Below are 139,564 nucleotides of genomic sequence, written 5' to 3'. Positions count from 1 at the left end.
ACAACGTGCAGGCTTCTTTCCAAAGGGCGAGTTGGTCCCCACAGCATCTTGCTTACAGCTCTTTGGGAAGCTAAGAAAAAACTCGCTCTGCACAGTTCCCCTACAGCCTACCGGGAACATCTCTTCCAAAGGCCTGTGAAAAGCAGTTTCCTCGCAGACATGATCTCGCTGAAGTAGAACTTCTGCTCTGTGTGTGCTTCATTGCCCTAGAGCTGAAAGGCACAACGTGCAGGCTTCTTTCCAAAGGGCGAGTTGGGCCCCACAGCATCTTGCTTCCAGCTCTTTGGGAAGCTAAGAAACAACTCGCTCTGCACAGTGCTCTTACAGCCTACCGGGAACCTCTCTTCCAAAGGCCTGTCAAACGCAGTTTCTTTGCAGGCCTGACCTGGCTGAAGTAGGACTCCTGCTCTGGGTGTGCTACATTGTCCTAGAGCTGAAAGGCACAACGTGCAGGCTTCTTTCCAAATGGTGTGTTGGGCCCCCAGCATCTTGCTTCCAGCTCTTTGGGAAGCTAAGAAACAACTCGCTCTGCCCAGTGCTCTTACAGCCTACCGGGAACATCTCTTCCAAAGGCCTGTGAAACACAGTTTCTTTGCAGGCCTGATCTGGCTGAAGTAGGACTCCTGCTCTGGGTGTACTACATTGCCCTAGAGCTGAAAGGCACAACGTGCAGGCTTCTTTCCAAAGGGCGAGTTGGGCCCCACACCATCTTGCTTCCAGCTCTTTGGGAAGCTAAGAAACAACTCGCTCTGCACAGTGCTCTTACAGCCTACCGGGAACATCTCTTCCAAAGGCCTGTGAAACGCAGTTTCTTTGCAGGCCTGATCTGGCTGAAGTAGGACTCCTGCTCTGGGTGTTGTACATTGCCCTAGAGCTTCAACGCACAAGGCCCAGCCTTGTATAAAAGGGGGAGAGAGGCCCCAAAGCATCTTGCTTCCAGCTCCTTGGGAAGCTAAGAAACAGCTCGCTCTGCACAGTATTCTTACAGCCTACCGGAACATCTCTTTCAAAGGCCAGTGAAACGCAGTTTCTTTGCAGGCCTGATCTGCCTGAAGTAGAACTTCTGCTCTGGGTGTGCTACATTGCCCTAGAGCTGAAAGGCACAACGTGCGGTCTTCTTTCCAAAGGGCGAGTTGGGAGCAAAGCATCTAGCTTCCAGCTCTTTGGCAAGCTAAGAAACAACTCGCTCTGCACATTCCTCTTACAGACTACCGGGAACATCTCTTCCAAAGGCCCGTGAAATGTAGTTTCTTTGCAGGCCTGATCTGCCTGAAGTAGAACTTCTGCTCTGGGTGTGCTGCATTGCCCTAGAACTTCCATGCACAAGGCCCTACCTTGTATCCACCTGGAGAGAGGCCCTAAAGAATCTTGCTTCCAGCGATTTGGGAAGCTAAGAAAAAACTCGCTGTGCACAGTGCTCTTACAGCCTACCGAGAACATCTCTTACACAGTCCTGTGAATCGCAGTTTTCCTTGCAGGCCTGATCAGGCTGAAGTAGAACTTCTGCTCTGGGTGTGCTACATTGCCCTAGAGCTGAAAGGCACAAAGTGCTGAATGATTTCCAAAGACGGAGATACGCACCAAAGCATCTTGCTTCCAGCTCTTTGGGAATCTAAGAAAAAACTCGCTCTGCACAGTGCTCTTACAGCCTACCGGGAACATCTCTTCCAAAGGCCTGTGAAACGCAGATTCTTTGCAGGCCTGATCTGGCTGAAGTAGGACTTCTGCTCTGGGTGTGCTACATTGCCCTAGAGCTGAAAGGCACAACGTGCAGGCTTCTTTCCAAAGGGCGAGTTGGGCCCCACAGCATCTTGCTTCCAGCTCTTTGGGAAGCTAAGAAACAACTCGCTCTGCACAGTGCTCTTACAGCCTACCGGGAACATCTCTTCCAAAGGCCTGTGAAACGCAGTTTCTTTGCAGGCCTGATCTGGCTGAAGTAGGACTTCTGCTCTGGGTGTGCTACATTGCCTAGAGCTGAAAGGCACAACGTGCAGGCTTCTTTCCAAAGGGCGAGTTGGGCCCCACAGCATCTTGCTTCCAGCTCTTTGGGAAGCTAAGAAACAACTCGCTCTGCACAGTGCTCTTACAGCCTACCGGGAGCATCTCTTCCAAAGGCCTGGGAAACGCAGTTTCTTTGCAGGCCTGATCTGGCTTAAGTAGGACTTCTGCTCTGGGTGTGCTACATTGCCCTAGAGCTGAAAGGCACAACGTGCAGGCTTCTTTCCAAAGGGCGAGTTGGGCCCCGCAGCATCTTGCTTCCAGCTCTTTGGGAAGCTAAGAAACAACTCGCTCTGCACAGTGCTCTTACAGCCTACCGGGAACATCTCTTCCAAAGGCCTGTGAAATGCAGTTTCTTTGCAGGCCTGATCTGGCTGAAGTAGGACTTCTGCTCTGGGTGTGCTACATTGCCCTAGAGCTGAAAGGCACAACGTGCAGGCTTCTTTCCAAAGGGCGAGTTGGGCCCCACAGCATCTTGCTTCCAGCTCTTTGGGAAGCTAAGAAACAACTCGCTCTGCACAGTGCTCTTACAGCCTACCGGGAACATCTCTTCCAAAGACCTGTGAAACGCAGTTTCTTTGCAGGCCTGATCTGGCTGAAGTAGCACTTCTGCTCTGGGTGTGCTACATTGCCCTAGAGCTGAAAGGCACAACGTGCAGGCTTCTTTCCAAAGGGCGAGCTGGGCCCCACAGCATCTTGCTTCCAGCTCTTTAGGAAGCTAAGAAACAACTCGCTCTGCACAGTGCTCTTACAGCCTACCGGGAACATCTCTTCCAAAGGCCTGTTAAACGCAGTTTCTTTGTAGGCCTGATCTGGCTGAAGTAAGACTACTGCTCTAGGTGTGCTACATTGCCCTAGAGCTGAAAGGCACAACTTGCAGGCTTCTTTCCAAAGGGCGAGTTGGGCCCCGCAGCATCTTGCTTCCAGCCCTTTGGGAAGCTAAGAAACAACTCGCTCTGCACAGTGCTCTTACAGCCTACCGGGAACATCTCTTCCTAAGGCCTGTGAAACGCAGTTTCTTTGGAGGCCTTATCTGGCTGAAGTAGGACTTCTGCTCTGGGTGTGCTACATTGCCCTAGAGCTGAAAGGCACAACGTGCAGGCTTCTTTCCAAAGGGCGAGTTGGGCCCCACAGCATCTTGCTACCAGCTCTTTGGGAAGATAAGAAACAACTCGCTCTGCACAGTGCTCTTACAGCCTACCGGGAACATCTCTTCCAAAGGCCTGTGAAACGCAATTTCTTTGCAGGCCTGATCTGGCTGAAGTAGGACTTCTGCTCTGGGTGTGCTACATTGCCCTAGAGCTGAAAGTCACAACGTGCAGGCTTCTTTCCAAAGGGCGAGTTGGGCCCCACAGCATCTTGCTTCCAGCTCTTTGGGTAGCTAAGAAACAACTCGCTCTGCACAGTGCTCTTATAGCCTACCGGGAACATCTCTTCCAAAGGCCTGTGAAACGCAGTTTCTTTGCAGGCCTGATCTGGTTGAAGTAGGACTTCTCCTCTTGGTGTGCTACATTGCCCTAGAGCTGAAAGGCACAACGTGCAGGCTTCTTTCCAAAGGGCGAGTTGGGCACCACAGCATCTTGCTTCCAGCTCTTTGGGAAGCTAAGAAACAACTCGCTCTGCACAGTGCTCTTACAGCCTACCGGGAACATCTCTTCCAAAGGCCTGTGAAACCCAGTCCCTTTGCAGGCCTGATCTGGCTGAAGTAGGACTTCTGCTCTGGGTGTGCAACATTGCCTAGAGCTGCAAGGCACAACGTGCACGCTTCTTTCCAAAGGGCGAATTGGGCCCCACAGCATCTTGCTTCCAGCTCTTTGGGAAGCTAAGAAACAACTCGCTCTGCACAGTGCTCTTACAGCCTACCGGGAACATCTCTTCCAAAGGCCTGTGAAACGCAGTTTCTTTGCAGGCCTGATCTGGCTGAAGTAGGACTTCTGCTCTGGGTGTGCTACATTGCCTACAGCTTAAAGGGAAAACGTGCAGGCTTCTTTCCAAAGGGCGAGTTGGGCCCCACAGCATCTTGCTTCCAGCTCTTTGGGAAGCTAAGAAACAACTCGCTCTGCAAAGTGCTCTTACAGCCTACCGGGAACATCTCTTCCAAAGGCCTGTGAAACGCAGTTTCTTTGCAGGCCTGATCTGGCTGAAGTAGGACTTCTGCTCTGGGTGTGCTACATTGCCCTAGAGCTGAAAGGCACAACGTGCAGGCTTCTTTCCAAAGGGCGAGTTGGGCCCCACAGCATCTTGCTACCAGCTCTTTGGGAAGATAAGAAACAACTCGCTCTGCACAGTGCTCTTACAGCCTACTGGGAACATCTCTTCCAAAGGCCTGTGAAACGCAATTTCGTTGCAGGCCTGATCTGGCTGAAGTAGGACTTCTGCTCTGGGTGTGCTACATTGCCCTAGAGCTGAAAGTCACAACGTGCAGGCTTCTTTCAAAGGGCGAGTTGGGCCCCACAGCATCTTGCTTCCAGCTCTTTGGGAAGCTAAGAATCAACTCGCTCTGCACAGTGCTCTTATAGCCTACCGGGAACATATCTTCCAAAGGCCTGTGAAACGCAGTCCCTTTGCAGGCCTGATCTGGCTGAAGTAGGACTTCTGCTCTGGGTGTGCAACATTGCCTAGAGCTGCAAGGCACAGCGTGCACGCTTCTTTCCAAAGGGCGAATTGGGCCCCACAGCATCTTGCTTCCAGCTCTTTGGGAAGCTAAGAAACAACTCGCTCTGCACAGTGCTCTTACAGCCTACCGGTAACATCTCTTCCAAAGGCCTGTGAAACGCAGTTTCTTTGCAGCCCTGACCTGGCTCAAGTAGGACTCCTGCTCTGGGTGTGCTACATTGCCCTAGAGCTGAAAGGCACAACGTGCAGTCTTCTTTCCAAAGGGCGAGTTGGGCCCCACAGCATCTTGCTTCCAGCTCTTTGTGAAGCTAACAAACAACTCGCTCTGCGCAGTGCTCTTACAGCCTACCGGGAACATCTCTTCGAAAGGCCTGTGAAACGCAGTTTCTTTGCAGGCCAGATCTGGCTGAAGTAGGACTCCTGCTCTGGGTGTTGTACATTGCCCTAGAGCTTCAACGCACAAGGCCCAGCCTTGTATAAAAGGGGGAGAGAGGCCCCAAAGCATCTTGCTTCCAGCTCCTTGGGAAGCTAAGAAACAGCTCGCTCTGCACAGTATTCTTACAGCCTACCGGAACATCTCTTACAAAGGCCAGTGAAACGCAGTTTCTTTGCAGGCCTGATCTGGCTGAAGTAGGACTCCTGCTCTGGGTGTACTACATTGCCCTAGAGCTGAAAGGCACAACGTGCGGTCTTCTTTCCAAAGGGCGAGTTGGGTGCAAAGCATCTAGCTTCCAGCTCTTTGGGAAGCTAAGAAACAACTCGCTCTGCACATTCCTCTTACAGACTACCGGGAACATATCTTCCAAAGGCCCGCGAAAAGTAGTTTCTTTGCAGGCCTGATCTGCCTGAAGTAGAACTTCTGCTCTGGGTGTGCTGCATTGCCCTAGAACTTCCATGCACATGGCCCTACCTTGTATCCACCTGGAGAGAGGCCCTAAAGAATCTTGCTACCAGCGATTTGGGTAGCTAAGAAAAACTCGCTGTGCACAGTGCTCTTACAGCCTACCGAGAACATCTCTTACACAGTCCTGTGAAACGCGGTCTTCCTTGCAGGCCTGATCTTGCTGAAGTAGAACTTCTGCTCTGGGTGTGCTACATTGCCCTAGAGCTGAAAGGCACAACGTGCAGGCTTCTTTCCAAAGGGCGAGTTGGGCCCCACAGCATCTTGCTTCCAGCTCTTTGGGAAGCTAAGAAACAACTCGCTCTGCACAGTGCTCTTACAGCCTACCGGGAACATCTCTTCCAAAGGCCTGTGAAACGCAGTTTCTTTGCAGGCCTGATCTGGCTGAAGTAGGACTTCTGCTCTGGGTGTGCTACATTGCCCTAGAGCTGAAAGGCACAACGTGCAGTCTTCTTTCCAAAGGGCGAGTTGGGCCCCACAGCATCTTGCTTCCAGCTCTTTGGGAAGCTAAGAAACAACTCGCTCTGCACAGTGCTCTTGCAGCCTACCGGGAACATCTCTTCCAAAGTCCTGTGAAACGCAGTTTCTTTGCAGGCCTGATCTGGCTGAAGTAGGACTCCTGCTCTGGGTGTGCAACATTGCCTACAGCTGAAAGGCACAACGTGCACGCTTCTTTCCAAAGGGCGAGTTGGGCCCCACAGCATCTTGCTTCCAGCTCTTTGGGAAGCTAAGAAACAACTCGCTCTGCACAGTGCTCTTACAGCCTACCGGGAACATCTCTTCCAAAGGCCTGTGAAACGCAGTTTCTTTGCTGGCTTGATCTGGCTGAAGTAGGACTTCTGCTCTGGGTGTGCTACATTGCCCTAGAGCTGAAAGGCACAACGTGCAGGCTTCTTTCCAAAGGGCGAGTTGGGCCCCACAGCATCTTGCTTCCAGCTCTTTGGGAAGCTAAGAAACAACTCGCTCTGCACAGTGCTCTTACAGCCTACCGGGAACATCTCTTCCAAAGGCCTGTGAAACGCAGTTTCTTTGCAGGCCTAATTTGGCTGAAGTAGGACTCCTGCTCTGTGTGCGCTACATTGCCCTAGATCTGAAAGGCACAACGTGCAGGCTTCTTTCCAAAGGGCGAGTTGGGCCCCGCAGCATCTTGCTTCCAGCTCTTTGGGAAGCTAAGAAACAACTCGCTCTGCACAGTGCTCTTTCAGCCTACCGGGAACATCTCTTCCAAAGGCCTGTGAAACGCAGTTTCTTTGCAGGCCTGATCTGGCTGAAGTAGGACTCCTGCTGTGGGTGTGCTACATTGCCCTAGAGCTGAAAGGCACAACGTGCAGGCTTCTTTCCAAAGGGCGAGTTGGGCCCCACAGCATCTTGCTTCCAGCACTTTGGGAAGCTAAGAAACAACTCGCTCTGCGCAGTGCTCTTACAGCCTACCGGGAAGATCTCTTCCAAAGGCCGGTGAAACGCAGTTTCTTTGCAGGCCTGATCTGGCTGAAGTAGGACTTCTGCTCTGGGTGTGCTACATTGCCATAGAGCTGAAAGGCACAACGTGCAGGCTTCTTTCCAAAGGGCGAGTTGGGCCCAACAGCATCTTGCTTCCAGCTCTTTGGGAAGCTAAGAAACAACTCGCACTGCACAGTGCTCTTACAGCCTACCGGGAACATCTCTTCCAAAGGCCTGTGAAACGCAGTTTCTTTGCAGGCCTGATCTGGCTGAAGTAGCACTTCTGCTCTGGGTGTGCTACATTGCCCTAGAGCTGAAAGGCACAACGTGCAGGCTTCTTTCCAAAGGGTGAGCTGGGCGCCACAGCATCTTGCTTCCAGCTCTTTAGGAAGCTAAGAAACAACTCGCTCTGCACAGTGCTCTTACAGCCTACCGGGAACATCTCTTCCAAAGGCCTGTGAAACGCAGTTTCTTTGCAGGCCTGATCTGGCTGAAGTAGGACTTCTGCTCTGGGTGTGCTACATTGCCCTAGAGCTGAAAGGCACAACGTGCAGTCTTCTTTCCAAAGGGCGATTTGGGCCCCACAGCATCTTGCTTCCAGCTCTTTGGGAAGCTAAGAAACAACTCGCTCTGCACAGTGCTCTTACAGCCTACCGGGAACATCTCTTCCAAAGGCCTGTGAAACGCAGTCCCTTTGCAGGCGTGATCTGGCTGAAGTAGGACTTCTGCTATGGGTGTGCAACATTGCCTAGAGCTGCAAGGCACAACGTGCACGCTTCTTTCCAAAGGGCGAATTGGGCCCCAAAGCATCTTGCTTCCAGCTCTTTGGGAAACTAAGAAACAACTCGCTCTGCACAGTGCTCTTACAGCCTACCGGGAACATCTCTTCCAAAGGCCTGTGAAACGCAGTTTCTTTGCAGGGCTGATCTGGCTGAAGTAGGACTTCTGCCTTGGGTGTGCTACATTGCCTAGAGCTGAAAGGGAAAACGTGCAGGCTTCTTTCCAAAGGGCGAGTTGGGCCCCACAGCATCTTGCTTCCAGCTCTTCTTGATAACAAACAACTCGCTCTGCACAGTGCTCTTACAGCCTAACGGGAACAACTCTTCCAAAGGCCTGTGAAACGCAGTTTCTTTGCAGGCCTGATCTGGCTGAAGTAGGACTTCTGCTCTGGGTGTGCTACATTGCCCTAGAGCTGAAAGGCACAACGTGCAGGCTTCTTTCCAAAGAGCGAGTTGGGCCCCACAGCATCTTGCTTACAGCTCTTTGGGAAGCTAAGAAACAACTCGCTCTGCACAGTGCTCTTACAGCCTACCGGGAACATTTCTTCCAAAGGCCCGTGAAAAGCAGTTTCTTTGCAGGCCTGATGTCGCTGAAGTAGAACTTCTGCTCTGGGTGTGCTACATTGCCCTAGAGCTGAAAGGCACAACGTGCAGGATTCTTTCCAAAGGGTGAGTTGAGCCCCACAGCATCTTGCTTCCAGCTCTTTGGGAAGGTAAGAAACAACTCGCTCTGCACAGTGCTCTTACAGCCTACTGGGAACATCTCTTCCAAAGGCATGTGAAACGCAGTTTCCTCGCAGACCTGATCTCGCTGAAGTAGAACTTCTGCTCTGTGTGTGCTTCATTGCCCTAGAGCTGAAAGGCACAACGTGCAGGCTTCTTTCCAAAGGGCGAGTTGGGCCCCACAGCATCTTGCTTCCAGCTCTTTGGGAAGCTAAGAAACAACTCGCTCTGCACAGTGCTCTTACAGCCTACCGGGAACATCTCTTCCAAAGGCCTGTGAAACGCAGTTTCCTTGCAGGCCTGATCTGGCTGAAGTAGGACTTCTGCTCTGGGTGTGCTACATTGCCCTAGAGCTGAAAGGCACAACATGCAGGCTTCTTTCCAAAGGGCGAGTTGGGCCCCGCAGCATCTTGCTTCCAGCTCTTTGGGAAGCTAAGAAACAACTCGCTCTGCACAGTGCTCTTACAGCCTACTGGGAACATCTCTTCCAAAGGCCTGTGAAACGCAGTTTCTTTGCAGCCCTGATCTGGCTGAAGTAGAACTTCTGCTCTGGGTGTGCTACATTGCCCTAGAGCTGAAAGGCACAACGTGCAGGCTTCTTTCCAAAGGGCGAGTTGGGCCCCACAGCATCTTGCTTCCAGCTCTTTGGGAAGCTAAGAAACAACTCGCTCTGCACAGTGCTCTTACAGCCTACCGGGAGCATCTCTTCCAAAGGCCTGTGAAACGCAGTTTCTTTGCAGGCCTGATCTGGCTGAAGTAGGACTTCTGCTCTGGGTGTGCTACATTGCCCTAGAGCCGAAAGGCACAACGTGCAGGCTTCTTTCCAAAGGGCGAGTTTGGCCCCATAGCATCTTGCTTCCAGCTCTTTGGGAAGCTAAGAAACAACTCGCTCTGCACAGTGCTCTTACAGCCTACCGGGAACATCTCTTCCAAAGGCCTGTGATACGCAGTTTCCTTGCAGGCCTGATCTGGCTGAAGTAAGACTTCTGCTCTGGGTGTGCTACATTGCCCTTGAGCTGAAAGGCACAACTTGCAGGCTTCTTTCCAAAGGGCGAGTTGGGCCCCACAGCATCTTGCTTCCAGCTCTTTGGGAAGCTAAGAAACAACTCGCTCTGCACAGTGCCCTCACAGCCTACCGGGAACATCTCTTCCAAAGGCCTGTCAAACGCAGTATCTTTGCAGGACTCATCTGGCTGAAGTAGGACTTCTGCTCTGGGTGTGCTACATTGCCCTAGAGCTGAAAGGCACAACTTGCAGGCTTCTTTCCAAAGGGCGAGTTGGGCCCCACAGCATCTTGCTTGCAGCTCTTTGGGAAGCTAAGAAACAACTCGCTCTGCACAGTGCTCTTACGCCTACTGGGAACATCTTTTCCAAAGGCCTGTGAAATGCAGTTTCTTTGCAGGCCTGATCTGGCTGAAGTAGGACTTCTGCTCTGGGTGTGCTACTTTGCCCTAGAGCTGAAAGGCACAACGTGCAGGCTTCTTTCCAAAGGGCGAGTTGGGCCCCACAGCATCTTGCTTCCAGCTCTTTGGGAAGCTAAGAAACAACTCGCTCTGCACAGTGCTCTTACAGCCTACCGGGAACATCTCTTCCAAAGGCCTGTGAAACGCAGATTCTTTGCAGGCCTGATCTGGCTGAGGTAGGACTCCTGCTCTGGGTGTGCTACATTGCCCTAGAGCTGAAAGGCACAACGTGCAGGCTTCTTTCCAAAGGGCGAGTTGGGCCCCACAGCATCTTGCTTCCAGCTCTTTGGGAAGCTAAGAAACAACTCGCTCTGCACAGTGCTCTTACAGCCTACCGGGAACATCTGTTCCAAAGGCCTGTGAAATGCAGTTTCTTTGCAGGCCTGATCTGGCTGAAGTAGGGCTTCTGCTCTGGGTGCGCTACATTGCCCTAGAGCTGAAAGGCACAACGTGCAGGCTTCTTTCCAAAGGGCGAGTTGGGCCCCACAGCATCTTGCTTCCAGCTCTTTGGGAAGCTAAGAAACAACTCGCTCTGCACAGTGCTCTTACAGCCTACCGGGAACATCTGTTCCAAAGGCCTGTGAAATGCAGTTTCTTTGCAGGCCTGATCTGGCTGAAGTAGGACTTCTGCTCTGGGTGTGCTACATGGCCCTAGAGCTGAAAGGCACAACGTGCAGGCTTCTTTCCAAAGGGCGAGTTGAGCCCCACAGCATCTTGCTTCCATCTCTTTGGGAAGCTAAGAAACAACTCGCTCAGCACAGTGCTCTTACAGCCTACCGGGAACGTCTCTTCCAAAGGCCTGTGAAACGCAGTTTCTTTGCAGGCCTGATCTGGCTTAAGTAGGACTTCTGCTCTGGGTGTGCTACATTGCCCTAGAGCTGAAAGGCACAACGTGCAGGCTTCTTTCCAAAGGGCGAGTTGGTCCCCAGAGCATCTTCCTTCCAGCTCTTTGGGATGCTAAGAAACAACTCGCTCTGCACAGTGCTCTTACAGCCTACCGGGAACATCTATTCCAAAGGCCTGTGAAACGCAGTTTCTTTGCAGGTCTGATCTGGCTGAAGTAGGACTTCTGCTCTGGGTGTGCTACATTGCCCTAGAGCTGAAAGGCACAACGTGCAGGCTACTTTCCAAAGGGCGAGTTGGGCCCCACAGCATCTTGCTTCCAGCTCTTTGGGAAGCTAAGAAACAACTCGCTCTGCACAGTGCTCTTACAGCCTACCGGGAACATCTCTTCCAAGGCCCTTGAAACGCAGTTTCTTTGCAGGCCTGATCTGGCTGAAGTAGGACTTCTGCTCTGGGTGTGCTACATTGCCCTAGAGCTGAAAGGCACAACGTGCAGGCTTCTTTCCAAAGGGCGAGTTGGGCCCCACAGCATCTTGCTTCCAGCACTTTGGGAAGCTAAGAAACAACTCGCTCTGCACAGTGCTCTTACAGCCTACCGGGAACATCTCTTCCAAAGGCCTGTGAAACGCAGTTTCTTTGCAGGCCTGATCTGGCTGAAGTAGGACTTCTGCTCTGGGTGTGCTACATTGCCCTAGAGCTGAAAGTCACAACGTGCAGGCTTCTTTCCAAAGGGCGAGTTGGGCCCCGCAGCATCTTGCTTCCAGCTATTTGGGAAGCTAAGAAACAACTCGCTCTGCACAGTGCTCTTACAGCCTACCGGGAACATCTCTTCCAAAGGCCTGTGAAACGCAGTTTATTTGCAGGCCTGATCTGGCTGAAGTAGGACTTCTGCTCTGGGTGTGCTACATTGCCCTAGAGCCGAAAGGCACAACGTGCAGGCTTCTTTCAAAGGGCGACTTGGGCCCCACAGCATCTTGCTTCCAGCTCTTTGGGAAGCTAAGAAACAACTCGCTCTGCACAGTGCTCTTACAGCCTACCGGGAACATCTCTTCCAAAGGCCTGTGAAACGCAGTTTCTTTGCAGGCCTGATCTGGCTGAAGTAGGACTTCTGCTCTGGGTGTGCTACATTGCCCTAGAGCCGAAAGGCACAACGTGCAGGCTTCTTTCCAAAGGGCGAGTTGGGCCCCACAGCATCTTGCTTCCAGCTCTTTGGGAAGCTAAGAAACAACTCGCTCTGCACAGTGCTCTTACAGCCTACCGGGAACATCTCTTCCAAAGGCCTGTGAAACGCAGTTTCTTTGCAGGCCTGATCTGGCTGAAGTAGCACTTCTGCTCTGGGTGTGCTACATTGCCCTAGAGCTGAAAGGCACAACGTGCAGGCTTCCTTCCAAAGGGCGAGTTGGGCCCCACAGCATCTTGCTTCCAGCTCTTTGGGAAGCTAAGAAACAACTCGCTCTGCACAGTGCTCTTACAGCCTACCGGGAACATCTCTTCCAAAGGCCTGTGAAACGCAGTTTCTTTGCAGGACTGATCTGGCTGAAGTAGGACTCCTGCTCTGGGTGTGCTACATTGCCCTAGAGCTGAAAGGCACAACGTGCAGGCTTCTTTCCAAAGGGCGAGTTGGGCCCCACAGCATCTTGCTTCCAGCTCTTTGGGAAGCTAAGAAACAACTCGCTCTGCACAGTGCTCTTACAGCCTACCGGGAACATCTCTTCCAAAGGCCTGTGAAACGCAGTTTCTTTGCAGGCCTGATCTGGCTGAAGTAGGACTTCTGCTCGGGGTGTGCTACATTGCCCTAGAGCTGAAAGGCACAACGTGCAGGCTTCTTTCCAAAGGGCGAGTTGGGCCCCACAGCATCTTGCTTCCAGCTCTTTGGGAAGCTAAGAAACAACTCGCTCAGCACAGTGCTCTTACAGCCTACCGGGAACATCTCTTCCAAAGGCCTGTCAAACGCAGTTTCTTTGCAGGCCTGATCTGGCTGAAGTAGGACTTCTGCTCTGGGTGTGCTACATTGCCCTAGAGCTGAAAGGCACAACGTGCAGGCTTCTTTCCAAAGGGCGAGTTGGGCCCCACAGCATCTTGCTTCCAGCTCTTTGGGAAGCTAAGAAACAACTCGCTCTGCACAGTGCTCTTACAGCCTACCGGGAACATCTCTTCCAAAGGCCTGTGAAACGCAGTTTCTTTGCAGGCCTGATCTGGCTGAAGTAGGACTTCTGCTCGGGGTGTGCTACATTGCCCTAGAGCTGAAAGGCACAACGTGCAGGCTTCTTTCCAAAGGGCGAGTTGGGCCCCACAGCATCTTGCTTCCAGCTCTTTGGGAAGCTAAGAAACAACTCGCTCAGCACAGTGCTCTTACAGCCTACCGGGAACATCTCTTCCAAAGGCCTGTCAAACGCAGTTTCTTTGCAGGCCTGATCTGGCTGAAGTAGGACTTCTGCTCTGGGTGTGCTACATTGCCCTAGAGCTGAAAGGCACAACGTGCAGGCTTCTTTCCAAAGGGCGAGTTGGGCCCCACAGCATCTTGCTTCCAGCTCTTTGGGAAGCTAAGAAACAACTCGCTCTGCACAGTGCTCTTACAGCCTACCGGGAACATCTCTTCCAAAGGCCTGTGAAACGCAGTTTCTTTGCAGGCCTGATCTGGCTGAAGTAGGACTTCTGCTCTGGGTGTGCTACATTGCCCTAGAGCTGAAAGGCACAACGTGCAGGCTTCTTTCCAAAGAGCGAGTTGGGCCCCACAGCATCTTGCTTCCAGCTCTTTGGGAAGCTAAGAAACAACTCGCTCTGCACAGTGCTCTTACAGCCTACCGGCAACATCTCTTCCAAAGGCCTGTGAAACGCAGTTTCTTTGCAGGCCTGATCTGGCTGAAGTAGGACTTCTGCTCTGGGTGTGCTACATTGCCCTAGAGCTGAAAGGCACAACGTGCAGGCTTCTTTCAAAGGGCGAGTTGGGCCCCACAGCATCTTGCTTCCAGCTCTTTGGAAAGGTAAGAAACAACTCGCTCTGCACAGTGCTCTTACAGCCTACGGGAAACATCTCTTCCAAAGGCCTGTGAAACGCAGTTTCTTTGCAGGCCTGATCTGGCTGAAGTAGGACGTCTGCTCTGGGTGTGCTACATTGCCCTAGAGCTGAAAGGCACAACGTGTAGGCTTCTTTCCAAAGGGCGAGTTGGGCCCCACAGCATCTTGCTTGCAGCTCTTTGGGAAGCTAAGAAACAACTCGCTCTGCACAGTGCTCTTACAGCCTACCGGCAACATCTCTTCCAAAGGCCTGTGAAAAGCAGTTTCCTCGCAGACCTGATCTCGCTGAAGTAGAACTTCTGCTCTGTGTGTGCTTCATTGCCCTAGAGCTGAAAGGCACAACGTGCAGGCTTCTTTCCATAGGGCGAGTTGGGACCCACAGCATCTTGCTTCCAGCAATTTGGGAAGCTAAGAAACAACTCGCTCTGCACAGTGCTCTTACAGCCTACCGGGAACATCTCTTCCAAAGGCCTGTGAAACGCAGATTCTTTGCAGGCCTGATCTGGCTGAAGTAGGACTTCTGCTCTGGGTGTGCTACATTGCCCTAGAGCCGAAAGGCACAACGTGCAGGCTTCTTTCCAAAGGGCGAGTTGGGCCCCACAGCATCTTGCTTCCAGCTCTTTGGGAAGCTAAGAAACAACTCGCTCTGCACAGTGCTCTTACAGCCTACCGGGAACATCTCTTCCAAAGGCCTGTGAAACGCAGTTTCTTTGCAGGCCTGATCTGGCTGAAGTAGGACTTCTGCTCTGGGTGTGCTACATTGCCCTAGAGCTGAAAGTCACAACGTGCAGGCTTCTTTCCAAAGGGCGAGTTGGGCCCCGCAGCATCTTGCTTCCAGCTATTTGGAAAGCTAAGAAACAACTCGCTCTGCACAGTGCTCTTACAGCCTACCGGGAACATCTCTTCCAAAGGCCTGTGAAACGCAGTTTATTTGCAGGCCTGATCTGGCTGAAGTAGGACTTCTGCTCTGGGTGTGCTACATTGCCCTAGAGCCGAAAGGCACAACGTGCAGGCTTCTTTCAAAGGGCGACTTGGGCCCCACAGCATCTTGCTTCCAGCTCTTTGGGAAGCTAAGAAACAACTCGCTCTGCACAGTGCTCTTACAGCCTACCGGGAACATCTCTTCCAAAGGCCTGTGAAACGCAGTTTCTTTGCAGGCCTGATCTGGCTGAAGTAGGACTTCTGCTCTGGGTGTGCTACATTGCCCTAGAGCTGAAAGGCACAACGTGCAGGCTTCCTTCCAAAGGGCGAGTTGGGCCCCACAGCATCTTGCTTCCAGCTCTTTGGGAAGCTAAGAAACAACTCGCTCTGCACAGTGCTCTTACAGCCTACCGGGAACATCTCTTCCAAAGGCCTGTGAAACGCAGTTTCTTTGCAGGCCTGATCTGGCTGAAGTAGGACTTCTGCTCGGGGTGTGCTACATTGCCCTAGAGCTGAAAGGCACAACGTGCAGGCTTCTTTCCAATGGGCGAGTTGGGCCCCACAGCATCTTGCTTCCAGCTCTTTGGGAAGCTAAGAAACAACTCGCTCAGCACAGTGCTCTTACAGCCTACCGGGAACATCTCTTCCAAAGGCCTGTCAAACGCAGTTTCTTTGCAGGCCTGATCTGGCTGAAGTAGGACTTCTGCTCTGGGTGTGCTACATTGCCCTAGAGCTGAAATGCACAACGTGCAGGCTTCTTTCCAAAGGGCGAGTTGGTCCCCAGAGCATCTTCCTTCCAGCTCTTTGGGATGCTAAGAAACAACTCGCTCTGCACAGTGCTCTTACAGCCTACCGGGAACATCTCTTCCAAAGGCCTGTGAAACGCAGTTTCTTTGCAGGCCTGATCTGGCTGAAGTAGGACTTCTGCTCTGGGTGTGCTACATTGCCCTAGAGCTGAAAGGCACAACGTGCAGGCTTCTTTCCAAAGGGCGAGTTGGGCCCCACAGCATCTTGCTTCCAGCTCTTTGGGAAGCTAAGAAACAACTCGCTCTGCACAGTGCTCTTACAGCCTACCGGGAACATCTCTTCCAAAGGCCTGTGAAACGCAGTTTCTTTGCAGGCCTGATCTGGCTGAAGTAGGACTTCTGCTCTGGGTGTGCTACATTGCCCTAGAGCTGAAAGGCACAACGTGCAGGCTTCTTTCCAAAGAGCGAGTTGGGCCCCACAGCATCTTGCTTCCAGCTCTTTGGGAAACTAAGAAACAACTCGCTCTGCACAGTGCTCTTACAGCCTACCGGCAACATCTCTTCCAAAGGCCTGTGAAACGCAGTTTCTTTGCAGGCCTGATCTGGCTGAAGTAGGACTTCTGCTCTGGGTGTGCTACATTGCCCTAGAGCTGAAAGGCACAACGTGCAGGCTTCTTTCAAAGGGCGAGTTGGGCCCCACAGCATCTTGCTTCCAGCTCTTTGGAAAGGTAAGAAACAACTCGCTCTGCACAGTGCTCTTGCAGCCTACGGGAAACATCTCTTCCAAAGGCCTGTGAAACGCAGTTTCTTTGCAGGCCTGATCTGGCTGAAGTACGACGTCTGCTCTGGGTGTGCTACATTGCCCTAGAGCTGAAAGGCACAACGTGCAGGCTTCTTTCCAAAGGGCGAGTTGGGCCCCACAGCATCTTGCTTGCAGCTCTTTGGGAAGCTGAGAAACAACTCGCTCTGCACAGTGCTCTTACAGCCTACCGGCAACATCTCTTCCAAAGGCCTGTGAAAAGCAGTTTCCTTGCAGACCTGATCTCGCTGAAGTAGAACTTCTGCTCTGTGTGTGCTTCATTGCCCTAGAGCTGAAAGGCACAACGTGCAGGCTTCTTTCCATAGGGCGAGTTGGGCCCCACAGCATCTTGCTTCCAGCAATTTGGGAAGCTAAGAAACAACTCGCTCTGCACAGTGCTCTTACAGCCTACCGGGAACATCTCTTCCAAAGGCCTGTGAAACGCAGTTTCTTTGCAGGCCTGATCTGGCTGAAGTAGGACTTCTGCTCTGGGTGTGCTACATTGCCCTAGAGCCGAAAGGCACAACGTGCAGGCTTCTTTCCAAAGGGCGAGTTGGGCCCCACAGCATCTTGCTTCCAGCTCTTTGGGAAGCTAAGAAACAACTCGCTCTGCACAGTGCTCTTACAGCCTACCGGGAACATCTCTTCCAAAGGCCTGTGAAACGCAGTTTCTTTGCAGGCCTGATCTGGCTGAAGTAGGACTTCTGCTCTGGGTGTGCTACATTGCCCTAGAGCTGAAAGTCACAACGTGCAGGCTTCTTTCCAAAGGGCGAGTTGGGCCCCGCAGCATCTTGCTTCCAGCTATTTGGAAAGCTAAGAAACAACTCGCTCTGCACAGTGCTCTTACAGCCTACCGGGAACATCTCTTCCAAAGGCCTGTGAAACGCAGTTTATTTGCAGGCCTGATCTGGCTGAAGTAGGACTTCTGCTCTGGGTGTGCTACATTGCCCTAGAGCTGAAAGGCACAACGTGCAGGCTTCTTTCAAAGGGCGAGTTGGGCCCCACAGCATCTTGCTTCCAGCTCTTTGGGAAGCTAAGAAACAACGCGCTCTGCACAGTGCTCTTACAGCCTACCGGGAACATCTCTTCCAAAGGCCTGTGAAACGCAGTTTCTTTGCAGGCCTGATATGGCTGAAGTAGGACGTCTGCTCTGGGTGTGCTACATTGCCCTAGAGCTGAAAGGCACAACGTGCAGGCTTCTTTCCAAAGGGCGAGTTGGGCCCCACAGCATCTTGTTCCAGTCTTTGGGAAGCTAAGAAACAACTCGCTATGCACAGTGCTCTTACAGCCTACCGGGAAAATCTCTTCCAAAGGCCTGTGAAACGCAGTTCCTTTGCAGGCCTGATCTGGCTGAAGTAGGACTCCTGCTCTGGGTGTGCTACATTGCCCTAGAGCTGAAAGGCACAACGTGCAGGCTACTTTCCAAAGGGCGAGTTGGGCCCCACAGCATCTTGCTTCCAGCTCTTGGGGAAGCTAAGAAACAACTCGCTCTGCTCAGTGCTCTTACAGCCTACCGGGAACATCTCTTCCAAATGCCTGTGAAATGCAGTTTCTTTGCAGGCCTGATCTGGCTGAAGTAGGACTTCTGCTCTGGGTGTGCTACATTGCCCTAGAGCTGAAAGGCACAACGTGCAGGCTTCTTTCCAAAGGGCGAGTTGGGCCCCACAGCATCTTGCTTCCAGCTCTTTGTAAAGCTAAGAAACAACTCGCTCTGCACAGTGCTGTTACAGCCTACCGGGAACATCTCTTCCAAAGACCTGTGAAACGCAGTTTCTTTGCAGGCCTGATCTCGCTGAAGTAGAACTTCTGCTCTGGGTGTGCTACATTGCCCTAGAGCTGAAAGGCACAACGTGCAGGCTTCTTTCCAAAGGGCGAGTTGGGCCCCACAGCATCTTGCTTCCAGCTCTTTGGGAAGCTAAGAAACAACTCGCTCTGCACAGTGCTCTTACAGCCTACCGGGAACATCTCTTCCAAAGGCCTGTGAAACGCAGTTTCTTTGCAGGCCTGATCTGGCTGAAGTAGGACTTCTGCTCTGGGTGTGCTACATTGCCCTAGAGCTGAAAGGCACAACGTGCAGGCTTCTCTCCAAAGGGCGAGCTGGGCCCCACAGCATCTTGCTTCCAGCTCTTTGGGAAGCTAAGAAACAACTCGCTCTGCACAGTGCTCTTACAGCCTACCGTGAACATCTGTTCCAAAGGCCTGTGATACGGAGTTTCTTTGCAGGCCTGATCTGGCTGAAGTAGGACTTCTGCTCTGGGTGTGCTACATTGCCCTAGAGCTGAAAGGCACAACGTGCAGGCTTCTTTCCAAAGGGCGAGTTGAGCCCCACAGCATCTTGCTTCCAGCTCTTTGGGAAGCTAAGAAACAACTCGCTCAGCACAGTGCTCTTACAGCCTACCGGGAACGTCTCTTCCAAAGGCCTGTGAAACGCAGTTTCTTTGCAGGCCTGATCTGGCTGAAGTAGGACTTCTGCTCTGGGTGTGCTACATTGCCCTAGAGCTGAAAGGCACAACGTGCAGGCTTCTTTCCAAAGGGCGAGTTGGGCCCCAGAGCATCTTCCTTCCAGCTGTTTGGGATGCTAAGAAACAACTCGCTCTGCACAGTGCTCTTACAGCCTACCGGGAACATCTCTTCCAAAGGCCTGAGAAATGCAGTTTCTTTGCAGGTCTCATCTGGCTGAAGTAGGACTTCTGCTCTGGGTGTGCTACATTGCCCTAGAGCTGAAAGGCACAACGTGCAGGCTACTTTCCAAAGGGCGAGTTGGGCCCCACAGCATCTTGCTTCCAGCTCTTTGGGAAGCTAAGAAACAACTCGCTCTGCACAGTGCTCTTACAGCCTACCGGGAACATCTCTTCCAAAGGCCTGTGAAACGCAGTTTCTTTGCAGGCCTGATCTGGCTGAAGTAGGACTTCTGCTCTGGGTGTGCTACATTGCCCTAGAGCTGAAAGGCACAACGTGCAGGCTTCTTTCCAAAGGGCGAGTTGGGCCCCACAGCATCTTGCTTCCAGCTCTTTGGGAAGCTAAGAAACAACTCGCTCTGCACAGTGCTCTTACAGCCTACCGGGAACATCTCTTCCAAAGGCCTGTGAAACGCAGTTTCTTTGCATGCCTGATCTGGCTGAAGTAGGACTTCTGCTCTGGTTGTGCTACATTGCCCTAGAGCTGAAAGGCACAACGTGCAGGCTTCTTTCAAAGGGCGAGTTGGGCCCCACAGCATATTGCTTCCAGCTCTTTGGGAAGCTAAGAAACAACTCGCTCTGCACAGTGCTCTTAAAGCCTACCGGAAACATCTCTTCCAAAGGCCTGTGAAACGCAGTTTCTTTGCAGGCCTGATCTGGCTGAAGTAGGACGTCTGCTCTGGGTGTGCTACATTGCCCTAGAGCTGAAAGGCACAACGTGCAGGCTTCTTTCCAAAGGGCGAGTTGGGCCCCACAGCATCTTGCTTCCAGCTCTTTGGGAAGCTAAGAAACAACTCGCTCTGCACAGTGCTCTTACAGCCTACCGGGAAAATCTCTTCCAAAGGCCTGTGAAACGCAGTTTCTTTGCAGGCCTTATCTGGCTGAAGTAGGACTCCTGCTCTGGGTGTGCTACATTGCCCTAGAGCTGAAAGGCACAACGTGCAGACTACTTTCCAAAGGGCGAGTTGGGCCCCACAGCATCTTGCTTCCAGCTCTTGGGGAAGCTAAGAAACAACTCGCTCTGCACAGTGCTCTTACATCCTACCGGGAGCATCTGTTCCAAAGGCCTGTGAAACGCAGTTTCTTTGCAGGCCTGATCTGGCTGAAGTAGGACTTCTGCTCGGGGTGTGCTACATTGCCCTAGAGCTGAAAGGCACAACGTGCAGGCTTCTTTCCAAAGGGCGAGTTGGGCCCCACAGCATCTTGCTTCCAGCTCTTCGGGAAGCTAAGAAACAACTCGCTCAGCACAGTTCTCTTACAGCCTACCGGGAACATCTCTTCCAAAGGCCTGTGAAACGCAGTTTCTTTGCAGGCCTGATCTGGCTGAAGTAGGACTTCTGCTCTGGGTGTGCTACATTGCCCTAGAGCTGAAAGGCACAACGTGCAGGCTTCTTTCCAAAGGGCGAGTTGGTCCCCAGAGCATCTTCCTTCCAGCTCTTTGGGATGCTAAGAAACAACTTGCTCTGCACAGTGCTCTTACAGCCTACCGGGAACATCTCTTCCAAAGGCCTGTGAAACGCAGTTTCTTTGCAGGTCTGATCTGGCTGAAGTAGGACTTCTGCTCTGGGTGTGCTACATTGCCCTAGAGCTGAAAGGCACAACGTGCAGGCTACTTTCCAAAGGGCGAGTTGGGCCCCAAAGCATCTTGCTTCCAGCTCTTTGGGAAGCTAAGAAACAACTCGCTCTGCACAGTGCTCTTACAGCCTACCGGGAACATCTCTTCCAAAGGCCTGTGAAACGCAGTTTCTTTGCAGGCCTGATCTGGCTGAAGTAGGACTTCTGCTCTGGGTGTGCTACATTGCCCTAGAGCTGAAAGGCACAACGTGCAGGCTTCTTTCCAAAGGGCGAGTTGGGCCCCACAGCATCTTGCTTCCAGCTCTTTGGGAAGCTAAGAAACAACTCGCTCTGCACAGTGCTCTTACAGCCTACCGGGAACATCTCTTCCAAAGGCCTGTGAAACGCAGTTTCTTTGCAGGCCTGATCTGGCTGAAGTAGGACTTCTGCTCTGGGTGTGCTACATTGCCCTAGAGCTGAAAGGCACAACGTGCAGGCTTCTTTGCAAAGGGCGAGTTGGGCCCCACAGCATCTTGCTTCCAGCTCTTTGGGAAGCTAAGAAACAACTCGCTCTGCACTGTGCTCTTACAGCCTACTGGGAACATCTCTTCCAAAGGCCTGTGAAACGCAGTTTCTTTGCAGGCCTGATCTGGCTGAAGTAGGACTCCTCCTCTGTGTGTGCTACATTGCCCTAGAGCTGAAAGGCACAACGTGCAGGCTTCTTTCCAAAGGGCGAGTTGGGCCCCACAGCATCTTGCTTCCAGCTCTTTGGGAAGCTAAGAAACAACTCGCTCTGCACAGTGCTCTTACAGCCTACCGGGAACATCTCTTCCAAAGGCCTGTGAAACGCAGTTTCTTTCCAGGTCTGATCTGGCTGAAGTAGGACTCCAGCTGTGGGTGTGCTACATTGCCCTAGAGCTGAAAGGCACAACGTGCAGGCTTCTTTCCAAAGGGCGAGTTGGGCCCCACAGCATCTTGCTTCCAGCTCTTTGGGAAGCTAAGAAACAACTCGCTCTGCGCAGTGCTCTTACAGCCTACCGGGAACATCTCTTCCAAAGGCCTGTGAAACGCAGTTTCTTTGCAGGCCTGATCTGGCTGAAGTAGGACTTCTGCTCTGGGTGTGCTACATTGCCCTAGAGCTGAAAGGCACAACGTGCAGGCTTCTTTCCAAAGGGCGAGTTGGGCCCCACAGCATCTTGCTTCCAGCTCTTTGGGAAGCTAAGAAAAAACTCGCTCTGCACAGTGCTCTTACAGCCTACCGGGAACATCTCTTCCAAAGGCCTGTGAAACGCAGTTTCTTTGCAGGCCTGATCTGGCTGAAGTAGGACTTCTGCTCTGGGTGTGCTACATTGCCCTAGAGCTGAAAGGCACAACGTGCAGGCTTCTTTCCAAAGGGCGAGCTGGGCCCCACAGCATCTTGCTTCCAGCTCTTTGGGAAGCTAAGAAACAACTCGCTCTGCACAGTGCTCTTACAGCCTACCGGGAACATCTCTTCCAAAGGACTGTGAAACGCAGTTTCTTTGCAGGCCTGATCTGGCTGAAGTAGGACTTCTGCTCTGGGTGTGCTACATTGCCCTAGAGCTGAAAGGCACAACGTGCAGGCTTCTTTCAAAGGGCGAGTTGGGCCCCACAGCATCTTGCTTCCAGCTCTTTGGAAAGGTAAGAAACAACTCGCTCTGCACAGTGCTCTTACAGCCTACGGGAAACATCTCTTCCAAAGGCCTGTGAAACGCAGTTTCTTTGCAGGCCTGATCTGGCTGAAGTAGGACGTCTGCTCTGGGTGTGCTACATTGCCCTAGAGCTGAAAGGCACAACGTGCAGGCTTCTTTCCAAAGGGCGAGTTGGGCCCCACAGCATCTTGCTTCCAGCTCTTTGGGAAGCTGAGAAACAACTCGCTCTGCACAGTGCTCTTACAGCCTACCGGCAACATCTCTTCCAAAGGCCTGTGAAAAGCAGTTTCCTCGCAGACCTGATCTCGCTGAAGTAGAACTTCTGCTCTGGGTGTGCTTCATTGCCTTAGAGCTGAAAGGCACAACGTGCAGGCTTCTTTCCATAGGGCGAGTTGGGCCCCACAGCATCTTGCTTCCAGCACTTTGGGAAGCTAAGAAACAACTCGCTCTGCACAGTGCTCTTACAGCCTACCGGGAACATCTCTTCCAAAGGCCTGTGAAACGCAGTTTCTTTGCAGGCCTGATCTGGCTGAAGTAGGACTTCTGCTCTGGGTGTGCTACATTGCCCTAGAGCCGAAAGGCACAACGTGCAGGCTTCTTTCCAAAGGGCGAGTTGGGCCCCACAGCATCTTGCTTCCAGCTCTTTGGGAAGCTAAGAAACAACTCGCTCTGCACAGTGCTCTTACAGCCTACCGGGAACATCTCTTCGAAAGGCCTGTGAAACGCAGTTTCTTTGCAGGCCTGATCTGGCTGAAGTAGGACTTCTGCTCTGGGTGGGCTACATTGCCCTAGAGCTGAAAGTCACAACGTGCAGGCTTCTTTCCAAAGGGCGAGTTGGGCCCCGCAGCATCTTGCTTCCAGCTATTTGGGAAGCTAAGAAACAACTCGCTCTGCACAGTGCTCTTACAGCCTACCGGGAACATCTCTTCCAAAGGCCTGTGAAACGCAGTTTATTTGCAGGCCTGATCTGGCTGAAGTAGGACTTCTGCTCTGGGTGTGCTACATTGCCCTAGAGCCGAAAGGCACAACGTGCAGGCTTCTTTCAAAGGGCGACTTGGGCCCCACAGCATCTTGCTTCCAGCTCTTTGGGAAGCTAAGAAACAACTCGCTCTGCACAGTGCTCTTACAGCCTACCGGGAACATCTCTTCCAAAGGCCTGTGAAACGCAGTTTCTTTGCAGGCCTGATCTGGCTGAAGTAGGACTTCTGCTCTGGGTGTGCTACATTGCCCTAGAGCCGAAAGGCACAACGTGCAGGCTTCTTTCCAAAGGGCGAGTTGGGCCCCACAGCATCTTGCTTCCAGCTCTTTGGGAAGCTAAGAAACAACTCGCTCTGCACAGTGCTCTTACAGCCTACCGGGAACATCTCTTCCAAAGGCCTGTGAAACGCAGTTTCTTTGCAGGCCTGATCTGGCTGAAGTAGCACTTCTGCTCTGGGTGTGCTACATTGCCCTAGAGCTGAAAGGCACAACGTGCAGGCTTCTTTCCAAAGGGCGAGTTGGGCCCCACAGCATCTTGCTTCCAGCTCTTTGGGAAGCTAAGAAACAACTCGCTCTGCACAGTGCTCTTACAGCCTACCGGGAACATCTCTTCCAAAGGCCTGTGAAACGCAGTTTCTTTGCAGGCCTGATCTGGCTGAAGTAGGACTTCTGCTCTGGGTGTGCTACATTGCCCTAGAGCTGAAAGGCACAACGTGCAGGCTTCTTTCCAAAGAGCGAGTTGGGCCCCACAGCATCTTGCTTCCAGCTCTTTGGGAAACTAAGAAACAACTCGCTCTGCACAGTGCTCTTACAGCCTACCGGCAACATCTCTTCCAAAGGCCTGTGAAACGCAGTTTCTTTGCAGGCCTGATCTGGCTGAAGTAGGACTTCTGCTCTGGGTGTGCTACATTGCCCTAGAGCTGAAAGGCACAACGTGCAGGCTTCTTTCAAAGGGCGAGTTGGGCCCCACAGCATCTTGCTTCCAGCTCTTTGGAAAGGTAAGAAACAACTCGCTCTGCACAGTGCTCTTGCAGCCTACGGGAAACATCTCTTCCAAAGGCCTGTGAAACGCAGTTTCTTTGCAGGCCTGATCTGGCTGAAGTACGACGTCTGCTCTGGGTGTGCTACATTGCCCTAGAGCTGAAAGGCACAACGTGCAGGCTTCTTTCCAAAGGGCGAGTTGGGCCCCACAGCATCTTGCTTGCAGCTCTTTGGGAAGCTGAGAAACAACTCGCTCTGCACAGTGCTCTTACAGCCTACCGGCAACATCTCTTCCAAAGGCCTGTGAAAAGCAGTTTCCTCGCAGACCTGATCTCGCTGAAGTAGAACTTCTGCTCTGTGTGTGCTTCATTGCCCTAGAGCTGAAAGGCACAACGTGCAGGCTTCTTTCCATAGGGCGAGTTGGGCCCCACAGCATCTTGCTTCCAGCAATTTGGGAAGCTAAGAAACAACTCGCTCTGCACAGTGCTCTTACAGCCTACCGGGAACATCTCTTCCAAAGGCCTGTGAAACGCAGTTTCTTTGCAGGCCTGATCTGGCTGAAGTAGGACTTCTGCTCTGGGTGTGCTACATTGCCCTAGAGCCGAAAGGCACAACGTGCAGGCTTCTTTCCAAAGGGCGAGTTGGGCCCCACAGCATCTTGCTTCCAGCTCTTTGGGAAGCTAAGAAACAACTCGCTCTGCACAGTGCTCTTACAGCCTACCGGGAACATCTCTTCCAAAGGCCTGTGAAACGCAGTTTCTTTGCAGGCCTGATCTGGCTGAAGTAGGACTTCTGCTCTGGGTGTGCTACATTGCCCTAGAGCTGAAAGTCACAACGTGCAGGCTTCTTTCCAAAGGGCGAGTTGGGCCCCGCAGCATCTTGCTTCCAGCTATTTGGAAAGCTAAGAAACAACTCGCTCTGCACAGTGCTCTTACAGCCTACCGGGAACATCTCTTCCAAAGGCCTGTGAAACGCAGTTTATTTGCAGGCCTGATCTGGCTGAAGTAGGACTTCTGCTCTGGGTGTGCTACATTGCCCTAGAGCTGAAAGGCACAACGTGCAGGCTTCTTTCAAAGGGCGAGTTGGGCCCCACAGCATCTTGCTTCCAGCTCTTTGGGAAGCTAAGAAACAACGCGCTCTGCACAGTGCTCTTACAGCCTACCGGGAACATCTCTTCCAAAGGCCTGTGAAACGCAGTTTCTTTGCAGGCCTGATATGGCTGAAGTAGGACGTCTGCTCTGGGTGTGCTGCATTGCCCTAGAGCTGAAAGGCACAACGTGCAGGCTTCTTTCCAAAGGGCGAGTTGGGCCCCACAGCATCTTGTTCCAGTCTTTGGGAAGCTAAGAAACAACTCGCTATGCACAGTGCTCTTACAGCCTACCGGGAAAATCTCTTCCAAAGGCCTGTGAAACGCAGTTCCTTTGCAGGCCTGATCTGGCTGAAGTAGGACTCCTGCTCTGGGTGTGCTACATTGCCCTAGAGCTGAAAGGCACAACGTGCAGGCTACTTTCCAAAGGGCGAGTTGGGCCCCACAGCATCTTGCTTCCAGCTCTTGGGGAAGCTAAGAAACAACTCGCTCTGCTCAGTGCTCTTACAGCCTACCGGGAACATCTCTTCCAAATGCCTGTGAAATGCAGTTTCTTTGCAGGCCTGATCTGGCTGAAGTAGGACTTCTGCTCTGGGTGTGCTACATTGCCCTAGAGCTGAAAGGCACAACGTGCAGGCTTCTTTCCAAAGGGCGAGTTGGGCCCCACAGCATCTTGCTTCCAGCTCTTTGGAAAGCTAAGAAACAACTCGCTCTGCACAGTGCTGTTACAGCCTACCGGGAACATCTCTTCCAAAGACCTGTGAAACGCAGTTTCTTTGCAGGCCTGATCTCGCTGAAGTAGAACTTCTGCTCTGGGTGTGCTACATTGCCCTAGAGCTGAAAGGCACAACGTGCAGGCTTCTTTCCAAAGGGCGAGTTGGGCCCCACAGCATCTTGCTTCCAGCTCTTTGGGAAGCTAAGAAACAACTCGCTCTGCACAGTGCTCTTACAGCCTACCGGGAACATCTCTTCCAAAGGCCTGTGAAACGCAGTTTCTTTGCAGGCCTGATCTGGCTGAAGTAGGACTTCTGCTCTGGGTGTGCTACATTGCCCTAGAGCTGAAAGGCACAACGTGCAGGCTTCTTTCCAAAGGGCGAGCTGGGCCCCACAGCATCTTGCTTCCAGCTCTTTGGGAAGCTAAGAAACAACTCGCTCTGCACAGTGCTCTTACAGCCTACCGTGAACATCTGTTCCAAAGGCCTGTGATACGGAGTTTCTTTGCAGGCCTGATCTGGCTGAAGTAGGACTTCTGCTCTGGGTGTGCTACATTGCCCTAGAGCTGAAAGGCACAACGTGCAGGCTTCTTTCCAAAGGGCGAGTTGAGCCCCACAGCATCTTGCTTCCAGCTCTTTGGGAAGCTAAGAAACAACTCGCTCAGCACAGTGCTCTTACAGCCTACCGGGAACGTCTCTTCCAAAGGCCTGTGAAACGCAGTTTCTTTGCAGGCCTGATCTGGCTGAAGTAGGACTTCTGCTCTGGGTGTGCTACATTGCCCTAGAGCTGAAAGGCACAACGTGCAGGCTTCTTTCCAAAGGGCGAGTTGGGCCCCAGAGCATCTTCCTTCCAGCTGTTTGGGATGCTAAGAAACAACTCGCTCTGCACAGTGCTCTTACAGCCTACCGGGAACATCTCTTCCAAAGGCCTGAGAAATGCAGTTTCTTTGCAGGTCTCATCTGGCTGAAGTAGGACTTCTGCTCTGGGTGTGCTACATTGCCCTAGAGCTGAAAGGCACAACGTGCAGGCTACTTTCCAAAGGGCGAGTTGGGCCCCACAGCATCTTGCTTCCAGCTCTTTGGGAAGCTAAGAAACAACTCGCTCTGCACAGTGCTCTTACAGCCTACCGGGAACATCTCTTCCAAAGGCCTGTGAAACGCAGTTTCTTTGCAGGCCTGATCTGGCTGAAGTAGGACTTCTGCTCTGGGTGTGCTACATTGCCCTAGAGCTGAAAGGCACAACGTGCAGGCTTCTTTCCAAAGGGCGAGTTGGGCCCCACAGCAGCTTGCTTCCAGCTCTTTGGGAAGCTAAGAAACAACTCGCTCTGCACAGTGCTCTTACAGCCTACCGGGAACATCTCTTCCAAAGGCCTGTGAAACGCAGTTTCTTTGCATGCCTGATCTGGCTGAAGTAGGACTTCTGCTCTGGGTGTGCTACTTTGCCCTAGAGCTGAAAGGCACAACGTGCAGGCTTCTTTCAAAGGGCGAGTTGGGCCCCACAGCATATTGCTTCCAGCTCTTTGGGAAGCTAAGAAACAACTCGCTCTGCACAGTGCTCTTAAAGCCTACCGGAAACATCTCTTCCAAAGGCCTGTGAAACGCAGTTTCTTTGCAGGCCTGATCTGGCTGAAGTAGGACGTCTGCTCTGGGTGTGCTACATTGCCCTAGAGCTGAAAGGCACAACGTGCAGGCTTCTTTCCAAAGGGCGAGTTGGGCCCCACAGCATCTTGCTTCCAGCTCTTTGGGAAGCTAAGAAACAACTCGCTCTGCACAGTGCTCTTACAGCCTACCGGGAAAATCTCTTCCAAAGGCCTGTGAAACGCAGTTTCTTTGCAGGCCTTATCTGGCTGAAGTAGGACTCCTGCTCTGGGTGTGCTACATTGCCCTAGAGCTGAAAGGCACAACGTGCAGACTACTTTCCAAAGGGCGAGTTGGGCCCCACAGCATCTTGCTTCCAGCTCTTGGGGAAGCTAAGAAACAACTCGCTCTGCACAGTGCTCTTACATCCTACCGGGAACATCTGTTCCAAAGGCCTGTGAAACGCAGTTTCTTTGCAGGCCTGATCTGGCTGAAGTAGGACTTCTGCTCGGGGTGTGCTACATTGCCCTAGAGCTGAAAGGCACAACGTGCAGGCTTCTTTCCAAAGGGCGAGTTGGGCCCCACAGCATCTTGCTTCCAGCTCTTTGGGAAGCTAAGAAACAACTCGCTCAGCACAGTTCTCTTACAGCCTACCGGGAACATCTCTTCCAAAGGCCTGTGAAACGCAGTTTCTTTGCAGGCCTGATCTGGCTGAAGTAGGACTTCTGCTCTGGGTGTGCTACATTGCCCTAGAGCTGAAAGGCACAACGTGCAGGCTTCTTTCCAAAGGGCGAGTTGGTCCCCAGAGCATCTTCCTTCCAGCTCTTTGGGATGCTAAGAAACAACTTGCTCTGCACAGTGCTCTTACAGCCTACCGGGAACATCTCTTCCAAAGGCCTGTGAAACGCAGTTTCTTTGCAGGTCTGATCTGGCTGAAGTAGGACTTCTGCTCTGGGTGTGCTACATTGCCCTAGAGCTGAAAGGCACAACGTGCAGGCTACTTTCCAAAGGGCGAGTTGGGCCCCAAAGCATCTTGCTTCCAGCTCTTTGGGAAGCTAAGAAACAACTCGCTCTGCACAGTGCTCTTACAGCCTACCGGGAACATCTCTTCCAAAGGCCTGTGAAACGCAGTTTCTTTGCAGGCCTGATCTGGCTGAAGTAGGACTTCTGCTCTGGGTGTGCTACATTGCCCTAGAGCTGAAAGGCACAACGTGCAGGCTTCTTTCCAAAGGGCGAGTTGGGCCCCACAGCATCTTGCTTCCAGCTCTTTGGGAAGCTAAGAAACAACTCGCTCTGCACAGTGCTCTTACAGCCTACCGGGAACATCTCTTCCAAAGGCCTGTGAAACGCAGTTTCTTTGCAGGCCTGATCTGGCTGAAGTAGGACTTCTGCTCTGGGTGTGCTACATTGCCCTAGAGCTGAAAGGCACAACGTGCAGGCTTCTTTGCAAAGGGCGAGTTGGGCCCCACAGCATCTTGCTTCCAGCTCTTTGGGAAGCTAAGAAACAACTCGCTCTGCACTGTGCTCTTACAGCCTACTGGGAACATCTCTTCCAAAGGCCTGTGAAACGCAGTTTCTTTGCAGGCCTGATCTGGCTGAAGTAGGACTCCTCCTCTGTGTGTGCTACATTGCCCTAGAGCTGAAAGGCACAACGTGCAGGCTTCTTTCCAAAGGGCGAGTTGGGCCCCACAGCATCTTGTTCTAGTCTTTGGGAAGCTAAGAAACAACTCGCTATGCACAGTGCTCTTACAGCCTACCGGGAAAATCTCTTCCAAAGGCCTGTGAAACGCAGTTCCTTTGCAGGCCTGATCTGGCTGAAGTAGGACTCCTGCTCTGGGTGTGCTACATTGCCCTAGAGCTGAAAGGCACAACGTGCAGGCTACTTTCCAAAGGGCGAGTTGGGCCCCACAGCATCTTGCTTCCAGCTCTTGGGGAAGCTAAGAAACAACTCGCTCTGCTCAGTGCTCTTACAGCCTACCGGGAACATCTCTTCCAAATGCCTGTGAAATGCAGTTTCTTTGCAGGCCTGATCTGGCTGAAGTAGGACTTCTGCTCTGGGTGTGCTACATTGCCCTAGAGCTGAAAGGCACAACGTGCAGGCTTCTTTCCAAAGGGCGAGTTGGGCCCCACAGCATCTTGCTTCCAGCTCTTTGGAAAGCTAAGAAACAACTCGCTCTGCACAGTGCTGTTACAGCCTACCGGGAACATCTCTTCCAAAGACCTGTGAAACGCAGTTTCTTTGCAGGCCTGATCTCGCTGAAGTAGAACTTCTGCTCTGGGTGTGCTACATTGCCCTAGAGCTGAAAGGCACAACGTGCAGGCTTCTTTCCAAAGGGCGAGTTGGGCCCCACAGCATCTTGCTTCCAGCTCTTTGGGAAGCTAAGAAACAACTCGCTCTGCACAGTGCTCTTACAGCCTACCGGGAACATCTCTTCCAAAGGCCTGTGAAACGCAGTTTCTTTGCAGGCCTGATCTGGCTGAAGTAGGACTTCTGCTCTGGGTGTGCTACATTGCCCTAGAGCTGAAAGGCACAACGTGCAGGCTTCTTTCCAAAGGGCGAGCTGGGCCCCACAGCATCTTGCTTCCAGCTCTTTGGGAAGCTAAGAAACAACTCGCTCTGCACAGTGCTCTTACAGCCTACCGTGAACATCTGTTCCAAAGGCCTGTGATACGGAGTTTCTTTGCAGGCCTGATCTGGCTGAAGTAGGACTTCTGCTCTGGGTGTGCTACATTGCCCTAGAGCTGAAAGGCACAACGTGCAGGCTTCTTTCCAAAGGGCGAGTTGAGCCCCACAGCATCTTGCTTCCAGCTCTTTGGGAAGCTAAGAAACAACTCGCTCAGCACAGTGCTCTTACAGCCTACCGGGAACGTCTCTTCCAAAGGCCTGTGAAACGCAGTTTCTTTGCAGGCCTGATCTGGCTGAAGTAGGACTTCTGCTCTGGGTGTGCTACATTGCCCTAGAGCTGAAAGGCACAACGTGCAGGCTTCTTTCCAAAGGGCGAGTTGGGCCCCAGAGCATCTTCCTTCCAGCTGTTTGGGATGCTAAGAAACAACTCGCTCTGCACAGTGCTCTTACAGCCTACCGGGAACATCTCTTCCAAAGGCCTGAGAAATGCAGTTTCTTTGCAGGTCTCATCTGGCTGAAGTAGGACTTCTGCTCTGGGTGTGCTACATTGCCCTAGAGCTGAAAGGCACAACGTGCAGGCTACTTTCCAAAGGGCGAGTTGGGCCCCACAGCATCTTGCTTCCAGCTCTTTGGGAAGCTAAGAAACAACTCGCTCTGCACAGTGCTCTTACAGCCTACCGGGAACATCTCTTCCAAAGGCCTGTGAAACGCAGTTTCTTTGCAGGCCTGATCTGGCTGAAGTAGGACTTCTGCTCTGGGTGTGCTACATTGCCCTAGAGCTGAAAGGCACAACGTGCAGGCTTCTTTCCAAAGGGCGAGTTGGGCCCCACAGCATCTTGCTTCCAGCTCTTTGGGAAGCTAAGAAACAACTCGCTCTGCACAGTGCTCTTACAGCCTACCGGGAACATCTCTTCCAAAGGCCTGTGAAACGCAGTTTCTTTGCATGCCTGATCTGGCTGAAGTAGGACTTCTGCTCTGGGTGTGCTACTTTGCCCTAGAGCTGAAAGGCACAACGTGCAGGCTTCTTTCAAAGGGCGAGTTGGGCCCCACAGCATATTGCTTCCAGCTCTTTGGGAAGCTAAGAAACAACTCGCTCTGCACAGTGCTCTTAAAGCCTACCGGAAACATCTCTTCCAAAGGCCTGTGAAACGCAGTTTCTTTGCAGGCCTGATCTGGCTGAAGTAGGACGTCTGCTCTGGGTGTGCTACATTGCCCTAGAGCTGAAAGGCACAACGTGCAGGCTTCTTTCCAAAGGGCGAGTTGGGCCCCACAGCATCTTGCTTCCAGCTCTTTGGGAAGCTAAGAAACAACTCGCTCTGCACAGTGCTCTTACAGCCTACCGGAAAAATCTCTTCCAAAGGCCTGTGAAACGCAGTTTCTTTGCAGGCCTTATCTGGCTGAAGTAGGACTCCTGCTCTGGGTGTGCTACATTGCCCTAGAGCTGAAAGGCACAACGTGCAGACTACTTTCCAAAGGGCGAGTTGGGCCCCACAGCATCTTGCTTCCAGCTCTTGGGGAAGCTAAGAAACAACTCGCTCTGCACAGTGCTCTTACATCCTACCGGGAACATCTGTTCCAAAGGCCTGTGAAACGCAGTTTCTTTGCAGGCCTGATCTGGCTGAAGTAGGACTTCTGCTCGGGGTGTGCTACATTGCCCTAGAGCTGAAAGGCACAACGTGCAGGCTTCTTTCCAAAGGGCGAGTTGGGCCCCACAGCATCTTGCTTCCAGCTCTTTGGGAAGCTAAGAAACAACTCGCTCAGCACAGTTCTCTTACAGCCTACCGGGAACATCTCTTCCAAAGGCCTGTGAAACGCAGTTTCTTTGCAGGCCTGATCTGGCTGAAGTAGGACTTCTGCTCTGGGTGTGCTACATTGCCCTAGAGCTGAAAGGCACAACGTGCAGGCTTCTTTCCAAAGGGCGAGTTGGTCCCCAGAGCATCTTCCTTCCAGCTCTTTGGGATGCTAAGAAACAACTTGCTCTGCACAGTGCTCTTACAGCCTACCGGGAACATCTCTTCCAAAGGCCTGTGAAACGCAGTTTCTTTGCAGGTCTGATCTGGCTGAAGTAGGACTTCTGCTCTGGGTGTGCTACATTGCCCTAGAGCTGAAAGGCACAACGTGCAGGCTACTTTCCAAAGGGCGAGTTGGGCCCCAAAGCATCTTGCTTCCAGCTCTTTGGGAAGCTAAGAAACAACTCGCTCTGCACAGTGCTCTTACAGCCTACCGGGAACATCTCTTCCAAAGGCCTGTGAAACGCAGTTTCTTTGCAGGCCTGATCTGGCTGAAGTAGGACTTCTGCTCTGGGTGTGCTACATTGCCCTAGAGCTGAAAGGCACAACGTGCAGGCTTCTTTCCAAAGGGCGAGTTGGGCCCCACAGCATCTTGCTTCCAGCTCTTTGGGAAGCTAAGAAACAACTCGCTCTGCACAGTGCTCTTACAGCCTACCGGGAACATCTCTTCCAAAGGCCTGTGAAACGCAGTTTCTTTGCAGGCCTGATCTGGCTGAAGTAGGACTTCTGCTCTGGGTGTGCTACATTGCCCTAGAGCTGAAAGGCACAACGTGCAGGCTTCTTTGCAAAGGGCGAGTTGGGCCCCACAGCATCTTGCTTCCAGCTCTTTGGGAAGCTAAGAAACAACTCGCTCTGCACTGTGCTCTTACAGCCTACTGGGAACATCTCTTCCAAAGGCCTGTGAAACGCAGTTTCTTTGCAGGCCTGATCTGGCTGAAGTAGGACTCCTCCTCTGTGTGTGCTACATTGCCCTAGAGCTGAAAGGCACAACGTGCAGGCTTCTTTCCAAAGGGCGAGTTGGGCCCCACAGCATCTTGCTTCCAGCTCTTTGGGAAGCTAAGAAACAACTCGCTCTGCACAGTGCTCTTACAGCCTACCGGGAACATCTCTTCCAAAGGCCTGTGAAACGCAGTTTCTTTCCAGGTCTGATCTGGCTGAAGTAGGACTCCAGCTGTGGGTGTGCTACATTGCCCTAGAGCTGAAAGGCACAACGTGCAGGCTTCTTTCCAAAGGGCGAGTTGGGCCCCACAGCATCTTGCTTCCAGCTCTTTGGGAAGCTAAGAAACAACTCGCTCTGCGCAGTGCTCTTACAGCCTACCGGGAACATCTCTTCCAAAGGCCTGTGAAACGCAGTTTCTTTGCAGGCCTGATCTGGCTGAAGTAGGACTTCTGCTCTGGGTGTGCTACATTGCCCTAGAGCTGAAAGGCACAACGTGCAGGCTTCTTTCCAAAGGGCGAGTTGGGCCCCACAGCATCTTGCTTCCAGCTCTTTGGGAAGCTAAGAAAAAACTCGCTCTGCACAGTGCTCTTACAGCCTACCGGGAACATCTCTTCCAAAGGCCTGTGAAACGCAGTTTCTTTGCAGGCCTGATCTGGCTGAAGTAGGACTTCTGCTCTGGGTGTGCTACATTGCCCTAGAGCTGAAAGGCACAACGTGCAGGCTTCTTTCCAAAGGGCGAGCTGGGCCCCACAGCATCTTGCTTCCAGCTCTTTGGGAAGCTAAGAAACAACTCGCTCTGCACAGTGCTCTTACAGCCTACCGGGAACATCTCTTCCAAAGGACTGTGAAACGCAGTTTCTTTGCAGGCCTGATCTGGCTGAAGTAGGACTTCTGCTCTGGGTGTGCTACATTGCCCTAGAGCTGAAAGGCACAACGTGCAGGCTTCTTTCAAAGGGCGAGTTGGGCCCCACAGCATCTTGCTTCCAGCTCTTTGGAAAGGTAAGAAACAACTCGCTCTGCACAGTGCTCTTACAGCCTACGGGAAACATCTCTTCCAAAGGCCTGTGAAACGCAGTTTCTTTGCAGGCCTGATCTGGCTGAAGTAGGACGTCTGCTCTGGGTGTGCTACATTGCCCTAGAGCTGAAAGGCACAACGTGCAGGCTTCTTTCCAAAGGGCGAGTTGGGCCCCACAGCATCTTGCTTCCAGCTCTTTGGGAAGCTGAGAAACAACTCGCTCTGCACAGTGCTCTTACAGCCTACCGGCAACATCTCTTCCAAAGGCCTGTGAAAAGCAGTTTCCTCGCAGACCTGATCTCGCTGAAGTAGAACTTCTGCTCTGGGTGTGCTTCATTGCCTTAGAGCTGAAAGGCACAACGTGCAGGCTTCTTTCCAAAGGGCGAGTTGGGCCCCAGAGCATCTTCCTTCCAGCTGTTTGGGATGCTAAGAAACAACTCGCTCTGCACAGTGCTCTTACAGCCTACCGGGAACATCTCTTCCAAAGGCCTGAGAAATGCAGTTTCTTTGCAGGTCTCATCTGGCTGAAGTAGGACTTCTGCTCTGGGTGTGCTACATTGCCCTAGAGCTGAAAGGCACAACGTGCAGGCTACTTTCCAAAGGGCGAGTTGGGCCCCACAGCATCTTGCTTCCAGCTCTTTGGGAAGCTAAGAAACAACTCGCTCTGCACAGTGCTCTTACAGCCTACCGGGAACATCTCTTCCAAAGGCCTGTGAAACGCAGTTTCTTTGCAGGCCTGATCTGGCTGAAGTAGGACTTCTGCTCTGGGTGTGCTACATTGCCCTAGAGCTGAAAGGCACAACGTGCAGGCTTCTTTCCAAAGGGCGAGTTGGGCCCCACAGCATCTTGCTTCCAGCTCTTTGGGAAGCTAAGAAACAACTCGCTCTGCACAGTGCTCTTACAGCCTACCGGGAACATCTCTTCCAAAGGCCTGTGAAACGCAGTTTCTTTGCATGCCTGATCTGGCTGAAGTAGGACTTCTGCTCTGGGTGTGCTACTTTGCCCTAGAGCTGAAAGGCACAACGTGCAGGCTTCTTTCAAAGGGCGAGTTGGGCCCCACAGCATATTGCTTCCAGCTCTTTGGGAAGCTAAGAAACAACTCGCTCTGCACAGTGCTCTTAAAGCCTACCGGAAACATCTCTTCCAAAGGCCTGTGAAACGCAGTTTCTTTGCAGGCCTGATCTGGCTGAAGTAGGACGTCTGCTCTGGGTGTGCTACATTGCCCTAGAGCTGAAAGGCACAACGTGCAGGCTTCTTTCCAAAGGGCGAGTTGGGCCCCACAGCATCTTGCTTCCAGCTCTTTGGGAAGCTAAGAAACAACTCGCTCTGCACAGTGCTCTTACAGCCTACCGGGAAAATCTCTTCCAAAGGCCTGTGAAACGCAGTTTCTTTGCAGGCCTTATCTGGCTGAAGTAGGACTCCTGCTCTGGGTGTGCTACATTGCCCTAGAGCTGAAAGGCACAACGTGCAGACTACTTTCCAAAGGGCGAGTTGGGCCCCACAGCATCTTGCTTCCAGCTCTTGGGGAAGCTAAGAAACAACTCGCTCTGCACAGTGCTCTTACATCCTACCGGGAACATCTGTTCCAAAGGCCTGTGAAACGCAGTTTCTTTGCAGGCCTGATCTGGCTGAAGTAGGACTTCTGCTCGGGGTGTGCTACATTGCCCTAGAGCTGAAAGGCACAACGTGCAGGCTTCTTTCCAAAGGGCGAGTTGGGCCCCACAGCATCTTGCTTCCAGCTCTTTGGGAAGCTAAGAAACAACTCGCTCAGCACAGTTCTCTTACAGCCTACCGGGAACATCTCTTCCAAAGGCCTGTGAAACGCAGTTTCTTTGCAGGCCTGATCTGGCTGAAGTAGGACTTCTGCTCTGGGTGTGCTACATTGCCCTAGAGCTGAAAGGCACAACGTGCAGGCTTCTTTCCAAAGGGCGAGTTGGTCCCCAGAGCATCTTCCTTCCAGCTCTTTGGGATGCTAAGAAACAACTTGCTCTGCACAGTGCTCTTACAGCCTACCGGGAACATCTCTTCCAAAGGCCTGTGAAACGCAGTTTCTTTGCAGGTCTGATCTGGCTGAAGTAGGACTTCTGCTCTGGGTGTGCTACATTGCCCTAGAGCTGAAAGGCACAACGTGCAGGCTACTTTCCAAAGGGCGAGTTGGGCCCCAAAGCATCTTGCTTCCAGCTCTTTGGGAAGCTAAGAAACAACTCGCTCTGCACAGTGCTCTTACAGCCTACCGGGAACATCTCTTCCAAAGGCCTGTGAAACGCAGTTTCTTTGCAGGCCTGATCTGGCTGAAGTAGGACTTCTGCTCTGGGTGTGCTACATTGCCCTAGAGCTGAAAGGCACAACGTGCAGGCTTCTTTCCAAAGGGCGAGTTGGGCCCCACAGCATCTTGCTTCCAGCTCTTTGGGAAGCTAAGAAACAACTCGCTCTGCACAGTGCTCTTACAGCCTACCGGGAACATCTCTTCCAAAGGCCTGTGAAACGCAGTTTCTTTGCAGGCCTGATCTGGCTGAAGTAGGACTTCTGCTCTGGGTGTGCTACATTGCCCTAGAGCTGAAAGGCACAACGTGCAGGCTTCTTTGCAAAGGGCGAGTTGGGCCCCACAGCATCTTGCTTCCAGCTCTTTGGGAAGCTAAGAAACAACTCGCTCTGCACTGTGCTCTTACAGCCTACTGGGAACATCTCTTCCAAAGGCCTGTGAAACGCAGTTTCTTTGCAGGCCTGATCTGGCTGAAGTAGGACTCCTCCTCTGTGTGTGCTACATTGCCCTAGAGCTGAAAGGCACAACGTGCAGGCTTCTTTCCAAAGGGCGAGTTGGGCCCCACAGCATCTTGCTTCCAGCTCTTTGGGAAGCTAAGAAACAACTCGCTCTGCACAGTGCTCTTACAGCCTACCGGGAACATCTCTTCCAAAGGCCTGTGAAACGCAGTTTCTTTCCAGGTCTGATCTGGCTGAAGTAGGACTCCAGCTGTGGGTGTGCTACATTGCCCTAGAGCTGAAAGGCACAACGTGCAGGCTTCTTTCCAAAGGGCGAGTTGGGCCCCACAGCATCTTGCTTCCAGCTCTTTGGGAAGCTAAGAAACAACTCGCTCTGCGCAGTGCTCTTACAGCCTACCGGGAACATCTCTTCCAAAGGCCTGTGAAACGCAGTTTCTTTGCAGGCCTGATCTGGCTGAAGTAGGACTTCTGCTCTGGGTGTGCTACATTGCCCTAGAGCTGAAAGGCACAACGTGCAGGCTTCTTTCCAAAGGGCGAGTTGGGCCCCACAGCATCTTGCTTCCAGCTCTTTGGGAAGCTAAGAAAAAACTCGCTCTGCACAGTGCTCTTACAGCCTACCGGGAACATCTCTTCCAAAGGCCTGTGAAACGCAGTTTCTTTGCAGGCCTGATCTGGCTGAAGTAGGACTTCTGCTCTGGGTGTGCTACATTGCCCTAGAGCTGAAAGGCACAACGTGCAGGCTTCTTTCCAAAGGGCGAGCTGGGCCCCACAGCATCTTGCTTCCAGCTCTTTGGGAAGCTAAGAAACAACTCGCTCTGCACAGTGCTCTTACAGCCTACCGGGAACATCTCTTCCAAAGGACTGTGAAACGCAGTTTCTTTGCAGGCCTGATCTGGCTGAAGTAGGACTTCTGCTCTGGGTGTGCTACATTGCCCTAGAGCTGAAAGGCACAACGTGCAGGCTTCTTTCAAAGGGCGAGTTGGGCCCCACAGCATCTTGCTTCCAGCTCTTTGGAAAGGTAAGAAACAACTCGCTCTGCACAGTGCTCTTACAGCCTACGGGAAACATCTCTTCCAAAGGCCTGTGAAACGCAGTTTCTTTGCAGGCCTGATCTGGCTGAAGTAGGACGTCTGCTCTGGGTGTGCTACATTGCCCTAGAGCTGAAAGGCACAACGTGCAGGCTTCTTTCCAAAGGGCGAGTTGGGCCCCACAGCATCTTGCTTCCAGCTCTTTGGGAAGCTGAGAAACAACTCGCTCTGCACAGTGCTCTTACAGCCTACCGGCAACATCTCTTCCAAAGGCCTGTGAAAAGCAGTTTCCTCGCAGACCTGATCTCGCTGAAGTAGAACTTCTGCTCTGGGTGTGCTTCATTGCCTTAGAGCTGAAAGGCACAACGTGCAGGCTTCTTTCCATAGGGCGAGTTGGGCCCCACAGCATCTTGCTTCCAGCACTTTGGGAAGCTAAGAAACAACTCGCTCTGCACAGTGCTCTTACAGCCTACCGGGAACATCTCTTCCAAAGGCCTGTGAAACGCAGTTTCTTTGCAGGCCTGATCTGGCTGAAGTAGGACTTCTGCTCTGGGTGTGCTACATTGCCCTAGAGCCGAAAGGCACAACGTGCAGGCTTCTTTCCAAAGGGCGAGTTGGGCCCCACAGCATCTTGCTTCCAGCTCTTTGGGAAGCTAAGAAACAACTCGCTCTGCACAGTGCTCTTACAGCCTACCGGGAACATCTCTTCGAAAGGCCTGTGAAACGCAGTTTCTTTGCAGGCCTGATCTGGCTGAAGTAGGACTTCTGCTCTGGGTGTGCTACATTGCCCTAGAGCTGAAAGTCACAACGTGCAGGCTTCTTTCCAAAGGGCGAGTTGGGCCCCGCAGCATCTTGCTTCCAGCTATTTGGGAAGCTAAGAAACAACTCGCTCTGCACAGTGCTCTTACAGCCTACCGGGAACATCTCTTCCAAAGGCCTGTGAAACGCAGTTTATTTGCAGGCCTGATCTGGCTGAAGTAGGACTTCTGCTCTGGGTGTGCTACATTGCCCTAGAGCCGAAAGGCACAACGTGCAGGCTTCTTTCAAAGGGCGACTTGGGCCCCACAGCATCTTGCTTCCAGCTCTTTGGGAAGCTAAGAAACAACTCGCTCTGCACAGTGCTCTTACAGCCTACCGGGAACATCTCTTCCAAAGGCCTGTGAAACGCAGTTTCTTTGCAGGCCTGATCTGGCTGAAGTAGGACTTCTGCTCTGGGTGTGCTACATTGCCCTAGAGCCGAAAGGCACAACGTGCAGGCTTCTTTCCAAAGGGCGAGTTGGGCCCCACAGCATCTTGCTTCCAGCTCTTTGGGAAGCTAAGAAACAACTCGCTCTGCACAGTGCTCTTACAGCCTACCGGGAACATCTCTTCCAAAGGCCTGTGAAACGCAGTTTCTTTGCAGGCCTGATCTGGCTGAAGTAGCACTTCTGCTCTGGGTGTGCTACATTGCCCTAGAGCTGAAAGGCACAACGTGCAGGCTTCCTTCCAAAGGGCGAGTTGGGCCCCACAGCATCTTGCTTCCAGCTCTTTGGGAAGCTAAGAAACAACTCGCTCTGCACAGTGCTCTTACAGCCTACCGGGAACATCTCTTCCAAAGGCCTGTGAAACGCAGTTTCTTTGCAGGACTGATCTGGCTGAAGTAGGACTCCTGCTCTGGGTGTGCTACATTGCCCTAGAGCTGAAAGGCACAACGTGCAGGCTTCTTTCCAAAGGGCGAGTTGGGCCCCACAGCATCTTGCTTCCAGCTCTTTGGGAAGCTAAGAAACAACTCGCTCTGCACAGTGCTCTTACAGCCTACCGGGAACATCTCTTCCAAAGGCCTGTGAAACGCAGTTTCTTTGCAGGCCTGATCTGGCTGAAGTAGGACTTCTGCTCGGGGTGTGCTACATTGCCCTAGAGCTGAAAGGCACAACGTGCAGGCTTCTTTCCAAAGGGCGAGTTGGGCCCCACAGCATTTTGCTTCCAGCTCTTTGGGAAGCTAAGAAACAACTCGCTCAGCACAGTGCTCTTACAGCCTACCGGGAAGATCTCTTCCAAAGGCCTGTCAAACGCAGTTTCTTTGCAGGCCTGATCTGGCTGAAGTAGGACTTCTGCTCTGGGTGTGCTACATTGCCCTAGAGCTGAAATGCACAACGTGCAGGCTTCTTTCCAAAGGGCGAGTTGGTCCCCAGAGCATCATCCTTCCAGCTCTTTGGGATGCTAAGAAACAACTCGCTCTGCACAGTGCTCTTACAGCCTACCGGGAACATCTCTTCCAAAGGCCTGTGAAACGCAGTTTCTTTGCAGGTCTGATCTGGCTGAAGTAGGACTTCTGCTCTGGGTGTGCTACATTGCCCTAGAGCTGAAAGGCACAACGTGCAGGCTTCTTTCCAAAGGGCGAGTTGGGCCCCTCAGCATCTTGCTTCCAGCTCTTTCGGAAGCTAAGAAACAACTCGCTCTGCACAGTGCTCTTACAGCCTACCGGGAACATCTCTTCCAAAGGCCTGTGAAACGCAGTTTCTTTGCAGGCCTGATCTGGCTGAAGTAGGACTTCTGCTCTGGGTGTGCTACATTGCCCTAGAGCTGAAAGGCACAACGTGCAGGCTTCTTTCCAAAGAGCGAGTTGGGCCCCACAGCATCTTGCTTCCAGCTCTTTGGGAAGCTAAGAAACAACTCGCTCTGCACAGTGCTCTTACAGCCTACCGGGAACATCTCTTCCAAAGGCCTGTGAAACGCAGTTTCTTTGCAGGCCTGATCTGGCTGAAGTAGGACTTCTGCTCTGGGTGTGCTACATTGCCCTAGAGCCGAAAGGCACAACGTGCAGGCTTCTTTCCAAAGAGCGAGTTGGGCCCCACAGCATCTTGCTTCCAGCTCTTTGGGAAACTAAGAAACAACTCGCTCTGCACAGTGCTCTTACAGCCTACCGGCAACATCTCTTCCAAAGGCCTGTGAAACGCAGTTTCTTTGCAGGCCTGATCTGGCTGAAGTAGGACTTCTGCTCTGGGTGTGCTACATTGCCCTAGAGCTGAAAGGCACAACGTGCAGGCTTCTTTCAAAGGGCGAGTTGGGCCCCACAGCATCTTGCTTCCAGCTCTTTGGAAAGGTAAGAAACAACTCGCTCTGCACAGTGCTCTTGCAGCCTACGGGAAACATCTCTTCCAAAGGCCTGTGAAACGCAGTTTCTTTGCAGGCCTGATCTGGCTGAAGTAGGACGTCTGCTCTGGGTGTGCTACATTGCCCTAGAGCTGAAAGGCACAACGTGCAGGCTTCTTTCCAAAGGGCGAGTTGGGCCCCACAGCATCTTGCTTGCAGCTCTTTGGGAAGATGAGAAACAACTCGCTCTGCACAGTGCTCTTACAGCCTACCGGCAACATCTCTTCCAAAGGCCTGTGAAAAGCAGTTTCCTCGCAGACCTGATCTCGCTGAAGTAGAACTTCTGCTCTGTGTGTGCTTCATTGCCCTAGAGCTGAAAGGCACAACGTGCAGGCTTCTTTCCATAGGGCGAGTTGGGCCCCACAGCATCTTGCTTCCAGCAATTTGGGAAGCTAAGAAACAACTCGCTCTGCACAGTGCTCTTACAGCCTACCGGGAACATCTCTTCCAAAGGCCTGTGAAACGCAGATTCTTTGCAGGCCTGATCTGGCTGAAGTAGGACTTCTGCTCTGGGTGTGCTACATTGCCCTAGAGCCGAAAGGCACAACGTGCAGGCTTCTTTCCAAAGGGCGAGTTGGGCCCCACAGCATCTTGCTTCCAGCTCTTTGGGAAGCTAAGAAACAACTCGCTCTGCACAGTGCTCTTACAGCCTACCGGGAACATCTCTTCCAAAGGCCTGTGAAACGCAGTTTCTTTGCAGGCCTGATCAGGCTGAAGTAGGACTTCTGCTCTGGGTGTGCTACATTGCCCTAGAGCTGAAAGTCACAACGTGCAGGCTTCTTTCCAAAGGGCGAGTTGGGCCCCACAGCATCTTGCTTCCAGCTATTTGGAAAGCTAAGAAACAACTCGCTCTGCACAGTGCTCTTACAGCCTACCGGGAACATCTCTTCCAAAGGCCTGTGAAACGCAGTTTATTTGCAGGCCTGATCTGGCTGAAGTAGGACTTCTGCTCTGGGTGTGCTACATTGCCCTAGAGCTGAAAGGCACAACGTGCAGGCTTCTTTCAAAGGGCGAGTTGGGCCCCACAGAATCTTGCTTCCAGCTCTTTGGGAAGCTAAGAAACAACTCGCTCTGCACAGTGCTCTTACAGCCTACCGGGAACATCTCTTCCAAAGGCCTGTGAAACGCAGTTTCTTTGCAGGCCTGATATGGCTGAAGTAGGACGTCTGCTCTGGGTGTGCTACATTGCCCTAGAGCTGAAAGGCACAACGTGCAGGCTTCTTTCCAAAGGGCGAGTTGGGCCCCACAGCATCTTGTTCCAGTCTTTGGGAAGCTAAGAAACAACTCGCTATGCACAGTGCTCTTACAGCCTACCGGGAAAATCTCTTCCAAAGGCCTGTGAAACGCAGTTCCTTTGCAGGCCTGATCTGGCTGAAGTAGGACTCCTGCTCTGGGTGTGCTACATTGCCCTAGAGCTGAAAGGCACAACGTGCAGTCTACTTTCCAAAGGGCGAGTTGGGCCCCACAGCATCTTGCTTCCAGCTCTTGGGGAAGCTAAGAAACAACTCGCTCTGCTCAGTGCTCTTACAGCCTACCGGGAACATCTCTTCCAAATGCCTGTGAAATGCAGTTTCATTGCAGGCCTGATCTGGCTGAAGTAGGACTTCTGCTCTGGGTGTGCTACATTGCCCTAGAGCTGAAAGGCACAACGTGCAGGCTACTTTCCAAAGGGCGAGTTGGGCCCCACAGCATCTTGCTTCCAGCTCTTTGGGAAGCTAAGAAACAACTCGCTCTGCACAGTGCTCTTACAGCCTACCGGGAACATCTCTTCCAAAGGCCTGTGAAACGCAGTTTCTTTGCAGGCCTGATCTGGCTGAAGTAGGACTTCTGCTCTGGGTGTGCTACATTGCCCTAGAGCTGAAAGGCACAACGTGCAGGCTTCTTTCCAAAGGGCGAGTTGGGCCCCACAGCATCTTGCTTCCAGCTCTTTGGGAAGCTAAGAAACAACTCGCTCTGCACAGTGCTCTTACAGCCTACCGGGAACATCTCTTCCAAAGGCCTGTGAAACGCAGTTTCTTTGCAGGCCTGATCTGGCTGAAGTAGGACTTCTGCTCTGGGTGTGCTACTTTGCCCTAGAGCTGAAAGGCACAACGTGCAGGCTTCTTTCAAAGGGCGAGTTGGGCCCCACAGCATCTTGCTTCCAGCTCTTTGGGAAGCTAAGAAACAACTCGCTCTGCACAGTGCTCTTAAAGCCTACCGGAAACATCTCTTCCAAAGGCCTGTGAAACGCAGTTTCTTTGCAGGCCTGATCTGGCTGAAGTAGGACGTCTGCTCTGGGTGTGCTACATTGCCCTAGAGCTGAAAGGCACAACGTGCAGGCTTCTTTCCAAAGGGCGAGTTGGGCCCCACAGCATCTTGCTTCCAGCTCTTTGGGAAGCTAAGAAACAACTCGCTCTGCACAGTGCTCTTACAGCCTACCGGGAACATCTCTTCCAAAGGCCTGTGAAACGCAGTTTCTTTCCAGGTCTGATCTGGCTGAAGTAGGACTCCAGCTGTGGGTGTGCTACATTGCCCTAGAGCTGAAAGGCACAACGTGCAGGCTTCTTTCCAAAGGGCGAGTTGGGCCCCACAGCATCTTGCTTCCAGCTCTTTGGGAAGCTAAGAAACAACTCGCTCTGCGCAGTGCTCTTACAGCCTACCGGGAACATCTCTTCCAAAGGCCTGTGAAACGCAGTTTCTTTGCAGGCCTGATCTGGCTGAAGTAGGACTTCTGCTCTGGGTGTGCTACATTGCCCTAGAGCTGAAAGGCACAACGTGCAGGCTTCTTTCCAAAGGGCGAGTTGGGCCCCACAGCATCTTGCTTCCAGCTCTTTGGGAAGCTAAGAAAAAACTCGCTCTGCACAGTGCTCTTACAGCCTACCGGGAACATCTCTTCCAAAGGCCTGTGAAACGCAGTTTCTTTGCAGGCCTGATCTGGCTGAAGTAGGACTTCTGCTCTGGGTGTGCTACATTGCCCTAGAGCTGAAAGGCACAACGTGCAGGCTTCTTTCCAAAGGGCGAGCTGGGCCCCACAGCATCTTGCTTCCAGCTCTTTGGGAAGCTAAGAAACAACTCGCTCTGCACAGTGCTCTTACAGCCTACCGGGAACATCTCTTCCAAAGGCCTGTGAAACGCAGTTTCTTTGCAGGCCTGATCTGGCTGAAGTAGGACTTCTGCTCTGGGTGTGCTACATTGCCCTAGAGCTGAAAGGCACAACGTGCAGGCTTCTTTCAAAGGGCGAGTTGGGCCCCACAGCATCTTGCTTCCAGCTCTTTGGGAAGCTAAGAAACAACTCGCTCTGCACAGTGCTCTTACAGCCTACCGGGAACATCTCTTCCAAAGGCCTGTGAAACGCAGTTTCTTTGCAGGCCTGATCTGGCTGAAGTAGGACTCCTGCTCTGGGTGTGCTACATTGCCCTAGAGCTGAACGGCACAACGTGCAGGCTTCTTTCCAAAGGGCGAGTTTGGCCCCACAGCATCTTGCTTCCAGCTCTTTGGGAAGCTAAGAAACAACTCGCTCTGCACAGTGCTCTTACAGCCTACCGGGAACATCTCTTCCAAAGGCCTGTGAAACGCAGTTTCTTTGCAGGCCTGATCTGGCTGAAGTAGGACTTCTGCTCTGGGTGTGCTACATTGCCCTAGAGCTGAAAGGCACAACGTGCAGGCATCTTTCCAAAGGGAGAGTTGAGCCCCACAGCATCTTGCTTCCAGCTCTTTGGGAAGCTAAGAAACAACTCGCTCTGCACAGTGCTCTTACAGCCTACCGGGAACATCTGTTCCAAAGGCCTGTGAAACGCAGTTTCTTTGCAGGCCTCATCTGGCTGAAGTAGGACTTCTGCTCTGGGTGTGCTACATTGCCCTAGAGCTGAAAGGCACAACGTGCAGGCTTCTTTCCAAAGGGCGAGTTGAGCCCCACAGCATCTTGCTTCCAGCTCTTTGGGAAGCTAAGAAACAACTCGCTCTGCACAGTGCTCTTACAGCCTACCGGGAACGTCTCTTCCAATGGCCTGTGAAACGCAGTTTCTTTGCAGGCCTGATCTGGCTGAAGTAGGACTTCTGCTCTGGGTGTGCTTCATTGCCCTAGAGCTGAAAGGCACAACGTGCAGGCTTCTTTCCAAAGGGCGAGTTGGTCCCCAGAGCATCTTCCTTCCAGCTCTTTGGGATGCTAAGAAACAACTCGCTCTGCACAGTGCTCTTACAGCCTACCGGGAACATCTCTTCCAAAGGCCTGTGAAACGCAGTTTCTTTGCAGGTCTGATCTGGCTGAAGTAGGACTTCTGCTCTGGGTGTGCTACATTGCCCTAGAGCTGAAAGGCACAACGTGCAGGCTACTTTCCAAAGGGCGAGTTGGGCCCCAAAGCATCTTGCTTCCAGCTCTTTGGGAAGCTAAGAAACAACTCGCTCTGCACAGTGCTCTTACAGCCTACCGGGAACATCTCTTCCAAAGGCCTGTGAAACGCAGTTTCTTTGCAGGCCTGATCTGGCTGAAGTAGGACTTCTGCTCTGGGTGTGCTACATTGCCCTAGAGCTGAAAGGCACAACGTGCAGGCTTCTTTCCAAAGGGCGAGTTGGGCCCCACAGCATCTTGCTTCCAGCTCTTTGGGAAGCTAAGAAACAACTCGCTCTGCACAGTGCTCTTACAGCCTACCGGGAACATCTCTTCCAAAGGCCTGTGAAACGCAGTTTCTTTGCAGGCCTGATCTGGCTGAAGTAGGACTTCTGCTCTGGGTGTGCTACATTGCCCTAGAGCTGAAAGGCACAACGTGCAGGCTTCTTTGCAAAGGGCGAGTTGGGCCCCACAGCATCTTGCTTCCAGCTCTTTGGGAAGCTAAGAAACAACTCGCTCTGCACTGTGCTCTTACAGCCTAGCGGGAACATCTCTTCCAAATGCCTGTGAAACGCAGTTTCTTTGCAGGCCTGATCTGGCTGAAGTAGGACTCCTCCTCTGTGTGTGCTACATTGCCCTAGAGCTGAAAGGCACAACGTGCAGGCTTCTTTCCAAAGGGCGAGTTGGGCCCTGCAGCATCTTGCTTCCAGCTCTTTGGGAAGCTAAGAAACAACTCGCTCTGCACAGTGCTCTTACAGCCTACCGGGAACATCTCTTCCAAAGGCCTGTGAAACGCAGTTTCTTTCCAGGTCTGATCTGGCTGAAGTAGGACTCCAGCTGTGGGTGTGCTACATTGCCCTAGAGCTGAAAGGCACAACGTGCAGGCTTCTTTCCAAAGGGCGAGTTGGGCCCCACAGCATCTTGCTTCCAGCTCTTTGGGAAGCTAAGAAACAACTCGCTCTGCGCAGTGCTCTTACAGCCTACCGGGAAGATCTCTTCCAAAGGCCTGTGAAACGCAGTTTCTTTGCAGTCCTGATCTGGCTGAAGTAGGACTTCTGCTCTGGGTGTGCTACATTGCCCTAGAGCTGAAAGGCACAACGTGCAGGCTTCTTTCCAAAGGGCGAGTTGGGCCCCACAGCATCTTGCTTCCAGCTCTTTGGGAAGCTAAGAAACAACTCGCTCTGCACAGTGCTCTTACAGCCTACCGGGAACATCTCTTCCAAAGGCCTGTGAAACGCAGTTTCTTTGCAGGCCTGATCTGGCTGAAGTAGGACTTCTGCTCTGGGTGTGCTACATTGCCCTAGAGCTGAAAGGCAAAACGTGCAGTCTTCTTTCCAAAGGGCGAGTTGGGCCCCACAGCATCTTGCTTCCAGCTCTTTGGGAAGCTAAGAAACAACTCGCTCTGCACAGTGCTGTTACAGCCTACCGGGAACATCTCTTCCAAAGGCATGTGAAACGCAGTTTCTTTGCAGCCCTGATCTCGCTGAAGTAGAACTTCTGCTCTGGGTGTGCTACATTGCCCTAGAGCTGAAAGGCACAACGTGCAGGCTTCTTTCCAAAGGGCGAGTTGGGCCCCACAGCATCTTGCTTCCAGCTCTTTGGGAAGCTGAGAAACAACTCGCTCTGCACAGTGCTCTTACAGCCTACCGGCAACATCTCTTCCAAAGGCCTGTGAAAAGCAGTTTCCTCGCAGACCTGATCTCGCTGAAGTAGAACTTCTGCTCTGTGTGTGCTTCATTGCCCTAGAGCTGAAAGGCACAACGTGCAGGCTTCTTTCCATAGGGCGAGTTGGGCCCCACAGCATCTTGCTTCCAGCACTTTGGGAAGCTAAGAAACAACTCGCTCTGCACAGTGCTCTTACAGCCTACCGGGAACATCTCTTCCAAAGGCCTGTGAAACGCAGTTTCTTTTCAGGCCTGATCTGGCTGAAGTAGGACTTCTGCTCTGGGTGTGCTACATTGCCCTAGAGCCGAAAGGCACAACGTGCAGGCTTCTTTCCAAAGGGCGAGTTGGGCCCCACAGCATCTTGCTTCCAGCTCTTTGGGAAGCTAAGAAACAACTCGCTCTGCACAGTGCTCTTACAGCCTACCGGGAACATCTCTTCCAAAGGCCTGTGAAACGCAGTTTCTTTGCAGGCCTGATCTGGCTGAAGTAGAACTTCTGCTCTGGGTGTGCTACATTGCCCTAGAGCTGAAAGGCACAACGTGCAGGCTTCTTTGCAAAGGGCGAGTTGGGCCCCACAGCATCTTGCTTCCAGCTCTTTGGGAAGCTAAGAAACAACTCGCTCTGCACAGTGCTCTTACAGCCTACCGGGAACATCTCTTCCAAAGGCCTGTGAAACGCAGTTTCTTTGCAGGCCTGATCTGGCTGAAGGAGCACTTCTGCTCTGGGTGTGCTACATTGCCCTAGAGCTGAAAGGCACAACGTGCAGGCTTCTTTCCAAAGGGCGAGTTGGGCCCCACAGCATCTTGCTTCCAGCTCTTTGGGAAGCTAAGAAACAACTCGCTCTGCACAGTGCTCTTACAGCCTACCGGGAACGTCTGTTCCAAAGGCCTGTGAAACGCAGTTTCTTTGCAGGCCTGATCTGGCTGAAGTAGGACTTCTGCTCGGGGTGTGCTACATTGCCCTAGAGCTGAAAGGCACAACGTGCAGGCTTCTTTCCAAAGGGCGAGTTGGGCCCCACAGCATCTTGCTTCCAGCTCTTTGGAAAGCTAAGAAACAACTCGCTCAGCACAGTGCTCTTACAGCCTACCGGGAACATCTCTTCCAAAGGCCTGTGAAACGCAGTTTCTTTGCAGGCCTGATCTGGCTGAAGTAGGACTTCTGCTCTGGGTGTGCTACATTGCCCTAGAGCTGAAAGGCACAACGTGCAGGCTTCTTTCCAAAGGGCGAGTTGGTCCCCAGAGCCTCTTCCTTCCAGCTCTTTGGGATGCTAAGAAACAACTCGCTCTGCACAGTGCTCTTACAGCCTACCGGGAACATCTCTTCCAAAGGCCTGTGAAACGCAGTTTCTTTGCAGGTCTGATCTGCCTGAAGTAGGACTTCTGCTCTGGGTGTGCTACATTGCCCTTGAGCTGAAAGGCACAACGTGCAGGCTACTTTACAAAGGGCGAGTTGGGCCCCACAGCATCTTGCTTCCAGCTCTTTGGGAAGCTAAGAAACAACTCGCTCAGCACAGTGCTCTTACAGCCTACCGGGAACATCTCTTCCAAAGGCCTGTCAAACGCAGTTTCTTTGCAGGCCTGATCTGGCTGAAGTAGGACTTCTGCTCTGGGTGTGCTACATTGCCCTAGAGCTGAAATGCACAACGTGCAGGCTTCTTTCCAAAGGGCGAGTTGGTCCCCAGAGCATCTTCCTTCCAGCTCTTTGGGATGCTAAGAAACAACTCGCTCTGCACAGTGCTCTTACAGCCTACCGGGAACATCTCTTCCAAAGGCCTGTGAAACGCAGTTTCTTTGCAGGTCTGATCTGGCTGAAGTAGGACTTCTGCTCTGGGTGTGCTACATTGCCCTAGAGCTGAAAGGCACAACGTGCAGGCTTCTTTCCAAAGGGCGAGTTGGGCCCCACAGCATCTTGCTTCCAGCTCTTTGGGAAGCTAAGAAACAACTCGCTCTGCACAGTGCTCTTACAGCCTACCGGGAACATCTCTTCCAAAGGCCTGTGAAACGCAGTTTCTTTGCAGGCCTGATCTGGCTGAAGTAGGACTTCTGCTGTAGGTGTGCTACATTGCCCTAGAGCTGAAAGGCACAACGTGCAGGCTTCTTTCCAAAGAGCGAGTTGGGCCCCACAGCATCTTGCTTCCAGCTCTTTGGGAAGCTAAGAAACAACTCGCTCTGCACAGTGCTCTTACAGCCTACCGGGAACATCTCTTCCAAAGGACTGTGAAACGCAGTTTCTTTGCAGGCCTGATCTGGCTGAAGTAGGACTTCTGCTCTGGGTGTGCTACATTGCCCTAGAGCTGAAAGGCACAACGTGCAGGCTTCTTTCAAAGGGCGAGTTGGCCCCACAGCATCTTGCTTCCAGCTCTTTGGAAAGGTAAGAAACAACTCGCTCTGCACAGTGCTCTTACAGCCTACGGGAAACATCTCTTCCAAAGGCCTGTGAAACGCAGTTTCTTTGCAGGCCTGATCTGGCTGAAGTAGGACGTCTGCTCTGGGTGTGCTACATTGCCCTAGAGCTGAAAGGCACAACGTGCAGGCTTCTTTCCAAAGGGCGAGTTGGGCCCCACAGCATCTTGCTTCCAGCTCTTTGGGAAGCTGAGAAACAACTCGCTCTGCACAGTGCTCTTACAGCCTACCGGCAACATCTCTTCCAAAGGCCTGTGAAAAGCAGTTTCCTCGCAGACCTGATCTCGCTGAAGTAGAACTTCTGCTCTGTGTGTGCTTCATTGCCTTAGAGCTGAAAGGCACAACGTGCAGGCTTCTTTCCATAGGGCGAGTTGGGCCCCACAGCATCTTGCTTCCAGCACTTTGGGAAGCTAAGAAACAACTCGCTCTGCACAGTGCTCTTACAGCCTACCGGGAACATCTCTTCCAAAGGCCTGTGAAACGCAGTTTCTTTGCAGGCCTGATCTGGCTGAAGTAGGACTTCTGCTCTGGGTGTGCTACATTGCCCTAGAGCCGAAAGGCACAACGTGCAGGCTTCTTTCCAAAGGGCGAGTTGGGCCCCACAGCATCTTGCTTCCAGCTCTTTGGGAAGCTAAGAAACAACTCGCTCTGCACAGTGCTCTTACAGCCTACCGGGAACATCTCTTCCAAAGGCCTGTGAAACGCAGTTTCTTTGCAGGCCTGATCTGGCTGAAGTAGGACTTCTGCTCTGGGTGTGCTACATTGCCCTAGAGCTGAAAGTCACAACGTGCAGGCTTCTTTCCAAAGGGCGAGTTGGGCCCCGCAGCATCTTGCTTCCAGCTATTTGGGAAGCTAAGAAACAAGTCGCTCTGCACAGTGCTCTTACAGCCTACCGGGAACATCTCTTCCAAAGGCCTGTGAAACGCAGTTTATTTGCAGCCTGATCTGGCTGAAGTAGGACTTCTGCTCTGGGTGTGCTACATTGCCCTAGAGCCGAAAGGCACAACGTGCAGGCTTCTTTCAAAGGGCGACTTGGGCCCCACAGCATCTTGCTTCCAGCTCTTTGGGAAGCTAAGAAACAACTCGCTCTGCACAGTGCTCTTACAGCCTACCGGGAACATCTCTTCCAAAGGCCTGTGAAACGCAGTTTCTTTGCAGGCCTGATCTGGCTGAAGTAGGACTTCTGCTCTGGGTGTGCTACATTGCCCTAGAGCCGAAAGGCACAACGTGCAGGCTTCTTTCCAAAGGGCGAGTTGGGCCCCACAGCATCTTGCTTCCAGCTCTTTGGGAAGCTAAGAAACAACTCGCTCTGCACAGTGCTCTTACAGCCTACCGGGAACATCTCTTCCAAAGGCCTGTGAAACGCAGTTTCTTTGCAGGCCTGATCTGGCTGAAGTAGCACTTCTGCTCTGGGTGTGCTACATTGCCCTAGAGCTGAAAGGCACAACGTGCAGGCTTCCTTCCAAAGGGCGAGTTGGGCCCCACAGCATCTTGCTTCCAGCTCTTTGGGAAGCTAAGAAACAACTCGCTCTGCACAGTGCTCTTACAGCCTACCGGGAACATCTCTTCCAAAGGCCTGTGAAACGCAGTTTCTTTGCAGGACTGATCTGGCTGAAGTAGGACTCCTGCTCTGGGTGTGCTACATTGCCCTAGAGCTGAAAGGCACAACGTGCAGGCTTCTTTCCAAAGGGCGAGTTGGGCCCCACAGCATCTTGCTTCCAGCTCTTTGGGAAGCTAAGAAACAACTCGCTCTGCACAGTGCTCTTACAGCCTACCGGGAACATCTCTTCCAAAGGCCTGTGAAACGCAGTTTCTTTGCAGGCCTGATCTGGCTGAAGTAGGACTTCTGCTCGGGGTGTGCTACATTGCCCTAGAGCTGAAAGGCACAACGTGCAGGCTTCTTTCCAAAGGGCGAGTTGGGCCCCACAGCATCTTGCTTCCAGCTCTTTGGGAAGCTAAGAAACAACTCGCTCAGCACAGTGCTCTTACAGCCTACCGGGAACATCTCTTCCAAAGGCCTGTCAAACGCAGTTTCTTTGCAGGCCTGATCTGGCTGAAGTAGGACTTCTGCTCTGGGTGTGCTACATTGCCCTAGAGCTGAAAGGCACAACGTGCAGGCTTCTTTCCAAAGGGCGAGTTGGGCCCCACAGCATCTTGCTTCCAGCTCTTTGGGATGCTAAGAAACAACTCGCTCTGCACAGTGCTCTTACAGCCTACCGGGAACATCTCTTCCAAAGGCCTGTGAAACGCAGTTTCTTTGCAGGCCTGATCTGGCTGAAGTAGGACTTCTGCTCTGGGTGTGCTACATTGCCCTAGAGCTGAAAGGCACCACGTGCAGGCTTCTTTCCAAAGAGCGAGTTGGGCCCCACAGCATCTTGCTTCCAGCTCTTTGGGAAGCTAAGAAACAACTCGCTCTGCACAGTGCTCTTACAGCCTACCGGCAACATCTCTTCCAAAGGCCTGTGAAACGCAGTTTCTTTGCAGGCCTGATCTGGCTGAAGTAGGACTTCTGCTCTGGGTGTGCTACATTGCCCTAGAGCTGAAAGGCACAACGTGCAGGCTTCTTTCAAAGGGCGAGTTGGGCCCCACAGCATCTTGCTTCCAGCTCTTTGGAAAGGTAAGAAACAACTCGCTCTGCACAGTGCTCTTACAGCCTACGGGAAACATCTCTTCCAAAGGCCTGTGAAACGCAGTTTCTTTGCAGGCCTGATCTGGCTGAAGTAGGACGTCTGCTCTGGGTGTGCTACATTGCCCTAGAGCTGAAAGGCACAACGTGCAGGCTTCTTTCCAAAGGGCGAGTTGGGCCCCACAGCATCTTGCTTGCAGCTCTTTGGGAAGCTAAGAAACAACTCGCTCTGCACAGTGCTCTTACAGCCTACCGGCAACATCTCTTCCAAAGGCCTGTGAAAAGCAGTTTCCTCGCAGACCTGATCTCGCTGAAGTAGAACTTCTGCTCTGTGTGTGCTTCATTGCCCTAGAGCTGAAAGGCACAACGTGCAGGCTTCTTTCCATAGGGCGAGTTGGGCCCCACAGCATCTTGCTTCCAGCAATTTGGGAAGCTAAGAAACAACTCGCTCTGCACAGTGCTCTTACAGCCTACCGGGAACATCTCTTCCAAAGGCCTGTGAAACGCAGATTCTTTGCAGGCCTGATCTGGCTGAAGTAGGACTTCTGCTCTGGGTGTGCTACATTGCCCTAGAGCCGAAAGGCACAACGTGCAGGCTTCTTTCCAAAGGGCGAGTTGGGCCCCACAACATCTTGCTTCCAGCTCTTTGGGAAGCTAAGAAACAACTCGCTCTGCACAGTGCTCTTACAGCCTACCGGGAACATCTCTTCCAAAGGCCTGTGAAACGCAGTTTCTTTGCAGGCCTGATCTGGCTGAAGTAGGACTTCTGCTCTGGGTGTGCTACATTGCCCTAGAGCTGAAAGTCACAACGTGCAGGCTTCTTTCCAAAGGGCGAGTTGGGCCCCGCAGCATCTTGCTTCCAGCTATTTGGAAAGCTAAGAAACAACTCGCTCTGCACAGTGCTCTTACAGCCTACCGGGAACATCTCTTCCAAAGGCCTGTGAAACGCAGTTTATTTGCAGGCCTGATCTGGCTGAAGTAGGACTTCTGCTCTGGGTGTGCTACATTGCCCTAGAGCCGAAAGGCACAACGTGCAGGCTTCTTTCAAAGGGCGACTTGGGCCCCACAGCATCTTGCTTCCAGCTCTTTGGGAAGCTAAGAAACAACTCGCTCTGCACAGTGCTCTTACAGCCTACCGGGAACATCTCTTCCAAAGGCCTGTGAAACGCAGTTTCTTTGCAGGCCTGATCTGGCTGAAGTAGGACTTCTGCTCTGGGTGTGCTACATTGCCCTAGAGCCGAAAGGCACAACGTGCAGGCTTCTTTCCAAAGGGCGAGTTGGGCCCCACAGCATCTTGCTTCCAGCTCTTTGGGAAGCTAAGAAACAACTCGCTCTGCACAGTGCTCTTACAGCCTACCGGGAACATCTCTGCCAAAGGCCTGTGAAACGCAGTTTCTTTGCAGGCCTGATCTGGCTGAAGTAGCACTTCTGCTCTGGGTGTGCTACATTGCCCTAGAGCTGAAAGGCACAACGTGCAGGCTTCCTTCCAAAGGGCGAGTTGGGCCCCACAGCATCTTGCTTCCAGCTCTTTGGGAAGCTAAGAAACAACTCGCTCTGCACAGTGCTCTTACAGCCTACCGGGAACATCTCTTCCAAAGGCCTGTGAAACGCAGTTTCTTTGCAGGCCTGATCTGGCTGAAGTAGGACTTCTGCTCGGGGTGTGCTACATTGCCCTAGAGCTGAAAGGCACAACGTGCAGGCTTCTTTCCAATGGGCGAGTTGGGCCCCACAGCATCTTGCTTCCAGCTCTTTGGGAAGCTAAGAAACAACTCGCTCAGCACAGTGCTCTTACAGCCTACCGGGAACATCTCTTCCAAAGGCCTGTCAAACGCAGTTTCTTTGCAGGCCTGATCTGGCTGAAGTAGGACTTCTGCTCTGGGTGTGCTACATTGCCCTAGAGCTGAAATGCACAACGTGCAGGCTTCTTTCCAAAGGGCGAGTTGGTCCCCAGAGCATCTTCCTTCCTGCTCTTTGGGATGCTAAGAAACAACTCGCTCTGCACAGTGCTCTTACAGCCTACCGGGAACATCTCTTCCAAAGGCCTGTGAAACGCAGTTTCTTTGCAGGCCTGATCTGGCTGAAGTAGGACTTCTGCTCTGGGTGTGCTACATTGCCCTAGAGCTGAAAGGCACAACGTGCAGGCTTCTTTCCAAAGGGCGAGTTGGGCCCCACAGCATCTTGCTTCCAGCTCTTTGGGAAGCTAAGAAACAACTCGCTCTGCACAGTGCTCTTACAGCCTACCGGGAACATCTCTTCCAAAGGCCTGTGAAACGCAGTTTTTTTGCAGGCCTGATCTGGCTGAAGTAGGACTTCTGCTCTGGGTGTGCTACATTGCCCTAGAGCTGAAAGGCACAACGTGCAGGCTTCTTTCCAAAGAGCGAGTTGGGCCCCACAGCATCTTGCTTCCAGCTCTTTGGGAAACTAAGAAACAACTCGCTCTGCACAGTGCTCTTACAGCCTACCGGCAACATCTCTTCCAAAGGCCTGTGAAACGCAGTTTCTTTGCAGGCCTGATCTGGCTGAAGTAGGACTTCTGCTCTGGGTGTGCTACATTGCCCTAGAGCTGAAAGGCACAACGTGCAGGCTTCTTTCAAAGGGCGAGTTGGGCCCCACAGCATCTTGCTTCCAGCTCTTTGGAAAGGTAAGAAACAACTCGCTCTGCACAGTGCTCTTGCAGCCTACGGGAAACATCTCTTCCAAAGGCCTGTGAAACGCAGTTTCTTTGCAGGCCTGATCTGGCTGAAGTACGACGTCTGCTCTGGGTGTGCTACATTGCCCTAGAGCTGAAAGGCACAACGTGCAGGCTTCTTTCCAAAGGGCGAGTTGGGCCCCACAGCATCTTGCTTGCAGCTCTTTGGGAAGCTGAGAAACAACTCGCTCTGCACAGTGCTCTTACAGCCTACCGGCAACATCTCTTCCAAAGGCCTGTGAAAAGCAGTTTCCTCGCAGACCTGATCTCGCTGAAGTAGAACTTCTGCTCTGTGTGTGCTTCATTGCCCTAGAGCTGAAAGGCACAACGTGCAGGCTTCTTTCCATAGGGCGAGTTGGGCCCCACAGCATCTTGCTTCCAGCAATTTGGGAAGCTAAGAAACAACTCGCTCTGCACAGTGCTCTTACAGCCTACCGGGAACATCTCTTCCAAAGGCCTGTGAAACGCAGTTTCTTTGCAGGCCTGATCTGGCTGAAGTAGGACTTCTGCTCTGGGTGTGCTACATTGCCCTAGAGCCGAAAGGCACAACGTGCAGGCTTCTTTCCAAAGGGCGAGTTGGGCCCCACAGCATCTTGCTTCCAGCTCTTTGGGAAGCTAAGAAACAACTCGCTCTGCACAGTGCTCTTACAGCCTACCGGGAACATCTCTTCCAAAGGCCTGTGAAACGCAGTTTCTTTGCAGGCCTGATCTGGCTGAAGTAGGACTTCTGCTCTGGGTGTGCTACATTGCCCTAGAGCTGAAAGTCACAACGTGCAGGCTTCTTTCCAAAGGGCGAGTTGGGCCCCGCAGCATCTTGCTTCCAGCTATTTGGAAAGCTAAGAAACAACTCGCTCTGCACAGTGCTCTTACAGCCTACCGGGAACATCTCTTCCAAAGGCCTGTGAAACGCAGTTTATTTGCAGGCCTGATCTGGCTGAAGTAGGACTTCTGCTCTGGGTGTGCTACATTGCCCTAGAGCTGAAAGGCACAACGTGCAGGCTTCTTTCAAAGGGCGAGTTGGGCCCCACAGCATCTTGCTTCCAGCTCTTTGGGAAGCTAAGAAACAACTCGCTCTGCACAGTGCTCTTACAGCCTACCGGGAACATCTCTTCCAAAGGCCTGTGAAACGCAGTTTCTTTGCAGGCCTGATATGGCTGAAGTAGGACGTCTGCTCTGGGTGTGCTACATTGCCCTAGAGCTGAAAGGCACAACGTGCAGGCTTCTTTCCAAAGGGCGAGTTGGGCCCCACAGCATCTTGTTCCAGTCTTTGGGAAGCTAAGAAACAACTCGCTATGCACAGTGCTCTTACAGCCTACCGGGAAAATCTCTTCCAAAGGCCTGTGAAACGCAGTTCCTTTGCAGGCCTGATCTGGCTGAAGTAGGACTCCTGCTCTGGGTGTGCTACATTGCCCTAGAGCTGAAAGGCACAACGTGCAGGCTACTTTCCAAAGGGCGAGTTGGGCCCCACAGCATCTTGCTTCCAGCTCTTGGGGAAGCTAAGAAACAACTCGCTCTGCTCAGTGCTCTTACAGCCTACCGGGAACATCTCTTCCAAATGCCTGTGAAATGCAGTTTCTTTGCAGGCCTGATCTGGCTGAAGTAGGACTTCTGCTCTGGGTGTGCTACATTGCCCTAGAGCTGAAAGGCACAACGTGCAGGCTTCTTTCCAAAGGGCGAGTTGGGCCCCACAGCATCTTGCTTCCAGCTCTTTGGAAAGCTAAGAAACAACTCGCTCTGCACAGTGCTGTTACAGCCTACCGGGAACATCTCTTCCAAAGACCTGTGAAACGTAGTTTCTTTGCAGGCCTGATCTGGCTGAAGTAGGACTTCTGCTCTGGGTGTGCTACATTGCCCTAGAGCTGAAAGGCACAACGTGCAGGCTTCTTTCCAAAGGGCGAGTTGAGCCCCACAGCATCTTGCTTCCAGCTCTTTGGGAAGCTAAGAAACAACTCGCTCAGCACAGTGCTCTTACAGCCTACCGGGAACGTCTCTTCCAAAGGCCTGTGAAACGCAGTTTCTTTGCAGGCCTGATCTGGCTGAAGTAGGACTCCTGCTCTGGGTGTGCTACATTGCCCTAGAGCTGAAAGGCACAACGTGCAGACTACTTTCCAAAGGGCGAGTTGGGCCCCACAGCATCTTGCTTCCAGCTCTTGGGGAAGCTAAGAAACAACTCGCTCTGCACAGTGCTCTTACATCCTACCGGGAACATCTGTTCCAAAGGCCTGTGAAACGCAGTTTCTTTGCAGGCCTGATCTGGCTGAAGTAGGACTTCTGCTCGGGGTGTGCTACATTGCCCTAGAGCTGAAAGGCACAACGTGCAGGCTTCTTTCCAAAGGGCGAGTTGGGCCCCACAGCATCTTGCTTCCAGCTCTTTGGGAAGCTAAGAAACAACTCGCTCAGCACAGTTCTCTTACAGCCTACCGGGAACATCTCTTCCAAAGGCCTGTGAAACGCAGTTTCTTTGCAGGCCTGATCTGGCTGAAGTAGGACTTCTGCTCTGGGTGTGCTACATTGCCCTAGAGCTGAAAGGCACAACGTGCAGGCTTCTTTCCAAAGGGCGAGTTGGTCCCCAGAGCATCTTCCTTCCAGCTCTTTGGGATGCTAAGAAACAACTCGCTCTGCACAGTGCTCTTACAGCCTACCGGGAACATCTCTTCCAAAGGCCTGTGAAACGCAGTTTCTTTGCAGGTCTGATCTGGCTGAAGTAGGACTTCTGCTCTGGGTGTGCTACATTGCCCTAGAGCTGAAAGGCACAACGTGCAGGCTACTTTCCAAAGGGCGAGTTGGGCCCCAAAGCATCTTGCTTCCAGCTCTTTGGGAAGCTAAGAAACAACTCGCTCTGCACAGTGCTCTTACAGCCTACCGGGAACATCTCTTCCAAAGGCCTGTGAAACGCAGTTTCTTTGCAGGCCTGATCTGGCTGAAGTAGGACTTCTGCTCTGGGTGTGCTACATTGCCCTAGAGCTGAAAGGCACAACGTGCAGGCTTCTTTCCAAAGGGCGAGTTGGGCCCCACAGCATCTTGCTTCCAGCTCTTTGGGAAGCTAAGAAACAACTCGCTCTGCACAGTGCTCTTACAGCCTACCGGGAACATCTCTTCCAAAGGCCTGTGAAACGCAGTTTCTTTGCAGGCCTGATCTGGCTGAAGTAGGACTTCTGCTCTGGGTGTGCTACATTGCCCTAGAGCTGAAAGGCACAACGTGCAGGCTTCTTTGCAAAGGGCGAGTTGGGCCCCACAGCATCTTGCTTCCAGCTCTTTGGGAAGCTAAGAAACAACTCGCTCTGCACTGTGCTCTTACAGCCTACTGGGAACATCTCTTCCAAAGGCCTGTGAAACGCAGTTTCTTTGCAGGCCTGATCTGGCTGAAGTAGGACTCCTCCTCTGTGTGTGCTACATAGCCCTAGAGCTGAAAGGCACAACGTGCAGGCTTCTTTCCAAAGGGCGAGTTGGGCCCCACAGCATCTTGCTTCCAGCTCTTTGGGAAGCTAAGAAACAACTCGCTCTGCACAGTGCTCTTACAGCCTACCGGGAACATCTCTTCCAAAGGCCTGTGAAACGCAGTTTCTTTCCAGGTCTGATCTGGCTGAAGTAGGACTCCAGCTGTGGGTGTGCTACATTGCCCTAGAGCTGAAAGGCACAACGTGCAGGCTTCTTTCCAAAGGGCGAGTTGGGCCCCACAGCATCTTGCTTCCAGCTCTTTGGGAAGCTAAGAAACAACTCGCTCTGCGCAGTGCTCTTACAGCCTACCGGGAACATCTCTTCCAAAGGCCTGTGAAACGCAGTTTCTTTGCAGGCCTGATCTGGCTGAAGTAGGACTTCTGCTCTGGGTGTGCTACATTGCCCTAGAGCTGAAAGGCACAACGTGCAGGCTTCTTTCCAAAGGGCGAGTTGGGCCCCACAGCATCTTGCTTCCAGCTCTTTGGGAAGCTAAGAAAAAACTCGCTCTGCACAGTGCTCTTACAGCCTACCGGGAACATCTCTTCCAAAGGCCTGTGAAACGCAGTTTCTTTGCAGGCCTGATCTGGCTGAAGTAGGACTTCTGCTCTGGGTGTGCTACATTGCCCTAGAGCTGAAAGGCACAACGTGCAGGCTTCTTTCCAAAGGGCGAGCTGGGCCCCACAGCATCTTGCTTCCAGCTCTTTGGGAAGCTAAGAAACAACTCGCTCTGCACAGTGCTCTTACAGCCTACCGGGAACATCTCTTCCAAAGGACTGTGAAACGCAGTTTCTTTGCAGGCCTGATCTGGCTGAAGTAGGACTTCTGCTCTGGGTGTGCTACATTGCCCTAGAGCTGAAAGGCACAACGTGCAGGCTTCTTTCAAAGGGCGAGTTGGGCCCCACAGCATCTTGCTTCCAGCTCTTTGGAAAGGTAAGAAACAAGTCGCTCTGCACAGTGCTCTTACAGCCTACGGGAAACATCTCTTCCAAAGGCCTGTGAAACGCAGTTTCTTTGCAGGCCTGATCTGGCTGAAGTAGGACGTCTGCTCTGGGTGTGCTACATTGCCCTAGAGCTGAAAGGCACAACGTGCAGGCTTCTTTCCAAAGGGCGAGTTGGGCCCCACAGCATCTTGCTTCCAGCTCTTTGGGAAGCTGAGAAACAACTCGCTCTGCACAGTGCTCTTACAGCCTACCGGCAACATCTCTTCCAAAGGCCTGTGAAAAGCAGTTTCCTCGCAGACCTGATCTCGCTGAAGTAGAACTTCTGCTCTGGGTGTGCTTCATTGCCTTAGAGCTGAAAGGCACAACGTGCAGGCTTCTTTCCATAGGGCGAGTTGGGCCCCACAGCATCTTGCTTCCAGCACTTTGGGAAGCTAAGAAACAACTCGCTCTGCACAGTGCTCTTACAGCCTACCGGGAACATCTCTTCCAAAGGCCTGTGAAACGCAGTTTCTTTGCAGGCCTGATCTGGCTGAAGTAGGACTTCTGCTCTGGGTGTGCTACATTGCCCTAGAGCCGAAAGGCACAACGTGCAGGCTTCTTTCCAAAGGGCGAGTTGGGCCCCACAGCATCTTGCTTCCAGCTCTTTGGGAAGCTAAGAAACAACTCGCTCTGCACAGTGCTCTTACAGCCTACCGGGAACATCTCTTCCAAAGGCCTGTGAAACGCAGTTTCTTTGCAGGCCTGATCTGGCTGAAGTAGGACTTCTGCTCTGGGTGTGCTACATTGCCCTAGAGCTGAAAGTCACAACGTGCAGGCTTCTTTCCAAAGGGCGAGTTGGGCCCCGCAGCATCTTGCTTCCAGCTATTTGGGAAGCTAAGAAACAACTCGCTCTGCACAGTGCTCTTACAGCCTACCGGGAACATCTCTTCCAAAGGCCTGTGAAACGCAGTTTATTTGCAGGCCTGATCTGGCTGAAGTAGGACTTCTGCTCTGGGTGTGCTACATTGCCCTAGAGCCGAAAGGCACAACGTGCAGGCGTCTTTCAAAGGGCGACTTGGGCCCCACAGCATCTTGCTTCCAGCTCTTTGGGAAGCTAAGAAACAACTCGCTCTGCACAGTGCTCTTACAGCCTACCGGGAACATCTCTTCCAAAGGCCTGTGAAACGCAGTTTCTTTGCAGGCCTGATCTGGCTGAAGTAGGACTTCTGCTCTGGGTGTGCTACATTGCCCTAGAGCCGAAAGGCACAACGTGCAGGCTTCTTTCCAAAGGGCGAGTTGGGCCCCACAGCATCTTGCTTCCAGCTCTTTGGGAAGCTAAGAAACAACTCGCTCTGCACAGTGCTCTTACAGCCTACCGGGAACATCTCTTCCAAAGGCCTGTGAAACGCAGTTTCTTTGCAGGCCTGATCTGGCTGAAGTAGCACTTCTGCTCTGGGTGTGCTACATTGCCCTAGAGCTGAAAGGCACAACGTGCAGGCTTCCTTCCAAAGGGCGAGTTGGGCCCCACAGCATCTTGCTTCCAGCTCTTTGGGAAGCTAAGAAACAACTCGCTCTGCACAGTGCTCTTACAGCCTACCGGGAACATCTCTTCCAAAGGCCTGTGAAACGCAGTTTCTTTGCAGGACTGATCTGGCTGAAGTAGGACTCCTGCTCTGGGTGTGCTACATTGCCCTAGAGCTGAAAGGCACAACGTGCAGACTACTTTCCAAAGGGCGAGTTGGGCCCCACAGCATCTTGCTTCCAGCTCTTGGGGAAGCTAAGAAACAACTCGCTCTGCACAGTGCTCTTACATCCTACCGGGAACATCTGTTCCAAAGGCCTGTGAAACGCAGTTTCTTTGCAGGCCTGATCTGGCTGAAGTAGGACTTCTGCTCGGGGTGTGCTACATTGCCCTAGAGCTGAAAGGCACAACGTGCAGGCTTCTTTCCAAAGGGCGAGTTGGGCCCCACAGCATCTTGCTTCCAGCTCTTTGGGAAGCTAAGAAACAACTCGCTCAGCACAGTTCTCTTACAGCCTACCGGGAACATCTCTTCCAAAGTCCTGTGAAACGCAGTTTCTTTGCAGGCCTGATCTGGCTGAAGTAGGACTTCTGCTCTGGCTGGGCTACATTGCCCTAGAGCTGAAAGGCACAACGTGCAGGCTTCTTTCCAAAGGGCGATTTGGTCCCCAGAGCATCTTCCTTCCAGCTCTTTGGGATGCTAAGAAACAACTCGCTCTGCACAGTGCTCTTACAGCCTACCGGGAACATCTCTTCCAAAGGCCTGTGAAACGCAGTTTCTTTGCAGGTCTGATCTGGCTGAAGTAGGACTTCTGCTCTGGGTGTGCTACATTGCCCTAGAGCTGAAAGGCACAACGTGCAGGCTACTTTCCAAAGGGCGAGTTGGGCCCCAAAGCATCTTGCTTCCAGCTCTTTGGGAAGCTAAGAAACAACTCGCTCTGCACAGTGCTCTTACAGCCTACCGGGAACATCTCTTCCAAAGGCCTGTGAAACGCAGTTTCTTTGCAGGCCTGATCTGGCTGAAGTAGGACTTCTGCTCTGGGTGTGCTACATTGCCCTAGAGCTGAAAGGCACAACGTGCAGGCTTCTTTCCAAAGGGCGAGTTGGGCCCCACAGCATCTTGCTTCCAGCTCTTTGGGAAGCTAAGAAACAACTCGCTCTGCACAGTGCTCTTACAGCCTACCGGGAACATCTCTTCCAAAGGCCTGTGAAACGCAGTTTCTTTGCAGGCCTGATCTGGCTGAAGTAGGACTTCTGCTCTGGGTGTGCTACATTGCCCTAGAGCTGAAAGGCACAACGTGCAGGCTTCTTTGCAAAGGGCGAGTTGGGCCCCACAGCATCTTGCTTCCAGCTCTTTGGGAAGCTAAGAAACAACTCGCTCTGCACTGTGCTCTTACTGCCTACCGGGAACATCTCTTCCAAATGCCTGTGAAACGCAGTTTCTTTGCAGGCCTGATCTGGCTGAAGTAGGACTTCTGCTCTGGGTGTGCTACATTGCCCTAGAGCTGAAAGTCACAACGTGCAGGCTTCTTTCCAAAGGGCGAGTTGGGCCCCGCAGCATCTTGCTTCCAGCTATTTGGAAAGCTAAGAAACAACTCGCTCTGCACAGTGCTCTTACAGCCTACCGGGAACATCTCTTCCAAAGGCCTGTGAAACGCAGTTTATTTGCAGGCCTGATCTGGCTGAAGTAGGACTTCTGCTCTGGGTGTGCTACATTGCCCTAGAGCTGAAAGGCACAACGTGCAGGCTTCTTTCAAAGGGCGAGTTGGGCCCCACAGCATCTTGCTTCCAGCTCTTTGGGAAGCTAAGAAACAACTCGCTCTGCACAGTGCTCTTACAGCCTACCGGGAACATCTCTTCCAAAGGCCTGTGAAACGCAGTTTCTTTGCAGGCCTGATATGGCTGAAGTAGGACGTCTGCTCTGGGTGTGCTACATTGCCCTAGAGCTGAAAGGCACAACGTGCAGGCTTCTTTCCAAAGGGCGAGTTGGGCCCCACAGCATCTTGTTCCAGTCTTTGGGAAGCTAAGAAACAACTCGCTATGCACAGTGCTCTTACAGCCTACCGGGAAAATCTCTTCCAAAGGCCTGTGAAACGCAGTTCCTTTGCAGGCCTGATCTGGCTGAAGTAGGACTCCTGCTCTGGGTGTGCTACATTGCCCTAGAGCTGAAAGGCACAACGTGCAGGCTACTTTCCAAAGGGCGAGTTGGGCCCCACAGCATCTTGCTTCCAGCTCTTGGGGAAGCTAAGAAACAACTCGCTCTGCTCAGTGCTCTTACAGCCTACCGGGAACATCTCTTCCAAATGCCTGTGAAATGCAGTTTCTTTGCAGGCCTGATCTGGCTGAAGTAGGACTTCTGCTCTGGGTGTGCTACATTGCCCTAGAGCTGAAAGGCACAACGTGCAGGCTTCTTTCCAAAGGGCGAGTTGGGCCCCACAGCATCTTGCTTCCAGCTCTTTGGAAAGCTAAGAAACAACTCGCTCTGCACAGTGCTGTTACAGCCTACCGGGAACATCTCTTCCAAAGACCTGTGAAACGTAGTTTCTTTGCAGGCCTGATCTGGCTGAAGTAGGACTTCTGCTCTGGGTGTGCTACATTGCCCTAGAGCTGAAAGGCACAACGTGCAGGCTTCTTTCCAAAGGGCGAGTTGAGCCCCACAGCATCTTGCTTCCAGCTCTTTGGGAAGCTAAGAAACAACTCGCTCAGCACAGTGCTCTTACAGCCTACCGGGAACGTCTCTTCCAAAGGCCTGTGAAACGCAGTTTCTTTGCAGGCCTGATCTGGCTGAAGTAGGACTCCTGCTCTGGGTGTGCTACATTGCCCTAGAGCTGAAAGGCACAACGTGCAGGCTTCTTTGCAAAGGGCGAGTTGGGCCCCACAGCATCTTGCTTCCAGCTCTTTGGGAAGCTAAGAAACAACTCGCTCTGCACTGTGCTCTTACTGCCTACCGGGAACATCTCTTCCAAATGCCTGTGAAACGCAGTTTCTTTGCAGGCCTGATCTGGCTGAAGTAGGACTTCTGCTCTGGGTGTGCTACATTGCCCTAGAGCTGAAAGTCACAACGTGCAGGCTTCTTTCCAAAGGGCGAGTTGGGCCCCGCAGCATCTTGCTTCCAGCTATTTGGAAAGCTAAGAAACAACTCGCTCAGCACAGTGCTCTTACAGCCTACCGGGAACGTCTCTTCCAAAGGCCTGTGAAACGCAGTTTCTTTGCAGGCCTGATCTGGCTGAAGTAGGACTCCTGCTCTGGGTGTGCTACATTGCCCTAGAGCTGAAAGGCACAACGTGCAGACTACTTTCCAAAGGGCGAGTTGGGCCCCACAGCATCTTGCTTCCAGCTCTTGGGGAAGCTAAGAAACAACTCGCTCTGCACAGTGCTCTTACATCCTACCGGGAACATCTGTTCCAAAGGCCTGTGAAACGCAGTTTCTTTGCAGGCCTGATCTGGCTGAAGTAGGACTTCTGCTCGGGGTGTGCTACATTGCCCTAGAGCTGAAAGGCACAACGTGCAGGCTTCTTTCCAAAGGGCGAGTTGGGCCCCACAGCATCTTGCTTCCAGCTCTTTGGGAAGCTAAGAAACAACTCGCTCAGCACAGTTCTCTTACAGCCTACCGGGAACATCTCTTCCAAAGGCCTGTGAAACGCAGTTTCTTTGCAGGCCTGATCTGGCTGAAGTAGGACTTCTGCTCTGGGTGTGCTACATTGCCCTAGAGCTGAAAGGCACAACGTGCAGGCTTCTTTCCAAAGGGCGAGTTGGTCCCCAGAGCATCTTCCTTCCAGCTCTTTGGGATGCTAAGAAACAACTCGCTCTGCACAGTGCTCTTACAGCCTACCGGGAACATCTCTTCCAAAGGCCTGTGAAACGCAGTTTCTTTGCAGGTCTGATCTGGCTGAAGTAGGACTTCTGCTCTGGGTGTGCTACATTGCCCTAGAGCTGAAAGGCACAACGTGCAGGCTACTTTCCAAAGGGCGAGTTGGGCCCCAAAGCATCTTGCTTCCAGCTCTTTGGGAAGCTAAGAAACAACTCGCTCTGCACAGTGCTCTTACAGCCTACCGGGAACATCTCTTCCAAAGGCCTGTGAAACGCAGTTTCTTTGCAGGCCTGATCTGGCTGAAGTAGGACTTCTGCTCTGGGTGTGCTACATTGCCCTAGAGCTGAAAGGCACAACGTGCAGGCTTCTTTCCAAAGGGCGAGTTGGGCCCCACAGCATCTTGCTTCCAGCTCTTTGGGAAGCTAAGAAACAACTCGCTCTGCACAGTGCTCTTACAGCCTACCGGGAACATCTCTTCCAAAGGCCTGTGAAACGCAGTTTCTTTGCAGGCCTGATCTGGCTGAAGTAGGACTTCTGCTCTGGGTGTGCTACATTGCCCTAGAGCTGAAAGGCACAACGTGCAGGCTTCTTTGCAAAGGGCGAGTTGGGCCCCACAGCATCTTGCTTCCAGCTCTTTGGGAAGCTAAGAAACAACTCGCTCTGCACTGTGCTCTTACAGCCTACTGGGAACATCTCTTCCAAAGGCCTGTGAAACGCAGTTTCTTTGCAGGCCTGATCTGGCTGAAGTAGGACTCCTCCTCTGTGTGTGCTACATAGCCCTAGAGCTGAAAGGCACAACGTGCAGGCTTCTTTCCAAAGGGCGAGTTGGGCCCCACAGCATCTTGCTTCCAGCTCTTTGGGAAGCTAAGAAACAACTCGCTCTGCACAGTGCTCTTACAGCCTACCGGGAACATCTCTTCCAAAGGCCTGTGAAACGCAGTTTCTTTCCAGGTCTGATCTGGCTGAAGTAGGACTCCAGCTGTGGGTGTGCTACATTGCCCTAGAGCTGAAAGGCACAACGTGCAGGCTTCTTTCCAAAGGGCGAGTTGGGCCCCACAGCATCTTGCTTCCAGCTCTTTGGGAAGCTAAGAAACAACTCGCTCTGCGCAGTGCTCTTACAGCCTACCGGGAACATCTCTTCCAAAGGCCTGTGAAACGCAGTTTCTTTGCAGGCCTGATCTGGCTGAAGTAGGACTTCTGCTCTGGGTGTGCTACATTGCCCTAGAGCTGAAAGGCACAACGTGCAGGCTTCTTTCCAAAGGGCGAGTTGGGCCCCACAGCATCTTGCTTCCAGCTCTTTGGGAAGCTAAGAAAAAACTCGCTCTGCACAGTGCTCTTACAGCCTACCGGGAACATCTCTTCCAAAGGCCTGTGAAACGCAGTTTCTTTGCAGGCCTGATCTGGCTGAAGTAGGACTTCTGCTCTGGGTGTGCTACATTGCCCTAGAGCTGAAAGGCACAACGTGCAGGCTTCTTTCCAAAGGGCGAGCTGGGCCCCACAGCATCTTGCTTCCAGCTCTTTGGGAAGCTAAGAAACAACTCGCTCTGCACAGTGCTCTTACAGCCTACCGGGAACATCTCTTCCAAAGGACTGTGAAACGCAGTTTCTTTGCAGGCCTGATCTGGCTGAAGTAGGACTTCTGCTCTGGGTGTGCTACATTGCCCTAGAGCTGAAAGGCACAACGTGCAGGCTTCTTTCAAAGGGCGAGTTGGGCCCCACAGCATCTTGCTTCCAGCTCTTTGGAAAGGTAAGAAACAAGTCGCTCTGCACAGTGCTCTTACAGCCTACGGGAAACATCTCTTCCAAAGGCCTGTGAAACGCAGTTTCTTTGCAGGCCTGATCTGGCTGAAGTAGGACGTCTGCTCTGGGTGTGCTACATTGCCCTAGAGCTGAAAGGCACAACGTGCAGGCTTCTTTCCAAAGGGCGAGTTGGGCCCCACAGCATCTTGCTTCCAGCTCTTTGGGAAGCTGAGAAACAACTCGCTCTGCACAGTGCTCTTACAGCCTACCGGCAACATCTCTTCCAAAGGCCTGTGAAAAGCAGTTTCCTCGCAGACCTGATCTCGCTGAAGTAGAACTTCTGCTCTGGGTGTGCTTCATTGCCTTAGAGCTGAAAGGCACAACGTGCAGGCTTCTTTCCATAGGGCGAGTTGGGCCCCACAGCATCTTGCTTCCAGCACTTTGGGAAGCTAAGAAACAACTCGCTCTGCACAGTGCTCTTACAGCCTACCGGGAACATCTCTTCCAAAGGCCTGTGAAACGCAGTTTCTTTGCAGGCCTGATCTGGCTGAAGTAGGACTTCTGCTCTGGGTGTGCTACATTGCCCTAGAGCCGAAAGGCACAACGTGCAGGCTTCTTTCCAAAGGGCGAGTTGGGCCCCACAGCATCTTGCTTCCAGCTCTTTGGGAAGCTAAGAAACAACTCGCTCTGCACAGTGCTCTTACAGCCTACCGGGAACATCTCTTCCAAAGGCCTGTGAAACGCAGTTTCTTTGCAGGCCTGATCTGGCTGAAGTAGGACTTCTGCTCTGGGTGTGCTACATTGCCCTAGAGCTGAAAGTCACAACGTGCAGGCTTCTTTCCAAAGGGCGAGTTGGGCCCCGCAGCATCTTGCTTCCAGCTATTTGGGAAGCTAAGAAACAACTCGCTCTGCACAGTGCTCTTACAGCCTACCGGGAACATCTCTTCCAAAGGCCTGTGAAACGCAGTTTATTTGCAGGCCTGATCTGGCTGAAGTAGGACTTCTGCTCTGGGTGTGCTACATTGCCCTAGAGCCGAAAGGCACAACGTGCAGGCGTCTTTCAAAGGGCGACTTGGGCCCCACAGCATCTTGCTTCCAGCTCTTTGGGAAGCTAAGAAACAACTCGCTCTGCACAGTGCTCTTACAGCCTACCGGGAACATCTCTTCCAAAGGCCTGTGAAACGCAGTTTCTTTGCAGGCCTGATCTGGCTGAAGTAGGACTTCTGCTCTGGGTGTGCTACATTGCCCTAGAGCCGAAAGGCACAACGTGCAGGCTTCTTTCCAAAGGGCGAGTTGGGCCCCACAGCATCTTGCTTCCAGCTCTTTGGGAAGCTAAGAAACAACTCGCTCTGCACAGTGCTCTTACAGCCTACCGGGAACATCTCTTCCAAAGGCCTGTGAAACGCAGTTTCTTTGCAGGCCTGATCTGGCTGAAGTAGCACTTCTGCTCTGGGTGTGCTACATTGCCCTAGAGCTGAAAGGCACAACGTGCAGGCTTCCTTCCAAAGGGCGAGTTGGGCCCCACAGCATCTTGCTTCCAGCTCTTTGGGAAGCTAAGAAACAACTCGCTCTGCACAGTGCTCTTACAGCCTACCGGGAACATCTCTTCCAAAGGCCTGTGAAACGCAGTTTCTTTGCAGGACTGATCTGGCTGAAGTAGGACTCCTGCTCTGGGTGTGCTACATTGCCCTAGAGCTGAAAGGCACAACGTGCAGGCTTCTTTCCAAAGGGCGAGTTGGGCCCCACAGCATCTTGCTTCCAGCTCTTTGGGAAGCTAAGAAACAACTCGCTCTGCACAGTGCTCTTACAGCCTACCGGGAACATCTGTTCCAAAGGCCTGTGAAACGCAGTTTCTTTGCAGGCCTGATCTGGCTGAAGTAGGACTTCTGCTCTGGGTGTGCTACATTGCCCTAGAGCTGAAAGGCACAACGTGCAGGCTTCTTTCCAAAGGGCGAGTTGGGCCCCACAGCATTTTGCTTCCAGCTCTTTGGGAAGCTAAGAAACAACTCGCTCAGCACAGTGCTCTTACAGCCTACCGGGAACATCTCTTCCAAAGGCCTGTCAAACGCAGTTTCTTTGCAGGCCTGATCTGGCTGAAGTAGGACTTCTGCTCTGGGTGTGCTACATTGCCCTAGAGCTGAAATGCACAACGTGCAGGCTTCTTTCCAAAGGGCGAGTTGGTCCCCAGAGCATCTTCCTTCCAGCTCTTTGGGATGCTAAGAAACAACTCGCTCTGCACAGTGCTCTTACAGCCTACCGGGAACATCTCTTCCAAAGGCCTGTGAAACGCAGTTTCTTTGCAGGTCTGATCTGGCTGAAGTAGGACTTCTGCTCTGGGTGTGCTACATTGCCCTAGAGCTGAAAGGCACAACGTGCAGGCTTCTTTCCAAAGGGCGAGTTGGGCCCCACAGCATCTTGCTTCCAGCTCTTTCGGAAGCTAAGAAACAACTCGCTCTGCACAGTGCTCTTACAGCCTACCGGGAACATCTCTTCCAAAGGCCTGTGAAACGCAGTTTCTTTGCAGGCCTGATCTGGCTGAAGTAGGACTCCTGCTCTGGGTGTGCTACATTGCCCTAGAGCTGAAAGGCACAACGTGCAGGCTTCTTTCCAAAGAGCGAGTTGGGCCCCACAGCATCTTGCTTCCAGCTCTTTGGGAAGCTAAGAAACAACTCGCTCTGCACAGTGCTCTTACAGCCTACCGGGAACATCTCTTCCAAAGGCCTGTGAAACGCAGTTTCTTTGCAGGCCTGATCTGGCTGAAGTAGGACTTCTGCTCTGGGTGTGCTACATTGCCCTAGAGCCGAAAGGCACAACGTGCAGGCTTCTTTCCAAAGAGCGAGTTGGGCCCCACAGCATCTTGCTTCCAGCTCTTTGGGAAACTAAGAAACAACTCGCTCTGCACAGTGCTCTTACAGCCTACCGTCAACATCTCTTCCAAAGGCCTGTGAAACGCAGTTTCTTTGCAGGCCTGATCTGGCTGAAGTAGGACTTCTGCTCTGGGTGTGCTACATTGCCCTAGAGCTGAAAGGCACAACGTGCAGGCTTCTTTCAAAGGGCGACTTGGGCCCCACAGCATCTTGCTTCCAGCTCTTTGGAAAGGTAAGAAACAACTCGCTCTGCACAGTGCTCTTGCAGCCTACGGGAAACATCTCTTCCAAAGGCCTGTGAAACGCAGTTTCTTTGCAGGCCTGATCTGGCTGAAGTAGGACGTCTGCTCTGGGTGTGCTACATTGCCCTAGAGCTGAAAGGCACAACGTGCAGGCTTCTTTCCAAAGGGCGAGTTGGGCCCCACAGCATCTTGCTTGCAGCTCTTTGGGAAGATGAGAAACAACTCGCTCTGCACAGTGCTCTTACAGCCTACCGGCAACATCTCTTCCAAAGGCCTGTGAAAAGCAGTTTCCTCGCAGACCTGATCTCGCTGAAGTAGAACTTCTGCTCTGTGTGTGCTTCATTGCCCTAGAGCTGAAAGGCACAACGTGCAGGCTTCTTTCCATAGGGCGAGTTGGGCCCCACAGCATCTTGCTTCCAGCAATTTGGGAAGCTAAGAAACAACTCGCTCTGCACAGTGCTCTTACAGCCTACCGGGAACATCTCTTCCAAAGGCCTGTGAAACGCAGATTCTTTGCAGGCCTGATCTGGCTGAAGTAGGACTTCTGCTCTGGGTGTGCTACATTGCCCTAGAGCCGAAAGGCACAACGTGCAGGCTTCTTTCCAAAGGGCGAGTTGGGCCCCACAGCATCTTGCTTCCAGCTCTTTGGGAAGCTAAGAAACAACTCGCTCTGCACAGTGCTCTTACAGCCTACCGGGAACATCTCTTCCAAAGGCCTGTGAAACGCAGTTTCTTTGCAGGCCTGATCTGGCTGAAGTAGGACTTCTGCTCTGGGTGTGCTACATTGCCCTAGAGCTGAAAGTCACAACGTGCAGGCTTCTTTCCAAAGGGCGAGTTGGGCCCCACAGCATCTTGCTTCCAGCTATTTGGAAAGCTAAGAAACAACTCGCTCTGCACAGTGCTCTTACAGCCTACCGGGAACATCTCTTCCAAAGGCCTGTGAAACGCAGTTTATTTGCAGGCCTGATCTGGCTGAAGTAGGACTTCTGCTCTGGGTGTGCTACATTGCCCTAGAGCTGAAAGGCACAACGTGCAGGCTTCTTTCAAAGGGCGAGTTGGGCCCCACAGAATCTTGCTTCCAGCTCTTTGGGAAGCTAAGAAACAACTCGCTCTGCACAGTGCTCTTACAGCCTACCGGGAACATCTCTTCCAAAGGCCTGTGAAACGCAGTTTCTTTGCAGGCCTGATATGGCTGAAGTAGGACGTCTGCTCTGGGTGTGCTACATTGCCCTAGAGCTGAAAGGCACAACGTGCAGGCTTCTTGTCAAAGGGCGAGTTGGGCCCCACAGCATCTTGTTCCAGTCTTTGGGAAGCTAAGAAACAACTCGCTATGCACAGTGCTCTTACAGCCTACCGGGAAAATCTCTTCCAAAGGCCTGTGAAACGCAGTTCCTTTGCAGGCCTGATCTGGCTGAAGTAGGACTCCTGCTCTGGGTGTGCTACATTGCCCTAGAGCTGAAAGGCACAACGTGCAGGCTACTTTCCAAAGGGCGAGTTGGGCCCCACAGCATCTTGCTTCCAGCTCTTGGGGAAGCTAAGAAACAACTCGCTCTGCTCAGTGCTCTTACAGCCTACCGGGAACATCTCTTCCAAATGCCTGTGAAATGCAGTTTCATTGCAGGCCTGATCTGGCTGAAGTAGGACTTCTGCTCTGGGTGTGCTACATTGCCCTAGAGCTGAAAGGCACAACGTGCAGGCTACTTTCCAAAGGGCGAGTTGGGCCCCACAGCATCTTGCTTCCAGCTCTTTGGGAAGCTAAGAAACAACTCGCTCTGCACAGTGCTCTTAAAGCCTACCGGGAACATCTCTTCCAAAGGCCTGTGAAACGCAGTTTCTTTGCAGGCCTGATCTGGCTGAAGTAGGACTTCTGCTCTGGGTGTGCTACTTTGCCCTAGAGCTGAAAGGCACAACGTGCAGGCTTCTTTCAAAGGGCGAGTTGGGCCCCACAGCATCTTGCTTTCAGCTCTTTGGGAAGCTAAGAAACAACTCGCTCTGCACAGTGCTCTTAAAGCCTACCGGAAACATCTCTTCCAAAGGCCTGTGAAACGCAGATTCCTTGCAGGCCTGATCTGGCTGAAGTAGGACGTCTGCTCTGGGTGTGCTACATTGCCCTAGAGCTGAAAGGCACAACGTGCAGGCTTCTTTCCAAAGGGCGAGTTGGGCCCCACAGCATCTTGCTTCCAGCTCTTTGGGAAGCTAAGAAACAACTCGCTATGCACAGTGCTCTTACAGCCTACCGGGAAAATCTCTTCCAAAGGCCTGTGAAACGCAGTTTCTTTGCAGGCCTGATCTGGCTGAAGTAGGACTCCTGCTCTGGGTGTGCTACATTGCCCTAGAGCTGAAAGGCACAACGTGCAGACTACTTTCCAAAGGGCGAGTTGGGCCCCACAGCATCTTGCTTCCAGCTCTTGGGGAAGCTAAGAAACAACTCGCTCTGCACAGTGCTCTTACATCCTACCGGGAACATCTGTTCCAAAGGCCTGTGAAACGCAGTTTCTTTGCAGGCCTGATCTGGCTGAAGTAGGACTTCTGCTCGGGGTGTGCTACATTGCCCTAGAGCTGAAAGGCACAACGTGCAGGCTTCTTTCCAAAGGGCGAGTTGGGCCCCACAGCATCTTGCTTCCAGCTCTTTGGGAAGCTAAGAAACAACTCGCTCAGCACAGTTCTCTTACAGCCTACCGGGAACATCTCTTCCAAAGTCCTGTGAAACGCAGTTTCTTTGCAGGCCTGATCTGGCTGAAGTAGGACTTCTGCTCTGGCTGGGCTACATTGCCCTAGAGCTGAAAGGCACAACGTGCAGGCTTCTTTCCAAAGGGCGATTTGGTCCCCAGAGCATCTTCCTTCCAGCTCTTTGGGATGCTAAGAAACAACTCGCTCTGCACAGTGCTCTTACAGCCTACCGGGAACATCTCTTCCAAAGGCCTGTGAAACGCAGTTTCTTTGCAGGTCTGATCTGGCTGAAGTAGGACTTCTGCTCTGGGTGTGCTACATTGCCCTAGAGCTGAAAGGCACAACGTGCAGGCTACTTTCCAAAGGGCGAGTTGGGCCCCAAAGCATCTTGCTTCCAGCTCTTTGGGAAGCTAAGAAACAACTCGCTCTGCACAGTGCTCTTACAGCCTACCGGGAACATCTCTTCCAAAGGCCTGTGAAACGCAGTTTCTTTGCAGGCCTGATCTGGCTGAAGTAGGACTTCTGCTCTGGGTGTGCTACATTGCCCTAGAGCTGAAAGGCACAACGTGCAGGCTTCTTTCCAAAGGGCGAGTTGGGCCCCACAGCATCTTGCTTCCAGCTCTTTGGGAAGCTAAGAAACAACTCGCTCTGCACAGTGCTCTTACAGCCTACCGGGAACATCTCTTCCAAAGGCCTGTGAAACGCAGTTTCTTTGCAGGCCTGATCTGGCTGAAGTAGGACTTCTGCTCTGGGTGTGCTACATTGCCCTAGAGCTGAAAGGCACAACGTGCAGGCTTCTTTGCAAAGGGCGAGTTGGGCCCCACAGCATCTTGCTTCCAGCTCTTTGGGAAGCTAAGAAACAACTCGCTCTGCACTGTGCTCTTACTGCCTACCGGGAACATCTCTTCCAAATGCCTGTGAAACGCAGTTTCTTTGCAGGCCTGATCTGGCTGAAGTAGGACTCCTCCTCTGTGTGTGCTACATTGCCCTAGAGCTGAAAGGCACAACGTGCAGGCTTCTTTCCAAAGGGCGAGTTGGGCCCCACAGCATCTTGCTTCCAGCTCTTTGGGAAGCTAAGAAACAACTCGCTCTGCACAGTGCTCTTACAGCCTACCGGGAACATCTCTTCCAAAGGCCTGTGAAACGCAGTTTCTTTCCAGGTCTGATCTGGCTGAAGTAGGACTCCAGCTGTGGATGTGCTACATTGCCCTAGAGCTGAAAGGCACAACGTGCAGGCTTCTTTCCAAAGGGCGAGTTGGGCCCCACAGCATCTTGCTTCCAGCTCTTTGGGAAGCTAAGAAACAACTCGCTCTGCGCAGTGCTCTTACAACCTACCGGGAACATCTCTTCCAAAGGCCTGTGAAACGCAGTTTCTTTGCAGGCCTGATCTGGCTGAAGTAGGACTTCTGCTCTGGGTGTGCTACATTGCCCTAGAGCTGAAAGGCACAACGTGCAGGCTTCTTTCCAAAGGGCGAGTTGGGCCCCACAGCATCTTGCTTCCAGCTCTTTGGGAAGCTAAGAAAAAACTCGCTCTGCACAGTGCTCTTACAGCCTACCGGGAACATCTCTTCCAAAGGCCTGTGAAACGCAGTTTCTTTGCAGGCCTGATCTGGCTGAAGTAGGACTTCTGCTCTGGGTGTGCTACATTGCCCTAGAGGTGAAAGGCACAACGTGCAGGCTTCTTTCCAAAGGGCGAGCTGGGCCCCACAGCATCTTGCTTCCAGCTCTTTGGGAAGCTAAGAAACAACTCGCTCTGCACAGTGCTCTTACAGCCTACCGGGAAAATCTCTTCCAAAGGCCTGTGAAACGCAGTTTCCTTGCAGGCCTGATCTGGCTGAAGTAGGACTTCTGCTCTGTGTGTGCTACATTGCCCTTGAGCTGAAAGGCACAACTTGCAGGCTTCTTTCAAAGGGCGAGTTGGGCCCCACAGCATCTTGCTTCCAGCTCTTTGGGAAGCTAAGAAACAACTCGCTCTGCACAGTGCTCTTACAGCCTACCGGGAACATCTCTTCCAAAGGCCTGTGAAACGCAGTTTCTTTGCAGGCCTGATCTGGCTGAAGTAGGACTCCTGCTCTGGGTGTGCTACATTGCCCTAGAGCTGAACGGCACAACGTGCAGGCTTCTTTCCAAAGGGCGAGTTTGGCCCCACAGCATCTTGCTTCCAGCTCTTTGGGAAGCTAAGAAACAACTCGCTCTGCACAGTGCTCTTACAGCCTACCGGGAACATCTCTTCCAAAGGCCTGTGAAACGCAGTTTCTTTGCAGGCCTGATCTGGCTGAAGTAGGACTTCTGCTCTGGGTGTGCTACATTGCCCTAGAGCTGAAAGGCACAACGTGCAGGCATCTTTCCAAAGGGCGAGTTGAGCCCCACAGCATCTTGCTTCCAGCTCTTTGGGAAGCTAAGAAACAACTCGCTCTGCACAGTGCTCTTACAGCCTACCGGGAACATCTGTTCCAAAGGCCTGTGAAACGCAGTTTCTTTGCAGGCCTCATCTGGCTGAAGTAGGACTTCTGCTCTGGGTGTGCTACATTGCCCTAGAGCTGAAAGGCACAACGTGCAGGCATCTTTCCAAAGGGCGAGTTGAGCCCCACAGCATCTTGCTTCCAGCTCTTTGGGAAGCTAAGAAACAACTCGCTCTGCACAGTGCTCTTACAGCCTACCGGGAACGTCTCTTCCAATGGCCTGTGAAACGCAGTTTCTTTGCAGGCCTGATCTGGCTGAAGTAGGACTTCTGCTCTGGGTGTGCTACATTGACCTAGAGCTGAAAGGCACAACGTGCAGGCTTCTTTCCAAAGGGCGAGTTGGTCCCCAGAGCATCTTCCTTCCAGCTCTTTGGGATGCTAAGAAACAACTCGCTCTGCACAGTGCTCTTACAGCCTACCGGGAACATCTCTTCCAAAGGCCTGTGAAACGCAGTTTCTTTGCAGGTCTGATCTGGCTGAAGTAGGACTTCTGCTCAGGGTGTGCTACATTGCCCTAGAGCTGAAAGGCACAACGTTCAGGCTACTTTCCAAAGGGCGAGTTGGGCCCCAAAGCATCTTGCTTCCAGCTCTTTGGGAAGCTAAGAAACAACTCGCTCTGCACAGTGCTCTTACAGCCTACCGGGAACATCTCTTCCAAAGGCCAGTGAAACGCAGTTTCTTTGCAGGCCTGATCTGGCTGAAGTAGGACTTCTGCTCTGGGTGTGCTACATTGCCCTAGAGCTGAAAGGCACAATGTGCAGGCTTCTTTCCAAAGGGCGAGTTGGGCCCCACAGCATCTTGCTAGCAGCTCTTTGGGAAGCTAAGAAGCAACTCGCTCTGCACAGTGCTCTTACAGCCTACCGGGAACATCTCTTCCAAAGGCCTGTGAAACGCAGTTTCTTTGCAGGCCTGATCTGGCTGAAGTAGGACTTCTGCTCTGGGTGTGCTACATTGCCCTAGAGCTGAAAGGAACAACGTGCAGGCTTCTTTGCAAAGGGCGAGTTGGGCCCCACAGCATCTTGCTTCCAGCTCTTTGGGAAGCTAAGAAACAACTCGCTCTGCACTGTGCTCTTACAGCCTAGCGGGAACATCTCTTCCAAATGCCTGTGAAACGCAGTTTCTTTGCAGGCCTGATCTGGCAGAAGTAGGACTCCTCCTCTGTGTGTGCTACATTGCCCTAGAGCTGAAAGGCACAACGTGCAGGCTTCTTTCCAAAGGGCGAGTTGGGCCCCGCAGCATCTTGCTTCCAGCTCTTTGGGAAGCTAAGAAACAACTCGCTCTGCACAGTGCTCTTACAGCCTACCGGGAACATCTCTTCCAAAGGCCTGTGAAACGCAGTTTCTTTCCAGGTCTGATCTGGCTGAAGTATGACTCCAGCTGTGGGTGTGCTACATTGCCCTAGAGCTGAAAGGCACAACGTGCAGGCTTCTTTCCAAAGGGCGAGTTGGGCCCCACAGCATCTTGCTTCCAGCTCTTTGGGAAGCTAAGAAACAACTCGCTCTGCGCAGTGCTCTTACAGCCTACCGGGAAGATCTCTTCCAAAGGCCTGTGAAACGCAGTTTCTTTGCAGTCCTGATCTGGCTGAAGTAGGACTTCTGCTCTGGGTGTGCTACATTGCCCTAGAGCTGAAAGGCACAACGTGCAGGCTTCTTTCCAAAGGGCGAGTTGGGCCCCACAGCATCTTGCTTCCAGCTCTTTGGGAAGCTAAGAAACAACTCGCTCTGCACAGTGCTCTTACAGCCTACCGGGAACATCTGTTCCAAAGGCCTGTGAAACGCAGTTTCTTTGCAGGCCTGATCTGGCTGAAGTAGGACTTCTGTTCTGGGTGTGCTACATTGCCCTAGAGCTGAAAGGCAAAACGTGCAGTCTTCTTTCCAAAGGGCGAGTTGGGCCCCACAGCATCTTGCTTCCAGCTCTTTGGGAAGCTAAGAAACAACTCGCTCTGCACAGTGCTGTTACAGCCTACCGGGAACATCTCTTCCAAAGGCATGTGAAACGCAGTTTCTTTGCAGCCCTGATCTCGCTGAAGTAGAACTTCTGCTCTGGGTGTGCTACATTGCCCTAGAGCTGAAAGGCACAACGTGCAGGCTTCTTTCCAAAGGGCGAGTTGGTCCCCAGAGCATCTTCCTTCCAGCTCTTTGGGATGCTAAGAAACAACTCGCTCTGCACAGTGCTCTTACTGCCTTCCGGGAACATCTCTTCCAAAGGCCTGTGAAACGCAGTTTCTTTGCAGGTCTGATCTGCCTGAAGTAGGACTTCTGCTCTGGGTGTGCTACATTGCCCTTGAGCTGAAAGGCACAACGTGCAGGCTACTTTACAAAGGGCGAGTTGGGCCCCACAGCATCTTGCTTCCAGCTCTTTGGGAAGCTAAGAAACAACTCGCTCTGCACAGTGCTCTTACAGCCTACCGGGAACATCTCTTCCAAAGGCCTGTGAAACGCAGTTTCTTTGCAGAACTGATCTGGCTGAAGTAGGACTTCTGCTCTGGGTGTGCTACATTGCCCTAGAGCTGAAAGGCACAACGTGCAGGCTTCTTTCCAAAGGGCGAGTTGGGCCCCACAGCATCTTGCTTCCAGCTCTTTGGGAAGCTAAGAAACAACTCGCTCTGCACAGTGCTCTTACAGCCTACCGGGAACATCTCTTCCAAAGGCCTGTGAAACGCAGTTTCTTTGCAGGCCTGATCTGGGTGAAGTAGGACTTCTGCTCTGGGTGTGCTACATTGCCCTAGAGCTGAAAGGCACAACGTGCAGGCTTCTTTCAAAGGGCGAGTTGGGCCCCACAGCATCTTGCTTCCAGCTCTTTGGGAAGGTAAGAAACAACTCGCTCTGCACAGTGCTCTTACAGCCTACCGGGAACATCTCTTCCAAAGGCCTGTGAAACGCAGTTTCTTTGCAGGCCTGATCTGGCTGAAGTAGGACTCCTGCTCTGGGTGTGCTACATTGCCCTAGAGCTGAACGGCACAACGTGCAGGCTTTTTCCAAAGGGCGAGTTTGGCCCCACAGCATCTTGCTTCCAGCTCTTTGGGAAGCTAAGAAACAACTCGCTCTGCACAGTGCTCTGACAGCCTACCGGGAACATCTGTTCCAAAGGCCTGTGAAACGCAGTTTCTTTGCAGGCCTGATCTGGCTGAAGTAGGACTTCTGCTCTGGGTGTGCTACATTGCCCTAGAGCTGAAAGGCACAACGTGCAGGCATCTTTCCAAAGGGCGAGTTGAGCCCCACAGCATCTTGCTTCCAGCTCTTTGGGAAGCTAAGAAACAACTCGCTCTGCACAGTGCTCTTACAGCCTACCGGGAACATCTGTTCCAAAGGCCTGTGAAACGCAGTTTCTTTGCAGGCCTCATCTGGCTGAAGTAGGACTTCTGCTCTGGGTGTGCTACATTGCCCTAGAGCTGAAAGGCACAACGTGCAGGCATCTTTCCAAAGGGCGAGTTGAGCCCCACAGGATCTTGCTTCCAGCTCTTTGGGAAGCTAAGAAACAACTCGCTCTGCACAGTGCTCTTACAGCCTACCGGGAACGTCTCTTCCAATGGCCTGTGAAACGCAGTTTCTTTGCAGGCCTGATCTGGCTGAAGTAGGACTTCTGCTCTGGGTGTGCTACATTGCCCTAGAGCTGAAAGGCACAACGTGCAGGCTTCTTTCCAAAGGGCGAGTTGGTCCCCAGAGCATCTTCCTTCCAGCTCTTTGGGATGCTAAGAAACAACTCGCTCTGCACAGTGCTCTTACAGCCTACCGGGAACATCTCTTCCAAAGGCCTGTCAAACGCAGTTTCTTTGCAGGTCTGATCTGGCTGAAGTAGGACTTCTGCTCTGGGTGTGCTACATTGCCCTAGAGCTGAAAGGCACAACGTGCAGGCTACTTTCCAAAGGGCGAGTTGGGCCCCAAAGCATCTTGCTTCCAGCTCTTTGGGAAGCTAAGAAACAACTCGCTCTGCACAGTGCTCTTACAGCCTACCGGGAACATCTCTTCCAAAGGCCAGTGAAACGCAGTTTCTTTGCAGGCCTGATCTGGCTGAAGTAGGACTTCTGCTCTGGGTGTGCTACATTGCCCTAGAGCTGAAAGGCACAATGTGCAGGCTTCTTTCCAAAGGGCGAGTTGGGCCCCACAGCATATTGCTTCCAGCTCTTGGGGAAGCTAAGAAACAACTCGCTCTGCACAGTGCTCTTACAGCCTACCGGGAACATCTCTTCCAAATGCCTGTGAAATGCAGTTTCTTTGCAGGCCTGATCTGGCTGAAGTAGGACTTCTGCTCTGGGTGTGCTACATTGCCCTAGAGCTGAAAGGCACAACGTGCAGGCTTCTTTCCAAAGGGCGAGTTGGGCCCCACAGCATCTTGCTTCCAGCTCTTTGGAAAGCTAAGAAACAACTCGCTCTGCACAGTGCTGTTACAGCCTACCGGGAACATCTCTTCCAAAGGCCTGTGAAACGCAGTTTCTTTGCAGGCCTGATCTCGCTGAAGTAGAACTGCTCTGGGTGTTCTACATTGCCCTAGAGCTGAAAGGCACAACGTGCAGGCTTCTTTCCAAAGGGCGAGTTGGGCCCCACAGCATCTTGCTTCCAGCTCTTTGGGAAGCTAAGAAACAACTTGCTCTGTGCAGTGCTCTTACAGCCTACCCTGAAGATCTCTTCCAAAGGCCTGTGAAACGCAGTTTATTTGCAGGCCCGATCTGGCTGAAGTAGGACTTCTGCTCTGGGTGTGCTACATTGCCCTAGAGCTGAAAGGCACAACGTGCAGGCTTCTTTCCAAAGGGCGAGTTGGGCCCCACAGCATCTTGCTTCCAGCTCTTTGGGAAGCTAATAAACAACTCGCTCTGCACAGTGCTCTTACAGCCTACCGGGAACATCTCTTCCAAAGGCCTGTGAAACGCAGTTTCTTTGCAGGCCTGATCTGGCTGAAGTAGGACTCCTGCTCTGGGTGTGCTACATTGCCCTAGAGCTGCAAGGCACAACGTGCAGGCTTCTTTCCAAAGGGCGAGTTGGGCCCCGCAACATCTTGCTTCCAGCTCTTTGGGAAGCTAAGAAACAACTCGCTCTGCACAGTGCTCTTAGAGCCTACCGGGAACATCTCTTCCAAAGGCCTGTGAAACGCAGTTTCTTTGCAGGCCGGATCTGGCTGAAGTAGGACTCCAGCTGTCGGTGTGCTACATTGCCCTAGAGGTGAAAGGCACAACGTGCAGGCTTCTTTCCAAAGGGCGAGTTGGGCCCCACAGCATCTTGCTTCCAGCTCTTTGGGAAGCTAAGAAACAACTCGCTCTGCGCAGTGCTCTTACAGCCTACCGGGAAGATCTCTTCCAAAGGCCTGTGAAACGCAGTTTCTTTGCAGGCCTGATCTGGCTGAAGTAGGACTTCTGCTCTGGGTGTGCTACATTGCCCTAGAGCTGAAAGGCACAACGTGCAGGCTTCTTTCCAAAGGGCGAGTTGGGCCCCACAGCATCTTGCTTCCAGCTCTTTGGGAAGCTAAGAAACAACTCGCTCTGCACAGTGCTCTTACAGCCTACCGGGAACATCTCTTCCAAAGGCCTGTTAAACGCAGTTTCTTTGCAGGCCTGATCTGGCTGAAGTAGGACTTCTGCTCTGGGTGTGCTACATTGCCCTAGAGCCGAAAGGCACAACGTGCAGGCTTCTTTCCAAAGGGCGAGTTGGGCCCCACAGCATCTTGCTTCCAGCTCTTTGGGAAGCTAAGAAACAACTCGCTCTGCACAGTGCTCTTACAGCCTACCGGGAACATCTCTTCCAAAGGCCTGTGAAACGCTGTTGCTTTGCAGGCCTGACCTGGCTGAAGTAGGACGTCTGCTCTGGGTGTGCTACATTGCCCTAGAGCTGAAAGGCACAACGTGCAGGCTACTTTCCAAAGGGCGAGTTGGGCCCCACAGCATCTTGCTTCCAGCTCTTGGGGAAGCTAAGAAACAACTCGCTCTGCACAGTGCTCTTACAGCCTACCGGGAACATCTCTTCCAAATGCCTGTGAAATGCAGTTTCTTTGCAGGCCTGATCTGGCCTAAGTAGGACTTCTGCTCTGGGTGTGCTACATTGCCCTAGAGCTGAAAGTCACAACGTGCAGGCTTCTTTCCAAAGGGCGAGTTGGGCCCCACAGCATCTTGCTTCCAGCTCTTTGGAAAGCTAAGAAACAACTCGCTCTGCACAGTGCTCTTACAGCCTACCGGGAACATCTCTTCCAAAGGCCTGTGAAACGCAGTTTCTTTGCAGGCCTGATCTCGCTGAAGTAGAACTTCTGCTCTGGGTGTGCTACATTGCCCTAGAGCTGAAAGGCACAACGTGCAGGCTTCTTTCCAAAGGGCGAGTTGGGCCCCACAGCATCTTGCTTCCAGCTCTTTGGGATGCTGAGAAACAACTCGCTCTGCACAGTGCTCTTACAGCCTACCGGGAACATCTCTTCCAAAGGGCTGTGAAAAGCAGTTTCCTCGCAGACCTGATCTCGCTGAAGTAGAGCTTCTGCTCTGTGTGTGCTTCATTGCCCTAGAGCTGAAAGGCACAACGTGCAGGTTTCTTTCCATAGGGCGAGTTGGGCCCCACAGCATCTTGCTTCCAGCTCTTTGGGAAGCTAAGAAACAACTCGCTCTGCACAGTGCTCTTACAGCCTACCGGGAACATCTCTTCCAAAGGCCTGTGAAACGCAGTTTCTTTGCAGGCCTGATCTGGCTGAAGTAGGACTTCTGCTCTGGGTGTGCTACATTGCCCTAGAGCCGAAAGGCACAACGTGCAGGCTTCTTTCCAAAGGGCGAGTTGGGCCCCACAGCATCTTGCTTCCAGCTCTTTGGGAAGCTAAGAAACAACTCGCTCTGCACAGTGCTCTTACAGCCTACCGGGAACATCTCTTCCAAAGGCCTGTGAAACGCAGTTGCTTTGCAGGCCTGATCTGGCTGAAGTAGGACGTCTGCTCTGGGTGTGCTACATTGCCCTAGAGCTGAAAGGCACAACGTGCAGGCTTCTTTCCAAAGGGCGAGTTGGGCCCCACGGCATCTTGCTTCCAGTCTTTGGGAAGCTAAGAAACAACTCGCTATGCACAGTGCTCTTACAGCCTACCGGGAAAATCTCTTCCAAAGGCCTGTGAAACGCAGTTTCTTTGCAGGCCTGATCTGGCTGAAGTAGGACTCCTGCTCTGGGTGTGCTACATTGCCCTAGAGCTGAAAGGCACAACGTGCAGGCTACTTTCCAAAGGGCGAGTTGGGCCCCACAGCATCTTGCTTCCAGCTCTTGGGGAAGCTAAGAAACAACTCGCTCTGCACAGTGCTCTTACAGCCTACCGGGAACATCTCTTCCAAAGGCCTGTGAAACGCAGTTTCTTTGCAGGACTGATCTGGCTGAAGTAGGACTTCTGCTCTGGGTGTGCTACATTGCCCTAGAGCTGAAAGGCACAACGTGCAGGCTTCTTTCCAAAGGGCGAGTTGGGCCCCACAGCATCTTGCTTCCAGTCTTTGGGAAGCTAAGAAACAACTCGCTATGCACAGTGCTCTTACAGCCTACCGGGAAAATCTCTTCCAACGGCCTGTGAAACGCAGTTCCTTTGCAGGCCTGATCTGGCTGAAGTAGGACTCCTGCTCTGGGTGTGCTACATTGCCCTAGAGCCGAAAGGCACAACGTGCAGGCTACTTTCCAAAGGGCGAGTTGGGCCCCACAGCATCTTGCTTACAGCTCTTGGGGAAGCTAAGAAACAACTCGCTCTGCACAGTGCTCTTACAGCCTACCGGGAACACCTCTTCCAAATGCCTGTGAAATGCAGTTTCTTTGCAGGCCTGATCTGGCTGAAGTAGGACTTCTGCTCTGGGTGTGCTACATTGCCCTAGAGTTGAAAGGCACAACGTGCTGGCTTCTTTCCAAAGGGCGAGTTGGGCCCCACAGCATCTTGCTTCCAGCTCTTGGGAAGCTAAGAAACAACTCGCTCTGCACAGTGCTGTTACAGCCTACCGGGAACACCTCTTCCAAATGCCTGTGAAATGCAGTTTCTTTGCAGGCCTGATCTGGCTGAAGTAGGACTTCTGCTCTGGGTGTGCTACATTGCCCTAGAGCTGAATGGCACAACGTGCAGGCTTCTTTCCAAAGGGCGAGTTGGGCCCCACAGCATCTTGCTTCCAGCTCTTTGGGAAGCTAAGAAACAACTCGCTCTGCACAGTGCTCTTACATCCTACCGGGAACATCTGTTCCAAAGGCCTGTGAAACGCAGTTTCTTTGCAGGCCTGATCTGGCTGAAGTAGGACTTCTGCTCTGGGTGTGCTACATTGCCCTAGAGCTGGAAGGCACAACGTGCAGGCTTCTTTCCAAAGGGCGAGTTGGGCCCCACAGCATCTTGCTTCCAGCTCTTTGGGAAGCTAAGAAACAACTCGCTCAGCACAGTGCTCTTACAGCCTACCGGGAACATCTCTTCCAAAGGCCTGTGAAACGCAGTTTCTTTGCAGGCCTGATCTGGCTGAAGTAGGACTTCTGCTCTGGGTGTGCTACATTGCCCTAGAGCTGAAAGGCACAACGTGTAGGCTTCTTTCCAAAGGGCGAGTTGGTCCCCAGAGCATCTTCCTTCCAGCTCTTTGGGATGCTAAGAAACAACTCGCTCTGCACAGTGCTCTTACAGCCTACCGGGAACATCTCTTCCAAAGGCCTGTGAAACGCAGTTTCTTTGCAGGTCTGATCTGGCTGAAGTAGGACTCCTGCTCTGGGTGTGCTACATTGCCCTAGAGCTGAAAGGCACAACGTGCAGGCTACTTTCCAAAGGGCGAGTTGGGCCCCAAAGCATCTTGCTTCCAGCTCTTTTGGGAAGCTAAGAAAGAACTCGCTCTGCACAGTGCTCTTACAGCCTACCGGGAACATCTCTTCCAAAGGCCTGTGAAACGCAGTTTCTTTGCAGGCCTGATCTGGCTGAAGTAGGACTTCTGCTCTGGGTGTGCTACATTGCCCTAGAGCTGAAAGGCACAACGTGCAGGCTTCTTTCCAAAGGGCGAGTTGGGCCTCACAGCATCTTGCTTCCAGCTCTTTGGGAAGCTAAGAAGCAACTCGCTCTGCACAGTGCTCTTACAGCCTACCGGGAACATCTCTTCCAAAGGCCTGTGAAACGCAGTTTCTTTGCAGGCCTGATCTGGCTGAAGTAGGACTTCTGCTCTGGGTGTGCTACATTGCCCTAGAGCTGAAAGGCACAACGTGCAGGCTTCTTTCAAAGGGCGAGTTGGGCCCCACAGCATCTTGCTTCCAGCTCTTTGGAAAGGTAAGAAACAACTCGCTCTGCACAGTGCTCTTACAGCCTACCGGAAACATCTCTTCCAAAGGCCTGTGAAACGCAGTTTCTTTGCAGGCCTGATCTGGCTGAAGTAGGACGTCTGGTCTGGGTGTGCTACATTGCCCTAGAGCTGAAAGGCACAACGTGCAGGCTTCTTTCCAAAGGGCGAGTTGGGCCCCACAGCATCTTGCTTCCAGCTCTTTGGGAAGCTAAGTAACAACTCGCTATGCACAGTGCTCTTACAGCCTACCGGAAAAATCTCTTCCAAAGGCCTGTGAAACGCAGTTTCTTTGCAGGCCTGATCTGGCTGAAGTGGGACTCCTGCTCTGGGTGTGCTACATTGCCCTAGAGCTGAAAGGCACAACGTGCAGTCTACTTTCCAAAGGGCAAGTTGGGCCCCACAGCATCTTGCTTCCAGCTCTTGGGGAAGCTAAGAAACAACTCGCTCTGCACAGTGCTCTTACAGCCTACCGGGAACATCTCTTCCAAATGCCTGTTAAATGCAGTTTCTTTGCAGGCCTGATGTGGCTGAAGTAGGACTTCTGCTCTGGGTGTGCTACATTGCCCTAGAGCTGAAATGCGCAACGTGCAGGCTTCTTTCCAAAGGGCGAGTTGGGCCCCACAGCATCTTGCTTCCAGCTCTTTGGAAAGCTAAGAAACAACTCGCTCTGCACAGTGCTGTTACAGCCTACCGGGAACATCTCTTCCAAAGGCCTGTGAAACGCAGTTTCTTTGCAGGCCTGATCTCGCTGAAGTAGAACTTCTGCTCTGGGTGTGCTACATTGCCCTAGAGCTGAAAGGCACAACGTGCAGGCTTCTTTCCAAAGGGCGAGTTGGGCCCAACAGCATCTTGCTTCCAGCTCTTTGGGAAGCTGAGAAACAACTCGCTCTGCACAGTGCTCTTACAGCCTACCGTGAACATCTCTTCCAACGGCCTGTGAAAAGCAGTTTCCTCGCAGACCTGATCTCGCTGAAGTACAACTTCTGCTCTGTGTGTGCTTCATTGCCCTAGCGCTGAAAGGCACAATGTGCAGGCTTCTTTCCATAGGTCGAGTTGGGCCCCACAGCATCTTGCTTCCAGCTCTTTGGGAAGCTAAGAAACAACTCACTCTGCACAGTGCTCTTTCAGCCTACCGGGAACATCTCTTCCAAAGGCCTGTGAAACGCAGTTTCCTTGCAGGCCTGATCTGGCTGAAGTAGGACTTCTGCTCTGGGTGTACTACATTGCCCTAGAGCTGAAAGTCACAACGTGCAGGCTTCTTTGCAAAGGGCGAGTTGGGCCCCACAGCATCTTGCTTCCAGCTCTTTGGGAAGCTAAGAAACAACTCGCTCTGCACAGTGCTCTTACAGCCTACCGGGAACATCTCTTCCAAAGGCCTGTGAAACGCAGTTTCTTTGCAGGCCGGATCTGGCTGAAGTAGGACTCCAGCTGTGGGTGTGCTACATTGCCCTAGAGGTGAAAGGCACAACGTGCAGGCTTCTTTCCAAAGGGCGAGTTGGGCCCCACAGCATCTTGCTTCCAGCTCTTTGGGAAGCTAAGAAACAACTCGCTCTGCGCAGTGCTCTTACATCCTACCGGGAAGATCTCTTCCAAAGGCCTGTGAAACGCAGTTTCTTTGCAGGCCTGATCTGGCTGAAGTAGGACTTCTGCTCTGGGTGTGCTATATTGCCCTAGAGCTGAAAGGCACAACGTGCAGGCTTCTTTCCAAAGGGCGAGTTGGGCCCCACAGCATCTTGCTTCCAGCTATTTGGGAAGCTAAGAAACAACTCGCTCTGCACAGTGCTCTTACAGCCTACCGGGAACATCTCTTCCAAAGGCCTGTTAAACGCAGTTTCTTTGCAGGCCTGATCTGGCTGAAGTAGGACTTCTGCTCTGGGTGTGCTACATTGCCCTAGAGCTGAAAGGCACAACGTGCAGGCTTCTTTCAAAGGGCGAGTTGGGCCCCACAGCATCTTGCTTCCAGCTCTTTGGGAAGCTAAGAAACAACTCGCTCTGCACAGTGCTCTTACAGCCTACCGGGAACATCTCTTCCAAAGGCCTGTGAAACGCAGATTCCTTGCAGGCCTGATCTGGCTGAAGTAGGACGTCTGCTCTGGGTGTGCTACATTGCCCTAGAGCTGAAAGGCACAACGTGCAGGCTTCTTTCCAAAGGGTGAGTTGGGCCCCACAGCATCTTGCTTCCAGTCTTTGGGAAGCTAAGAAACAACTCGCTATGCACAGTGCTCTTACAGCCTACCGGAAAAATCTCTTCCAAAGGCCTGTGAAACGCAGTTTCTTTGCAGGCCTGATCTGGCTGAAGTAGGACTCCTGCTCTGGGTGTGCTACATTGCCCTAGAGCTGAAAGGCACAACGTGCAGGCTACTTTCCAAAGGGCGAGTTGGGCCCCACAGCATCTTGCTTCCAGCTCTTGGGGAAGCTAAGAAACAACTCGCTCTGCACAGTGCTCTTACAGCCTACCGGGAACATCTCTTCCAAATGCCTGTGAAATGCAGTTTCTTTGCAGGCCTGATCTGGCCTAAGTAGGACTTCTGCTCTGGGTGTGCTACATTGCCCTAGAGCTGAAAGTCACAACGTGCAGGCTTCTTTCCAAAGGGCGAGTTGGGCCCCACAGCATCTTGCTTCCAGCTCTTTGGAAAGCTAAGAAACAACTCGCTCTGCACAGTGCTCTTACAGCCTACCGGGAACATCTCTTCCAAAGGCCTGTGAAACGCAGTTTCTTTGCAGGCCTGATCTCGCTGAAGTAGAACTTCTGCTCTGGGTGTGCTACATTGCCCTAGAGCTGAAAGGCACAACGTGCAGGCTTCTTTCCAAAGGGCGAGTTGGGCCCCACAGCATCTTGCTTCCAGCTCTTTGGGATGCTGAGAAACAACTCGCTCTGCACAGTGCTCTTACAGCCTACCGGGAACATCTCTTCCAAAGGGCTGTGAAAAGCAGTTTCCTCGCAGACCTGATCTCGCTGAAGTAGAGCTTCTGCTCTGTGTGTGCTTCATTGCCCTAGAGCTGAAAGGCACAACGTGCAGGTTTCTTTCCATAGGGCGAGTTGGGCCCCACAGCATCTTGCTTCCAGCTCTTTGGGAAGCTAAGAAACAACTCGCTCTGCACAGTGCTCTTACAGCCTACCGGGAACATCTCTTCCAAAGGCCTGTGAAACGCAGTTTCTTTGCAGGCCTGATCTGGCTGAAGTAGGACTTCTGCTCTGGGTGTGCTACATTGCCCTAGAGCCGAAAGGCACAACGTGCAGGCTTCTTTCCAAAGGGCGAGTTGGGCCCCACAGCATCTTGCTTCCAGCTCTTTGGGAAGCTAAGAAACAACTCGCTCTGCACAGTGCTCTTACAGCCTACCGGGAACATCTCTTCCAAAGGCCTGTGAAACGCAGTTGCTTTGCAGGCCTGATCTGGCTGAAGTAGGACGTCTGCTCTGGGTGTGCTACATTGCCCTAGAGCTGAAAGGCACAACGTGCAGGCTTCTTTCCAAAGGGCGAGTTGGGCCCCACGGCATCTTGCTTCCAGTCTTTGGGAAGCTAAGAAACAACTCGCTATGCACAGTGCTCTTACAGCCTACCGGGAAAATCTCTTCCAAAGGCCTGTGAAACGCAGTTTCTTTGCAGGCCTGATCTGGCTGAAGTAGGACTCCTGCTCTGGGTGTGCTACATTGCCCTAGAGCTGAAAGGCACAACGTGCAGGCTACTTTCCAAAGGGCGAGTTGGGCCCCACAGCATCTTGCTTCCAGCTCTTGGGGAAGCTAAGAAACAACTCGCTCTGCACAGTGCTCTTACAGCCTACCGGGAACATCTCTTCCAAAGGCCTGTGAAACGCAGTTTCTTTGCAGGACTGATCTGGCTGAAGTAGGACTTCTGCTCTGGGTGTGCTACATTGCCCTAGAGCTGAAAGGCACAACGTGCAGGCTTCTTTCCAAAGGGCGAGTTGGGCCCCACAGCATCTTGCTTCCAGTCTTTGGGAAGCTAAGAAACAACTCGCTATGCACAGTGCTCTTACAGCCTACCGGGAAAATCTCTTCCAACGGCCTGTGAAACGCAGTTCCTTTGCAGGCCTGATCTGGCTGAAGTAGGACTCCTGCTCTGGGTGTGCTACATTGCCCTAGAGCCGAAAGGCACAACGTGCAGGCTACTTTCCAAAGGGCGAGTTGGGCCCCACAGCATCTTGCTTACAGCTCTTGGGGAAGCTAAGAAACAACTCGCTCTGCACAGTGCTCTTACAGCCTACCGGGAACACCTCTTCCAAATGCCTGTGAAATGCAGTTTCTTTGCAGGCCTGATCTGGCTGAAGTAGGACTTCTGCTCTGGGTGTGCTACATTGCCCTAGAGTTGAAAGGCACAACGTGCTGGCTTCTTTCCAAAGGGCGAGTTGGGCCCCACAGCATCTTGCTTCCAGCTCTTGGGAAGCTAAGAAACAACTCGCTCTGCACAGTGCTGTTACAGCCTACCGGGAACACCTCTTCCAAATGCCTGTGAAATGCAGTTTCTTTGCAGGCCTGATCTGGCTGAAGTAGGACTTCTGCTCTGGGTGTGCTACATTGCCCTAGAGCTGAATGGCACAACGTGCAGGCTTCTTTCCAAAGGGCGAGTTGGGCCCCACAGCATCTTGCTTCCAGCTCTTTGGGAAGCTAAGAAACAACTCGCTCTGCACAGTGCTCTTACATCCTACCGGGAACATCTGTTCCAAAGGCCTGTGAAACGCAGTTTCTTTGCAGGCCTGATCTGGCTGAAGTAGGACTTCTGCTCTGGGTGTGCTACATTGCCCTAGAGCTGGAAGGCACAACGTGCAGGCTTCTTTCCAAAGGGCGAGTTGGGCCCCACAGCATCTTGCTTCCAGCTCTTTGGGAAGCTAAGAAACAACTCGCTCAGCACAGTGCTCTTACAGCCTACCGGGAACATCTCTTCCAAAGGCCTGTGAAACGCAGTTTCTTTGCAGGCCTGATCTGGCTGAAGTAGGACTTCTGCTCTGGGTGTGCTACATTGCCCTAGAGCTGAAAGGCACAACGTGTAGGCTTCTTTCCAAAGGGCGAGTTGGTCCCCAGAGCATCTTCCTTCCAGCTCTTTGGGATGCTAAGAAACAACTCGCTCTGCACAGTGCTCTTACAGCCTACCGGGAACATCTCTTCCAAAGGCCTGTGAAACGCAGTTTCTTTGCAGGTCTGATCTGGCTGAAGTAGGACTCCTGCTCTGGGTGTGCTACATTGCCCTAGAGCTGAAAGGCACAACGTGCAGGCTACTTTCCAAAGGGCGAGTTGGGCCCCAAAGCATCTTGCTTCCAGCTCTTTTGGGAAGCTAAGAAAGAACTCGCTCTGCACAGTGCTCTTACAGCCTACCGGGAACATCTCTTCCAAAGGCCTGTGAAACGCAGTTTCTTTGCAGGCCTGATCTGGCTGAAGTAGGACTTCTGCTCTGGGTGTGCTACATTGCCCTAGAGCTGAAAGGCACAACGTGCAGGCTTCTTTCCAAAGGGCGAGTTGGGCCTCACAGCATCTTGCTTCCAGCTCTTTGGGAAGCTAAGAAGCAACTCGCTCTGCACAGTGCTCTTACAGCCTACCGGGAACATCTCTTCCAAAGGCCTGTGAAACGCAGTTTCTTTGCAGGCCTGATCTGGCTGAAGTAGGACTTCTGCTCTGGGTGTGCTACATTGCCCTAGAGCTGAAAGGCACAACGTGCAGGCTTCTTTCAAAGGGCGAGTTGGGCCCCACAGCATCTTGCTTCCAGCTCTTTGGAAAGGTAAGAAACAACTCGCTCTGCACAGTGCTCTTACAGCCTACCGGAAACATCTCTTCCAAAGGCCTGTGAAACGCAGTTTCTTTGCAGGCCTGATCTGGCTGAAGTAGGACGTCTGGTCTGGGTGTGCTACATTGCCCTAGAGCTGAAAGGCACAACGTGCAGGCTTCTTTCCAAAGGGCGAGTTGGGCCCCACAGCATCTTGCTTCCAGCTCTTTGGGAAGCTAAGTAACAACTCGCTATGCACAGTGCTCTTACAGCCTACCGGAAAAATCTCTTCCAAAGGCCTGTGAAACGCAGTTTCTTTGCAGGCCTGATCTGGCTGAAGTGGGACTCCTGCTCTGGGTGTGCTACATTGCCCTAGAGCTGAAAGGCACAACGTGCAGTCTACTTTCCAAAGGGCAAGTTGGGCCCCACAGCATCTTGCTTCCAGCTCTTGGGGAAGCTAAGAAACAACTCGCTCTGCACAGTGCTCTTACAGCCTACCGGGAACATCTCTTCCAAATGCCTGTTAAATGCAGTTTCTTTGCAGGCCTGATGTGGCTGAAGTAGGACTTCTGCTCTGGGTGTGCTACATTGCCCTAGAGCTGAAATGCGCAACGTGCAGGCTTCTTTCCAAAGGGCGAGTTGGGCCCCACAGCATCTTGCTTCCAGCTCTTTGGAAAGCTAAGAAACAACTCGCTCTGCACAGTGCTGTTACAGCCTACCGGGAACATCTCTTCCAAAGGCCTGTGAAACGCAGTTTCTTTGCAGGCCTGATCTCGCTGAAGTAGAACTTCTGCTCTGGGTGTGCTACATTGCCCTAGAGCTGAAAGGCACAACGTGCAGGCTTCTTTCCAAAGGGCGAGTTGGGCCCAACAGCATCTTGCTTCCAGCTCTTTGGGAAGCTGAGAAACAACTCGCTCTGCACAGTGCTCTTACAGCCTACCGTGAACATCTCTTCCAACGGCCTGTGAAAAGCAGTTTCCTCGCAGACCTGATCTCGCTGAAGTACAACTTCTGCTCTGTGTGTGCTTCATTGCCCTAGCGCTGAAAGGCACAATGTGCAGGCTTCTTTCCATAGGTCGAGTTGGGCCCCACAGCATCTTGCTTCCAGCTCTTTGGGAAGCTAAGAAACAACTCACTCTGCACAGTGCTCTTTCAGCCTACCGGGAACATCTCTTCCAAAGGCCTGTGAAACGCAGTTTCCTTGCAGGCCTGATCTGGCTGAAGTAGGACTTCTGCTCTGGGTGTACTACATTGCCCTAGAGCTGAAAGTCACAACGTGCAGGCTTCTTTGCAAAGGGCGAGTTGGGCCCCACAGCATCTTGCTTCCAGCTCTTTGGGAAGCTAAGAAACAACTCGCTCTGCACAGTGCTCTTACAGCCTACCGGGAACATCTCTTCCAAAGGCCTGTGAAACGCAGTTTCTTTGCAGGCCGGATCTGGCTGAAGTAGGACTCCAGCTGTGGGTGTGCTACATTGCCCTAGAGGTGAAAGGCACAACGTGCAGGCTTCTTTCCAAAGGGCGAGTTGGGCCCCACAGCATCTTGCTTCCAGCTCTTTGGGAAGCTAAGAAACAACTCGCTCTGCGCAGTGCTCTTACATCCTACCGGGAAGATCTCTTCCAAAGGCCTGTGAAACGCAGTTTCTTTGCAGGCCTGATCTGGCTGAAGTAGGACTTCTGCTCTGGGTGTGCTATATTGCCCTAGAGCTGAAAGGCACAACGTGCAGGCTTCTTTCCAAAGGGCGAGTTGGGCCCCACAGCATCTTGCTTCCAGCTATTTGGGAAGCTAAGAAACAACTCGCTCTGCACAGTGCTCTTACAGCCTACCGGGAACATCTCTTCCAAAGGCCTGTTAAACGCAGTTTCTTTGCAGGCCTGATCTGGCTGAAGTAGGACTTCTGCTCTGGGTGTGCTACATTGCCCTAGAGCTGAAAGGCACAACGTGCAGGCTTCTTTCAAAGGGCGAGTTGGGCCCCACAGCATCTTGCTTCCAGCTCTTTGGGAAGCTAAGAAACAACTCGCTCTGCACAGTGCTCTTACAGCCTACCGGGAACATCTCTTCCAAAGGCCTGTGAAACGCAGATTCCTTGCAGGCCTGATCTGGCTGAAGTAGGACGTCTGCTCTGGGTGTGCTACATTGCCCTAGAGCTGAAAGGCACAACGTGCAGGCTTCTTTCCAAAGGGTGAGTTGGGCCCCACAGCATCTTGCTTCCAGTCTTTGGGAAGCTAAGAAACAACTCGCTATGCACAGTGCTCTTACAGCCTACCGGAAAAATCTCTTCCAAAGGCCTGTGAAACGCAGTTTCTTTGCAGGCCTGATCTGGCTGAAGTAGGACTCCTGCTCTGGGTGTGCTACATTGCCCTAGAGCTGAAAGGCACAACGTGCAGGCTACTTTCCAAAGGGCGAGTTGGGCCCCACAGCATCTTGCTTCCAGCTCTTGGGGAAGCTAAGAAACAACTCGCTCTGCACAGTGCTCTTACAGCCTACCGGGAACATCTCTTCCAAATGCCTGTGACATGCAGTTTCTTTGCAGGCCTGATCTGGCTGAAGTAGGACTTCTGCTCTGGGTGTGCTACATTGCCCTAGAGCTGAAAGGCACAACGTGCAGGCTTCTTTCCAAAGGGCGAGTTGGGCCCCACAGCATCTTGCTTCCAGCTCTTTGGAAAGCTAAGAAACAACTCTCTCTGCACAGTGCTGTTACAGCCTACCGGGAACATCTCTTCCAAAGGCCTGTGAAACGCAGTTTCTTTGCAGGCCTGATCTCGCTGAAGTAGAACTTCTGCTCTGTGTGTGCTTGATTGCCCTAGAGACAAAAGGCACAACGTGCAGGCTTCTTTCCATAGGGCGAGTTGGGCCCCACAGCATCTTGCTTCCAGCTCTTTGGGAAGCTAAGAAACAACTCGCTCTGCACAGTGCTCTTACAGCCTACCGGGAACATCTCTTCCAAAGGCCTGTGAAACGCAGTTTCTTTGCAGGCCTGATCTGGCTGAAGTAGGACTTCTGCTCTGGGTGTGCTACATTGCCCTAGAGCCGAAAGGCACAACGTGCAGGCTTCTTTCCAAAGGGCGAGTTGGGCCCCACAGCATCTTGCTTCCAACTCTTTGGGAAGCTAAGAAACAACTCGCTCTGCACAGTGCTCTTACAGCCTACCGGGAACATCTCTTCCAAAGGCCTGTGAAACGCAGTTTCTTTGCAGGCCTGATCTGGCTGAAGTAGGACTTCTGCTCTGGGTGTGCTACATTGCCCTAGAGCTGAAAGGCACAACGTGCAGGCTTCTTTCAAAAGGGCGAGCTGGGCCCCACAGCATCTTGCTTCCAGCTCTTTGGGAAGCTAAGAAACAACTCGCTCTGCACAGTGCTCTTACAGCCTACCGGGAACATCTGTTCCAAAGGCCTGTGAAACGCAGTTTCTTTGCAGGCCTGATCTCGCTGAAGTAGAACTTCTGCTCTGGGTGTGCTACATTGCCCTAGAGCTGAAAGGCACAACGTGCAGTCTTCTTTCCAAAGGGCGAGTTGGGCCCCACAGCATCTTGCTTCCAGCTCTTTGGGAAGCTGAGAAACAACTCGCTCTGCACAGTGCTCTTGCAGCCTACCGGGAACATCACTTCCAACGGCCTGTGAAAAGCAGTTTCCTCGCAGACCTGATCTCGCTGAAGTAGAACTTCTGCTCTGTGTGTGCTTCATTGCCCTAGCGCTGAAAGGCACAATGTGCAGGCTTCTTTCCATATGTCGAGTTGGGCCCCACAGCATCTTGCTTCCAGCTCTTTGGGAAGCTAAGAAACAACTCGCTCTGCACAGTGCTCTTACAGCCTACCGGGAACATCTCTTCCAAAGGCCTGTGAAATGCAGTTTCTTTGCAGGCCTGATCTGGCTGAAGTAGGACTTCTGCTCTGGGTGTGCTACATTGCCCTAGAGCTGAAAGGCACAACGTGCAGGCTTCTTTCCAAAGGGCGAGTTGGGCCCCACAGCATCTTCCTTCCAGCTCTTTGGGATGCTAAGAAACAACTCGCTCTGCACAGTGCTCTTACAGCCTACCGGGAACATCTCTTCCAAAGGCCTGTGAAACGCGGTTTCTTTGCAGGTCTGATCTGGCTGAAGTAGGACTTCTGCTCTGGGTGTGCTACATTGCCCTAGAGCTGAAAGGCACAACGTGCAGGCTACTTTCCAAAGGGCGAGTTGGGCCCCAAAGCATCTTGCTTCCAGCTCTTTGGGAAGCTAAGAAACAACTCGCTCTGCACAGTGCTCTTACAGCCTACCGGGAACATCTCTTCCAAAGGCCTGTGAAACGCAGTTTCTTTGCAGGCCTGATCTGGCTGAAGTAGGACTTCTGCTCTGGGTGTGCTACATTGCCCTAGAGCTGAAAGGCACAACGTGCAGGCTTCTTTCCAAAGGGCGAGTTGGGCCCCACAGCATCTTGCTTCCAGCTCTTTGGGAAGCTAAGAAACAACTCGCTCTGCACAGTGCTCTTACAGCCTACCGGGAACATCTCTTCCAAAGGCCTGTGAAACGCAGTTTCTTTGCAGGCCTGATCTGGCTGAAGTAGGACTTCTGCTCTGGGTGTGCTACATTGCCCTAGAGCTGAAAGGCGCAACGTGCAGGCTTCTTTCAAAGGGCGAGTTGGGCCCCACAGCATCTTGCTTCCAGCTCTTTGGAAAGGTAAGAAACAACTCGCTCTGCACAGTGCTCTTACAGCCTACCGGAAACATCTCTTCCAAAGGCCGGTGAAACGCAGTTTCTTTGCAGGCCTGATCTGGCTGAAGTAGGACGTCTGGTCTGGGTGTGCTACATTGCCCTAGAGCTGAAAGGCACAACGTGCAGGCTTCTTTCCAAAGGGCGAGTTGGGCCCCACAGCATCTTGCTTCCAGCTCTTTGGGAAGCTAAGTAACAACTCGCTATGCACAGTGCTCTTACAGCCTACCGGAAAAATCTCTTCCAAAGGCCTGTGAAACGCAGTTTCTTTGCAGGCCTGATCTGGCTGAAGTAGGACTCCTGCTCTGGGTGTGCTACATTGCCCTAGAGCTGAAAGGCACAACGTGCAGTCTTGTTTCCAAAGGGCGAGTTGGGCCCCACAGCATCTTGCTTCCAGCTCTTTGGGAAGCTGAGAAACAACTCGCTCTGCACAGTGCTCTTACAGCCTACCGGGAACATCTCTTCCAACGGCCTGTGAAAAGCAGTTTCCTCGCAGACCTGATCTCGCTGAAGTAGAACTTCTGCTCTGTGTGTGCTTCATTGCCCTAGCGCTGAAAGGCACAATGTGCAGGCTTCTTTCCATAGGTCGAGTTGGGCCCCACAGCATCTTGCTTCCAGCTCTTTGGGAAGCTAAGAAACAACTCGCTCTGCACAGTGCTCTTACAGCCTACCGGGAACATCTCTTCCAAAGGCCTGTGAAACGCAGTTTCTTTGCAGGCCTGATCTGGCTGAAGTAGGACTTCTGCTCTGGGTGTGCTACATTGCCCTAGTGCCGAAAGGCACAACGTGCAGGCTTCTTTCCAAAGGGCGAGTTGGGCCCCACAGCATCTTGCTTCCAGCTCTTTGGGAAGCTAAGAAACAACTCGCTCTGCACAGTGCTCTTACAGCCTACCGGGAACATCTCTTCCAAAGGCCTGTGAAACGCAGTTTCCTTGCAGGCCTGATTTGGCTGAAGTAGGACTCCTGCTCTGTGTGTGCTACATTGCCCTAGAGCTGAAAGGCACAACGTGCAGGCTTCTTTCCAAAGGGCGAGTTGGGCCCCGCAGCATCTTGCTTGTGGCTCTTTGGGAAGCTAAGAAACAACTCGCTCTGCACAGTGCTCTTACAGCCTACCGGGAACATCTCTTCCAAAGGCCTGTGAAACGCAGTTTCTTTGCAGGCCGGATCTGGCTGAAGTAGGACTCCAGCTGTGGGTGTGCTACATTGCCCAAGAGGTGAAAGGCACAACGTGCAGGCTTCTTTCCAAAGGGCGAGTTGGGCCCCACAGCATCTTGCTTCCAGCTCTTTGGGAAGCTAAGAAACAACTCGCTCTGCGCAGTGCTCTTACAGCCTACCGGGAAGATCTCTTCCAAAGGCCTGTGAAACGCAGTTTCTTTGCAGGCCTGATCTGGCTGAAGTAGGACTTCTGCTCTGGGTGTGCTACATTGCCCTAGAGCTGAAAGGCACAACGTGCAGGCTACTTTCCAAAGGGCGAGTTGGGCCCCACAGCATCTTGCTTCCAGCTCTTGGGGAAGCTAAGAAACAACTCGCTCTGCACAGTGCTCTTACAGCCTACCGGGAACATCTCTTCCAAATGCCTGTGAAATGCTGTTTCTTTGCAGGCCTGATCTGGCTGAAGTAGGACTTCTGCTCTGGGTGTGCTACATTGCCCTAGAGCTGAAAGGCACAACGTGCAGGCTTCTTTCCAAAGGGCGAGTTGGGCCCCACAGCATCTTGCTTCCAGCTCTTTGGAAAGCTAAGAAACAACTCTCTCTGCACAGTGCTGTTACAGCCTACCGGGAACATCTCTTCCAAAGGCCTGTGAAACGCAGTTTCTTTGCAGGCCTGATCTCGCTGAAGTAGAACTTCTGCTCTGTGTGTGCTTGATTGCCCTAGAGCTGAAAGGCACAACGTGCAGGCTTCTTTCCATAGGGCGAGTTGGGCCCCACAGCATCTTGCTTCCAGCTCTTTGGGAAGCTAAGAAACAACTCGCTCTGCACAGTGCTGTTACAGCCTACCGGGAACATCACTTCCAAAGGCCTGTGAAACGCAGTTTCTTTGCAGGCCTGATCTGGCTGAAGTAGGACTTCTGCTCTGGGTGTGCTACATTGCCCTAGAGCCGAAAGGCACAACGTGCAGGCTTCTTTCCAAAGGGCGAGTTGGGTCCCACAGCATCTTGCTTCCAACTCTTTGGGAAGCTAAGAAACAACTCGCTCTGCACAGTGCTCTTACAGCCTACCGGGAACATCTCTTCCAAAGGCCTGTGAAACGCAGTTTCTTTGCAGGCCTGATCTGGCTGAAGTAGGACTTCTGCTCTGGGTGTGCTACATTGCCCTAGAGCTGAAAGGCACAACGTGCAGGCTTCTTTCAAAAGGGCGAGCTGGGCCCCACAGCATCTTGCTTCCAGCTCTTTGGGAAGCTAAGAAACAACTCGCTCTGCACAGTGCTCTTACAGCCTACCGGGAACATCTCTTCCAAAGGCCTGTGAAACGCAGTTTCTTTGCAGGCCTGATCTCGCTGAAGTAGAACTTCTGCTCTGGGTGTGCTACATTGCCCTAGAGCTGAAAGGCACAACGTGCAGGCTTCTTTCCAAAGGGCGAGTTGGGCCCCACAGCATCTTGCTTCCAGCTCTTTGGGAAGCTGAGAAACAACTCGCTCTGCACAGTGCTCTTACAGCCTACCGGGAACATCTCTTCCAACGGCCTGTGAAAAGCAGTTTCCTCGCAGACCTGATCTCGCTGAAGTAGAACTTCTGCTCTGTTTGTGCTTCATTGCCCTAGCGCTGAAAGGCACAATGTGCAGGCTTCTTTCCATAGGTCGAGATGGGCCCCACAGCATCTTGCTTCCAGCTCTTTGGGAAGCTAAGAAACAACTCGCTCTGCACAGTGCTCTTACAGCCTACCGGGAACATCTCTTCCAAAGGCCTGTGAAACGCAGTTTCTTTGCAGGCCTGATCTGGCTGAAGTAGGACTTATGCTCTGGGTGTGCTACATTGCCGTAGAGCCGAAAGGCACAACGTGCAGGCTTCTTTCCAAAGGGTGAGTTGGGCCCCACAGCATCTTGCTTCAAGCTCTTGGGGAAGCTAAGAAACAACTCGCTCTGCACAGTGCTCTTACAGCCTACCGGGAAGATCTCTTCCAAAGGCCTGTGAAACGCAGTCCCTTTGCAGGCCTGATCTGGCTGAAGTAGGACTTCTGCTCTGGGTGTGCAACATTGCCTAGAGCTGCAAGGCACAACGTGCAAGCTTCTTTCCAAAGGGCGAATTGGGCCCCACAGCATCTTGCTTCCAGCTCTTTGGGAAGCTAAGAAACAACTTGCTCTGCACAGTGCTCTTACAGCCTACCGGGAGCATCTCTTCCAAAGGCCTGTGAAACGCAGTTTCTTTGCAGGCCTGATCTGGCTGAAGTAGGACTTCTGCTCTGGGTGTGCTACATTGCCTAGAGCTGAAAGGGAAAACGTGCAGGCTTCTTTCCAAAGGGCGAGTTGGGCCCCACAGCATCTTGCTTCCAGCTCTTTGGGAAGCTAAGAAACAACTCGCTCTGCACAGTGCTCTTACAGCCTACCGGGAACATCTCTTCCAAAGGCCTGTGAAACGCAGTTTCTTTGCAGGCCTGATCTGGCTGAAGTAGGACTTCTGCTCTGGGTGTGCTACATTGCCCTAGAGCTGAAAGGCACAACGTGCAGACTTCTTTCAAAGGGCGAGTTGGGCCCCACATCATCTTGCTTCCAGCTCTTTGGGAAGCTGAGAAACAACTCGCTCTGCACAGTGCTCTTACAGCCTACCGGGAACATCTCTTCCAATGGCCTGTGAAACGCAGTTTCCTTGCAGGCCTGATCTGGCTGAAGTAGGACTTCTGCTCTGGGTGTGCTACATTGCCCTAGAGCTGAAAGGCACAACGTGCAGGCTTCTTTCCAAAGGGCGAGTTGGGCCCCACAGCATCTTGCTTCCAGCTCTTTGGGAAGCTAAGAAACAACTCGCTCTGCACAGTGCTCTTACAGCCTACCGGGAACATCTCTTACAAAGGCCTGTGAAACGCAGTTTCTTTGCAGGCCTGATCTGGCTGAAGTAGGACTCCTGCTCTGGGTGTGCTACATTGCCCTAGAGCTGAAAGGCACAACGTGCAGGCTTCTTTCCAAAGGGCGAGTTGGGCCCCACAGCATCTTGCTTCCAGCTCTTTGGGAAGCTAAGAAACAACTCGCTCTGCACAGTGCTCTTACAGCCTACCGGGAACATCTGTTCCAAAGGCCTGTGAAACGCAGTTTCTTTGCAGGCCTGATCTGGCTGAAGTAGGACTTCTGCTCTGGGTGTGCTACATTGCCCTAGAGCTGAAAGGCACAACGTGCAGGCTTCTTTCCAAAGGGCGAGTTGAGCCCCACAGCATCTTGCTTCCAGCTCTTTGGGAAGCTAAGAAACAACTCGCTCAGCATAGTGCTCTTACAGCCTACCGTGAACGTCTCTTCCAAAGGCCTGTGAAACGCAGTTTCTTTGCAGGCCTGATCTGGCTGAAGTAGGACTTCTGCTCTGGGTGTGCTACATTGCCCTAGAGCTGAAAGGCACAACGTGCAGGCTTCTTTCCAAAGGGCGAGTTGGGCCCCACAGCATCTTCCTTCCAGCTCTTTGGGATGCTAAGAAACAACTCGCTCTGCACAGTGCTCTTACAGCCTACCGGGAACATCTCTTCCAAAGGCCTGTGAAACGCAGTTTCTTTGCAGGTCTGATCTGGCTGAAGTAGGACTTCTGCTCTGGGTGTGCTACATTGCCCTAGAGCTGAAAGGCACAACGTGCAGGCTACTTTCCAAAGGGCGAGTTGGGCCCCACAGCATCTTGCTTCCAGCTCTTTGGGAAGCAAAGAAACAACTCGCTCTGCACAGTGCTCTTACAGCCTACCGGGAACATCTCTTCCAAAGGCCTGTGAAACGCAGTTTCTTTGCAGGCCTGATCTGGCTGAAGTAGGACTTCTGCTCTGGGTGTGCTACATTGCATAGAGCTGAAAGGGAAAACGTGCAGGCTTCTTTCCAAAGGGCGAGTTGGGCCCCACAGCATCTTGCTTCCAGCTCTTTGGGAAGCTAAGAAACAACTCGCTCTGCACAGTGCTCTTACAGCCTACCGGGAACATCTCTTCCAAAGGCCTGTGAAACGCAGTTTCTTTGCAGGCCTGATCTGGCTGAAGTAGGACTCCTGCTCTGGGTGTGCTACATTGCCTAGAGCTAAAAGGGAAAACGTGCAGGCTTCTTTCCAAAGGGCGAGTTGGGCCCCACAGCATCTTGCTTCCAGCTCTTTGGGAAGCTAAGAAACAACTCGCTCTGCACAGTGCTCTTACAGCCTACCGGGAACATCTCTTCCAAAGGCCTGTGAAACACAGTTTCTTTGCAGGCCTGACCTGGCTCAAGTAGGACTTCTGCTCTGGGTGTGCTACATTGCCCTAGAGATGAAAGGCACAACGTGCAGGCTTCTTTCCAAAGGGCGAGTTGGGCCACACAGCATCTTGCTTCCAGCTCTTTGGGAAGCTAAGAAACAACTCGCTCTGCACAGTGCTCTTACAGCCTACCGGGAACAATCTTCCAAAGGCCCGTGAAAAGCAGTTTCTTTGCAGGCCTGATGTCGCTGAAGTAGAACGTCTGCTCTGGTTGTGCTACATTGCCCTAGAGCTGAAAGGCACAACGTGCAGGCTTCTTTCCAAAGGGCGAGTTGGGCCCCACAGCATCTTGCTTCCAGCTCTTTGGGAAGCTAAGAAACAACTCGCTCTGCACAGTGCTCTTACAGCCTACCGGGAACATCTCTTCCAAAGGCCTGTGAAACGCAGTTTCTTTGCATGCCTGATCTGGCTGAAGTAGGACTTCTGCTCTGGGTGTGCTACATTGCCCTAGAGCTGAAAGGCACAACGTGCAGGCTTCTTTCCAAAGGGCGAGTTGGGCCCCACAGCATCTTGCTTCCAGCTCTTTGGGAAGCTAAGAAACAACTCGCTCTGCACAGTGCTCTTACAGCCTACCGGGAACATCTCTTCCAAAGGCCTGTGAAACGCAGTTTCTTTGCAGGCCTGATCTGGCTGAAGTAGGACTTCTGCTCTGGGTGTGCTACATTGCCCTAGAGCTGAAAGGCACAACGTGCAGGCTTCTTTCCAAAGGGCGAGTTGGGCCCCACAGCATCTTGCTTCCAGTTCTTTGGGAAGCTAAGAAACAACTCGCTCTGCACAGTGCTCTTACAGCCTACCGGGAACATCTGTTCCAAAGGCCTGTGAAACGCAGTTTCTTTGCAGGCCTGATCTGTCTGAAGTAGGACTTCTGCTCTGGGTGTGCTACATTGCCCTAGAGCTGAAAGGCACAACGTGCAGGCTTCTTTCCAAAGGGCGAGTTGGGCCCCACAGCATCTTGCTTCCAGCTCTTTGGGAAGCTAAGAAACAACTCGCTCTGCACAGTGCTCTTACAGCCTACCGGGAACATCTCTTCCAAAGGCCTGTGAAACGCAGTTTCTTTGCAGGCCTGATCTGGCTGAAGTAGGACTTCTGCTCTGGGTGTGCTACATTGCCCTAGAGCTGAAAGGCACAACGTGCAGGCTTCTTTCCAAAGGGCGAGTTGGGCCCCACAGCATCTTGCTTCCAGCTCTTTGGGAAGCTAAGAAACAACTCGCTCTGCACAGTGCTCTTACAGCCTACCGGGAACATCTCTTCCAAAGGCCTGTGAAACGCAGTTTCTTTGCAGGCCTGATCTGGCTGAAGTAGGACTTCTGCTCTGGGTGTGCTACATTGCCCTAGAGCTGAAAGGCACAACGTGCAGTCTTCTTTCCAAAGGACGAGTTGGGCCCCGCAGCATCTTGCTTCCAGCTCTTTGGGAAGCTAAGAAACAACTCGCTCTGCACAGTGCTCTTACAGCCTACCGGGAACATCTCTTCCAAAGGCCTGTGAAACGCAGTCTCTTTGCAGGCCTGATCTGGCTGAAGTAGGACTTCTGCTCTGGATGTGCAACATTGCCTAGAGCTGCAAGGCACAACGTGCACGCTTCTTTCCAAAGGGCGAATTGGGCCCCACAGCATCTTGCTTCCAGCTCTTTGGGAAGCTAAGAAACAACTCGCTCTGCACAGTGCTCTTACAGCCTACCGGGAACATCTCTTCCAAAGGCCTGTGAAACGCAGTTTCTTTGCAGGCCTGATCTGGCTGAAGTAGGACTTCTGCTCTGGGTGTGCTACATTGCCCTAGAGCTGAAAGGCACAACGTGCAGGCTTCTTTCCAAAGGGCGAGTTGGGCCCCACAGCATCTTGCTTCCAGCTCTTTGGGAAGCTAAGAAACAACTCGCTCTGCACAGTGCTCTTACAGCCTACCGGGAACATCTCTTCCAAAGGCCTGTGAAACGCAGTTTCTTTGCAGGCCTGATCTGGCTGAAGTAGGACTCCTGCTCTGTGTGTGCTACATTGCCATAGAGCTGAAAGGCACAACGTGCAGTCTTCTTTCCAAAGGGCGAGTTGGGCCCCACAGCATCTTGCTTCAAGCTCTTTGGGAAGCTAAGAAACAACTCGCTCTGCACAGTGCTCTTACAGCCTACCGGGAACATCTCTTCCAAAGGCCTGTGAAACACAGTTTCTTTGCAGGCCTGACCTGGCTGAAGTAGGCCTTCTGCTCTGGGTGTGCTACATTGCCCTAGAGCTGAAACCACAACGTGCCGGCTTCTTTGCAAAGGGCGAGTTGGGCCCCCAGCATCTTGCTTCCAGCTCTTTGGGAAGCTAAGAAACAACTCGCTCTGCACAGTGCTCTTACAGCCTACCGGGAACATCTCTTCCAAAGGCCTGTGAAACGCAGTTTCTTTGCAGGCCTGATCTGGGTGAAGTAGGACTTCTGCTCTGGGTGTTGTACATTGCCCTAGAGCTTCAACGCACAAGGCCCAGCCTTGTATAAAAGGGGGACAGAGGCCCCAAAGCATCTTGCTTCCAGCTCCTTGGGAAGCTAAGAAACAACTCGCTCTGCACAGTGCTCTTACAGCCTACCGGGAACATCTCTTCCAAAGGCCTGTGAAACGCAGTTTCTTTGCAGGCCTGATCTGGCTGAAGTAGGACTCCTGCTCTGGGTGTGCTACATTGCCCTAGAGCTGAAAGGCACAACGAGCAGGCTTCTTTCCAAAGGGCGAGTTGGGCCCCACAGCATCTTGCTTCCAGCTCTTTGGGAAGCTAAGAAACAACTCGCTCTGCACAGTGCTCTTACAGCCTACCGGGAACATCTCTTCCAAAGGCCTGTGAAACGCAGTCTCTTTGCAGGCCTGATCTGGCTGAAGTAGGACTTCTGCTCTGGATGTGCAACATTGCCTAGAGCTGCAAGGCACAACGTGCACGCTTCTTTCCAAAGGGCGAATTGGGCCCCACAGCATCTTGCTTCCAGCTCTTTGGGAATCTAAGAAACAACTCGCTCTGCACAGTGCTCTTACAGCCTACCGGGAACATCTCTTCCAAAGGCCTGTGAAACGCAGTTCCTTTGCAGGCCTGATCTGTCTGAAGTAGGACTTCTGCTCTGGGTGTGCTACATTGCCTAGAGCTGAAAGGGAAAACGTGCAGGCTTCTTTCCAAAGGGCGAGTTGGGCCCCACAGCATCTTGCTTCCAGCTCTTTGGGAAGCTAAGAAACAACTCGCTCTGCACAGTGCTCTTACAGCCTACCGGGAACATCTCTTCCAAAGGCCTGTGAAACGCAGTTTCTTTGCAGGCCTGACCTGGCTCAAGTAGGACTCCTGCTCTGGGTGTGCTACATTGCCCTAGAGCTGAAAGGCACAACGTGCAGGCTTCTTTCCAAAGGGCGAGTTGGGCCCCACAGCATCTTGCTTCCAGCTCTTTGTGAAGCTAACAAACAACTCGCTCTGCACAGTGCTCTTACAGCCTACCGGGAACATCTCTTCCAAAGGCCTGTGAAACGCAGTTTCTTTGCAGGCCTGATCTGGCTGAAGTAGGACTTCTGCTCTGGGTGTGCTACATTGCCCTAGAGCTGAAAGGCACAACGTGCAGGCTTCTTTCCAAAGGGCGAGTTGGGCCCCACAGCATCTTGCTTCCAGCTCTTTGGGAAGCTAAGAAACAACTCGCTCTGCACAGTGCTCTTACAGCCTACCGGGAACATCTCTTCCAAAGGCCTGTGAAACGCAGTTTCTTTGCAGGCCTGATCTGGCTGAAGTAGGACTCCTGCTCTGGGTGTGCTGCATTGCCCTAGAGCTGAAAGGCACACCGTGCAGGCTACTTTCCAAAGGGCGAGTTGGGCCCCACAGCATCTTGCTTCCAGCTCTTTGGGAAGCTCAGAAACAACTCGCTCTGCACAGTGCTCTTACAGCCTACCGGGAACATCTCTTCCAAAGGCCTGTGAAACGCAGTTTCTTTGCAGGCCTGATCTGGCTGAAGTAGGACTCCTGTTCTGGGTGTGCTACATTGCCCTAGAGCTGAAAGGCACAACGTGCAGGCTTCTTTCCAAAGGGCGAGTTGGGCCCCACAGCATCTTGCTTCCAGCTCTTTGGGAAGTAAGAAACAACTCGCTCTGCACAGTGCTCTTACAGCCTACCGGGAACATCTCTTCCAAAGGCCTGTGAAACGCAGTTTCTTTGCAGGCCTCATCTGGCTGAAGTAGGACTTCTGCTCTGGGTGTGCTACATTGCCTAGAGCTGAAAGGGAAAACGTGCAGGCTTCTTTCCAAAGGGCGAGTTGGGCCCCACAGCATCTTGCTTCCAGCTCTTTGGGAAGCTAAGAAACAACTCGCTCTGCACAGTGCTCTTACAGCCTACCGGGAACAATCTTCCAAAGGCACGTGAAAAGCAGTTTCTTTGCAGGCCTGATGTCGCTGAAGTAGAACGTCTGCTCTGGTTGTGCTACATTGCCCTAGAGCTGAAAGGCACAACGTGCAGGCTTCTTTCCAAAGGGCGAGTTGGGCCCCACAGCATCTTGCTTCCAGCTCTTTGGGAAGCTAAGAAACAACTCGCTCTGCACAGTGCTCTTACAGCCTACCGGGAACATCTCTTCCAAAGGCCTGTGAAACGCTGTTTCTTTGCAGGCCTGATCTGGCTGAAGTAGGACTTCTGCTCTAGGTGTGCTACATTGCCTAGAGCTGAAAGGGACAACGTGCAGGCTTCTTTCCAAAGGGCGAGTTGGGCCCCACAGCATCTTGCTTCCAGCTCTTTGGGAAGCTAAGAAACAACTCGCTCTGCACAGTGCTCTTACAGCCTACCGGGAACATCTCTTCCAAAGGCCTGTGAAACGCAGTTTCTTGGCAGGCCTGATCTGGCTGAAGTAGGACTTCTGCTCTGGGTGTGCTACATTGCCCTAGAGCTGAAAGGCACAACGTGCAGGCTTCTTTCCAAAGGGCGAGTTGGGCCCCGCAGCATCTTGCTTCCAGCTCTTTGGGAAGCTAACAAACAACTCGCTCTGCACAGTGATCTTACAGCCTACCGGGAACATCTCTTCCAAAGGCCTGTGAAACGCAGTCTCTTTGCAGGCCTGATCTGGCTGAAGTAGGACTTCTGCTCTGGGTGTGCAACATTGCCTAGAGCTGCAAGGCACAACGTGCACGCTTCTTTCCAAAGGGCGAATTGGGCCCCACAGCATCTTGCTTCCAGCTCTTTGGGAAGCTAAGAAACAACTCGCTCTGCACAGTGCTCTTACAGCCTACCGGGAACATCTCTTCCAAAGGCCTGTGAAACGCAGTTTCTTTGCAGGCCTGATCTGGCTGAAGTAGGACTTCTGCTCTGGGTGTGCTACATTGCCTAGAGCTGAAAGGGAAAACGTGCAGGCTTCTTTCCAAAGGGCGAGTTGGGCCCCACAGCATCTTGCTTCCAGCTCTTTGGGAAGCTAAGAAACAACTCGCTCTGCACAGTGCTCTTACAGCCTACCGGGAACATCTCTTCCAAAGGCCTGTGAAACGCAGTTTCTTTGCAGGCCTGACCTGGCTCAAGTAGGACTCCTGCTCTGGGTGTGCTACATTGCCCTAGAGCTGAAAGGCACAACGTGCAGGCTTCTTTCCAAAGGGCGAGTTGGGCCCCACAGCATCTTGCTTCCAGCTCTTTGTGAAGCTAACAAACAACTCGCTCTGCACAGTGCTCGTACAGCCTACTGGGAACATCTCTTCCAAAGGCCTGTGAAACGCAGTTTCTTTGCAGGCCTGATCTGGCTGAAGTAGGACTTCTGCTCTGGGTGTGCTACATTGCCCTAGAGCTGAAAGGCACAACGTGCAGGCTTCTTTCCAAAGGGCGAGATGGGCCCCACAGCATCTTGCTTCCAGCTCTTTGGGAAGCTAAGAAACAACTCGCTCTGCACAGTGCTCTTACAGCCTACCGGGAACAATCTTCCAAAGGCCCGTGAAAAGCAGTTTCTTTGCAGGCCTGATGTCGCTGAAGTAGAACGTCTGCACTGGTTGTGCTACATTGCCCTAGAGCTGAAAGGCACAACGTGCACGCTTCTTTCCAAAGGGCGAATTGGGCCCCACAGCATCTTGCTTCCAGCTCTTTGGGAAGCTAAGAAACAACTCGCTCTGCACAGTGCTCTTACTGCGTACCGGGAACATCTCTTCCAAAGGCCTGTGAAACGCAGTTTCTTTGCAGGCCTGATCTGGCTGAAGTAGGACTTCTGCTCTAGGTGTGCTACATTGCCTAGAGCTGAAAGGCACAACGTGCAGGCTTCTTTCCAAAGGGCGAGTTGGGCCCCACAGCATCTTGCTTCCAGCTCTTTGGGAAGCTAAGAAACAACTCGCTCTGCACAGTGCTCTTACAGCCTACCGGGAACATCTCTTCCAAAGGCCTGTGAAACGCAGTTTCTTTTCAGGCCTGATCTGGCTGAAGTAGGACTTCTGCTCTTGGTGTGCCACATTGCCTAGAGCTGAAAGGGAAAACGTGCAGGCTTCTTTCCGAAGGGCGAGCTGGGCCCCACAGCATCTTGCTTCCAGCTCTTTGGGAAGCTAAGAAAGAACTCGCTCTGCACAGTGCTCTTACAGCCTACCGGGAACATCTCTTCCAAAGGCCTGTGAAACGCAGTTTCTTTGCAGGCCTGACCTGGCTGAAGTAGGACTTCTGCTCTGGGTGTGCTACATTGCCCTAGAGCTGAAAGGCTCAACGTGCAGGCTTCTTTCCAAAGGGCGAGTTGGGCCCCACAGCATCTTGCTTCCAGCTCTTTGGGAAGCTAAGAAACAACTCGCTCTGCACAGTGCTCTTACAGCCTACCGGGAACAATCTTCCAAAGGCCCGTGAAAAGCAGTTTCTTTGCAGGCCTGATGTCGCTGAAGTAGAACGTCTGCTCTGGTTGTGCTACATTGCCCTAGAGCTGAAAGGCACAACGTGCAGGCTTCTTTCCAAAGGGGGAGTTGGGCCCCACAGCATCTTGCTTCCAGCTCTTTGGGAAGCTAAGAAACAACTCGCTCTGCACAGTGCTCTTACAGCCTACCGGGAACATCTCTTCCAAAGGCCTGTGAAACGCAGTTTCTTTGCAGGCCTGATCTGGCTGAAGTAGGACTTCTGCTCTAGGTGTGCTACATTGCCTAGAGCTGAAAGGCAAAACGTGCAGGCTTCTTTCCAAAGGGCGAGTTGGGCCCCACAGCATCTTGCTTCCAGCTCTTTGGGAAGCTAAGAAACAACTCGCTCTGCACAGTGCTCTTACAGCCTACCGGGAACATCTCTTCCAAAGGCCTGTGAAACGCAGTTTCTTTGCAGGCCTGATCTGGGTGAAGTAGGACTCCTGTTCTGGGTGTGCTACATTGCCCTAGAGCTGAAAGGCACAACGTGCAGGCTACTTTCCAAAGGGCGAGTTGGGCCCCACAGCATCTTGCTTCCAGCTCTTTGGGAAGCTCAGAATCAGCTCGCTCTGCACAGTGCTCTTACAGCCTACCGGGAACATCTCTTCCAAAGGCCTGTGAAACGCAGTTTCTTTGCAGGCCTGATCTGGCTGAAGTAGGACTTCTGCTCTGGGTGTGCTACATTGCCCTTGAGCTGAAAGGCACAACTTGCAGGCTTCTTTCCAAAGGGCGAGTTGGGCCCCACAGCATCTTGCTTCCAGCTCTTTGGGAAGCTAAGAAACAACTCGCTCTGCACAGTGCTCTTACAGCCTACAGGGAACATCTCTTCCAAAGGCCTGTGAAACGCAGTTTCTTTGCAGACCTGATCTGGCTGAAGTAGGACTTCTGCTCTGGGTGTGCTACATTGCCCTAGAGCTGAAAGGCACAACGTGCAGGCTTCTTTCCAAAGGGCGAGTTGGGCCCCACAGCATCTTGCTTCCAGCTCTTTGGGAAGCTAAGAAACAACTCGCTCTGCACAGTGCTCTTACAGCCTACCGGGAAAATGTCTTCCAAAGGCCTGTGAAACGCAGTTTCCTTGCAGGCCTGATCTGGCTGAAGTAGGACTTCTGCTCTTGGTGTGCTACATTGCCCTTGAGCTGAAAGGCACAACTTGCAGGCTTCTTTCCAAAGGGCGAGTTGGGCCCCACAGCATCTTGCTTCCAGCTCTTTGGGAAGCTAAGAAACATCTCGCTCTGCACAGTGCTCTTACAGCCTACCGGGAACATCTCTTCCAAAGGCCTGTGAAACGCAGTTTCTTTGCAGGCCTGATCTGGCTGAAGTAGGACTCCTGCTCTGGGTGTGCTACATTGCCCTAGAGCTGAAAGGCACAACGTGCAGGCTACTTTCCAAAGGGCGAGTTGGGCCCCACAGCATCTTGCTTCCAGCCCTTTGTTAAGCTCAGAAACAACTCGCTCTGCACAGTGCTCTTACAGCCTACCGGGAGCATCTCTTCCAAAGGCCTGTGAAACGCAGTTTCTTTGCAGGCCTGATCTGGCTGAAGTAGGACTCCTGCTCTGGGTGTGCTACATTGCCCTAGACCTGAAAGGCACAACGTGCAGGCTACTTTCCAAAGGGCGAGTTGGGCCCCACAGCATCTTGCTTCCAGCTGTTTGGGAAGCTAAGAAACAACTCGCTCTGCACAGTGCTCTTACAGCCTACCGGGAACATCTCTTCCAAAGGCCTGTGAAAAGCAGTTTCCTCGCAGACCTGATCTCGCTGAAGTAGAACTTCTGCTCTGTGTGTGCTTCATTGACCTAGAGCTGAAAGGCACAACGTGCAGGCTTCTTTCCATAGGGCGAGTTGGGCCCCACAGCATCTTGCTTCCAGCTCTTTGGGAAGCTACGAAACAACTCGCTCTGCACAGTGCTCTTACAGCCTACTGGGAACATCTCTTCCAAAGGCCTGTGAAACGCAGTTTCTTTGCAGGCCTGATCTGGCTGAAGTAGGACTTCTGCTCTGGGTGTGCTACATTGCACTAGAGCTGAAAGGCACAACGTGCAGGCTTCTTTACAAAGGGCGAGTTGGGCCCAACAGCATCTTGCTTCCAGCTCTTTGGGAAGCTAAGAAACAACTCGCTCTTCACAGTGCTCTTACAGCCTACCGGGAACATCTCTTCCAAAGGCCTGTGAAACGCAGTTTCTTTGCAGGCCAGACCTGGCTGAAGTAGGACTCCTGCTCTGGGTGTGCTACATTGTCCTAGAGCTGAAAGGCACAACGTGCAGGCTTCTTTCCAAAGGGCGAGTTGGGACCCACAGCATCTTTCTTCCAGCTCTTTGGGAAGCTAAGAAACAACTCGCTCTGCACAGTGCTCTTACAGCCTACCGGGAACATCTCTTCCAAAGGCCTGTTAAATGCAGTTTCTTTACAGGCCTGATGTGCCTGAAGTAGGACTTCTGCTCTGGGTGTGCTACATTGCCCTACAGCTACAAGGCACAACGTGCAGGCTTCTTTCCAAAGGGGGAGTTGGGCCCCACAGCATCTTGCTTCCAGCTCTTTGGAAAGCTAAGAAACAACTCGCTCTGCACAGTGCTGTTACAGCCTACCGGGAACATCTCTTCCAAAGGCCTGTGAAACGCAGTTTCTTTGCAGGCCTGATCTCACTGAAGTAGGACTTCTGCTCTGGGTGTGCTACATTGCCCTAGACCTGAAAGGCGCAACGTGCAGGCTTCTTTCCAAAGGGCGAGTTGGGCCCCACAGCATCTTGCTTCCAGCTCTTTGGGAAGCTAAGAAACAACTCGCTCTGCACAGTGCTCTTACAGCCTACCGGGAACATCTCTTCCAAAGGCCTGTGAAAAGCAGTTTCCTCGCAGACCTGATCTCGCTGAAGTAGAACTTCTGCTCTGTGTGTGCTTCATTGCCCTAGAGCTGAAAGGCACAACGTGCAGGCTTCTTTCCATAGGGCGAGTTAGGCCCCACAGCATCTTGCTTCCAGCTCTTTGGGAAGCTAAGAAACAACTCGCTCTGCACAGTGCTCTTACAGCCTACCGGGAACATCTCTTCCAAAGGCCTGTGACACGCAGTTTCTTTGCAGGCCTGATCTGGCTGAAGTAGGACTTCTGCTCTGGGTGTGCTACATTGCCCTAGAGCCGAAAGGCACAACGTGCAGGCTTCTTTCCAAATGGCGAGTTGGGCCCCACAGCATCTTGCTTCCAGCTCTTTGGGAAGCTAAGAAACAACTCGCTCTGCACAGTGCTCTTACAGCCTACCGGGAACATCTCTTCCAAAGGCCTGTGAAACGCAGTTTCTTTGCAGGCCTGATCTGGCTGAAGTAGGACTTCTGCTCTGGGTGTGCTACATTGCCCTAGAGCTGAAAGGCACAACGTGCAGGCTTCTTTGCAAAGGGCGAGTTGGGGCCCACAGCATCTTGCTTCCAGCTCTTTGGGAAGCTAAGAAACAACTCGCTCTGCACAGTGCTCTTACAGCCTACCGGGAACATCTCTTCCAAAGGCCTGTGAAACGCAGTTTCTTTGCAGGCCTGATCTGGCTGAAGTAGGACTCCTTCTCTGTGTGTGCTACATTGCCCTAGAGCTGAAAGGCACAACGTGCAGGCTTCATTCCAAAGGGCGAGTTGGGCCCCGCAGCATCTTGCTTCCAGCTCTTTGGGAAGCTAAGAAACAACTCGCTCTGCACTGTGCTCTTACAGCCTACCGGGAACATCTCTTCCAAAGGCCTGTGAAACGCAGTTTCTTTGCAGTCCTGATCTCGCTGAAGTAGAACTTCTGCTCTGGGTGTGCTACATTGCCCTAGAGGTGAAAGGCACAACGTGCAGGCTTCTTTCCAAAGGGCGAGTTGGGCCCCACAGCATCTTGCTTCCAGTCTTTGGGAAGCTAAGAAACAACTCGCTATGCACAGTGCTCTTACAGCCTACCGGGAAAATCTCTTCCAAAGGCCTGTGAAACACAGTTTCTTTGCAGGCCTGATCTGGCTGAAGTAGGACTCCTGCTCTGGGTGTGCTACATTGCCCTAGAGCTGAAAGGCACAACGTGCAGGCTACTTTCCAAAGGGCGAGTTGGGCCCCACAGCATCTTGCTTCCAGCTCTTGGGGAAGCTAAGAAACAACTCGCTCTGCGCAGTGCTCTTACAGCCTACCGGGAAGATCTCTTCCAAAGGCCTGTGAAACGCAGTTTCTTTGCAGGCCTGATCTGGCTGAAGTAGGACTTCTGCTCTGGGTGTGCTACATTGCCCTAGAGCTGAAAGGCACAACGTGCAGGCTTCTTTCCAAAGGGCGAGTTGGGCCCCACAGCATCTTGCTTCCAGCTCTTTGGGAAGTAAGAAACAACTCGCTCTGCACAGTGCTCTTACAGCCTACCGGGAACATCTCTTCCAAAGGCCTGTGAAACGCAGTTTCTTTGCAGGCCTCATCTGGCTGAAGTAGGACTTCTGCTCTGGGTGTGCTACATTGCCTAGAGCTGAAAGGGAAAACGTGCAGGCTTCTTTCCAAAGGGCGAGTTGGGCCCCACAGCATCTTGCTTCCAGCTCTTTGGGAAGCTAAGAAACAACTCGCTCTGCACAGTGCTCTTACAGCCTACCGGGAACAATCTTCCAAAGGCACGTGAAAAGCAGTTTCTTTGCAGGCCTGATGTCGCTGAAGTAGAACGTCTGCTCTGGTTGTGCTACATTGCCCTAGAGCTGAAAGGCACAACGTGCAGGCTTCTTTCCAAAGGGCGAGTTGGGCCCCACAGCATCTTGCTTCCAGCTCTTTGGGAAGCTAAGAAACAACTCGCTCTGCACAGTGCTCTTACAGCCTACCGGGAACATCTCTTCCAAAGGCCTGTGAAACGCAGTTTCTTTGCAGGCCTGATCTGGCTGAAGTAGGACTTCTGCTCTAGGTGTGCTACATTGCCTAGAGCTGAAAGGGACAACGTGCAGGCTTCTTTCCAAAGGGCGAGTTGGGCCCCACAGCATCTTGCTTCCAGCTCTTTGGGAAGCTAAGAAACAACTCGCTCTGCACAGTGCTCTTACAGCCTACCGGGAACATCTCTTCCAAAGGCCTGTGAAACGCAGTTTCTTGGCAGGCCTGATCTGGCTGAAGTAGGACTTCTGCTCTGGGTGTGCTACATTGCCCTAGAGCTGAAAGGCACAACGTGCAGGCTTCTTTCCAAAGGGCGAGTTGGGCCCCGCAGCATCTTGCTTCCAGCTCTTTGGGAAGCTAACAAACAACTCGCTCTGCACAGTGATCTTACAGCCTACCGGGAACATCTCTTCCAAAGGCCTGTGAAACGCAGTCTCTTTGCAGGCCTGATCTGGCTGAAGTAGGACTTCTGCTCTGGGTGTGCAACATTGCCTAGAGCTGCAAGGCACAACGTGCACGCTTCTTTCCAAAGGGCGAATTGGGCCCCACAGCATCTTGCTTCCAGCTCTTTGGGAAGCTAAGAAACAACTCGCTCTGCACAGTGCTCTTACAGCCTACCGGGAACATCTCTTCCAAAGGCCTGTGAAACGCAGTTTCTTTGCAGGCCTGATCTGGCTGAAGTAGGACTTCTGCTCTGGGTGTGCTACATTGCCTAGAGCTGAAAGGGAAAACGTGCAGGCTTCTTTCCAAAGGGCGAGTTGGGCCCCACAGCATCTTGCTTCCAGCTCTTTGGGAAGCTAAGAAACAACTCGCTCTGCACAGTGCTCTTACAGCCTACCGGGAACATCTCTTCCAAAGGCCTGTGAAACGCAGTTTCTTTGCAGGCCTGACCTGGCTCAAGTAGGACTCCTGCTCTGGGTGTGCTACATTGCCCTAGAGCTGAAAGGCACAACGTGCAGGCTTCTTTCCAAAGGGCGAGTTGGGCCCCACAGCATCTTGCTTCCAGCTCTTTGTGAAGCTAACAAACAACTCGCTCTGCACAGTGCTCGTACAGCCTACCGGGAACATCTCTTCCAAAGGCCTGTGAAACGCAGTTTCTTTGCAGGCCTGATCTGGCTGAAGTAGGACTTCTGCTCTGGGTGTGCTACATTGCCCTAGAGCTGAAAGGCACAACGTGCAGGCTTCTTTCCAAAGGGCGAGATGGGCCCCACAGCATCTTGCTTCCAGCTCTTTGGGAAGCTAAGAAACAACTCGCTCTGCACAGTGCTCTTACAGCCTACCGGGAACAATCTTCCAAAGGCCCGTGAAAAGCAGTTTCTTTGCAGGCCTGATGTCGCTGAAGTAGAACGTCTGCTCTGGTTGTGCTACATTGCCCTAGAGCTGAAAGGCACAACGTGCACGCTTCTTTCCAAAGGGCGAATTGGGCCCCACAGCATCTTGCTTCCAGCTCTTTGGGAAGCTAAGAAACAACTCGCTCTGCACAGTGCTCTTACTGCGTACCGGGAACATCACTTCCAAAGGCCTGTGAAACGCAGTTTCTTTGCAGGCCTGATCTGGCTGAAGTAGGACTTCTGCTCTAGGTGTGCTACATTGCCTAGAGCTGAAAGGCACAACGTGCAGGCTTCTTTCCAAAGGGCGAGTTGGGCCCCACAGCATCTTGCTTCCAGCTCTTTGGGAAGCTAAGAAACAACTCGCTCTGCACAGTGCTCTTACAGCCTACCGGGAACATCTCTTCCAAAGGCCTGTGAAACGCAGTTTCTTTTCAGGCCTGATCTGGCTGAAGTAGGACTTCTGCTCTTGGTGTGCCACATTGCCTAGAGCTGAAAGGGAAAACGTGCAGGCTTCTTTCCAAAGGGCGAGCTGGGCCCCACAGCATCTTGCTTCCAGCTCTTTGGGAAGCTAAGAAAGAACTCGCTCTGCACAGTGCTCTTACAGCCTACCGGGAACATCTCTTCCAAAGGCCTGTGAAACGCAGTTTCTTTGCAGGCCTGACCTGGCTGAAGTAGGACTTCTGCTCTGGGTGTGCTACATTGCCCTAGAGCTGAAAGGCTCAACGTGCAGGCTTCTTTCCAAAGGGCGAGTTGGGCCCCACAGCATCTTGCTTCCAGCTCTTTGGGAAGCTAAGAAACAACTCGCTCTGCACAGTGCTCTTACAGCCTACCGGGAACAATCTTCCAAAGGCCCGTGAAAAGCAGTTTCTTTGCAGGCCTGATGTCGCTGAAGTAGAACGTCTGCTCTGGTTGTGCTACATTGCCCTAGAGCTGAAAGGCACAACGTGCAGGCTTCTTTCCAAAGGGGGAGTTGGGCCCCACAGCATCTTGCTTCCAGCTCTTTGGGAAGCTAAGAAACAACTCGCTCTGCACAGTGCTCTTACAGCCTACCGGGAACATCTCTTCCAAAGGCCTGTGAAACGCAGTTTCTTTGCAGGCCTGATCTGGCTGAAGTAGGACTTCTGCTCTAGGTGTGCTACATTGCCTAGAGCTGAAAGGCAAAACGTGCAGGCTTCTTTCCAAAGGGCGAGTTGGGCCCCACAGCATCTTGCTTCCAGCTCTTTGGGAAGCTAAGAAACAACTCGCTCTGCACAGTGCTCTTACAGCCTACCGGGAACATCTCTTCCAAAGGCCTGTGAAACGCAGTTTCTTTGCAGGCCTGATCTGGCTGAAGTAGGACTCCTGTTCTGGGTGTGCTACATTGCCCTAGAGCTGAAAGGCACAACGTGCAGGCTACTTTCCAAAGGGCGAGTTGGGCCCCACAGCATCTTGCTTCCAGCTCTTTGGGAAGCTCAGAATCAGCTCGCTCTGCACAGTGCTCTTACAGCCTACCGGGAACATCTCTTCCAAAGGCCTGTGAAACGCAGTTTCTTTGCAGGCCTGATCTGGCTGAAGTAGGACTTCTGCTCTGGGTGTGCTACATTGCCCTTGAGCTGAAAGGCACAACTTGCAGGCTTCTTTCCAAAGGGCGAGTTGGGCCCCACAGCATCTTGCTTCCAGCTCTTTGGGAAGCTAAGAAACAACTCGCTCTGCACAGTGCTCTTACAGCCTACAGGGAACATCTCTTCCAAAGGCCTGTGAAACGCAGTTTCTTTGCAGGCCTGATCTGGCTGAAGTAGGACTTCTGCTCTGGGTGTGCTACATTGCCCTAGAGCTGAAAGGCACAACGTGCAGGCTTCTTTCCAAAGGGCGAGTTGGGCCCCACAGCATCTTGCTTCCAGCTCTTTGGGAAGCTAAGAAACAACTCGCTCTGCACAGTGCTCTTACAGCCTACCGGGAAAATGTCTTCCAAAGGCCTGTGAAACGCAGTTTCCTTGCAGGCCTGATCTGGCTGAAGTAGGACTTCTGCTCTTGGTGTGCTACATTGCCCTTGAGCTGAAAGGCACAACTTGCAGGCTTCTTTCCAAAGGGCGAGTTGGGCCCCACAGCATCTTGCTTCCAGCTCTTTGGGAAGCTAAGAAACATCTCGCTCTGCACAGTGCTCTTACAGCCTACCGGGAACATCTCTTCCAAAGGCCTGTGAAACGCAGTTTCTTTGCAGGCCTGATCTGGCTGAAGTAGGACTCCTGCTCTGGGTGTGCTACATTGCCCTAGAGCTGAAAGGCACAACGTGCAGGCTACTTTCCAAAGGGCGAGTTGGGCCCCACAGCATCTTGCTTCCAGCCCTTTGTTAAGCTCAGAAACAACTCGCTCTGCACAGTGCTCTTACAGCCTACCGGGAGCATCTCTTCCAAAGGCCTGTGAAACGCAGTTTCTTTGCAGGCCTGATCTGGCTGAAGCAGGACTCCTGCTCTGGGTGTGCTACACTGCCCTAGACCTGAAAGGCACAACGTGCAGGCTACTTTCCAAAGGGCGAGTTGGGCCCCACAGCATCTTGCTTCCAGCTGTTTGGGAAGCTAAGAAACAACTCGCTCTGCACAGTGCTCTTACAGCCTACCGGGAACATCTCTTCCAAAGGCCTGTGAAAAGCAGTTTCCTCGCAGACCTGATCTCGCTGAAGTAGAACTTCTGCTCTGTGTGTGCTTCATTGACCTAGAGCTGAAAGGCACAACGTGCAGGCTTCTTTCCATAGGGCGAGTTGGGCCCCACAGCATCTTGCTTCCAGCTCTTTGGGAAGCTAAGAAACAACTCGCTCTGCACAGTGCTCTTACAGCCTACCGGGAACATCTCTTCCAAAGGCCTGTGAAACGCAGTTTCTTTGCAGGCCTGATCTGGCTGAAGTAGGACTTCTGCTCTGGGTGTGCTACATTGCACTAGAGCTGAAAGGCACAACGTGCAGGCTTCTTTACAAAGGGCGAGTTGGGCCCAACAGCATCTTGCTTCCAGCTCTTTGGGAAGCTAAGAAACAACTCGCTCTTCACAGTGCTCTTACAGCCTACCGGGAACATCTCTTCCAAAGGCCTGTGAAACGCAGTTTCTTTGCAGGCCAGACCTGGCTGAAGTAGGACTCCTGCTCTGGGTGTGCTACATTGTCCTAGAGCTGAAAGGCACAACGTGCAGGCTTCTTTCCAAAGGGCGAGTTGGGACCCACAGCATCTTTCTTCCAGCTCTTTGGGAAGCTAAGAAACAACTCGCTCTGCACAGTGCTCTTACAGCCTACCGGGAACATCTCTTCCAAAGGCCTGTTAAATGCAGTTTCTTTACAGGCCTGATGTGCCTGAAGTAGGACTTCTGCTCTGGGTGTGCTACATTGCCCTACAGCTACAAGGCACAACGTGCAGGCTTCTTTCCAAAGGGGGAGTTGGGCCCCACAGCATCTTGCTTCCAGCTCTTTGGAAAGCTAAGAAACAACTCGCTCTGCACAGTGCTGTTACAGCCTACCGGGAACATCTCTTCCAAAGGCCTGTGAAACGCAGTTTCTTTGCAGGCCTGATCTCACTGAAGTAGGACTTCTGCTCTGGGTGTGCTACATTGCCCTAGACCTGAAAGGTGCAACGTGCAGGCTTCTTTCCAAAAGGCGAGTTGGGCCCCACAGCATCTTGCTTCCAGCTCTTTGGGAAGCTAAGAAACAACTCGCTCTGCACAGTGCTCTTACAGCCTACCGGGAACATCTCTTCCAAAGGCCTGTGAAAAGCAGTTTCCTCGCAGACCTGATCTCGCTGAAGTAGAACTTCTGCTCTGTGTGTGCTTCATTGCCCTAGAGCTGAAAGGCACAACGTGCAGGCTTCTTTCCATAGGGCGAGTTAGGCCCCACAGCATCTTGCTTCCAGCTCTTTGGGAAGCTAAGAAACAACTCGCTCTGCACAGTGCTCTTACAGCCTACCGGGAACATCTCTTCCAAAGGCCTGTGACACGCAGTTTCTTTGCAGGCCTGATCTGGCTGAAGTAGGACTTCTGCTCTGGGTGTGCTACATTGCCCTAGAGCCGAAAGGCACAACGTGCAGGCTTCTTTCCAAATGGCGAGTTGGGCCCCACAGCATCTTGCTTCCAGCTCTTTGGGAAGCTAAGAAACAACTCGCTCTGCACAGTGCTCTTACAGCCTACCGGGAACATCTCTTCCAAAGGCCTGTGAAACGCAGTTTCTTTGCAGGCCTGATCTGGCTGAAGTAGGACTTCTGCTCTGGGTGTGCTACATTGCCCTAGAGCTGAAAGGCACAACGTGCAGGCTTCTTTGCAAAGGGCGAGTTGGGGCCCACAGCATCTTGCTTCCAGCTCTTTGGGAAGCTAAGAAACAACTCGCTCTGCACAGTGCTCTTACAGCCTACCGGGAACATCTCTTCCAAAGGCCTGTGAAACGCAGTTTCTTTGCAGGCCTGATCTGGCTGAAGTAGGACTCCTTCTCTGTGTGTGCTACATTGCCCTAGAGCTGAAAGGCACAACGTGCAGGCTTCATTCCAAAGGGCGAGTTGGGCCCCGCAGCATCTTGCTTCCAGCTCTTTGGGAAGCTAAGAAACAACTCGCTCTGCACTGTGCTCTTACAGCCTACCGGGAACATCTCTTCCAAAGGCCTGTGAAACGCAGTTTCTTTGCAGTCCTGATCTCGCTGAAGTAGAACTTCTGCTCTGGGTGTGCTACATTGCCCTAGAGGTGAAAGGCACAACGTGCAGGCTTCTTTCCAAAGGGCGAGTTGGGCCCCACAGCATCTTGCTTCCAGTCTTTGGGAAGCTAAGAAACAACTCGCTATGCACAGTGCTCTTACAGCCTACCGGGAAAATCTCTTCCAAAGGCCTGTGAAACACAGTTTCTTTGCAGGCCTGATCTGGCTGAAGTAGGACTCCTGCTCTGGGTGTGCTACATTGCCCTAGAGCTGAAAGGCACAACGTGCAGGCTACTTTCCAAAGGGCGAGTTGGGCCCCACAGCATCTTGCTTCCAGCTCTTGGGGAAGCTAAGAAACAACTCGCTCTGCGCAGTGCTCTTACAGCCTACCGGGAAGATCTCTTCCAAAGGCCTGTGAAACGCAGTTTCTTTGCAGGCCTGATCTGGCTGAAGTAGGACTTCTGCTCTGTGTGTGCAACATTGCCTAGAGCTGCAAGGCACAACGTGCAGGCTTCTTTCCAAAGGGCGAGTTGGGCCCCACAGCATCTTGCTTCCAGCTCTTTGGGAAGCTAAGAAACAACTTGCTCTGCACAGTGCTCTTACAGCCTACCGGGAACATCTCTTCCAAAGGCGTGTGAAAAGCAGTTTCTTTGCAGGCCTGATCTGGCTGAAGTAGGACTTCTGCTCTGGGTGTGCTTCATTGACCTAGAGCTGAAAGGCACAACGTGCAGGCTTCTTTCCAAAGGGCGATTTGGGCCCCACAGCATCTTGCTTCCAGCTCTTTGGGAAGCTAAGAAACAACTCGCTCTGCACAGTGCTCTTACAGCCTATCTGGAACATCTCTTCCAAAGGCCTGTGAAACGCAGTTTCTTTGCAGGCCTGATCTGGCTGAAGTAGGACTTCTGCTCGGGGTGTGCTACATTGCCCTAGAGCTGAAAGGGAAAACGTGCAGGCTTCTTTCCAAAGGGCGAGTTGGGCCCCACAGCATCTTGCTTCCAGCTCTTTGGGAAGCTAAGAAACAACTCGCTCTGCACAGTGCTCTTACAGCCTACCGGGAACATCTCTTCCAAAGGCCTGTGAAACGCAGTTTCTTTGCAGGCCTGACCTGGCTCAAGTAGGACTCCTGCTCTGGGTGTGCTACATTGCCCTAGAGCTGAAAGGCACAACGTGCAGGCTTTTTTCCAAAGGGTGAGTTGGGCCCCACAGCATCTTGCTTCCAGCTCTTTGTGAAGCTAACAAACAACTCGCTCTGCACAGTGCTCTGACAGCCTACCGGGAACATCTCTTCCAAAGGCCTGTGAAACGCAGTTTCTTTGCAGGCCTGATCTGGCTGAAGTAGGACTTCTGCTCTGGGTGTGCTACATTGCCCTAGAGCTGAAAGGCACAACGTGCAGGCTTCTTTCCAAAGGGCGAGTTGGGCCCCACAGCATCTTGCTTCCAGCTCTTTGGGAAGCTAAGAAACAACTCGCTCTGCACAGTGCTCTTACAGCCTACCGGGAACATCTCTTCCAAAGGCCTGTGAAACGCAGTTTCTTTGCAGGCCTGATCTGGCTGAAGTAGGACTCCTGCTCTGGGTGTGCTGCATTGCCCTATAGCTGAAAGGCACACCGTGCAGGCTACTTTCCAAAGGGCGAGTTGGGCCCCACAGCATCTTGCTTCCAGCTCTTTGGGAAGCTCAGAAACAACTCGCTCTGCACAGTGCTCTTACAGCCTACCGGGAACATCTCTTCCAAAGGCCTGTGAAACGCAGTTTCTTTGCAGGCCTGATCTGGCTGAAGTAGGACTCCTGTTCTGGGTGTGCTACATTGCCCTAGAGCTGAAAGGCACAACGTGCAGGCTTCTTTCCAAAGGGCGAGTTGGGCCCCACAGCATCTTGCTTCCAGCTCTTTGGGAAGTAAGAAACAACTCGCTCTGCACAGTGCTCTTACAGCCTACCGGGAACATCTCTTCCAAAGGCCTGTGAAACGCAGTTTCTTTGCAGGCCTGATCTGGCTGAAGTAGGACTTCTGCTCTGGGTGTGCTACATTGCCTAGAGCTGAAAGGGAAAACGTGCAGGCTTCTTTCCAAAGGGCGAGTTGGGCCCCACAGCATCTTGCTTCCAGCTCTTTGGGAAGCTAAGAAACAACTCGCTCTGCACAGTGCTCTTACAGCCTACCGGGAACAATCTTCCAAAGGCACGTGAAAAGCAGTTTCTTTGCAGGCCTGATGTCGCTGAAGTAGAACGTCTGCTCTGGTTGTGCTACATTGCCCTAGAGCTGAAAGGCACAACGTGCAGGCTTCTTTCCAAAGGGCGAGTTGGGCCCCACAGCATCTTGCTTCCAGCTCTTTGGGAAGCTAAGAAACAACTCGCTCTGCACAGTGCTCTTACAGCCTACCGGGAACATCTCTTCCAAAGGCCTGTGAAACGCAGTTTCTTTGCAGGCCTGATCTGGCTGAAGTAGGACTTCTGCTCTAGGTGTGCTACATTGCCTAGAGCTGAAAGGGACAACGTGCAGGCTTCTTTCCACAGGGCGAGTTGGGCCCCACAGCATCTTGCTTCCAGCTCTTTGGGAAGCTAAGAAACAACTCGCTCTGCACAGTGCTCTTACAGCCTACCGGGAACATCTCTTCCAAAGGCCTGTGAAACGCAGTTTCTTTGCAGGCCTGATCTGGCTGAAGTAGGACTCCTGCTCTGGGTGTGCTACATTGCCCTAGAGCTGAAAGGCACAACGTGCAGACTTCTTTCCAAAGGGCGAGTTGGGCCCCGCAGCATCTTGCTTCCAGCTCTTTGGGAAGCTAACAAACAACTCGCTCTGCACAGTGATCTTACAGCCTACCGGGAACATCTCTTCCAAAGGCCTGTGAAACGCAGTCTCTTTGCAGGCCTGATCTGGCGGAAGTAGGACTTCTGCTCTGGGTGTGCAACATTGCCTAGAGCTGCAAGGCACAACGTGCACGCTTCTTTCAAAAGGGCGAATTGGGCCCCACAGCATCTTGCTTCCAGCTCTTTGGGAAGCTAAGAAACAACTCGCTCTGCACAGTGCTCTTACAGCCTACAGGGAACATCTCTTCCAAAGGCCTGTGAAACGCAGTTTCTTTGCAGGCCTGATCTGGCTGAAGTAGGACTTCTGCTCTGGGTGTGCTACATTGCCTAGAGCTGAAAGGCACAACGTGCAGGCTTCTTTCCAAAGGGTGAGTTGGGCCACACAGCATCTTGCTTCCAGCTCTTTGGGAAGCTAAGAAACAACTCGCTCTGCACAGTTCTCTTACAGCCTACCGGGAACAATCTTCCAAAGGCCCGTGAAAAGCAGTTTCTTTGCAGGCCTGATGTCGCTGAAGTAGAACGTCTGCTCTGGTTGTGCTACATTGCCCTAGAGCTGAAAGGCACAACGTGCAGGCTTCTTTCCAAAGGGCGAGTTGGGCCCCACAGCATCTTGCTTCCAGCTCTTTGGGAAGCTAAGAAACAACTCGCTCTGCACAGTGCTCTTACAGCCTACCGGGAACATCTCTTCCAAAGGCCTGTGAAACGCAGTTTCTTTGCAGGCCTGATCTGGCTGAAGTAGGACTTCTGCTCTGGGTGTGCTACATTGCCTAGAGCTGAAAGGCACAACGTGCAGGCTTCTTTCCAAAGGGCGAGTTGGGCCCCACAGCATCTTGCTTCCAGCTCTTTGGGAAGCTAAGAAACAACTCGCTCTGCACAGTGCTCTTACAGCCTAGTGGGAACATCTCTTCCAAAGGCCTGTGAAACGCAGCTTCTTTGCAGGCCTGATCTGGCGGAAGTAGGACTTCTGCTCTGGGTGTGCAACATTGCCTAGAGCTGCAAGGCACAACGTGCAGGCTTCTTTCCAAAGGGCGAGTTGGGCCCCACAGCATCTTGCTTCCAGCTCTTTGGGAAGCTAAGAAACAACTCGCTCTGCACAGTGCTCTTACAGCCTAGTGGGAACATCTCTTCCAAAGGCCTGTGAAACGCAGCTTCTTTGCAGGCCTGATCTGGCTGAAGTAGGACTTCTGCTCTAGGTGTGCTACATTGCCTAGAGCTGAAAGGCACAACGTGCAGGCTTCTTTCCAAAGGGCGAGTTGGGCCCCACAGCATCTTGCTTCCAGCTCTTTGGGAAGCTAAGAAACAACTTGCTCTGCACAGTGCTCTTACAGCCTACCGGGAACATCTCTTCCAAAGGCCTGTGAAACGCAGTTTCTTTTGAGGCCTGATCTGGCTGAAGTAGGACTTCTGCTCTGGGTGTGCTACATTGCCCTTGAGCTGAAAGGGAAAACGTGCAGGCTTCTTTCCAAAGGGCGAGTTGGGCCCCACAGCATCTTGCTTCCAGCTCTTTGGGAAGCTAAGAAACAACTCGCTCTGCACAGTGCTCTTACAGCCTACCGGGAACATCTCTTCCAAAGGCCTGTGAAACGCAGTTTCTTTGCAGGCCTGACCTGGCTCAAGTAGGACTTCTGCTCTGGGTGTGCTACATTGCCCTAGAGCTGAAAGGCACAACGTGCAGGCTTCTTTCCAAAGGGCGAGTTGGGCCCCACAGCATCTTGCTTCCAGCTCTTTGGGAAGCTAAGAAACAACTCGCTCTGCACAGTGCTCTTACAGCCTACCGGGAACAATCTTCCAAAGGCCCGTGAAAAGCAGTTTCTTTGCAGGACTGATGTCGCTGAAGTAGAACGTCTGCTCTGGTTGTGCTACATTGCCCTAGAGCTGAAAGGGACAACGTGCAGGCTTCTTTCCAAAGGGCGAGTTGGGCCCCACAGCATCTTGCTTCCAGCTCTTTGGGAAGCTAAGAAACAACTCGCTCTGCACAGTGCTCTTACAGCCTACCGGGAACATCTCTTCCAAAGGCCTGTGAAACGCAGTTTCTTTGCAGGCCTGATCTGGCTGAAGTAGGACTTCTGCTCTAGGTGTGCTACATTGCCTAGAGCTGAAAGGCACAACGTGCAGGCTTCTTTCCAAAGGGCGAGTTGGGCCACACAGCATCTTGCTTCCAGCTCTTTGGGAAGCTAAGAAACAACTTGCTCTGCACAGTGCTCTTACAGCCTACCGGGAACATCTCTTCCAAAGGCCTGTGAAACGCAGTTTCTTTGCAGGCCTGATCTGGCTGAAGTAGGACTCCTGCTCTGGGTGTGCTACATTGCCCTAGAGCTGAAAGGCACAACGTGCAGGCTACTTTCCAAAGGGCGAGTTGGGCCCCACAGCATCTTGCTTCCAGCTGTTTGGGAAGCTAAGAAACAACTCGCTCTGCACAGTGCTCTTACAGCCTACCGGGAACATCTCTTCCAAAGGCCTGTGAAAAGCAGTTTCCTCGCAGACCTGATCTCGCTGAAGTAGAACTTCTGCTCTGTGTGTGCTTCATTGCCCTAGAGCTGAAAGGCACAACGTGCAGGCTTCTTTCCATAGGGCGAGTTGGGCCCCACAGCATCTTGCTTCCAGCTGTTTGGGAAGCTAAGAAACAACTCGCTCTGCACAGTGCTCTTACAGCCTACCGGGAACATCTCTTCCAAAGGCCTGTGACACGCAGTTTCTTTGCAGGCCTGATCTGGCTGAAGTAGGACTTCTGCTCTGGGTGTGCTACATTGCCCTAGAGCCGAAAGGCACAACGTGCAGGCTTCTTTCCAAATGGCGAGTTGGGCCCAACAGCATCTTGCTTCCAGCTCTTTGGGAAGCTAAGAAACAACTCGCTCTGCACAGTGCTCTTACAGCCTACCGGGAACATCTCTTCCAAAGGCCTGTGAAACGCAGTTTCTTTGCAGGCCTGAGCTGGCTGAAGTAGGACTTCTGCTCTGGGTGTGCTACATTGCCCTAGAGCTGAAAGGCACAACGTGCAGTCTTCTTTGCAAAGGGCGAGTTGGGCCCCACATCATCTTGCTTCCAGCTCTTTGGGAAGCTAAGAAACAACTCGCTCTGCACAGTGCTCTTACAGCCTACCGGGAACATCTCTTCCAAAGGCCTGTGAAACGCAGTTTCTTTGCAGGCCTGATCTGGCTGAAGTAGGACTCCTTCTCTGTGTGTGCTACATTGCCCTAGAGCTGAAAGGCACAACGTGCAGGCTTCTTTCCAAAGGGCGAGTTGGGCCCCGCAGCATCTTGCTTCCAGCTCTTTGGGAAGCTAAGAAACAACTCGCTCTGCACTGTGCTCTTACAGCCTACCGGGAACATCTCTTCCAAAGGCCTGTGAAACGCAGTTTCTTTGCAGGCCGGATCTGGCTGAAGTAGGACTCCAGCTGTGGGTGTGCTACATTGCCCTAGAGGTGAAAGGCACAACGTGCAGGCTTCTTTCCAAAGGGCGAGTTGGGCCCCACAGCATCTTGCTTCCAGTCTTTGGGAAGCTAAGAAACAACTCGCTATGCACAGTGCTCTTACAGCCTACCGGGAAAATCTCTTCCAAAGGCCTGTGAAACACAGTTTCTTTGCAGGCCTGATCTGGCTGAAGTAGGACTCCTGCTCTGGGTGTGCTACATTGCCCTAGAGCTGAAAGGCACAACGTGCAGGCTACTTTCCAAAGGGCGAGTTGGGCCCCACAGCATCTTGCTTCCAGCTCTTGGGGAAGCTAAGAAACAACTCGCTCTGCGCAGTGCTCTTACAGCCTACCGGGAAGATCTCTTCCAAAGGCCTGTGAAACGCAGTTTCTTTGCAGGCCTGATCTGGCTGAAGTAGGACTTCTGCTCTGGGTGTGCTACATTGCCCTAGAGCTGAAAGGCACAACGTGCGGGCTTCTTTCCAAAGGGCGAGTTGGGCCCCACAGCATCTTGCTTCCAGCTCTTTGGGAAGCTAAGAAACAACTCGCTCTGCACAGTGCTCTTACAGCCTACCGGGAACATCTCTTCCAAAGGCCTGTGAAACGCAGTTTCTTTGCAGGCCTGATCTGGCTGAAGTAGGACTTCTGCTCTGGGTGTGCTACATTGCCCTAGAGCTGAAAGGCACAACGTGCAGTCTTCTTTCCAAAGGGCGAGTTGGGCCCCACAGCATCTTGCTTCCAGCTCTTTGGGAAGCTAAGAAACAACTCGCTCTGCACAGTGCTCTTACAGCCTACCGGGAACATCTCTTCCAAAGGCCTGTGAAACGCAGTCTCTTTGCAGGCCTGATCTGGCTGAAGTAGGACTTCTGCTCTGGATGTGCAACATTGCCTAGAGCTGCAAGGCACAACGTGCAGGCTTCTTTCCAAAGGGCGAATTGGGCCCCACAGCATCTTGCTTCCAGCTCTTTGGGAAGCTAAGAAACAACTCGCTCTGCACAGTGCTCTTACAGCCTACCGGGAACATCTCTTCCAAAGGCCTGTGAAACGCAATTCCTTTGCAGGCCTGATCTGGCTGAAGTAGGACTTCTGCTCTGGGTGTGCTACATTGCCTAGAGCTGAAAGGGAAAACGTGCAGGCTTCTTTCCAAAGGGCGAGTTGGGCCCCACAGCATCTTGCTTCCAGCTCTTTGGGAAGCTAAGAAACAACTCGCTCTGCACAGTGCTCTTACAGCCTACCGGGAACATCTCTTCCAAAGGCCTGTGAAACGCAGTTTCTTTGCAGGCCTGACCTGGCTCAAGTAGGACTCCTGCTCTGGGTGTGCTACATTGCCCTAGAGCTGAAAGGCACAACGTGCAGGCTTCTTTCCAAAGGGCGAGTTGGGCCCCACAGCATCTTGCTTCCAGCTCTTTGTGAAGCTAACAAACAACTCGCTCTGCACAGTGCTCTTACAGCCTACCGGGAACATCTCTTCCAAAGGCCTGTGAAACGCAGTTTCTTTGCAGGCCTGATCTGGCTGAAGTAGGACTTCTGCTCTGGGTGTGCTACATTGCCCTAGAGCTGAAAGGCACAACGTGCAGGCTTCTTTCCAAAGGGCGAGTTGGGCCCCACAGCATCTTGCTTCCAGCTCTTTGGGAAGCTAAGAAACAACTCGCTCTGCACAGTGCTCTTACAGCCTACCGGGAACATCTCTTCCAAAGGCCTGTGAAACGCAGTTTCTTTGCAGGCCTGATCTGGCTGAAGTAGGACTCCTGCTCTGGGTGTGCTGCATTGCCCTAGAGCTGAAAGGCACACCGTGCAGGCTACTTTCCAAAGGGCGAGTTGGGCCCCACAGCATCTTGCTTCCAGCTCTTTGGGAAGCTCAGAAACAACTCGCTCTGCACAGTGCTCTTACAGCCTACCGGGAACATCTCTTCCAAAGGCCTGTGAAACGCAGTTTCTTTGCAGGCCTGATCTGGCTGAAGTAGGACTCCTGTTCTGGGTGTGCTACATTGCCCTAGAGCTGAAAGGCACAACGTGCAGGCTTCTTTCCAAAGGGCGAGTTGGGCCCCACAGCATCTTGCTTCCAGCTCTTTGGGAAGTAAGAAACAACTCGCTCTGCACAGTGCTCTTACAGCCTACCGGGAACATCTCTTCCAAAGGCCTGTGAAACGCAGTTTCTTTGCAGGCCTCATCTGGCTGAAGTAGGACTTCTGCTCTGGGTGTGCTACATTGCCTAGAGCTGAAAGGGAAAACGTGCAGGCTTCTTTCCAAAGGGCGAGTTGGGCCCCACAGCATCTTGCTTCCAGCTCTTTGGGAAGCTAAGAAACAACTCGCTCTGCACAGTGCTCTTACAGCCTACCGGGAACAATCTTCCAAAGGCCCGTGAAAAGCAGTTTCTTTGCAGGCCTGATGTCGCTGAAGTAGAACGTCTGCTCTGGTTGTGCTACATTGCCCTAGAGCTGAAAGGCACAACGTGCAGGCTTCTTTCCAAAGGGTGAGTTGGGCCCCACAGCATCTTGCTTCCAGCTCTTTGGGAAGCTAAGAAACAACTCGCTCTGCACAGTGCTCCTACAGCCTACCGGGAACATCTCTTCCAAAGGCCTGTGAAACGCAGTTTCTTTGCAGGCCTGATCTGGCTGAAGTAGGACTCCTGCTCTGGGTGTGCTACATTGCCCTAGAGCTGAAAGGCACAACGTGCAGGCTACTTTCCAAAGGGCGAGTTGGGCCCCACAGCATCTTGCTTCCAGCTCTTTGGGAAGCTCAGAAACAACTCGCTCTGCACAGTGCTCTTACAGCCTACCGGGAACATCTCTTCCAAAGGCCTGTGAAACGCAGTTTCTTTGCAGGCCTGATCTGGCTGAAGTAGGACTTCTGCTCTGGGTGTGCTACATTGCCCTTGAGCTGAAAGGCACAACGTGCAGGCTTCTTTCCAAAGGGGGAGTTGGGCCCCACAGCATCTTGCTTCCAGCTCTTTGGAAAGCTAAGAAACAACTCGCTCTGCACAGTGCTGTTACAGCCTACCGGGAACATCTCTTCCAAAGGCCTGTGAAACGCAGTTTCTTTGCAGGCCTGATCTCGCTGAAGTAGGACTTCTGCTCTGGGTGTGCTACATTGCCCTAGAGCTGAAAGGCGCAACGTGCAGGCTTCTTTCCAAAGGGCGAGTTGGGCCCCACAGCATCTTGCTTCCAGCTCTTTGGGAAGCTGAGAAACAACTCGCTCTGCACAGTGCTGTTACAGCCTACCGGGAACATCTCTTCCAAAGGCCTGTGAAAAGCAGTTTCCTCGCAGACCTGATCTCGCTGAAGTAGAACTTCTGCTCTGTGTGTGCTTCATTGCCCTAGAGCTGAAAGGCACAACGTGCAGGCTTCTTTCCATAGGGCGAGTTAGGCCCCACAGCATCTTGCTTCCAGCTCTTTGGGAAGCTAAGAAACAACTCGCTCTGCACAGTGCTCTTACAGCCTACCGGGAACATCTCTTCCAAAGGCCTGTGACACGCAGTTTCTTTGCAGGCCTGATCTGGCTGAAGTAGGACTTCTGCTCTGGGTGTGCTACATTGCCCTAGAGCCGAAAGGCACAACGTGCAGGCTTCTTTCCAAATGGCGAGTTGGGCCCCACAGCATCTTGCTTCCAGCTCTTTGGGAAGCTAAGAAACAACTCGCTCTGCACAGTGCTCTTACAGCCTACCGGGAACATCTCTTCCAAAGGCCTGTGAAACGCAGTTTCTTTGCAGGCCAGACCTGGCTGAAGTAGGACTCCTGCTCTGGGTGTGCTACATTGTCCTAGAGCTGAAAGGCACAACGTGCAGGCTTCTTTCCAAAGGGCGAGTTGGGACCCACAGCATCTTTCTTCCAGCTCTTTGGGAAGCTAAGAAACAACTCGCTCTGCACAGTGCTCTTACAGCCTACCGGGAACATCTCTTCCAAAGGCCTGTGAAACGCAGTTTCTTTGCAGGCCTGATCTGGCTGAAGTAGGACTTCTACTCTGGGTGTGCTACACTGCCCTAGAGCTGAAAGGCACAACGTGTCGGCTTCTTTCCAAAGGGCGAGCTGGGCCCCACAGCATCTTGCTTCCAGCTCTTTGGGAAGCTAAGAAACAACTCGCTCTGCACAGTGCTCTTACAGCCTACCGGGAACATCTCTTCCAAAGGCCTGTGAAACGCAGTCCCTTTGCAGGCCTGATCTGGCTGAAGTAGGACTTCTGCTCTGGGTGTGCAACATTGCCTAGAGCTGCAAGGCACAACGTGCAGGCTTCTTTCCAAAGGGCGAGTTGGGCCCCACAGCATCTTGCTTCCAGCTCTTTGGGAAGCTAAGAAACAACTTGCTCTGCACAGTGCTCTTACAGCCTACCGGGAACATCTCTTCCAAAGGCATGTGAAAAGCAGTTTCCTCGCAGACCTGATTTCGCTGAAGTAGAACTTCTGCTCTGTGTGTGCTTCATTGACCTAGAGCTGAAAGGCACAACGTGCAGGCTTCTTTCCAAAGGGCGAGTTGGGACCCACAGCATCTTGCTTCCAGCTCTTTGGTAAGTAAGAAACAACTCGCTCTGCACAGTGCTCTTACAGCCTACCGGGAACATCTCTTCCAAAGGCCTGTGAAACGCAGTTTCTTTTCAGGCCTGATCTGGCTGAAGTAGGACTTCTGCTCTGGGTGTGCTACATTGCCTAGAGCTAAAAGGGAAAACGTGCAGGCTTCTTTCCAAAGGGCGAGTTGGGCCCCACAGCATCTTGCTTCCAGCTCTTTGGGAATCTAAGAAACAACTCGCTCTGCACAGTGCTCTTACAGCCTACCGGGAACATCTCTTCCAAAGGCCTGTGAAACGCAGTTTCTTTGCAGGCCTAACCTGGCTCAAGTAGGACTTCTGCTCTGGGTGTGCTACATTGCCCTAGAGATGAAAGGCACAACGTGCAGGCTTCTTTCCAAAGGGCGAGTTGGGCCCCACAGCATCTTGCTTCCAGCACTTTGGGAAGCTAAGAAACAACTCGCTCTGCACAGTGCTCTTACAGCCTACCGGGAACAATCTTCCAAAGGCCCGTGAAAAGCAGTTTCTTTGCAGGCCTGATGTCGCTGAAGTAGAACGTCTGCTCTGGTTGTGCTACATTGCCCTAGAGCTGAAAGGCACAACGTGCAGGCTTCTTTACAAAGGGCGAGTTGGGCCCCACAGCATCTTGCTTCCAGCTCTTTGGGAAGCTAAGAAACAACTCGCTCTGCACAGTGCTCTTACAGCCTACCGGGAACATCTCTTCCAAAGGCCTGTGAAACGCAGTTTCTTTGCAGGCCTGATCTGGCTGAAGTAGGACTTCTGCTCTAGGTGTGCTACATTGCCTAGAGCTGAAAGGCACAACGTGCAGGCTTCTTTCCAAAGGGCGAGTTGGGCCGCACAGCATCTTGCTTCCAGCTCTTTGGGAAGCTAAGAAACAACTCGCTCTGCACAGTGCTCTTACAGCCTACCGGGAACATCTCTTCCAAAGGCCTGTGAAACGCAGTTTCTTTGCAGGCCTGATCTGGCTGAAGTAGGACTTCTGCTCTGGGTGTGCTACATTGCCCTAGAGCTGAAAGGCACAACGTGCAGGCTTCTTTCCAAAGGGCGATTTGGGCCCCACAGCATCTTGCTTCCAGCTCTTTGGGAAGCTAAGAAACAACTCGCTCTGCACAGTGCTCTTACAGCCTACCGGGAACATCTCTTCCAAAGGCCTGTGAAACGCAGTCTCTTTGCAGGCCTGATCTGGCTGAAGTAGGACTTCTGCTCTGGATGTGCAACATTGCCTAGAGCTGCAAGGCACAACGTGCACGCTTCTTTCCAAAGGGCGAATTGGGCCCCACAGCATCTTGCTTCCAGCTCTTTGGGAAGCTAAGAAACAACTCGCTGTGCGCAGTGCTCTTACAGCCTACCGGGAACATCTCTTCCAAAGGCCTGTGAGACGCAGTTCCTTTGCAGGCCTGACCTCGCTGAAGTAGGACTTCTGCTCTGGGTGTGCTACATTGCCTAGAGCTTAAAGGGAAAACGTGCAGGCTTCTTTCCAAAGGGCGAGTTGGGCCCCACAGCATCTTGCTTCCAGCTCTTTGGGAAGCTCAGAAACAACTCGCTCTGCACAGTGCTCTTACAGCCTACCGGGAACATCTCTTCCAATGGCCTGTGAAACGCAGTTTCTTTGCAGGCCTGATCTGGCTGAAGTAGCACTTCTGCTCTGGGTGTGCTACATTGCCCTTGAGCTGAAAGGCACAACTTGCAGGCTTCTTTCCAAAGGGCGAGTTGGGCCCCACAGCATCTTGCTTCCAGCTCTTTGGGAAGCTAAGAAACAACTCGCTCTGCACAGTGCTCTTACAGCCTACCGGGAACATCTCTTCCAAAGGCCTGTGAAACGCAGTTTCTTTGCAGGCCTGACCTGGCTCAAGTAGGACTCCTGCTCTGGGTGTGCTACATTGCCCTAGAGCTGAAAGGCACAACGTGCAGGCTTCTCTCCAAAGGGCGAGTTGGGCCCCACAGCATCTTGCTTCCAGCTCTTTGGGAAGCTAAGAAACAACTCGCTCTGCACAGTGCTCTTACAGCCTACCGGAAACATCTGTTCCAAAGGCCTGTGAAACGCAGTTTCTTTGCAGGCCTGATCTGGCTGAAGTAGGACTTCTGCTCTAGGTGTGCAACATTGCCTAGAGCTGAAAGGCACAACGTGCAGGCTTCTTTCCAAAGGGCGAGTTGGGCCCCACAGCATCTTGCTTCCAGCTCTTTGGGAAGCTAAGAAACACCTCGCTCTGCACAGTGCTCTTACAGCCTACCGGGAACATCTCTTCCAAAGGCCTGTGAAACGCAGTTTCTTTGCAGGCCTGATCTGGCTGAAGTAGGACTTCTGCTCTGGGTGTGCTACATTGCCCTAGAGCTGAAAGGCACAACGTGCAGGCTTCTTTCCAAAGGGCGAGTTGGGCCCCGCAGAATCTTGCTTCCAGCTCTTTGGGAAGCTAAGAAACAACTCGCTCTGCACAGTGCTCTTACAGCCTACCGGGAACATCTCTTCCAAAGGCCTGTGAAACGCAGTCTCTTTGCAGGCCTGATCTGGCTGAAGTAGGACTTCTGCTCTGGGTGTGCAACATTGCCTAGAGCTGCAAGGCACAACGTGCACGCTTCTTTCCAAAGGGCGAATTGGGCCCCACAGCATCTTGCTTCCAGCTCTTTGGGGAGCTAAGAAACAACTCGCTCTGCACAGTGCTCCTACAGCCTACCGGGAACATCTCTTCCAAAGGCCTGTGAAACGCAGTTTCTTTTCAGGCCTGATCTGGCTGAAGTAGGACTTCTGCTCTGGGTGTGCTACATTGCCTAGAGCTGAAAGGGAAAAGGTGCAGGCTTCTTTCCAAAGGGCGAGTTGGGCCCCACAGCATCTTGCTTCCAGCTCTTTGGGAAGCTAAGAAATAACTCGCTCTGCACAGTGCTCTTACAGCCTACCGGGAACATCTCTTCCAAAGGCCTGTGAAACGCAGTTTCTTTGCAGGCCTGATCTGGCTCAAGTAGGACCCCTGCTCTGGGTGTGCTACATTGCCCTAGAGCTGAAAGGCACAACGTGCAGGCCTCTTTCCAAAGGGCGAGTTGGGCCCCACAGCATCTTGCTTCCAGCTCTTTGTGAAGCTAACAAACAACTCGCTCTGCACAGTGCTCTTACAGCCTACCGGGAACAATCTTCCAAAGGCCCGTGAAAAGCAGTTTCTTTGCAGGCCTGATGTCGCTGAAGTAGAACGTCTGCTCTGGTTGTGCTACATTGCCCTAGAGCTGAAAGGCACAACGTGCAGGCTTCTTTCCAAAGGGCGAGTTGGGCCCCACAGCATCTTGCTTCCAGCTCTTTGGGAAGCTAAGAAACAACTCGCGCTGCACAGTGCTCTTACAGCCTACCGGGAACATCTCTTCCAAAGGCCTGTGAAACGCAGTTTCTTTGCATGCCTGATCTGGCTGAAGTAGGACTTCTGCTCTGGGTGTGCTACATTGCCCTAGAGCTGAAAGGCACAACGTGCAGGCTTCTTTCCAAAGGGCGAGTTGGGCCCCACAGCATCTTGCTTCCAGCTCTTTGGGAAGCTAAGAAACAACTCGCTCTGCACAGTGCTCTTACAGCCTACCGGGAACATCTCTTCCAAAGGCCTGTGAAACGCAGTTTCTTTGCAGGCCTGATCTGGCTGAAGTAGGACTTCTGCTCTGGGTGTGCTACATTGCCCTAGAGCTGAAAGGCACAACGTGCAGTCTTCTTTCCAAAGGGCGAGTTGGGCCCCGCAGCATCTTGCTTCCAGCTCTTTGGGAAGCTAAGAAACAACTCGCTCTGCACAGTGCTCTTACAGCCTACCGGGAACATCTCTTCCAAAGGCCTGTGAAACGCAGTCTCTTTGCAGGCCTGATCTGGCTGAAGTAGGACTTCTGCTCTGGATGTGCAACATTGCCTAGAGCTGCAAGGCACAACGTGCACGCTTCTTTCCAAAGGGCGAATTGGGCCCCACAGCATCTTGCTTCCAGCTCTTTGGGAAGCTAAGAAACAACTCGCTCTGCACAGTGCTCTTACAGCCTACCGGGAACATCTCTTCCAAAGGCCTGTGAAACGCAGTTCCTTTGCAGGCCTGATCTGGCTGAAGTAGGACTTCTGCTCTGGGTGTGCTACATTGCCTAGAGCTGAAAGGGAAAACTTGCAGGCTTCTTTCCAAAGGGCGAGTTGGGCCCCACAGCATCTTGCTTCCAGCTCTTTGGGAAGCTAAGAAACAACTCGCTCTGCACAGTGCTCTTACAGCCTACCGGGAACATCTCTTCCAAAGGCCTGTGAAACGCAGTTTCTTTGCAGGCCTGACCTGGCTCAAGTAGGACTCCTGCTCTGGGTGTGCTACATTGCCCTAGAGCTGAAAGGCACAACGTGCAGTCTTCTTTCCAAAGGGCGAGTTGGGCCCCACAGCATCTTGCTTCCAGCTCTTTGTGAAGCTAACAAACAACTCGCTCTGCACAGTGCTCTTACAGCCTACCGGGAACATCTCTTCCAAAGGCCTGTGAAACGCAGTTTCTTTGCAGGCCTGATCTGGCTGAAGTAGGACTTCTGCTCTGGGTGTGCTACATTGCCCTAGAGCTGAAAGGCACAACGTGCAGGCTTCTTTCCAAAGGGCGAGTTGGGCCCCACAGCATCTTGCTTCCAGCTCTTTGGGAAGCTAAGAAACAACTCGCTCTGCACAGTGCTCTTACAGCCTACCGGGAACATCTCTTCCAAAGGCCTGTGAAACGCAGTTTCTTTGCAGGCCTGATCTGGCTGAAGTAGGACTCCTGCTCTGGGTGTGCTACATTGCCTAGAGCTAAAAGGCACAACGTGCAGGTTTCTTTCCATAGGGCGAGTTGGGCCCCACAGCATCTTGCTTCCAGCTCTTTGGGAAGCTAAGAAACAACTCGCTCTGCACAGTGCTCTTACAGCCTACCGGGAACATCTCTTCCAAAGGCCTGTGAAACAAAGTTTCTTTGCAGGCCTGACCTGGCTCAAGTAGGACTTCTGCTCTGGGTGTGCTACATTGCCCTAGAGATGAAAGGCACAACGTGCAGGCTTCTTTCCAAAGGGCGAGTTGGGCCCCACAGCATCTTGCTTCCAGCTCTTTGGGAAGCTAAGAAACAACTCGCTCTGCACAGTGCTCTTACAGCCTACCGGGAACAATCTTCCAAAGGCCCGTGAAAAGCAGTTTCTTTGCAGGCCTGATGTCGCTGAAGTAGAACGTCTGCTCTGGTTGTGCTACATTGCCCTAGAGCTGAAAGGCACAACGTGCAGGCTTCTTTCCAAAGGGCGAGTTGGGCCCCACAGCATCTTGCTTCCAGCTCTTTGGGAAGCTAAGAAACAACTCGCTCTGCACAGTGCTCTTACAGCCTACCGGGAACATCTCTTCCAAAGGCCTGTGAAACGCAGATTCTTTTCATGCCTGATCTGGCTGAAGTAGGACTTCTGCTCTGGGTGTGCTACATTGCCCTAGAGCTGAAAGGCACAACGTGCAGGCTTCTTTCCAAAGGGCGAGTTGGGCCCCACAGCATCTTGCTTCCAGCTCTTTGGGAAGCTAAGAAACAACTCGCTCTGCACAGTGCTCTTACAGCCTACCGGGAACATCTCTTCCAAAGGCCTGTGAAACGCAGTTTCTTTGCAGGCCTGATCTGGCTGAAGTAGGACTTCTGCTCTGGGTGTGCTACATTGCCCTAGAGCTGAAAGGCACAACGTGCAGTCTTCTTTCCAAAGGGCGAGTTGGGCCCCGCAGCATCTTGCTTCCAGCTCTTTGGGAAGCTAAGAAACAACTCGCTCTGCACAGTGCTCTTACAGCCTACCGGGAACATCTCTTCCAAAGGCCTGTGAAACGCAGTCTCTTTGCAGGCCTGATCTGGCTGAAGTAGGACTTCTGCTCTGGATGTGCAACATTGCCTAGAGCTGCAAGGCACAACGTGCACGCTTCTTTCCAAAGGGCGAATTGGGCCCCACAGCATCTTGCTTCCAGCTCTTTGGGAAGCTAAGAAACAACTCGCTCTGCACAGTGCTCTTACAGCCTACCGGGAACATCTCTTCCAAAGGCCTGTGAAACGCAGTTCCTTTGCAGGCCTGATCTGGCTGAAGTAGGACTTCTGCTCTGGGTGTGCTACATTGCCTAGAGCTGAAAGGGAAAACGTGCAGGCTTCTTTCCAAAGGGCGAGTTGGGCCCCACAGCATCTTGCTTCCAGCTCTTTGGGAAGCTAAGAAACAACTCGCTCTGCACAGTGCTCTTACAGCCTACCGGGAACATCTCTTCCAAAGGCCTGTGAAACGCAGTTTCTTTGCAGGCCTGACCTGGCTCAAGTAGGACTCCTGCTCTGGGTGTGCTACATTGCCCTAGAGCTGAAAGGCACAACGTGCAGGCTTCTTTCCAAAGGGCGAGTTGGGCCCCACAGCATCTTGCTTCCAGCTCTTTGTGAAGCTAACAAACAACTCGCTCTGCACAGTGCTCTTACAGCCTACCGGGAACATCTCTTCCAAAGGCCTGTGAAACGCAGTTTCTTTGCAGGCCTGATCTGGCTGAAGTAGGACTTCTGCTCTGGGTGTGCTACATTGCCCTAGAGCTGAAAGGCACAACGTGCAGGCTTCTTTCCAAAGGGCGAGTTGGGCCCCACAGCATCTTGCTTCCAGCTCTTTGGGAAGCTAAGAAACAACTCGCTCTGCACAGTGCTCTTACAGCCTACCGGGAACATCTCTTCCAAAGGCCTGTGAAACGCAGTTTCTTTGCAGGCCTGATCTGGCTGAAGTAGGACTCCTGTTCTGGGTGTGCTACATTGCCCTAGAGCTGAAAGGCACAACGTGCAGGCTTCTTTCCAAAGGGCGAGTTGGGCCCCACAGCATCTTGCTTCCAGCTCTTTGGGAAGTAAGAAACAACTCGCTCTGCACAGTGCTCTTACAGCCTACCGGGAACATCTCTTCCAAAGGCCTGTGAAACGCAGTTTCTTTGCAGGCCTCATCTGGCTGAAGTAGGACTTCTGCTCTGGGTGTGCTACATTGCCTAGAGCTGAAAGGGAAAACGTGCAGGCTTCTTTCCAAAGGGCGAGTTGGGCCCCACAGCATCTTGCTTCCAGCTCTTTGGGAAGCTAAGAAACAACTCGCTCTGCACAGTGCTCTTACAGCCTACCGGGAACAATCTTCCAAAGGCACGTGAAAAGCAGTTTCTTTGCAGGCCTGATGTCGCTGAAGTAGAACGTCTGCTCTGGTTGTGCTACATTGCCCTAGAGCTGAAAGGCACAACGTGCAGGCTTCTTTCCAAAGGGCGAGTTGGGCCCCACAGCATCTTGCTTCCAGCTCTTTGGGAAGCTAAGAAACAACTCGCTCTGCACAGTGCTCTTACAGCCTACCGGGAACATCTCTTCCAAAGGCCTGTGAAACGCAGTTTCTTTGCAGGCCTGATCTGGCTGAAGTAGGACTTCTGCTCTAGGTGTGCTACATTGCCTAGAGCTGAAAGGGACAACGTGCAGGCTTCTTTCCAAAGGGCGAGTTGGGCCCCACAGCATCTTGCTTCCAGCTCTTTGGGAAGCTAAGAAACAACTCGCTCTGCACAGTGCTCTTACAGCCTACCGGGAACATCTCTTCCAAAGGCCTGTGAAACGCAGTTTCTTTGCAGGCCTGATCTGGCTCAAGTAGGACTTCTGCTCTGGGTGTGCTACATTGCCCTAGAGCTGAAAGGCACAACGTGCAGGCTTCTTTCCAAAGGGCGAGTTGGGCCCCGCAGCATCTTGCTTCCAGCTCTTTGGGAAGCTAACAAACAACTCGCTCTGCACAGTGATCTTACAGCCTACCGGGAACATCTCTTCCAAAGGCCTGTGAAACGCAGTCTCTTTGCAGGCCTGATCTGGCTGAAGTAGGACTTCTGCTCTGGGTGTGCAACATTGCCTAGAGCTGCAAGGCACAACGTGCACGCTTCTTTCCAAAGGGCGAATTGGGCCCCACAGCATCTTGCTTCCAGCTCTTTGGGAAGCTAAGAAACAACTCGCTCTGCACAGTGCTCTTACAGCCTACCGGGAACATCTCTTCCAAAGGCCTGTGAAACGCAGTTTCTTTGCAGGCCTGATCTGGCTGAAGTAGGACTTCTGCTCTGGGTGTGCTACATTGCCTAGAGCTGAAAGGGAAAACGTGCAGGCTTCTTTCCAAAGGGCGAGTTGGGCCCCACAGCATCTTGCTTCCAGCTCTTTGGGAAGCTAAGAAACAACTCGCTCTGCACAGTGCTCTTACAGCCTACCGGGAACATCTCTTCCAAAGGCCTGTGAAACGCAGTTTCTTTGCAGGCCTGACCTGGCTCAAGTAGGACTCCTGCTCTGGGTGTGCTACATTGCCCTAGAGCTGAAAGGCACAACGTGCAGGCTTCTTTCCAAAGGGCGAGTTGGGCCCCACAGCATCTTGCTTCCAGCTCTTTGGGAAGCTAAGAAACAACTCGCTCTGCACAGTGCTCTTACAGCCTACCGGGAACAATCTTCCAAAGGCCCGTGAAAAGCAGTTTCTTTGCAGGCCTGATGTCGCTGAAGTAGAACGTCTGCTCTGGTTGTGCTACATTGCCCTAGAGCTGAAAGGCACAACGTGCAGGCTTCTTTCCAAAGGGCGAGTTGGGCCCCACAGCATCTTGCTTCCAGCTCTTTGGGAAGCTAAGAAACAACTCGCTCTGCACAGTGCTCTTACAGCCTACCGGGAACATCTCTTCCAAAGGCCTGTGAAACGCAGTTTCTTTGCAGGCCTGATCTGGCTGAAGTAGGACTCCTGCTCTGGGCGTGCTACATTGCCCTAGAGCTGAAAGGCACAACGTGCAGGCTACTTTCCAAAGGGCGAGTTGGGCCCCACAGCATCTTGCTTCCAGCTCTTTGGGAAGCTCAGAAACAACTCGCTCTGCACAGTGCTCTTACAGCCTACCGGGAACATCTCTTCCAAAGGCCTGTGAAACGCAGTTTCTTTGCAGGCCTGATCTGGCTGAAGTAGGACTTCTGCTCTGGGTGTGCTACATTGCCCTTGAGCTGAAAGGCACAACTTGCAGGCTTCTTTCCAAAGGGCGAGTTGGGCCCCACAGCATCTTGCTTCCAGCTCTTTGGGAAGCTAAGAAACAACTCGCTCTGCACAGTGCTCTTACAGCCTACCGGGAACATCTCTTCCAAAGGCCTGTCAAACGCAGTTTCTTTGCAGGCCTGATCTGGCTGAAGTAGGACTTCTGCTCTGGGTGTGCTACATTGCCCTAGAGCTGAAAGGCACAACGTGCAGGCTTCTTTACAAAGGGCGAGTTGGGCCCAACAGCATGTTGCTTCCAGCTCTTTGGGAAGCTAAGAAACAACTCGCTCTTCACAGTGCTCTTACAGCCTACCGGGAACATCTCTTCCAAAGGCCTGTGAAACGCAGTTTCTTTGCAGGCCAGACCTGGCTGAAGTAGGACTCCTGCTCTGGGTGTGCTACATTGTCCTAGAGCTGAAAGGCACAACGTGCAGGCTTCTTTCCAAAGGGCGAGTTGGGACCCACAGCATCTTTCTTCCAGCTCTTTGGGAAGCTAAGAAACAACTCGCTCTGCACAGTGCTCTTACAGCCTACCGGGAACATCTCTTCCAAATGCCTGTTAAATGCAGTTTCTTTGCAGGCCTGATCTGGCTGAAGTAGGACTTCTGCTCTGGGTGTGCTACATTGCCCTAGAGCTGCAAGGCACAACGTGCAGGCTTCTTTCCAAAGGGCGAGTTGGGCCCCACAGCATCTTGCTTCCAGCTCTTTGGAAAGCTAAGAAACAACTCGCTCTGCACAGTGCTGTTACAGCCTACCGGGAACATCTCTTCCAAAGGCCTGTGAAACGCAGTTTCTTTTCAGGCCTGATCTGGCTGAAGTAGGACTTCTGCTCTGGGTGTGCTACATTGCCTAGAGCTAAAAGGGAAAACGTGCAGGCTTCTTTCCAAAGGGCGAGTTGGGCCCCACAGCATCTTGCTTCCAGCTCTTTGGGAATCTAAGAAACAACTCGCTCTGCACAGTGCTCTTACAGCCTACCGGGAACATCTCTTCCAAAGGCCTGTGAAACGCAGTTTCTTTGCAGGCCTAACCTGGCTCAAGTAGGACTTCTGCTCTGGGTGTGCTACATTGCCCTAGAGATGAAAGGCACAACGTGCAGGCTTCTTTCCAAAGGGCGAGTTGGGCCCCACAGCATCTTGCTTCCAGCACTTTGGGAAGCTAAGAAACAACTCGCTCTGCACAGTGCTCTTACAGCCTACCGGGAACAATCTTCCAAAGGCCCGTGAAAAGCAGTTTCTTTGCAGGCCTGATGTCGCTGAAGTAGAACGTCTGCTCTGGTTGTGCTACATTGCCCTAGAGCTGAAAGGCACAACGTGCAGGCTTCTTTCCAAAGGGCGAGTTGGGCCCCACAGCATCTTGCTTCCAGCTCTTTGGGAAGCTAAGAAACAACTCGCTCTGCACAGTGCTCTTACAGCCTACCGGGAACATCTCTTCCAAAGGCCTGTGAAACGCAGTTTCTTTGCAGGCCTGATCTGGCTGAAGTAGGACTTCTGCTCTAGGTGTGCTACATTGCCTAGAGCTGAAAGGCACAACGTGCAGGCTTCTTTCCAAAGGGCGAGTTGGGCCCCACAGCATCTTGCTTCCAGCTCTTTGGGAAGCTAAGAAACAACTCGCTCTGCACAGTGCTCTTACAGCCTACCGGGAACATCTCTTCCAAAGGCCTGTGAAACGCAGTTTCTTTGCAGGCCTGATCTGGCTGAAGTAGGACTTCTGCTCTGGGTGTGCTACATTGCCCTAGAGCTGAAAGGCACAACGTGCAGGCTTCTTTCCAAAGGGCGAGTTGGGCCCCACAGCATCTTGCTTCCAGCTCTTTGGGAAGCTAAGAAACAACTCTCTCTGCACAGTGCTCTTACAGCCTACCGGGAACATCTCTTCCAAAGGCCTGTGAAACGCAGTTTCTTTGCAGGCCTGATCTGGCTGAAGTAGGACTTCTGCTCTGGGTGTGCTACATTGCCCTAGAGCTGAAAGGCACAACGTGCAGGGTTCTTTCCAAAGGGCGAGTTGGGCCCCACAGCATCTTGCTTCCAGCTCTTTGGGAAGCTAAGAAACAACTCGCTCTGCACAGTGCTCTTACAGCCTACCAGGAACATCTCTTCCAAAGGCCTGTGAAACGCAGTCTCTTTGCAGGCCTGATCTGGCTGAAGTAGGACTTCTGCTCTGGATGTGCAACATTGCCTAGAGCTGCAAGGCACAACGTGCACGCTTCTTTCCAAAGGGCGAATTGGGCCCCACAGCATCTTGCTTCCAGCTCTTTGGGAAGCTAAGAAACAACTCGCTCTGCACATTGCTCTTACAGCCTACCGGGAATATCTCTTCCAAAGGCCTGTGAAACGCAGTTCCTTTGCAGGCCTGATCTGGCTGAAGTAGGACTTCTGCTCTGGGTGTGCTACATTGCCTAGAGCTGAAAGGGAAAACGTGCAGGCTTCTTTCCAAAGGGCGAGTTGGGCCCCACAGCATCTTGCTTCCAGCTCTTTGGGAAGCTCAGAAACAACTCGCTCTGCACAGTGCTCTTACAGCCTACCGGGAACAATCTTCCAAAGGCACGTGAAAAGCAGTTTCTTTGCAGGCCTGATGTCGCTGAAGTAGAACGTCTGCTCTGGTTGTGCTACATTGCCCTAGAGCTGAAAGGCACAACGTGCAGGCTTCTTTCCAAAGGGCGAGTTGGGCCCCACAGCATCTTGCTTCCAGCTCTTTGGGAAGCTAAGAAACAACTCGCTCTGCACAGTGCTCTTACAGCCTACCGGGAACATCTCTTCCAAAGGCCTGTGAAACGCAGTTTCTTTTCAGGCCTGATCTGGCTGAAGTAGGACTTCTGCTCTGGGTGTGCTACATTGCCTAGAGCTGAAAGGGAAAACGTGCAGGCTTCTTTCCAAAGGGCGAGTTGGGCCCCACAGCATCTTGCTTCCAGCTCTTTGGGAAGCTAAGAAACAACTCGCTCTGCACAGTGCTCTTACAGCCTACCGGGAACATCTCTTCCAACGGCCTGTGAAACGCAGTTTCTTTGCAGGCCTGATCTGGCTGAAGTAGGACTTCTGCTCTGGGTGTGCTACATTGCCCTAGAGCTGAAAGGCACAACGTGCAGGCTTCTTTCCAAAGGGCGAGTTCGGCCCCACAGCATCTTGATTCCAGCTCTTTGGGA

This window comes from Equus caballus, chromosome 1 (genome assembly GCF_041296265.1).
Source record: "Equus caballus isolate H_3958 breed thoroughbred chromosome 1, TB-T2T, whole genome shotgun sequence".
Taxonomy (NCBI): domain Eukaryota; kingdom Metazoa; phylum Chordata; class Mammalia; order Perissodactyla; family Equidae; genus Equus; species Equus caballus.
This window is presented reverse-complemented; position numbering follows the sequence as displayed.